Source organism: Biomphalaria glabrata, chromosome 1, assembly GCF_947242115.1.
Source record: "Biomphalaria glabrata chromosome 1, xgBioGlab47.1, whole genome shotgun sequence".
In the NCBI taxonomy this organism is placed as follows: domain Eukaryota; kingdom Metazoa; phylum Mollusca; class Gastropoda; family Planorbidae; genus Biomphalaria; species Biomphalaria glabrata.
The window spans coordinates 60625816-60769994 of NC_074711.1; the positions used below are offsets into that span (position 1 = coordinate 60625816).

Below are 144179 nucleotides of genomic sequence, written 5' to 3' on the forward strand. Positions count from 1 at the left end.
TGCAATAAAAAATGTGTTACAATTAAACGGTTTCAACACCTAATTATTATTTTAATACTGCCTCAATAGCCCCGTCCTTAACGTACGCCTTTGTCTCATTCATACACATTTCTTTGCTACACTTTGACATTAACATCGTTATCTTTTCCGTGACGCTAAAGGAAATAGTGAGTGCTTTTGGTATAATGATTCAAAGGCAGGATGGTCATTGAATGATTTCATTTCATTATGACGTATTATTATTAGAGCTTCAAGTGAAAAGATCCACCTCTGCACATTATTAGTAGAGCTTCAAGTGAAAAGATCCACCTCTGCACAATATTAGTAGACACCCGTACAAGTGTGTTATTAAGTGAACATGCCTGCAAACACTTGAAAAAAACTTTATTTTTAGCGTGTGGCCTTCCAGTCCTATAAATTGTTGTCATTCTACGTCATTATTGCGGATGTTATGTTTATAACGACTCACTGTCTTGCGTTGTTTATTCTGTCGCTCATGTTGAATGTACTTTAAGAACACGAAGACTCACTCTCTATGAATGACTTTCCTCTGAAGCTATAATGTATTAGAAATGTTGGATTTGTGTATATAGTAAAGGTTGAAATAGATCGTGGGAATTTTTTTTGTTCAAAACTTCACCAGTATTTTTGCCCTACAACAGAAGTATTTAAAAGTCGGGCTGTGTATATATAAAGAGTTCCAGTGTGAACTCCAGGTAACGGGCTTGGAATTTGTGTTTCTTCAGTGACATTAAATAAAGGAATGCTTTGTGGGTCACTTCTGCTGTCCTTTATTTCACTCTTAATTTCTGGTCAGTACCTTTCTTCTTTTTTTTTTATTATTTAGTAAGACTTTTAGAAAAACATTAAATCTATGTTTCTAGCAATATTTGGTGGTAACAAATATGATAATTAACGATTATACTATTAACTAATTATAGGTAAGTCTATAGCCAATAGGAACACAATCAAGAACTTCAACGTTGAGAACCTATATGATATTTAGCTATCTCCTAACAGCAGATAGCCAATAAAACTAAGAATCTTTTATATTGCTGGGCGCGGTGGCTTGGTGGTTAAGCGCTTCGCTTCCGAACCTGGGGTTCTGGGTTCGAATCTCGGTGAAGAGTCTATTTTGAATTTCGGGATTTTTAGGGCACCCCTGAGTTCACCCAACTTTAATGGGTACCTGACTTTAGTTGGCGAAAGTAAAGGCGCGGTTAGTCGTTATGCTGGCCACGTGACATCCTGCTCCTTAACTGTTGACCGAATAAATAGATGACCTTAATATCATCTGCCCTACAGATCGCAAGGTCTGAAAGGGGAATTCGAGGACTCACTCCACCCCCCTCTTCTTCCCCCCCCCCCTTTCCCCGCCATTGTAACTATATCTTGAAATGAAATCAATGCTTAATTTTTTTTTATTTAATTTCTCTGTATTTCAGGGGTCTACAATGGTGTCCAAAGTTTTGATGATTACACAACGGATGGATTTAGAAATAACTTAAATCAACCAACATGGGGCATCGCAGGTAGGGTAGATAACTCATCACCTCAAAGTGTTATCTGTTTTTCTTTGTCACGTAGTTTAGGATTATCGCAGGTAGGGTAGATAACTCATCACCTCAAAGTGTTATCTGTTTTTCTTTGTCACGTAGTTTAGGATTATCCAAAAATGTGTTAAATAGTGTTATCACCCTGCCATGCACACCACTATTCAAGTTAGTGCAGAAGGTGCGCTCTAGCGCGTGCACTGTTAGAGACTTGGCTTGGATTGAATGTTGACCATAGACTTATATATACTACTCTAGACTGCACATGGAGATTTTTTAACACTATAAAAAAATGTCGTGAAAATTTTTTAGAAAGTTGGATCAAGGCGTTGTTTTGTCAAGTAGTTAAAAGAAGTAAAGTTTTTTTTTGTTCAACCCTAACCTATGTAACATATAATTTAATTTTTAGATCCAGATCTAGTAATTGAACATCAAATATAAGAGTACTCTCGTCTCATAATTATTATGTTGCAATTTTTAGATACATAATCTAGAAAGATCTAGGTAATCAATATATTTAAATGTACATATGATGATTTAAATCAACTTGAGTTATTTTGATCTAAAAATTTTGAAACATTATCTCAATGGAAACAAACAGGAAATGGCTTTGTTTAATATATTTGCGTCAATATCCGAGAAATGATTTTGCATTATTTCTAAACTTTGAAAACTAAAGATCATTACTTTTCTAAGACAGAAAAGATTGATTGGGGCGACTCCCCTTAGAGTCTGAAAAAAGAGTTTACGTACATAAAATTCTATATAGATCTATATATATAAGTCTGTGAATCGATCAGTCGCGGATGAGAATTTATTTCCGGTTTCCAGTCTAGATATAATATATAAGTCTATGATGTTGACATTGAAGACACCCATAGACTATATATATAGTCTATGAAGACACCGTAGTTCCCCTCTAATGAAGGAGCTTAGGAAGAAACTGTGTTAAAGACAGACCGTGGTATTCTGTGGTGGTGATGTCCTTTCAATAAACACTTGTCCTCGTTGAGTCTTACTTCCAAAGATTGACTACATTATGAACAAAACGTATACATTCTCGGTTTAATTAGTTGAGTGCAGAGTTCTTCCTATTAGATAAGCTTTGTTTTTTTTTTTGTTTGTTTTTTAAAAGACTTTTTATATTTTCCTTATCTCAACGTATCTTTTTTCTGTCCCCGCCTACATGTTTACCAAAGACATCTCTTCAAGTCAACTAGAAGAATCTTGTCATCTACACGTGAACTTTTAGCCTGGTCATTCACAGATACTTTCTACTCGTAGCTCATTTGACCAGGCCAACTAACTTGCGCATTTAGGCGTGACATAAGCATATATTTTTATCAGTGTTAAACGTATTATTATGTAACAAGATTACACACAAACTCAGAGGCGGCCCCTGTCAAATTCACCAAGGTTTGATCGTTTAAAGAAATTTGGCGTTATTTTTCACATAAAAGCAAATAGTGCAACACGTCGTCTTTGATAAGACTCTTCTAACTCTTCTAGAATCAGCACAGTAGCGTTAAGTGATCACCTAAGATCAGCATGGAAACCTCCCGTTACAGTGTGAGCTGGTTACCTACTTTTATTGATTTTTACTCAAATGTAAAATCCAAATGTTAATTACATAAATTCAATAGTTATTACACATTTTACAATAATACTTAATTAGAATTATTAACAGACTTAACATCGCATGAACGGGTTTCTTTTGTTATACTTTAAATGGTATAACGTTGTGCTGTATCATTTACACTTAAACCACCATCTAGATGTGTCAAGGCATACTTGGTCATATATCTAGAGATTTTATTATTATATTTTCTCATTTGTTTGCTTTTATCAAGTTATAATTTTTCCAACTTGGTTGTCACCCCCAAAATGGTGTCGACTGGTGCGGACCGCACCTCTCACACCCCACCCCCTAGTGACGCCACTGCTCCAAGATATATCTTGAGATTTCATTATTATCTTTTTAAATGTGTCTGCTTTTGCCAAGTTATAATTTTTCCAACTTGGTTGTCACCCCCAAAATGGTGTAGACTGGTGCGGACCGCACTCTCAACCCCCCCCTCCCAATGACGCCACTGCTCCAAGGTACCTACTTCTTCCCAACAATTTCGATATATATATTGGAGTAGACGTAGTAAAAAAAAATTTAAAAGGGGGCTTGCACAACTTAACAGGTTTCCCATGTGAACAGAATAGGTTAGGTCTCTAGACCATACCATAGACTATATGTAAAGTCTATGGTCTAGACGAGATCCAGAATATATAATATATATATAGAATCTAGATCTAGACAACATCTAGCTAGATTTCTTGACTAGTTCTAGATATATTATAGATCTAGTTTAGATCTGGGTCTAGACTCTTGAAAATTTAGATCTATCTAGATCCCGATCTAAAATCTAGACTAGGTCTAGAAAATCTTTGTAAAATGTTTTACATGTTTCGGATGTTCCTTCAGAGTTTAAGATAGTTTACTTCGTAGTCCAAACTTCCCGTAGGACGACGGGGGATGGGAGCGCGCAAACCGGTCGACCAGGCAGCCATACTAGACTAGGTCTAGACTAAATAGACTCTAGATAAATATTCAGAATTAAATCTATAGCTTAATCTAGACTAGAATCTAGACTAGATCTATAAATCTATTAATAGAATCTAGATCTACTAGATCTAGGTCAATATTATGATCAGGCCTACTAGGCTACTGAGCTACAGATTTTTTTTTAAACTTACAATTGAAACGAAGTTCATATTAAAGTTCTTTTTAAAAACAACATTTGAATCAGTATTCTATTCCATGAGTTAGTTAATAATTGGAAAAATCTATTTTATAATGATCTATTAATACTTGTTCAATTTGAGTTATTAATGAAGAAGCTTGTGAACTTTTTAGTAAGACTAACTGCCCCTGAAGTTTTTCATTGAAAAGTGGTGTAATTTATTTAAAAATCTGCTTGCGTATATAATTTTAAAAATTAGATGGTTCACTTTCGGAAAAGAAAAAATGTAGCCTTTGCATCAGAACTTTGAACGATCTAAAATATCATGATGTCCGATTTTCATTTTCTCTACTAGTTTCTGAGATCTAAACGGGACAGACGGACAGACAGGCCACACAAAACAAATAGCGTCTTTTCCCCTTTCTGTGGCCGCTAATAAAAATAAGATACGTCCTACGAGTAATGTGGATGAAACGTTTTTGAAAGAGACTAAAGATATTTTTTTTACGAGCGATCATTTTTTCTGATGGCCAGTAGCTGGGACCATTGTACCGTTACCAAAATAATAAGAACGTTTGGGTTAATAGGCTTCCGTTTCCGGAGTATACTAAATGGTACTGTATAGGATACACGAAGCAAAACATTTGGTGTCAGAAATACGAGGATATGAATTGGACTTTTTTTTTTTTTGGACTTTCTGTTGTACTACGACAACCGTGACAAAGTAAATACATTTTTGGCGCTCTACCGGCGAGTTAGGATTTTATGAAAATTATTAGGAACTACACAATTATTTAGATTAGGACCTTCAGCTATTGATTTGAAAATATAGGATTGGCCTTGACAGGGAGATCAAATATTTGGAAAAGGAAACGAAAAAGCATTTTTGCTAAAAGCCAGTTAGGACAGTTTGTCGCATGACATATTTTGTTAAAAGCCAGTTAGGACAGTTTGTCGCATGACATATTTTGTTGTGTGTGTCCTTCAAGGTTGAAAGGCAAATGTAGTTTAGTTGAATGCCTGGATTTTTTGATTGAAAGATTTTAGCATGAAAGGAAGTAAATGATACATGACGGTCATTTGATCAGTGAAGCCAGAAAATTGTTTTATTAAAAGGAAATCAATTAGTGCCTAAAAGAAGCAAAATATTTTTGAAAATCCTTTTTTTTTTAAATAAAGTTTTTATAAGGGAAGAACTCTTCACTTACAAATACATCTCTCAATAATGTAGAAGTTATTTTCCGTATCGATATAAAAAAAATAATTACCAATAATTTATTACTAATTAATTAATTAGTTTTTAATTAATTAATTTTTTAATTGATTCAAGTTTTGTTAGGTACAATAAATAATTGTTTAAAGCTACAACTTAATCTGAGAATGGGTGTGGGAGAAATAATGTGAACAAGTATATAAAGGGAAATAGCTTTTACTAGACAGACTGACGGAAAAGACAGAGTGAGTTAATATAAGCGTTGTAAAAAAAAAAGGCTTAGAATCCACAAAAGTCTTTTTTAGAAAATGTAAAGCTAACTATCAGCGTCCTTGTTCAATGGTCATTATTCATAGCTGGTATCTTCAATGTAATCGACTTTGAAAACATAAAACTCTAGAAAATATATTTTCTACATTGTGTATCCAAATTTTACAACTAATACATATTATACATAGATGATGGATATACAATACATCTTTACATCCACAACTTAATGTTGAGGTCATCATGTGTTGCTATTAGAAAGCCAGCCAGCATCTTAGATAAAAATGATGCGTATTTATTTCAATACATAGACCAAGGCAAACTTCAGGACTAGGTTTGACCATGGACATAATTTATCATTTGTGAGGAAAATGCTAAATTTAGTTTTGCACTGTGCCAACCAAATTATGTATTCTTAGATATAGCGCCGTGAAACCCCTTTGTGCATCCAAAGCTAATTCCAAGTTGACAGTACTATGATAAGATTTGAGTGTAGACTTTTGTCGTTTTAGTCTAGAAAAAGAAGCAACAGATTTGTTGAGGATGTTTCGTTTTTTGAAACAATAACATATCTGATCTATTGACAATTGTTTTTTACCTTGACCCATAATTTATTCGAAAGCCTATTATCAATGTCTCACACACTCCACAGGAAGTAACTTTATGAGAAGCAGCCCAGTGGCCTACACAGATGGCGCTTATGAAATGGCCGGGAAAGATCGGCCAAATCCGTTGGAAATAAGCCTCAGAGCTCATCGAAAGATGCAAGACTCGCCTTCCCGATTTTCCCGGAATGTTCTGCAAACAGTTTACGGTAGTGATACGTGTCCATCTACTTTAACTGATTACATGATTCTTTATAGCTGTAACTAGATGGTGACATTCTTCTTTACTTGACAAAACGTTTTCTTTTGTTTCTTTAATAGACTAGAAGTTTTCTTTCGCTACTTTTTTATTACTTAACTTGAGTTGACATCTTCTTTTATTTCTTTTCTTGTCTAGATGTTTTTAATTTAATAGATTCATGGGAAATCTTCTGCATTAGTTAACTCACATATCAAGGAAAAATGTATTATTTTACCACATATCATTTCAATAAATTGTCTTGCTTTCAAAATGTTTGTTTTTTCGTTTAAAGAATAACCCACCAAGAAATCATGATCTATTTATAGCGCAGCTTGTGATGGACGAAGTGGCGCAAACGTACATGACCGGATGTCCTCCAGAGTATGAACATCTGGAGCTGCCTGAAGGACATCCTCTTAAAAACTTTACTCATCGACCGATGGTTTACGCTAGGTCCAGTTATGACCAAACTACTGGATACGCTTCTGCAGGCCCAAGGCAACAGGTGGGTAAAATTGACAATGCGTTTAGCTTGTAGTCTTTAGCGATTACAGCTAGTTAATGTGTAGGACAATATGTGAGTTTCCCATGGGCAATATAGACTAAGGTGGAGACATGCAGACAAAAAAGGAAATGTACACACAAAACATACAACACAAAAATACTTTTAAAAAAAAAAACAAAGTTTATACGAAGTGTTATTTTATCAATTAGTTTGGATCAGTCATGTCATTGAGTTTGTAATAGATCTAGACCAACAATAAATCTGTGCGATTAGAAATGTTTTTACCAATGGTTTTTGTTTAGCACTATTTCATGCTTTAAGCTTTCTCAATACGCTATGATCTTATCACTTGACCAGTTGGGAAAATGGGGGAAGGGGGAAAGAAAGAAAGGGTGAATTTTACCGTAATCAAGCCAACACACTAACCATTCTGCTAGTAATGTGCTTATGGCTATAGAGGATTGTATAATAATGTATTGTATGTTTAAAACTTACTTTAAAGTAGCAACCTATAAAGGGGACTTTTTCAGCTTATACCACCTCTTCAGTCAAATACAATTTCTTTCCTTTGTTCGAGATACCAAATAAAATATTTAATTTCCAATAGTTAATTAACTAATTGGTTAAATTTTTCATTGATGCTTTTTGTCGCGTAGTGTCTTTTGCTTTGTTTGTTTTTATTTCCTCTACTCGTATTACTTGTACTGGGCGAGAGTGCCTTGTAGTTTTGTTTTGAATTGTTTTTGCTACGTCACAAAGTCCGGTGACATCTATTGGATCATTCTTTGTCATGAGGCAGTTCATCCTCTGAATTTGGTTGAAACGGACGGTGTGTTGGTCAGTAAAAGGTTATTAGTCTGTACTAGTTTCTCGGACTTATTATTCAGTAGGATTTTTGGACTCCTGTTTAGGGTGAGTTATTCGTTTGTGGTATCTCTTACTGTATGTTGTATGAGGTTGTCACTATTTCTAGTATTAGAGTAAAAGTTGAGTTTTGTGTTTATTTCGTTTATAGGGTGCCAGTGTTGGAGTTGTAGGTACTGAGCTCGAGCCTATGCCAGTGTTGGAGTTGTAGGTACTGAGCTCGATCCTAGACCAGTGTAGGCGTTGCTTGTCGTCTTAGAAATATATATATATATATACTACAGTCTTGGGTGTCATTGTCAGATTGGCGATCATCGACGGCGTTGAGTGTCAGGCCGTTACGCATCCTTGGTATCAGTTGGAATCAGCTGAGATCTAACTTTATTATTGCCGATGTTGGCAGTATTGTGTTGTCAGTTGGTAGCAGTAGCAAGGTGCTTATGTGAATAAGTGATTAGTATCTATCTATATATAATTTATATATGTATTATACATTCATCATTTTATCACTTTCATTGTACATATAACATATATCAGTATCAAACAATTAAATTCATTTTTTTTTGTTATGTAAACTATCCACATAGTTGGTTACTCTATGTATGACTGTGTGTGAATGATGTTCTTGTCAGGTTGAACCCCGGGACCTTAATTGTGTACAGCTAGTTAACAACACAAATAATTCCTAAACCTGACAATTTTGTTGTTAGGTAAACGAATAAAATTGTGCAAAAATTCTGCCTGATCCGAGCTTGGGTGTGGGAAAAATGACGTGTAAAATCTTCTCACCGGACAGACAAACAGAGAGATTGAGTCTGATATAAGTTTTGTAAAAAAAAAATAGTAAAGGTCAATCGCACAATCCATGTGTCTTCTGACTTTTTCAAACATATTTGTAGTTGTTTTTTTTTTACAACTATAATCTAATTCTTTGAAGGTCAACTTAGTGTCATCCTTTCTAGACGGAGGCGTCATTTATGGAGGATCTCAGGTTTGGACCAACTTGCTGCGATCATTTTCTGGCGGTGAGCTCCTAGCTGACACCACAGACCTCAAATCCAGTTTCCCACTGTACAATGATGTCAAACTTCCCTTTTACAACGCACCCATACCGCGGGACCATACGTTCAAACCAGTGAATAGATTGTTTCGTAAGTTTCCCTGCTTTTATATTATATATATATATATATATGATTTTATTTTTTTAAATTAAAATTTGAAAATTAAAAATGTAATGACTTACCGAAGGAAGCAGACAATAACAAGAATTAGCGATATTAAGCAATATTGGTAATTGGAATACTGTCCGAATTCGTTTACAGTACCTTGATTTCGCTATGTGTTTTAAATTGATGAAACAAGACAAAGATCCTACAAAGTGTGTTATTGATAATAATTGTCTGTAGTAGGTCTTCTTGTGAAACTTTATGTGTGCCAACAGCCGGGGGCAGTTTTCAAATTGGTGTTTAACACTAGCTCAGTTCGTCTTGCTGATTTGTTTCACGACCGAATCTCCAAATATATGCTCAGAATATTGACGTAGTGTCTCAAAGGTTTGTTAGACTTTTTTTGATGTGTTTGTGCACTATAACTATTATTTTATTCTTTTAATTTTTTTCTCGTCAAAAATACATTTGACATGTTCCATTCAGGTATAGGTAATGCCAAGGGACACGAGAATCCCTATCTCTTAGCACTGCAAGTTGTCTGGTTCCGTTGGCACAACAAAGTGGCCAGAGATCTGGCTTCTAAATCGAATGAGACAGATGAGGAGATATTTGAGCGCACCAAGAGAAAGGTGATAGCAGCTTTCCAAGTGAGTTGTAATAGTTCTTCCAACACCTAATTAAAACAAACAAAATGTATAATATCTGAGTAAAAATCAGTAGGATAAATCATGACTTAGCGACAACAACGACATATAGATCCATGTTATAGAGAATTAAAAATTGTGGCCGATGCGAAATATAGGAATTGTTCACATACAAATAGTGTTAATTTGGGAAAATTAGGGAAGCGTGGTCGAGAGGCTAAGAACGCATGAACTTTGCTTGGCTTGGCTATGAAGGGGGCTCGTGGTTCGACACCCGACTCGGGAAGAGTTGTGTTTACTGAGCGCCTAAAGGCAGCACGGAAAAATCTTCTCCTAGATACCCCACTGGTCCACAACTGAGATTGGACCGAAGCGCTCTGAGCATGCTGTATGCATGAAAGTAGCGCTATATAAAAACCATAATTTTATAATTTAAGTATAGAAAAGGGATTTTTTCATATGTAAATACTCGTAATATGACATATAGGATAGATTCTCTTCTCGAATAAACTCTGATCATTCTTGTGTTGTCAGAAAATAGCAGTCAAAGAGTGGCTACCCGCGTTTCTTAATGGAAACACGACAGACAAATCTTCACTCAATCTTGCCAACTATTCAAGTGAGTAACAAATGTTGCTGCTATTCTATTCTGTTACTTTTCCAAATTTTTGTTTCTCTTAGATTTTTCATATCATTTCTCCTTGTCACTCATCTATTCTCTTAGTTTTCTTATTTCACTCTTCTATTTCTCCCATGTATTTCTCTTAGTACTCCCTTGTCACTCGTCTGATTTACAAAGCTGATCTCGCTCTGTCTGGTAAACATTTATTTCTCCCACTTCTCATTCGGAGCTTAGACACTTTGTACAACTATTCATTCTCCCCAAAAGCAACGATATACATCAACTGTCAAATATGTAGGAAAATAGTTAGAGCCGTTTTCGAGATTCTTGTCCACCCAGGTTTAAGTTTTATTTGTGTACGAATGTACGAGTTGAATAGAAGTATTGTAAAAATATTTTTTTTTTATTTTATTTGTTCCTTTAATTTTTTTTCTAGTCCATTTTTCTCTTCCTTCTAAATAGCAAGTAGAAATGTCGCGTGATCAAATATGAGAAAAGATTGGAGCGTTCTTTAATGATAGGGTAGATCACCGTGTCCCTCTTCCAAACTAGTTCTATCAACATGTAAAAGTTCAGAAAAACATTCCAACGAAAGGAAACTGATATTAACACTGACACGTTTCTGAAACTAATTTAAGATTTTTTTTTTACAATACGTCTATTCAATGCATAACTTCATGAAAGAACCCGGATGGTGGCTGAAACCTGGACACGGATATCAAAAACAGCTCTAACGATGTTCCTAGAAATTTGACAGTTGATAAATATCGCTGAGAAAAGGATTACTAGCTTGTTTGCCACATCGGGAAAACTCTAGTTTGACCGTTATATTTATTAAAAGTAAAAAAAAAATGGAAATAAATTTTAAATGTTTTCTTAGTTTCTGACGTAGACGTTGATGAGAAAGTTGTCTGAGTTTTTTGTTTTGTTTACCTTTTAAGTTCTACATAAGAACTGAAGTCAGGGTGATCCCCCCCCTCCACCTTGTGATTAACTTTAAAAAAAACAGAGCCAAGTATTTATTTTATTTATTCACATTTCTAATGGAAGTATCTGCTTCTAACTTTCATTGGCAGATTACATGTCACGTGCTCAGCCAGGTATAACACAAGAGTTCTTGGCCGCCATGGAAGTCAGAAATTCTTTATTACCTTCAGCTGTGGAAATGTTGGAGTAAGATTTCAGATTTTGTTGTTGCTATTTTTTTAGATCCTGCCTTTCTCCATTTTTTCCACATCCTCTATTTCTTACACATCCTCCATTCTTTCCACATTCTCTATTCTTTGCACATACTCCATTCTTTCCACATCTTCCATTTCTTTCACATTCTCTATTTCTTCCACATCCTCTATTTCTTCCACATCCTCTATTTCTTCCACATCCTCTATTTCTTACACATCCTTCACTTCTTCCACATCCTCTATTTCTTCCACATCCTTCACTTCTTCCACATCCTCTATTTCTTCCACATCTTCTATTTCTTCCACATCCTCTATTTCTTCCACATCCTCTATTTCTTCCACATCCTATATTTCTTCCACATCCTCTATTTCTTTCACATCCTCTATTTCTTCCACATCCTTCACTTCTCCCACATCCTCTATTTCTTCCACATCCTCTATTTCTTCCACATCCTATATTTCTTCCACATCCTCTAATTCTTTCACATCCTATATTTCTTTCACATCCTCTATTTCTTCCACATCCTCTATTTCTTCCACATCCTATATTTTTTCCACATCCTCTATTTCTTCCACATCCTCTATTTCTTCCACATCCTATATTTCTTCCACATCCTCTATTTCTTTCACATCCTATATTTCTTCCACATCATCTGTTTCTTTCACATCCTCTATTTCTTCCACATCCTCTATTTCTTTCACATCCTCTATTTCTTTCACATCCTTTATTTCTTCCACATCCTCTATTTCTTCCACATCCTATATTTCTTCCACATCCTATATTTCTTCCACATCCTCTATTTCTTCCACATCCTCTATTTCTTCCACATCCTTTATTTCTTCCACATCCTTCACTTCTTCCACATCCTTCACTTCTTCCACATCCTTCACTTCTTCCACATCCTATATTTCTTTCACATCCTCTATTTCTTCCACATCCTATATTTCTTTCACATCCTCTATTTCTTCCACATCCTATATTTCTTTCACATCCTATATTTCTTTCACATCCTCTATTTCTTGCACATCCTATATTTCTTCCACATCCTCTATTTCTTGCACATCCTCTATTTCTTCCACATCCTATATTTCTTCCACATCCTATATTTCTTCCACATCCTATATTTCTTTCACATCCTCTATTTCTTCCACATCCTATATTTCTTTCACATCCTCTATTTCTTCCACATCCTATATTTCTTTCACATCCTATATTTCTTTCACATCCTCTATTTCTTGCACATCCTATATTTCTTCCACATCCTCTATTTCTTGCACATCCTATATTTCTTCCACATCCTCTATTTCTTTCACATCCTATATTTCTTTCACATCCTATATTTCTTTCACATCCTCTATTTCTTCCACATCCTCTATTTCTTCCACATCCTCTATTTCTTCCACATCCTCTATTTCTTCCACATCCTCTATTTCTTTCACATCCTCTATTTCTTCCACATCCTCTATTTCTTCCACATCCTCTATTTCTTCCACATCCTCTATTTCTTCCACATCCTCTATTTCTTTAACATCCTATATTTCTTCCACATCCTATATTTCTTCCACATCCTTCACTTCTTCCACATCCTCTATTTCTTCCACATCCTCTATTTCTTCCACATCCTCTATTTCTTTCACATCCTTCACTTCTTTCACATCCTCTATTTCTTCCACATCCTCTATTTCTTCCACATCTCCCTAGCTGACCAACACGTAAACATGAAATGTCAGTTCTACTAGTTAGGGCAGGGTTAGTGTAGGGGTAGGATCATACTATTATAAAAATCAAACGACTGTTTTAGTAGCTAATAATTATTATAATTTTATAGGTGAAAAAAAATCAAGTATTTTAAAAAATTATTTCACAATTATCTTTACCATAGACAGAGAAATAGACATTTATAAGTCTGTGATCTCAACGCTCCATATCTTTGAGGATGAAGAAGCTGTCAAAAATAATGATTAACAAATTTATATCCCTTTTGATCAATGCTCTTAATATTTGAAAGCCGAGTTGGAATGCTATGTAATTAGCATCAGATTGTTAAACAAGAGAGTACTATTATTTGTTAAAGAGCTTATTGTAGTTATTCACTTAATGTTTCTTAACTATAGATTTTAGTTCTTTCAAAGCACTATACGACAATGTGTAAAAAGCACACTAATTTTGCGCTTTGTTTTGGACAACTTAGCTGTTATTCTTTTTAAAAAGGTTTTGGAATGGCGGGAAACATCATTAAAAAAAACGGAAGTTGTTTGCACACTTTTGGTTTTATAAAAATCAACAATGGTGCTGAGGTTTGTCATTTCTCAAGTTTTTGTTCCAGCTTTAAAAGCCTGCAATAAGACAATAGATGGAGGTAAATGTTCTCTTGTATAATTCCTTTACATTCATGTAGATGTAGAGCTCTAGCTCTGCTTTTGTTATGACTTCTGCTGTAATGGCATATCTGCATAGCCCGTAGTTAGTCTGTTCTAGTTCTAGCTTATGTAACAATATGATGCTTTTACGTACGCAATTATGATTATCAATTTAATTTAATCTTAAACCAAGGTCTAGATTTATCAATCAGTATCTGCTTTTTTTTTTTATTTTTGTTTATGAAAGCGACTTTAAGGTCTCTTCTATTTTTGTCTGTAGAATAAAGGCAAGAGCAACATTTCAGTGTAATAGTAAAAACTGACGATGTGGTCTCAATAATTCTTGCATATAGTCTAAAGAATGACGAGTTCTGGATCCTTGCCGATAACATATTTATATATTCGTAAGGGCCCTGGCTGATTGATCACTACTGAATAGAAGTCGAAATGGAATGTCTAACTTTGATCTTAAGATGATCATTTAATACATGATTAAAATATTGGTGATGTTTATAAAAGCGTCAGCGAGCCTTTCAAATATTTCGATAAAAAATACTCAAATATTGTATGTACAACTATTTTCTAAGGCGTAGTTTGAGTTTGGGGGAGCTAATAAGTGATATTGATGATGTAATGCTCTTACAAAAATATGTTTGGAAGGGGAAGCGTTATAAAGCGTTCCAATTAGGTGTTCTTCTTGAAACTGTCAGAGTTGAGCCTTCGGCTCTAGGAACTCTAGGCCAGCAAAAGTGAAAAAGAGCTCCCTCTTACCTGCCTAAATGAGAGCATTGTACACTGTTCTGTTTGGTGTCTGTCTGTCTGTCTGGCCAAAAGTTTGTACACGTTATTTCTCCCTCACCCATTCTCGGATCAAGATGAAATTATTTCTTTTACCTGACAACTAAGAATCAAAGAAAATTAACCATTTAGTTTATTAACTATCGGTAATTAATTGTTTTGATTATTTTGTTTGGTATTGGACAAGGGAAAGAAATTGTACTTGATAGATATGGTGGTATAAGTTGAATTAGTCCCCTTTATACTTTATATAGAGAATTAGGTCGTCTCTTAAAAGTTTGAAACTAACAATAGATAATTATGAAAACTTCTTCGCTGGCACAATGGTTATTGTGTTGGCTTGAGGAGGTTTGTTCCCTTAAGTTCGAATTCAAGTCGTACTTTTAAAAAGCTATCACGATAACCTCAACAGAGGTACCCCCCTCCTTTCCCAACAGGGAAAATCATAGATCTATTACAAATTTAATTATACGACTGATCCAAATTAATTGATACAAATTACACTTAATAGAAGCTTTTTTTTTTCAAAGTATTTTTTTTTTGTCTTGTTGTCTTTTGGCGTTCAGTGATTTTTACTGTATCCTAACTGGCAACATCTTGTCACTGTGCGATTTTACTTTTATCTGGTCATTACGTTATACTATAATATCTGGCTGAGGGGCATTAACCGCTTGGCCACCAATAAAGAGAGCGCGAAATCGAAGCCTGACTTGAGCTTAGTGTTGGCTGAGCGCTTAATGGTAGCACGGAAACTTTCTCCACGATACCCCCTCCCCTCAAATGTCCTTAAAAGAGATTGGACCATAATGCCCTGAGCATGCCATTAAATAGAAAATTAAAATTACATGTACTTGTATTTCATTATGACTCCATCATTACGAGTCCATTAGCTACGACTAGAAATAGATGTCTTCAAAATAATATTATTTAAAATAGATCAAGCGCCTGACGTACAACAGTAATAGTTGGTTTACGCAAGGTTTGTCTTCTGCTATGGGTTTCTGCTTGGTTGTTTCTCACAAATCGGCAGAAACATATCTTTAGTAAATCTTTACCTGATTCCCTAAATCCGGCGTAGGCTACTCTTGGCGAAAGTCTTTAACTCTCTCGGAACTATGCAAAAGGACAAATGTATTAAATATTCAGATCTTGTTCTGCAAAGACAATCCTATGGAACTCGTATCCATTGTTATATCTCTCATACATGTATTATATGTATTATTAAATTACTAAAGCATATAGTTCTTTTATATCTTATCAATACATTCTGTTCAAAAGGACACTACATTGAAACAAATATATCTATTCTATTCTTCAGGTTGGGGAACAAGCTTCGATTGGGTTCCTATTGATGACGCTTTTGCCAAAGCCGCTAAAGAAAATAAGAAAGTCATGGTCATTATCCACAAGCTGAGCTGCAAAGCTTGTCGCTACCAGAAAAGTTGGTTTTCAAGAAGCAAGGCCATCCTAAGTCTAAGCACCAACTTTGTTATGACCAATATAGAGTATTCCCAGGCTGCACTGCATCCAAAGTACAGTCCAGATGGAAGCTATGTCCCTAGGATTTTGTTCTTCGACTCGGACGGTACTTTCCTGAAGGACTTAATGGCCCCTAGTAAAGAAGAAGGCGTCTTGTATCACTACAGGGATGAGCAAGAACTGCTGACCACTATGAAGACGGCCCTTAAAGGCTAAAGACAGATTAGATCAAAGAGATATATGACAAAGATACAGTTTACAATGTATAACAATAGTGTTTTCAAATCATAACTGATGTTTTCACGTTATTTCTGATGTCTTGGACTAACATTTTGAACGTTTTATTTTGAAAAAAAAAAAGAGGGGGGGGGGGTTGAAGTATTACTAATGAAGAGAATGTCTCCCAAGCTGTTGGCATATGTCAGAACGTAGTATCAGGACGTTTGATCCTCTTGGTCTTATCAAGCTATTAAAACATGAGTTCCAAACTATAGTACAGAGTTATCAATAGGCTCAAACAGGATGAGAAAACCAAACAATTCTAAAAAGTTTTCATCCTCATGTGTTTTTTATATAATGAATTTCATAAAACTAAAAAAGAGCAAATCTAGATGGGATATTTTTTTTAATTTGTAACAAAATGGTTAATGAATTATAAGTTGATATAGGATTCAAGTCAACGTTAGAGAGATGAACACCACATGTGTGTGTGTGTGTGTGTCCTAGTGTCTTAAAGGTCGTTTTTGCTTCTAATGAAATTTTGTCGAAACCCCCCCCCCCCCCCCCCCCATTTAAATTCAAATACTGAATTCACTTGGGCAACTTAAATCAAGATATTCTAGCAGATGTTACAAACAAAGAATACTGGACTACAATGCTCGCAATGGAGAAAATATATGAAAAAAAAAGGGTTGAAAGGGTTTAAATGATCAGAAAATGTTTGCCAGTGTTACAATAGAGACACATGTTGTTCTTAATTATTATGTAACAGTTGTTTGAATGTTGTCTTGTTTCATATTAAAAGTAATGAACACTGTTGTTGTCGTTATTTTTTAAAGCTCTTTTGTGAACCTAACTAGTGCTCCTGATTGATAATCTATGTGGTATTTTCTGTCTGTCTGTCTCTGTCTGTCTCTGTCTGTATCGCTCTTCTTCTCCAACATCAAACATTATTATTATTATTAAATAGCTTTTATATAGCGCTACTTTCTTGCTTATAGCATGCTCAGAGCGCTTTGTGAACCAGTGGGAGATTTTCCATGCTGCAATATGCGCCCAGTAAACAACTCTGCTCGAGCCCCCTTAATCGGTAACCAAGCAAAGTTCAAGCGTAGTTAGCCTGTCAGCCACGCATTTAAACAAAAAAAAAACACATCACACACACACAGACACAAAGATATCGGTTCAAAAATGAATTTTCTGGAGTGAGTTTTTTAAACAAAATTCAGAAAACCTATTGATAAATTAGATGCACACATTAAGTATGTAAGACTGCTAAACTGGACTTCGTTTTTACTAAGCATATCCTGATTGGTCTGTACAATTTTTAAAAAACTTGTCAACTCACTCTGTCTGTCTGGTAAAAAGTTTGTACATGTTATTTCTCCCACACCCAATATCGGATCAAGCTGAAATTTTGCACAATTATTTCTTTTACCTGACAACTCAAGAATTACTTCAAAAAAATAATAACAATTAGTTAATTAACTATTGGTAATAAATTATTTGTTTGATATCTAGAACAAGGGAAAGAAATTGTAATTGACTGAAGTGCTGATATAAGTTGAATTAATGTAAAACATTTCAGTTTAGTGTCCAACAAAAGCGAATCAGTTACGAAGTTGAGGATTATGTGCAGCGTAAAAAATCTAGATCTATCCAGTACTTAGGTCTAGAATAATCTCAAAATAATTTTAATCTGGAGGATTAAACTTTCACTCTGTCACTTTAACTGAATGTAAAAGAAATGGGCAAGAGGAATTGATACTCGATGCGATACTGATACAGTTCAATTTAGTTGCCAACTGTGAAGTTCAATTTTAGCGTCCTTCACATTGTTTGATCTAGATATATCTTTTCCTTTTTTTTAGGTTTTATTCTTGTTTCTTAGAATTGTCTTCCCTTGTATTTATATCATCGCTAAAATTTGTTTCTCCAAAAGATATTTAAAAAAAGAACTAGACTTCTATTTATCGTTCCCTCGGCTATTTTGAGTACTTTTGGAATTTTGCTTTTTGTTTCTCGAAATGCAAGCGTTCTTTCTACTGTTTATATTATTAAAACAACATTGAGCTTGACCTTGACCATTATATTTACGTGACTAATGAGTTCTATTGTGTTGTCCAGTGAGCAGTGTAAAATCTCTACAACGCCTGGACGTGGACAGAGTGGTCAAGACATTACAGTGAAAGCCATCAGACTTTGCAACAACTTTTGGGATTCACATGTAAGTCACTAACACATTTTTATACACAAGTTTTGAATTCAATGTCATTGGAACCAGGCCATTGCCAGCTGAAGCTTGTGAAGAGATTAAGTTAGTTGATTTGTTAGAGTTGTCAGCCTTAGCTCGGAGAGTACCGGTACTTCGTCCTAAGCCTGTTTTAAAGAAAAATACTGATTTAATTAGAAGTAATTTGAAACGATAAAAACTGAAATTAATTAAATATAACCAAAATAGAATTTTTTTTCTTTAACATCTAAAGCGATTTGCGATTTCGGGACCAAGTTTCTTTTTCAATCTTTTGTACAAGTTATCATCACGAGAGTGAGAGAAAGAAAGAGAATAGAGAGAAAAAATGAACGTTCAGACCTTGCGATAGGGCAGGAGATGTGAAGGTCACCTGTTTCTTTGGCTAACAGTTAACGAGTAGGGTGTCACGTGACCAGCACAACGATTAACCGCCTTTGCATTTCCCAACTAGAGTCAGGTACCCATTAGAGTTGGCTGGACTCAAGGGTACCCTGAAAATCCCGAAACTCGAAATTCAGTCTTCATCGAGATTCGAACCCAGGACTTCCAGGTTCGGAAACCAAGCGCTAAACCACTCGACCAGAAATAAAAAAGAAAAGGCGAGAAATGTTGTGAGTTGGATTGAGAAAGATGTTTGAAAAGAGAGGTGGAAGAAAAAAAAAGAAAAAGGTATAAGACACGTAATGTGTTCAACAGAGCGAGGGACAAAGGAAGTGGTTGAGTGAGAGAGGAAAAGTGAGAAAGAAAGCAAAAGTTAAGAGAGAGAACAAAGGTGAGAAAGAGGTATAACAATGTGTGAGAAAAAGTGAGAAAGAAAAAGATGTTTGTCTTAGAGATAATTCCTTTATAAAACAGAGATACATGCCCATCCGCTTCCATTCTCCCTCAGTCCACTATCATGAAAGATATTAATTACTTTCAAAGTGCATTAACAGTTCTTATATTAACTTAAGGACCTCGTCAAAGACCACCTGGAGGCCATACTCCGCGGTATGATCTACACTCTTGGAAGAGCTGAGGATGGGACATACAGCAGCGATATGACGGGTACATTTTATCTTCTTTTATTATAATATAAACCTTCAGATTTCTTCTCTTTCTTGTCACAATATAAACCTTCAGATTTCATTTTCAAATTCACGGCTTGCAAAGCTCTACATAAAGACTAGTCAACTTCAGCCTTTAATTAAGATTGCAATCAATATATATCTATAGATTCAAGTCTCTTTTCTTTTATTGAAGCTTTTCTTTACGCTCTACTGGAGTTCATTCAACTCTCTTCTGTTTTTTGTAGATTATTTCTACGGACCCTACGAGTACTCACGATCAGATCGTGTGGCATTACAACTGCAACAGTTCAGAGACCATGGACTTCCTGGTCTGAACACAATCAGGGCGGCTTACGGACTAAGCCTTAGGGATGACTGGACAACATTTGGCGGTCCAAATGGAGTCAGTATATTGTTATTGAAGTTAATGAAGTTAAAATTGTTATAATTAGTAAAAAATATTCTATATTTATTTAATATATAATAACATCCTAAAGTTCTTGAGTTAAGGTACCAAAATAGATGTGTGTGTACATATAAAAAATGGAATATATAGTAAACAAGACAAGAGTTTGGGAAAACCATAAGCTAACTACAGTGACCAAAATGGAAGTCTACAAGGCATGCGTTATGAGTATGGCAGTGAATCATGGACCACCTACGCAAAGCAAGAGAGAAAACTGAACTCATTCCATTTGAGATGTCTCCGTAGGATCTTGAATGTCACATGGAAAGAAAAAGTGTACAATACTGAGATCCTTGCGCGATCAGGTATTCCCAGCATCTTTACAGCCCTCAGACAACGCCGTTTGCGCTGGCTTGGACATGTTCGCCGGATGGAGGACAAGCGCATCCCGAAAGTCATCCTCTATGGTCAACACGCGACTGGCAAGAAAAACTGGTCGCCCCCACCTCCGTTACATAGGGTGTAATAAAACGTGACCTCAAATCAGTGAACATCAATACTGACAATTGGGAAGACATAGCTCTAGACCGCAACAGGTGGAGAGAGGCAGTGACCAAGAAAGCTATGGACAGTGAAAGTACATGGGTCTCAGACCAGGAAGAAAAACGCACAATCCGAAAAACGGCAAGCTCCTCTACCAGCGAAGCAAAAGCCACCTTAACCTGCGCTATCTGTGGACGGGAGTGTCTCTCCAAAATAGAACTCCACAGCCACATGATGAAGTGTGCTCTGAGATGAACCATAGTCGTTCTACGACTGAAGGAGGCCAATGATTGATGATTGATTGATAAAATACTAAAATTAATCTACTATTTTAAAATTTAATATTGCAATTAGTCTATTAATTATCTAGTTGTTATTTTTTAAATTACATCTACATTCTCCCAAATATATATTTTATATCTAGATCTAGTAGATATAGATATTGAGCGTGCTAAATTAGAAGTTTAATTTAGGTAGATCTACATCCTCATTCTAGTTCCATTCAAATGAAAATGCAAAAGATTGTCTAAAATCGCTCTTCTGACATATTGTACATATCCGGTAGTTGTCATTCCGTAATGTGTAGGTATATTGTTAATAATAGGCTATTAGGTTGTAACCAGTTTGTCATTAGGTTAAGAGCAATTCCTGGTCGTGCGGTTAGCGCGCAGGACTGATTATCTCTACGGTCTCGGTTTCATACCCTGCTCGATGCCATCTTCCGTCGACCAGCGGGAGATTTTACATTAAAAATTATTTTTTTTACAACGCCAAAAACATCTTTGAAACATTATTACTTTTAACAATCAAAACAAAACCACATCTTGAATATTTCTTGCGAATATGTGGATCCGACTGGGATCCGTCTCCCACGGGGGCCGCCTCTGAGTTTGTGTGGCAACACAAACTCTCTTTGTAATCTTGTTGTTATTTAAAATTCTAAAACGAAACCGACTTAAATGAATATCAGTGCTGTATAATTAACGGAGTCACTAGTTCGTAAATAGTAATAATCTATTTCATATCTTAAATACGTTTTTTAAGGGCACTACGCCTTTGTAGTTGTTGATGGCTGTCTGACTTCGACCGATTACTCTGGAGATGTCTGGGTTTTTTTTTAGTACGGGTCTATTAGATGCACTTACACCACAACAAAACAGTGCCTACACGTATAACAAGTAGAAAGACTAAGTCCAAACCTTTATACAGGCTTAACTGAAGTTTAATACTGAAAAGACCACAGTCGAGTCTCTTTCGTAATACCAAGTTATCCTTCTGAAGTCCTAATACCAACTAACTAATAATAAAGTCAATAGACTATAACCCACTACGCCGTGACGTCTATAAATGTCGCGTTCAAAGTGCGTCAACTAGACCAACTAAATGTCTAAATGTTTAAATAAACAAAAATGTATTGCAATTGCTTTGAAAGAGTTTGACATACATATTCAAATGCAATGGGCTACAGCGTGTCTATCTCGTCTGCTCCATTTCCGATAGACTCTGCACAAGTTGTATGGAGGCAGCACACCAGACAATGTAGACATTTTGGCGGGCATTTTGCTGGATGATGGTGACAGACTGAGCGGGATGACTGACTTGACTCGAACTATTTTGTTGGAGCAGTTCTCAAGAATTCGGGACACAGATCGGTTCTGGTATGAGAATAGACGGTAAGACGGAATACAGTGTGAATCTCTCTCTCTTTTCTCTCTCTCTCTGTAACGTGAAACAGGTATTCTAACAATGCTGGTGCAAAATAGCTCTTTGTAAACGGAGACACAGTACCAGATACATCTTTATGTACATTGTACACGAAGACAGTATCAGACACATCCCTATGTACACTGAGACACATTATCAAACGCATTTCTATATTAACGAAGACAAAGTATCAAAATTAATAGGCCTTTTTACAACTTCTACGTTGAATTAAGCGTAAGCACCAGCATTGTATTAATACTGTCCTCCTGGTGTGGCATAGTGCAGACATCAAGGGATCACAAGAATGACCTTTATTTATTCTTTTATAGTTATATAAATAGTTTGTATTGTTAAAATTACTATAGTAAAGCTTTGCTGGCATTGATAGCGTGTGTGAAAATTTAACATGCTAATCAATATATAAATGCTAATTCTCGTAGAATCGTATTATTGGACAATAGTGATGTACATATTCAAATTTATATCCTCATTATTATTATAATTTATACAATTATTAAAGCTATTTATTCTGAGAGAAAAGGATCTCACTAATTATCTTCACTATTTCATTTCTTATTCTTCTCCAACTATTGAAATAATGAATTGTCTCACTAGTTGATTCCTTTCTCTCCTCAGATTATTTGACGCCAAAGAAATAGAGGAAATAGACAAAATTACTTTTAGTGAAATTCTTCGAAGTGTAACAAATATTTCACAGATCCCAGACAACATTTTCTTGTGTCAGAGTGAGTCATTTCCCCTTTCTTGGGTTCTACGTGTCTTAGAGATCTTTGACACAATTAGAAATATCACACCAGCATCTATAATCTGAAAGATTTGTTTGTTATTTTCCATGTGTCTTATCAAGCATGGAATAAATGGCTTGGAATAAATGGCTTGGAATAAATGGCTTGGAATAAATGGTGGCCTGGGAGATCAGTGATTGAGTGTAGTTTCAATATCTCATTTTAATAATAGATGAAATAAACGTACACATGGATATGAATGTTAAGAAAAAGATTTTTTTTCTTTTTTCTAATAGAAACATTTGTAAATTTCAATTAATCCTGAATCGCATCAAATATTAAGCTGTTATTGTATTTAGCTATCTAAATTGAAAGATGATTACTCATTTGTCAGTCACATCTCTATGTATACGTAGACACACTACCAGACACATATCTTTGTTCTCGGAGTACAGTATCAGAAAATTTCTAGGTACACGGAAACACAGTATCAGTCACATCCATATGTATACAGAGACACAGTATCAGACACATTTCTTTATTCATGGAGCACAGTACCAGACATATCTCTATGTGCACGGAGACACAGTATCAGGCACATGTCTATGTATACGAAGATACAGCATCAGACAAAATCTCTATGTACCTGAAAACACAGTATCAGAACTAAATGACATTTTGTACATCTTCTTCTGTTTACTGTTAATGCTGCCATGTCAATGAAACCAACTGAAAACATCAAAATATCGTGTCAATGTCTCTTCAAACGTAACATATCTTACAAATACTCGGTTGCATTGTTCCCTTTTGGATGTCCAATAATAAAATCTCTATTTCCTTCTTATCACACATTTGTTGATTTAGTTGTACAAACACATCAAAATATTATATTAAATGTCACCACATCTCACAATCCAGTCACACATCCAACATCTCACAATCCAGTCACACATCCTACATCTCACAATCCAGTCACACATCCAACATCTCACAATCCAGTTACACATCCAACATCTCACAATCCAGTCACACATCCAACATTTCACACTTCAATCACACATCCAACATCTCACAATCCAGTCACACATCCAACATCTCACAGTTCAGTCACACATCCAACATCTCACACTTCAGTCACACATCCAACATCTCACACTTCAGTCACACATCCAACATTTCACACTTCAGTCACACATCCAACATTTCACAGTTCAGTCATACATCCAACATCTCACACTTCAGTCACACATCCAACATCTCACACTTCAGTCACACATCCAACATCTCACAATCCAGTCACACATCCAACATCTCACAGTTCAGTCACACATCCAACATCTCACACTTCAGTCACACATCCAACATCTCACAATCCAGTCACACATCCAACATCTCACACTTCAGTCACACATCCAACATCTCACACTTCAGTCACACATCCAACATCTCACACTTCAGTCACACATCCAACATCTCACACTTCAGTCACACATCCAACATCTCACAATCCAATCACACATCCAACATCTCACACTTCAATCACACATCCAACATCTCACAATCCAATCACACATCCAACATCTCACACTTCAGTCAAACATCCAACATCTCACAATCCAGTCACACATCCAACATTTCACACTTCAGTCACACATCCAACATCTCACAGTTCAGTCACACATCCAACATCTCACACTTCAGTCATACATCCAACATCTCACAATCCAGTCACACATCCAACATCTCACACTTCAGTCACACATCCAACATCTCACACTTCAATCACACATCCAACATCTCACACTTCAGTCACACATCCAACATCTCACACTTCAGTCACACATCCAACATCTCACACTTCAGTCACACATCCAACATCTCACACTTCAGTCACACATTCAACACAACTATCCAAGACCTTGCACCATCGTCTACTAAAATCTCCGTTTGATGTTCTTCCTCAGACTCTCCATCCTGTCTCTGTAAAGATCCCCCAAATGTCTTTAACGCTTCCGATGCTCAAACCGACGTCTGCAGTCCCTTGGAAACGTATGACTACATCCAAGGGAGTGAAGCTTCATTCGCCTTGTCTTTTCTGGCACTGGCTTTAGTTACACCAGGTAAGTCTAATTAACTCGAAGCAAAATAAAACCGTAAGTAAATTTAAAATTAATTATGAGGATCATATCACACTTTAATGAAATGTAAAAATTATTTTTAGTTTTTGTTTTTTGTATAGGTCGGCTATTTTTTTTTAATAGAAATCATTTTTTTTTATTGTTGAAACACAATTCAAGTAAATATTAACCCTAGACAAATTTCTACAGAAACAAATTGTTCAAGAGACTTTTGTCTGTTTAAAAAAACATACACACATAGATATAAAAATAGAGAGAGACAGATAAATAGAAAAGAGAGACAAATGTGGAGCATGCATAAATTTAGTCAATATTTATAACTTGTTTTTGTTTTTTTGTTGTTTGTTTGTTTTTGGTGTGAAGGTATCACAAGTCAAATTACTATCTAATTTTTCTACTTTATATTTTTTTTTTACTTCAACAAAATTTTTAAAATATATATTTGCTGTATGAAGCTACTATTCTTCTATTACCTTGACCAGTGTCCATGGCAGTTTTGGCTTGTCTAGTCAAAAGAAAAAAAGCCGTTAAAGTGGAACACAATAAAAGACAATCAACTTTACACATCAAAAATGATGCGACAAAATTTGCAGGTATTTTAGTAGATTGTGAGGAACACACATTTTAGTATGACCATGCAAATTGTTAAAATTACTTCACTTGTCGATTTTCTATTATTAAGAGAATTAAATTCAAAATCGTTTTTCTACTGCTATAAGCATGGTCCCAATGTTTCCTGCAAGAGTTTTTCTCTTCCTTGCAGTAACATTTTGTAAGTTTCTGTTGTCAACCTGTGTGCATTATGTTAAAAGTATTAAATATTTGAAATTATGGATTCTGAAATTTAAAATGTTGAACTTAACACTAACATACTTTTAAAAAAAGCAAATTGAAAATGAAAACTATTGATTAAACATATTTGATGAAATCAAGTGATTTATATCTTATCTTATCTTATATAATACAGACGTTACTTGAAAAAAGAAGATGATTACGTCCTACGCGTCATGCATTTAGTCATGCATATTAACCTATGACTTAAATTCTGCCAAGTCACTGGTTTTCCTGGCTAGCTCAGGCAACCCATTCCATGCTCTAATAGCACTAGGGAAGAAGGAGTATTTATACAAATTTGTCCTAGCATATGGGACGAGGAATGTGCCTTTATCTTTGTGTCTTTCAGAGTATTTATATATACAGTGCTTTTTTTTTGAAAAAAAAATAGATGCCGGTACTCAGTGATGGATTGCATAACTTTTATCTACTAATAAATTAATAATAAACGTAAAATTACAAGAAAAGTAAAAAAAAATATTCAAAACACTGAAAAAAGGTGCCGGCGTCACAAAAATCACTGTATATATATATATATATATATATAGATAGATGGATGGATGGATGGATGGATGGATGGATAGATAGATAGATAGATAGATAGATAGATAGATAGATAGATAGATAGATAGATAGATAGATAGATAGATAGATAGATAGAGATGGATAGATAGATAGATAGATAGATAGATAGATAGATAGATAGATAGATAGATAGATAGATAGATAGATAGATAGATAGATAGATAGATAGATAGATAGATAGATAGATAGATAGATAGATAGATAGATAGATAGATAGATATCAAATAGTTTTACTTTCAAAAACGCTTTATTTATTTTTAAATTTTGAACTACCTATCAAAGGGAAGGAGTATTTGGGTGCCAAATCTGGCTATAGAAGTGTTCGAGGTGAATTCAAAGCAGCAGATCGTCGTATCTTTATTCGAGATGCTCAAAGAAAAGATCTCAGGTACGTGGACTTTGTGAAGACAGATTTAAACAAAGTGACTCTTCTGATCTCCAATGATAAAGACTTTAGTCACGTATGTCTGAAGGTGCCAGGAGATATTGATTTGGTAAGTAGACTAGTTGTACTTACATGAGACTGCTCAGTTGTATTTTCATAATTTAAAAATGATCTTAAAAAATATATTCTCGGCATCATTATTGAAAAGAAATTATTTTTGATAAACGGAATTTTTGTATTGTAAATAGTGCCAAGAAGTTTAATGTTTCTATTTCTTTTATTTGTTTATAATACATTCAATTATATATTCAGATGTAACGTTCTTTTATTTCTCATCTATCTTCAAGATTTTAATTATTTTTGACGCTTATACAGCTAATGTCGTAGAACTTTGTTACCAGATTCTGAAGTTTGCGGATGAATACATCAGGCAGACGTTTGTGTCATCCGTGCAGAAGTTCTTCAACAGCTTGGGATTAACTCTGGAGGCAGAGTATGTCAACGAGGTCACACTGTTCAGTACGGCTAGTGACAAAGATCAGAGACAAAAGCTGTTGGATATTTTTTTTAGAGCGGTCTGTTTCACGGTAAGTGACTTTCAACTCCTAGGCCTCCTTCAGCCGTAAAACACTAAGGTCCATCTAGTCAAGCAATTTTTTTGTGGCTGTAGAGCCCTATTTGGGAAGGAGGTTTTTTTTCCGCATTCTTCAAATGTGAAAGTAGCAGTTTTGAACTTAGAGAAAACGTGAAATTTGTGGCCGAGTGGCACTAACAGCTAGGTTAACTATCAAGGGGGCGAGTTAAGTTTGCTTGCTAAACGCCTAAGGGCAGCAGGAAAACCTTTCCCCCAGAGACTGCCTCCCCTTCCTACATGATCACAAAAAGAGACTGACCACAGCGCGAAGCGCGTACATGAAAGATGCACTACTCAAAAACAATTGAAAGCAGATGTGAAAAGAATAAACATCTTCGCTAAACACAACAAAGTATATCTTTTTTTCGTGACTAAAATTTCTTGTCTTTTATTTTAAATTCCTTAACAAATGTATAAGTAAAGTGAAAAATTATTTTTTTCTTGCAGGTGTTCGAAGGAACCTTAGATTCCAAAAAGCATCAAATGAGCTTAGATCAAATCAATGAAGTCATCAATATCAAGCTAACAATGACAGAGTTCGCGGACGCCATGGGCATGCAACCGTCTTCCGTGTTTGTGCAAAATGTTTTTCTTCTGGCAGACAGAGATAAAAATAATTGTCTGTCTTTCGAAGAGTTTTTCCACCTGTTTGGTATATTTATAAAAGGTAAAGGAGATTTTTAAAAATATTATTTTGAAAAGAAAATATCTTAACATTAGTTTAGCATTAGTTTAACATTAGTTTAACATTAGTTGACTAATCACACTATTTCAGCTTACGACTAGTGCCCAGCAGGGCAGGAGAACTTTCATTTAGCATTCTTAAAATGACGTTTTGTTGGCTTCAAAGTGTAACAAATATTTCAATTATTAATGCCACTTTTAAATGATGCAAAATAATATCGTAGTATTACATATATATATATATATATTAACTCCTGGCCCAAACATCCCACGTTTTTACATTGATGTAGCATGGATTATTAAATGTATAGTATTTCTCAATATAGTTGTTTACTACTGCAGCAATAAATCTTTAAATCTCACAAGAAGGTAATGTGACATACACTTGGTTCTTTTACACGTTTGATATATCGAACTTGTCGTCTAAAATACACATGTTACATGTGCCTAGGTCGATCTAGTCATGAATTGATTTGGTCACGATAAGTTTAATATTTTACTTAGATTGACTTTCGTTCCGCTAGGCACAGCTGAACAAAAGGGTCGTCTGCTCTTCAATATCTACGACCCCCGCAATGTTGGCTATCTGACTAAAGACGAGTTTTACAAAATGATCAAGTAAGTGTCTCTTATCGTGGATCACATCTATCGCTTCATACTGTGTTATAGTGTGTAGATACAAAGCTCAAGGAGACTACTGCTCTATCTTAAAAGTATGCACAGAAGCAATACAATTGTTTATAATAAATAAGAAACAACAAAATATACTTGTATATTGAATTGCTCTGACTTGTACAAAAAATGTTATCTTTATCTCTTTGTTTTCACTATCTTTTCATTGTATCTGTATCTATTTGTTGTAGTATTAGCTTTTAGTCTCAACATTATCTCTTTTTTTTTATTTTTATTTCTTTGTTTTCACTTTATCTCTTTGTTTTCACTTATCTTTTTATTGTAACTTTATCCCTTTGTTGTATCATTATCTCTTAATCTCAACTTTATCTCTTTGTTTTATTCTTATAAAAATGTTAATTCTATCTCTTTAGTTTAACCTTATTTCTTTGTTGTATCTTTGTCTCTTTGTTTTAATTTAAATATTGTGTCGGTTTAAAATTAACAATTTATGTCGTCCGAGTGCTGTAAATCTCTTGTACTCTATTTGATAGGTCGCTGCTGGATCTTGCAGAAAGCTCTGACCTTACAGAAGAAGCCATCAAGGACTTGGTACACTCCATGTATTCACATGTTGGTCTGACAGCAAATCAAAACATTTCCTACGAAGACTTCAGAAAAATATTTTGTGCCAAGGAATACTCAGCAACATTACATGACGCCACCATTATTAGTCAAGGTATCTATTTGCAACATTAGTCAAGTATCTTCATCATTAGTCAAGGTATCTATCTCCATCATTAGTCAAGATATTCTGTCAGCATCATATGTCAAAGTATACAACCACCGTCATCTACTATACTAACCCTATATTTTAATTTATCATTACCTCAAAAATATAAAGAGTTATATTTGTAAGGAACTAAAATATTTTAAAGCACGTAAAGGAGTTTTTACTCTCTTCAGGAGTATAATCAGTGAGAGAGAGAGAGAGAGAGAGATTGATTTAAAGATGAAATAGAATAAAACGACAATGTCATAGACCTATTTGTAGGCCCTATCTTAATACTACAATGGAAATCATGTGACTGTTAGACTTAATGATGAGGTTTGGTGGCTGAAGGTATAGCAATTAGCTTCCGTGCCAAGGGGACCCAGGTTTGAATCCTGGTGAAGACTGGGATTTATTATGTCGGTATCTTTAGGGCGTCTCTGAGCCCACCCAGCTCGAATACGTACCTGACATTAGTTGGTAAGAAGAAAGGCGGTTGGTCGTTGTGCTGACCACATGACACCCTCTTTAATAGTGCACCACAGAAACAGATTACCTCTCCGTGCATGCATAATGACACCACCCAAGACGCAAATACGTGAATGTATGTAGGTTTCAATAGAGATAGCTATGCATAGTAAACTATAAGACTCCTTTATAAAAAGCATCCCTCTGATTACACTTTTGAAGTTTTGAAAGCTGCATTGTAAATACTTACATATGCAAAGACTCGTTTACAATATTAACTTTTGACTTATTATCTCTTCCCAGCTGCCAAGCACGTACCTTTTAAACCTGGCGCAAGGGGAGATAACCGAAGAAATACCTTTATAAGCAATTACAAGTAATAGCCATTTTTATGTTAATGTAAGCCATTGTAGGCCTTATGTTACACAAGTACAAATTGCAATTTTTTTCCCAATTAAGCAAATAAAGTAAAATTTGAATATAGTTCTGGGCTTAGACATAATAATAATTTATCAAGATGTTGGTTTTTTATTAGGGGGATTAATCTATAACAGCTTTGATGATACTCATATCTCTTATCACATACTTAATCATACATCCCTCATACAGTAATGATCATACCCACTGTTGGCAAAATGTCTTCGTCCCTCATACAGTAATGATCATACCCACTTTTGGCAAAATGTCTTCATCCCTCATACAGTAATGATCATACCCACTTTTGGCAAAATGTCTTCATCCCTCATACAGTAATGATCATACCCACTTTTGGCAAAATGTCTTCATCCCTCATACAGTAATGATCATACCCACTTTTGGCAAAATGTCTTCATCCCTCATACAGTAATGATCATACCCACTTTTGGCAAAATGTCTTCATCCCTCATACAGTAATGATCATATCTACTTTTGGCAAAATATCTTCATCCCTCATACAGTAATGATCATACCCACTTTTGGCAAAATGTCTTCATCCCTCATACAGTAATGATCATACCCACTTTTGGCAAAATATCTTCATCCCTCATACAGTAATGATCATACCCACTTTTGGCAAAATGTCTTCATCCCTCATACAGTAATGATCATACCCACTTTTGGCAAAATGTCTTCATCCCTCATACAGTAATGATCATATCTACTTTTGGCAAAATATCTTCATCCCTCATACAGTAATGATCATACCCACTTTTGGCAAAATGTCTTCATCCCTCATACAGTAATGATCATACCCACTTTTGGCAAAATATCTTCATCCCTCATACAGTAATGATCATACCCACTTTTGGCAAAATGTCTTCATCCCTCATACAGTAATGATCATACCCACTTTTGGCAAAATGTCTTCATCCCTCATACAGTAATGATCATACCCACTTTTGGCAAAATGTCTTCATCCCTCATACAGTAATGATCATATCTACTTTTGGCAAATTGTACATTTTTTTTTAAACCTAAAGGTCGATTCGTTTTTAAAAGACTTTTATGTCTGATTTACTACTTCATGTGTTTGACAGTTCTAAAAACGAGACTTCCAGCAATGCCTCCAAGACGTTCCTGAATCACAGAGACTCTGCACTGCTGAGAGAGTACGTCATAACAAAGCGGGAGTACCCGGGCACTCCGTTCGCCAAACGCTACTACAAAGTATCGAGGTACTTCAACAGGTACAGGTGGCAGATATTTTGGTGCACCCTCTACACCTTGGTCACCATCGGTATCTTCGTGGAGCGTGCATTTTGTGAGTAGAGCTGAGAATAGATTTTTACAAATTCATTTGAGAAAAGTAAAAAAAAACAAAAAACATTCATTTTACCGACAAAAAAAAAATATTTTGTGAGCAAATGAGCTTAGTAGAGTTGAACATAAAGAGTATTTCTAGGGCCCCCCCGGTTGTGGGAGGACATTAAAGATACACTACGGTTTCTGCCAAGACCTAAGGAACATTTATGCCAAGTTTTATCAAGATTGATCAAACGGGTTTGATTTCTATGCGGGACATACATACATACATACATACATAGGCCCACATAAGCCTTACTTTGTGCTTTATATGACAAAAATCGCAAAGACCTCAGCCCCCTGGATGACAAAAGTGGTCATCATCGAACCACGATGGACGAACTATATATGTAGGACAAAAATGTATACGTTTTCCGTAGTCTTATTTACAAATAGTTGTTACACTAATGCTGAATTCTAATTCACTAGGTCTGAGTCAAGTAAATAAAAAAATTTAAATAATCATTAAAAGATTTAGTTTGCAGAAGTACACTATTTTCAAATACAAATCAAATGTCAAGTTCTCCGCATTGCATTATGAAGACATCTCTCTCTGTTCTTTAGATTTCGCCAGAGGACGTGAACACGCAGGACTCCGGCGTATGTCTGGTGCCTTGGTGACGGCCATGATCAGAGGTTCTGCAAGTGTTCTTATGTTTACATATTCAAGCTTGTTGGTGACTATGTGTCGAAACATGATCACAGGTAAGTGGATTCCTTTCATTTTGTCATTCCCTATATATTCCTTTTCTTTACTCTATCCTTTAAGAATGTTCTCAACTTCTCAGTAGTACAAGTACTAGATTATAGTCAAGCTGAACAATGGGATACATTTGAAAGATAATTTTCGAAGACATTTCAAAACATAAAACTTGTAGCATAAACTATGATACAATTGTATATCTTTAAAATTATAAGATAACTGCATTTATAATAAGTGAACATAAAATTGTATCATTTTTAATTTATAAACATTTATAACTGTCTCTTATAAGTTACTTTATATAGTTTATATTACAAATTATAATATGTCTGTATCTTGTAGAAGTTATAATTTATTTGCGTCTCTTTTCAGCTCTTCGAGAAACTTTTCTTCACAGATTTATACCTTTTGATTCTGCTGTTTCTTTCCATAAGTATATCGCTGTATTAGCAATGATTGGTACAAGTAGGTTTTTTTGTATTCATTAGTTTGTAGAATATAAGAGTAAAATTCAAGTTCATTCAAGATAGATGCGCCAAAGTCATCACGCATTTATTTATTTCGAAAGCATTGTAATGAAATGAATTAATGGTTATTTGATGATACGCGAGTTATCCTTGTTTAACTGAGTCTCTAGTTCAACTAGTCTCTTCAGGACAATCCCTTGTTTATTTGCCCTCAAAATGTCGACTCCTCATCAGAAGGTGCTTTGTGTGCTAAAGAGCTTGCTCTCTGCGCTAGGCCTGCCAGCTACCCCCATCCCCTCGACCTCACTGTGTGAGACCTTTCTTGTTCAAAACAAACGTTTTTGTTCCACCGTTGCCAGTAGATATCAATGACAGGAAAGATAAATTACAACTGCAATCAACACTGTGGACTGGGGCAGCCTGAAGCGTGTTTGGGAATTTTCCTATTGGCCTGATGTTGTCCGTGCCGCCGGTGGTGGTCACACTGAGCACTTGTAAAGCATGAAAACAAAACTTGAATTTATATGCAACCCTTGTGTCCAGCTTGGTATTAATTTTGTTGTTAATTTATTTTTTTTTAATATAACGCAATGGTTTTGGTGCATTCTTTTTTAATCAGCCTTTATATAGGTGTATACTGCAGTGTGACACAATTGTATCAATGAGCAGAAATACATGTCGTCCTGCTATAGTCAAAACAAAGTATGCTTGGGTCAATGTCCTTCATTGGCTAAGAACTATGAGGACAAACAATGAACACAAATTAGACTTGTTCTATCTTGTGGCTGGTTATCGAGGAAGAAAAGAACTGATCTCACGCTGGTGTAAAAGTCGTGGAAATCGATAAGAGGTGGCCGGACTAATGTTGAAGATGAGAGTGACAATGTCACAAGACTGATTGACGAAAACAGTTATTCTATGATTATAAATATCTTTAGATTAATAAAAATAAAACAATATTTTAACTTCAAAATAAAAACTTTCTAACATTAATCTAATCATGTCTTCAAAATCTTTGTATTACGATCGCAGTAAGCCATTTAAAGCTTCAAAATTGATTTTTCAAATGTGGAACAAAAAACTCGCTAGTTTTAAACTGTTTTAAGTGCAATGTATTTTGTATATTATGTATATATAAGAATTAATTGGTTTGATTAGAATGCAACTTTTTCTCTTTCAGTTGTGCATGTAGTGTTTCATGGTATCAACTTGTACTGTATGTGTACTCAGACAACAACTAGCATCAATTGTTTCTTTGGGGAATATTATACAGAGTAGGTTCATCAGTTACATGAGAAACATTTACCTTATCTAAGTTATCTTTAATGTATAATTAGATAACATACACCTTACTTACCTTGTCTAAGTTATCTTAACTGTATAGTTAGATAACATACACTATACTTACCTTGTCTAAGTTATCTTTAATGTATAGTTAAAGGAGATACACCTTACTTACCTTGTCTAAGTTATCTTTAATGTATAGTTAAGGGAGATACACTGTACTTACCTTGTCTAACAAAGTTAGTCTTAATGGCATACAACAAACTTACCTTCTGTTATCTTTTTCTTCTTCAGTTCTCATTCGTTTGCGACATTTCATTTTTGGGCCTATCAGACAATCACAGGCAAGTAAACATTAAGACAAGTTGACCTAATAATAGACTATATAAGGGGAGAGAAGCAGGCTTGATTTTAAAGTATTAAGCACCATAATTAAATTCGAGCGACTAAATGATGTTCCAGTTAAATATTAGCCTTTGGGGAATTATACATATTTGTAGATTCCTGAGATATGTATGTTTATCTTGTCGTTACATATATAGAGTAACAAACATATGCAAGAGAAATAGAGCTCAGGGATCAGAAATACATTAGGATGCATCAAGACCGAGACTAATTGTTATAGAAGGCCTGTGCACTAATCTGCAACATCACAACCAGTGGGCAGTATAGATCAATAGCTCGTTGCCACGTCACAGGTCTGAACGACGTGGCAACCAGCTATTTGTCTAAACTGCCAACAGGTTGTGAAGTTGCAGGTCAGTGAGAAAACAGTAAGGCTAAGTTAATAGATTATGTTTGATAGCTTTAATACAATTCCTTGTAATGATATATCATTTCACAATCTTATTTAAACAATCATTATTTAGTCAGCAAAGAAACACGATAAGGTGTATTTATTTTTAGTTTTATAGTGTGCCATTAACGATAGTTAAGATTATGCTAGGTTCTGATCATTTCCTAGAATTGTGTTTAAATCACTCTCCAGGTCTTGCTGGTGTTTTGGTTACTGTGTTCATTTTCGTCATCTATGTTTTTGCGACACAATTTTCCCGAAAACATGTTTTTAAGGTAGGCCAAAGTAATTAAAAATTGAGTGGTATAGAGTGTAGAACTACCGATTTGAACAGTACACCTAGAGTACTGTATTCCATTAACATTTTCTTATAAGTATTAAAGGGTGGTAATTCAAGAAATATTAAATTGAAAAAAAAAAATTTCTTTTCCCAGTCCTTCTGGCTAACTCATAGTTTGTACTGGTTAGTGTATATTCTGACATTCCTTCACGGAGTTGGTCGCCTGGTTCAAGCCCCACTATTCGCTTGGTATCTCATTGGTCCATTAATCCTGTTTGTCCTCGATCGACTGCAGAGTATTAGTAGGAACAGAGTGGAGATAGCTGTCAAAGAGGCTACAGCTCTTCCTTCGGGTAAGTAGTATCATTTCAACAATTATATACACATACTGTTCTCTCTCCTTACCCTTCTATCTTCCTCCTGTCTCTCTCTTTCCTTCTTTGTCCCTCCTTCTCTCTCCATTTGTCTCCAGCCCTCTGTTTCATTCTTTTTCATCTTTCCCTTTCTCTTACTCTTTCTCTCTTCCTCCCCCAATCACTCTCTCCAAATACTGTATTCAATATGAAAATGAATGTACATGAACATTGTGCGGACCTTATGATGTAAACTTGAAGGTTTGGTTCAGTGTATGCGTTTGATTGACCATGGTAACATGGGCGTAGCCAGGGGGGGGGGGGAATCGGAATTCAGTGACTGATTTTTTGCTTTGATTTTGTTTATTTTAGGTGAGATTTTAATGCAAAACCATCACTTTCCCCAGCACAACCAAGGGTGTTTTAAGTTTAAAACCCCCCTACCTGGGGTTTTTGAGTTTAAAACCCCCTACCAGGGGGGTTCGAGTTTAAAAACCCCTGCAAGGGGGGTTCGAGTTTAAAAAAACCTACAAGGGGGGGTTCGAGTTTAAAACCCCTACCAGGGGGGTTTGAGTTTAAAACCCCCCTACCTGGGGTTTTTGCAGTTAAATCTAAAAAAAAAAATGCAAACGAAAATCCCCAAATTCCAAGAGCACAAAAAAAGCAAAGTATGCACTCAATATTCTATGACCGTAGCTAAATGGGTTATGACTTAGTTTTGAGTTTAAACCCCACTTCAGCGGGTCTGAAGGTAAAAAATACCTCTTTAATAATAAAAACAAAGCACAATATACACTCAAAATGTTATGAGTGTAGTCAAAGGGGTTTTGAGTTTAAACTCCCCTCCAGTGGAGTTTGAAACTAAAAAGTACCTCTTCAATATAAATTAAAGCAAATTACTCACTCTAAAATCTATGTGCGTAGCCAAAGGGGTTTTGAGTTTAACCCCCCACCCCACACCCACCAGGGAGTTTGAAGCTAAAAAATACATCTTCAGTGTCAGAAAAAAAGCAAATTATGCACTCAAAATGCTATGAGCGTTGCCGTAAGGGGTTTTGAGTTTAAACCCCCTTTCAGGGGGGGGGGGGGTGATGCTAAAATACCTCTTCAATATAAAAAAAGCAAATTACACACTAAAATTATTTGAGCGTAGCCAATCCAATGGGGGGTTTTGAGTTTAAACCCCTCTCCTACAGATGGCTTTTTTTTTAAGTTTAAAATACCCCTCCAGATGATTTTGAGTTTAAGATCCCCCTACAGAGCATTTGGAGTTGGAAAACCCCCAACAGATGATTTTGACGATAAAACTTCCCTTTTCGATATAAAATCTAAAGCAAACTACAGTCACTTAATTCCAAGAGCGTATTCAAGAGAGACTACACATTTTTACCTGTGGCGAGGCTCCATCAATAAAGTGCAGTGAATAGTCATCTGCCGAAATTGAAAAACACTAAATGTGGCTCAATAAATATGACTAAGACAGATTTTAGGAGTCAGTTATAGGGATCGGGTCCAAATCAAGAAAATCCTATGCCGAACTGTGAGTCGACCCCTTAGTAAGATTGTGACAGAGCGTCGCATGAGGTTTGCGGGACATGTTCTCCGACAAAAAGAATTACGCATAAGAAGAGTTGCAATGATATCCTAGTACAACATGACGCCACTCATTCATGGAGGTCCTCATGGCAGGTGGGAAGAGGCTTCAGACATTACCAGTGACAGATTTTTATGGAAACAGCTTGACGGCAAATGCTCCGAACGGCGCGGGAGGGTCTAAGTCAGTAAGAATAGCCCATTAGGTTTTTGAAATAAAACTTTTTAATAGCTGGTAAATGCAGTGTAGATACCTCAGAATATGCATTTTGTTGGCTTTCAATATCAGAAATAGTGCTTGGAGGCGGGGCTTAGCCCCGCGCTGGGGAAGCTCCTAGCGCTCCCCCAGACCCCTTTGCTAGTAATGGCGGGGAATCTACAATTGTTCCACTAACTCATGGAAGAACCTATTCTAGGGCACAATAAACGTCTTCCGAAAGAATGAAGGGTCAAAATGTAATAAAGATTATGTACACACACACACACATAAATACATATAATTTTTTTTCGCGCGGGGGGATAGAAAAAAATCCCCCCCAAACCCCCCCCCCCCCCCGAAAACAAATCCTGGCTACGCCCATGCATGGTAATACACCAAAGTAACTGTAACTTCGAGGGGGCTTTTTTACTAAGCCGTATAAAAAACATTGCCTTTCCGCATCCTGTTTCGCTTCGTACACTGTAATTTTTTTTAAGACCAAGAATAATGATTTTACGCCTCGTCTGGTCGCGATGTATCTGTGCTGATTAGAAAATTCTTATAAACAGAGTCCCATTTTCAGACAGGCTTTTATGGTAGATATAATTTATTAGAGTAAGAGATCATCACAGAGATTATATATTTTAGATCACCCTTTGCGTCTAATTCGCTCTAAGAAGATGCTTCTGTTTTGAAGATGAACAACAAGTGAAAGCCTCAAGAACGTTTTGAAATCTACAAATGTAAAATACTTGACTAGATCTAGAGTCTTGATTGTGCGAAGTATTACAATAAATAAATGGAATGAAGAAATCATAGACCTCGATCAGTTTTTTTAAAGGAGGAATGGATTTAAAAAAACACTTTTTTACATGACCTGTTTTAACACTCAAAATGTCAGCATCTTTTGTCATTATTGTATGAAATATGTAGGTGTTTATTATTTATCGAAATAAACACCGTTTGATCATTACGATTAGACATAGCCGTGAATATTCTTTAGATCATAGCGGGGGCCATGTGATATGTACAAAACATTGTCTCCACCAAAGTGTCTCCTTCTTATACTTCTAACGTGTTTTCTTCTGTTGTGTTGTCTATGCTTTCATGTTTCAAATAAACACTTACAACGTTGTATTTGTTTTACATACAGATACATTTAGAAACATCTGACTGAAATCATATGAAACAAATAAATCATTACTTATGCTTGGTTTCTATTAGATCTTGTGTCTTAGGCTGTTAAAGTTCTCTTTGTCGTTATAGTCTTTATATATCTCTACTTGAACACCGACATGGTTTTCAATGAATGTGTCGTATTGTTTCAGGTGTATTGAGACTTGTGTTCAAGAGACCCAGCACCTTCAACTATAAATCTGGTCAGTGGGTGCGCATTGCGTGTACAGATCTGAATAAGGACGAGTACCATCCGTTCACGTTGACCTCTGCGCCACACGAGCCGTTCTTGAGTCTTCACATCCGAGCTGTGGGTCCCTGGACAACAAACCTACGTCAAGTTTACACTAGTCACGTTAACGAAGGATCGCCTCTGCCCAATGTTGGTGTTTATGCTTTGTATCATTACATTAACAAGTTTGTATTTATCTTTTATGTAATGCGGATTTTCACATTCAACGATACAATGACAAGGACGCTGAATAGAACTTCAATGTTGTCAACTAAAAAACAAGGACAAAATAGAAGAGCTTAGACATTCTGCAGAGCTAAAATATACACAAAAAGTTCATTGTACCTTTAAAAAAAAATACCTCATCATCTCTTCCTTTATTGTGTATACCGGATATGAAGAATGTGGCCTTGTCACATAATTCCAAAAATTTAATAGAAAGGTTTCATAGAAAGCTTGTGTTTTTCGCTACTTGTGGTTTTCAGGTTGCGACTCAGTCAAAATTGTGTCCTGATAAGTACCCTGGTGGCAAAAGAAACCAAAAAGCTAGATGTTCACATTTGTTCTGCATAGATATAGGTTTTGTGATGTAGAGTTTGAAAGTCAAAGATCTGATGCTAAGATAGTTTGTGTTAAAAACCGTTGATGCGTCACTTGATAAAAAGTGTCAATAGTCGCCAAAAACAATAGTTTGTTACACACATAGTTGTTCTTGAAATGATTGAAAGTTGTGGTAGCTTTAAATGTCCAATCTGAAACTTTTTTAGGTCTCCTCTTAAATCAAAAAGTACAAGAGGAAGCGAAAGAGAATATTCATCATTCTCTTTTTTTTTCCTTACTTTCAATGAGGATTTAGTATTTAAATTAATTTATATTTCATAGGGCCCGCGCTAATTCTCTGTTTATAAATTAATATCAGGTGACCGAGCCTCGCTCGGATGAATAATTTGTTAAGGAAGGATATATACCCGAAGTCATTTTGAGAATATTTTTGTACCAGGTGGCCGAACCTCGCTCTGTTAAATAATTTTGGAAGGTTATATACCCGAAATCATTTTGGGAATATTCTTGTAATTACGAAAATGAACGATCGGATAAAGACTACTAATCTGTTCTGTTAGTTCTAATTGTAGGCCTAATTGTACATGTCGATTAAATTTAAAGTCTTTTAAGTCCTCCTACAGTCTAGACAAACTACAGCTCACGTCCGTCTTATAGTTTTACTATCCATCTTTTGTGTAAAACTATTGTAGGCTTACTATTATTGGCTTGGAAGAAAGTCTTTGCAATGTAACTTCTCTACGTTATAGGGTAAAACATGCACTTAGTGACAAAGTAAAATGGCGCATTTTTTCTTATTAGACTTAAATCATGGCATTAGTTTTCTAAAGAAACGTTTCCGTGGGGCACCTCTGTTACGCCAAACAATATGCTCGTTACCCATACGGGATACGTGCCCTGCCCAGCCTGACTGTCGGACTATAGGAAGTTCATACCGGCTTTTGCCATCCATCCATCCTAGTGGTGCTATGGCCTGCTTTTACACATCCATCCATTCAGATCTCTCCTGGCCCTAACTCCAAGCTTTTTACCGAAGTTTATAGTTAAATCAAAAGAGGCTGCAGCGTACGCAAACTCGTTGACCGCTAGATGGATATCATGTTTAGTGTGAGTAAGTAAGGCGTAGAGAAGTTGTGTTATGACCATTTCCTTTGTTTTGGTACAGGAGAGGTAGACACTGAAGCATGAACACATGGTAATAATTCACCAGCAAAATAATAATAATAATAAGGCTTGTCTTAGAGTCCGAAAATTAATGAGGATTGCAGGGCAAGCATAACCATTGTCCGCGGTGCTCGATTAAGATTTTCTTTTAGCGTCTGCGTCTGTCCTCGGCAGCAAATTTTCTTTTGGTCTCAAATGTGTATCCGCGGCCTTTGTATAGAGGGAATTCTTTAAGTCCGACAGTTACGCTGGACAGAGCAGTATCCTGTATGGGAGACGAATCTCAGACGAACGCATGCCAAAGGCAGTCTTTTTTGGTCAGCTAAAAAGTGGTTGACGTAACACCGAAACCCTTAAAAGACCAGCTTATGGCGCAAACTTGACTTAGCTGACATAGAAGAGAGCACCTGATTGCATGGGGCCTCAGGACGAGACAGCTGGAGGTCACCAGCAAAATAAACAGTAAAAATAAAAAGTAAAATGTATCTACACCGCTCTACACAATTAAAGTGTAAACAACTTATTAAGCACTTAAAACACAATAACTAATCATATATCGGCACATTTAATTTCATTACTTTTCTTTCATAGTTCTATAATAAATCAATCTACAGTAAGATGGTGCGCAAATGTTTAATTAGGTCTATTGATTCTTTAAAACTCGTTATTGTTTGCAAAGAAATATTTTAGTATACTGCGGTAAGCCTAGTGACGTAAACAGCGTTTTTCCTGTTTACGTCATGGAAATTTTTCATTCATAAAACATTCTAGCCAAAATTAATTTTTCGATAATGAGGCATTTTCAAACAGATATAACGGTCGACCTCGAGTTTTCCCGATGTGGCCAATGAGTTGAGAATTTTTTTCTCACTAATATGCATATACCTTGAAATTTTAAAGAAAATCGTTAGAGCCGTTTTTGAAATAAAATTTATATATATATATATATATATATATATAAATATATATACATACATACAAGAATTGCTCGCATAAGAGTATAGGATTAAATTAAACCATTTTATAACTTATAACAGATTCACCGCGGCCTACTGTCGATTTACTAGGAGCTCCTGGAAATCTCCTGAAATTGCAAAATATACGAAAAAGTCCTGGAAAAATCCGGAAATTATTAAAATCTTTTAAAAACGCCAATCCTACGCGAGATTAAATAAAACGGCATTATGCAATACCCGTAATTGTGGAATCTAATGAAAGAAGCTTCTCGCGCCTCAAACTAATGAAGAATTATTTGAGGTCAACAATTCACAAAGATAGATTGAAACATTTGGTAATTGTTGCTATTGAGCGTGATCTTCTATGTAGGAAACAGAATTCATGATATACTGTATGACTTCGCTACACGCATGGCTCGTGTAATAATTCTGTGCGTAGTAAAGAATGAATTACATGCAAAGATGAATATATTTTCAAATACAAAATCTTAATTTTCACTTATTATCCGTATTCCTACCCAAACTGGGCCCCACGAAATCAGTTTCGCATTGGGCCCCACAATGGTTAAGTCCGGCCCTGCTATTTAGTGACGGGTGAATACTACTTGTTCCACCCCCTCTCTTATTTTTCGCCTCTAAAATTATGTGAGGTAACTCTAACTTGCAGAAATAAAAGAGTGATCTTTCCATTACGTGGTGTCCAAACTCTTGAGCCATGAAGAGAATTATATATTTAGATTGTACCTTTATATCCTACCTAAAGTATTTCTAGGTGATCATATATTTATGGCTCAAGTTAAGGTATTAAATCATTCAATTTTTCAAAGTGGATTAATTTTTATTGGAAACTACTCCATGTATCCCTGCCAATGATTGAATAATGTGTCACAAGGTTTACGTCTAGAAAATCCGGGGAAAATTACATCAAATTAATATAAAATTAACTTGATTAAAAAAAATTTTAACAAAAATATTTTAAAACACAAATTGATGAAGCATATTATACATAGAAACCCTCAATTAATAAAAATCAAATCAACTTTATCTACAACAGATCTTTTTAGATGGTCCATTTGGGGAGGGTCACCAGGACTGGTACTCTTGTGAAGTGGCTGTTCTAGTTGGCGGTGGAATTGGCGTCACTCCGTTCGCTTCTATCTTGAAAGATATTGCTTTTAAATCCAAATCTAGCATTCAGGTGACATGCAAAAAGGTAAAAAAAATAAAATTATTTACATTTTAGTTTTTTCAACGTTAGAGTGCAATTAAATACGTGTAATAGTTTATTTTTATATGTCAGTTTTTTATCAATATCTCTGACACATTATCACATGATTTCACGTGCAAACATTGAAGTCGGCCTTTTGAATCTTTATTTCGTGTTGGGATTTAAAACAGTTTGACGTCTGGCAAAATAAATCTAGAGTACTTTTACTTAAGTGCAAATTTACAAACTGTTGACGCGCACTTTTTGAAAGTAGCTTTTACAGCTTCCAAAGATCTCACTTTGTAGAAAATCCGCCTAGACATTGTAGTAACTCACTGTTAATGTCAGTGTTTGTTGTCCAGGCTAGACATTGTAGTAACTCACTGTTAATGTCAGTGTTTGTTGTCCAGGCTAGACATTGTAGTGACTCACTGTTAATGTCAGTGTTTGTTGTCCAGGCTAGACATTGTAGTAACTCACTGTTAATGTCAGTGTTTGTTGTCCAGGCTAGACATTGTAGTAACTCACTGTTAATGTCAGTGTTTGTTGTCCAGGCTAGACATTGTAGTAACTCACTGTTAATGTCAGTGTTTGTTGTCCAGGCTAGACATTGTAGTAACTCACTGTTAATGTCAGTGTTTGTTGTCCAGGCTAGACATTGTAGTGACTCACTGTTAATGTCAGTGTTTGTTGTCCAGGCTAGACATTGTAGTAACTCACTGTTAATGTCAGTGTTTGTTGTCCAGGCTAGACATTGTAGTGACTCACTGTTAATGTCAGTGTTTGTTGTCCAGGCTAGACATTGTAGTAACTCACTGTTAATGTCAGTGTTTGTTGTCCAGGCTAGACATTGTAGTCACTGTTAATGTCAGTGTTTGTTGTCCAGGCTAGACATTGTAGTCACTGTTAATGTCAGTGTTTGTTGTCCAGGCTAGACATTGTAGTCACTGTTAATGTCAGTGTTTGTTGTCCAGGCTAGACATTGTAGTCACTGTTAATGTCAGTGTTTGTTGTCCAGGCTAGACATTGTAGTCACTGTTAATGTCAGTGTTTGTTGTCCAGGCTAGACATTGTAGTGACTCACTGTTAATGTCAGTGTTTGTTGTCCAGGCTAGACATTGTAGTAACTCACTGTTAATGTCAGTGTTTGTTGTCCAGGCTAGACATTGTAGTGACTCACTGTTAATGTCAGTGTTTGTTGTCCAGGCTAGACATTGTAGTAACTCACTGTTAATGTCAGTGTTTGTTGTCCAGGCTAGACATTGTAGTGACTCACTGTTAATGTCAGTGTTTGTTGTCCAGGCTAGACATTGTAGTAACTCACTGTTAATGTCAGTGTTTGTTGTCCAGGCTAGACATTGTAGTGACTCACTGTTAATGTCAGTGTTTGTTGTCTAGGCTAGACATTGTAGTGACTCACTGTTAATGTCAGTGTTTGTTGTCCAGGCTAGACATTGTAGTAACTCACTGTTAATGTCAGTGTTTGTTGTCCAGGTTTTCTTTATCTGGGTCACAAGAACACAGAAAAGTTTCGAGTGGTTAGTGGATCTACTACGTTCTGTGGAAGCTGCTGATGTCAAGGGCATAGTGGACACCCACATCTTTGTCACACAGTTTCAGCAGCGTTATGATCTCAGGACAACAATGCTAGTAAGTGTCTTGTCCAAGTCTCATTTGGTTTACAAAGGTAGGAAGTGTTTTGTCCAAGTCTCATTTGGTTTACAAAGCTAGTAAGTGTCTTGTCTAAGCCTCATTTGTTTTACAATGCTAGTAAGTGTCTTGTCCAAGTCTCATTTGTTTTACAAAGCTTATATCAACTCACTCTGTGTGGTAAAAAGTTTGAACACGTTATTTCTCCAAGACCCATTCTCGGATCAAGTTGAAACCTTAAACAATTATTTATTGTACCTAACAAAAAACATTAATCAATTAAAAGAATAACAAATTAGTCAATTAATTATTGGTAACTTTTACAATATTGAGAGATATGCGGGGTACGAAGTTCTTCCCCTCAGATAAGCTTTGCTTTTTTTTATTTTTTTTTAAATTTGTTTGTTTGTTATCTAAGACAATGCTGGTGTCTCGTCTTAGTCTTATTTGTTCTTATCTAAGACTATGCTTGTATGTGACTTGTCTGGGTCTCATTTATTCCAATCTTAATGTATTGTATGCACTGTATGTATTGTATGCATTCTGTAATTTATAAGCTAATAAATATTTCTTTTTGTAACTAAGTAAAAATATGTATAATTATTATGAAAAATGTAACTATAGTTGGGATGTGGTAAGGGTCCCCCAAATATGTTAGAATTACGTTACCACAAAATCTTCTGCGTCCTGAAGGAACTTGGAATGCATCTCTTTCATTAGAAATTTGAATTTAAAAATAACCGACTGACAGAAAGAGGAAGTTGTCAAATCCTAGAAAAGAGATTATTTTACAGATGTGTTGACAATGGATTACCTAGTACATTAACTAAGACAAATATCTCTCAGATGTGAAAAAAAAAGTGGTTATTAAAAGTAAAAAGTACTAAAAACCTTGTATATTTACAAATGACACCATGTCAATCTAACAAAAAGACGAAATTTGAAAGTTAACTTACAGTTCTTCAGTGTGGGACGCAAACATTAATTTGTTTTCAAATTTACTATTTAAAAAAAAATAAAAAATTGAAAAACAATTATGAATGTTTTTTTGTTCTCTCAACAGTATATATGTGAAAGATATTTTCAAAAGGTAGAAGGTCAAAGTTTATTTACAGGCCTCAAATCTGTCACACATTTTGGGAGACCAAATTTTGAAGATTTCTTTGCAGCCATTGCAAGTGAATACAAAGAGGTAAAATTTCCATCTACTTCACTGCATGTTCGTAAATCTAGTAAATCTTAGACCCTAAGTCGTCCATTGCCCTGTCTCCCACCCACCCACCCACCTCCATTGCTAAATATCGTGGGCACAAAATAACGCGAACTGTATCTACGTTTTTTTAACCGTAAATTATGAACAGTTAACCTCATTGAGATGCTTTGTTGACCTTAGTACTAAACCTCATTGAGATGCTTTGTTGACCTTAGTACTAAACCTCATTGAGATGCTTTGTTGACCATAGTACTAAACCTCATTGAGATGCTTTGTTGACCTTAGTACTAAACCTCATTGAGATGCTTTGTTGACCTTAGTATTAAACCTCATTGAGATGCTTTGTTCACCTTAGTACTAAACCTCATTGAGATGCTTTGTTGACCTTAGTACTAAACCTCATTGAGATGCTTTGTTGACCTTAGTATTAAACCTCATTGAGATGCTTTGTTCACCTTAGTATTGAGTTAATCTAGAACATAGCTCCGAGTATTCTTGTAGTACCATTAATCCTCTCTTATTTGTCGGATGCTTCTTCCTGGCTCTGTGAGATGATTTTTTGTCTATTACTGATCATCTTTTGAAGTGCCTGCGTTCGGCGTACCGGCACCTTTTTCAATGTGGGGAAAAATTATTACTTTTTTTTGTATTTTAAAGTTTTTATTAATTTATTAGTAGTTTAAAGTTAGGCAATCCATCACTAAGTACCGGCACCTATTTTTTTACAAACAAAAAAAATGCACTAAATATATTGAGAGAGTGCAAGAGCCTGTCACTTAGTTCAGCAGCTCTCTGTATTAACCTAGCTCTCTGTATTACCCATTATAATCCCTTTAACATTATTCTTCAATATTAAAGTGTACTCTCTTCAAAAGTTTGGAATTATGAATTTATCTATTGCTAAACAAATTAACTCAAACTCATACAATGCTGGGATTGGTCTGAAGAACGAATGTGTTTATTAAAGTCTGACTGTTGTTAAACTTTCGTCTAGGTTTCTATATGAAACAAATACAATGACCTTGTTTTAGTTGTGTTTCTACTCTTCCAATTTAATGATATAAAACAAGTCAAAAATAAACAATCTTTTTTTTAAAAAAAAAGGGTAAGAACTCTGTCATTAAAACTATATCTACCAATAGTTATTTCCCTTATTCGATATCAATCAAAATATATAATTACCATTAATTAATTGACTCTTGTTTATTGATTCTTGTTTTGTTAGGTGCAATAAATAATTGTTTAAAGTATCAACTTGATCGGAGAATGCGTGAGGAAGAAATAGCGTTAATAATTATTTAAGGGGACTAAACCCAACAAATACTGAAATATTAGTTTCCCTTGTTGCTTTTAAACAAAATAAAAATAATTATAACAATAGTAATAATTATATCATAATTGTCTAATAGGTTACTTTTTATTGACTCATGCCTTGTCTATGTCAATGAATAATTGTGCGACGTTTAAACTTGATCCGCCGAGAACGGGATGTGGGAGAAATAATGTGTCCACATGTTTTACCAGACAGACAAAACAGACAGACTGAGTGCGTCGAATTAATCTTTGTAATAATGGCATGAACACAAACAGTTCATTGAAAGGTCCAACTCATTTTATTGCACATACAATATTGGTCCTGCTTTTCTAATAGCTCATGAAATCTCTCTAGGTATCCCAAGTCGGCGTTTTCAGCTGTGGACCAGGCCCAATGACTTCCAATGTCCAGTCTGCCTGCAACTACATGAATGGTCTGATTGGCCCAACATTCTCGCACCATTTTGAAAACTTCTGAATGTTGTAGTACAATCAAACCATCAGCTAAACCGGAAGGATTGAATACAAGCTACGAATTTTATTAAGACACGATGTATTAGTTACTGTCATTACTGGCTACAGTACTAGTCTGGTTTTAAAACGTAATGTTCAATTTTATTATTTTATTTCTACTCTTATAGGCTACTTGACCATGTCTATTTGAAAATTTACAACAAAAATAATATATATAATTTAAGTAGACCTGTATTTACAAAAGTAGAATGTGTATATGTATATATAATTTGCACTTATTGAGGTTAAATTCGCCCTCTGTTATTGTCATTTAAAAAAAAAATTTTACCATTAATTTTCATTTTCTAATCTTAATGCTTATTTTTAATAATGTTGGATTGTTTTAAGTTTTCTATAGAAAAGATATTCGTTTTATTTAGGATATATTAAGCTTACTGATAATTGTTGTGATTTTAATTAACATTTAGATAACACTAAAAGATGAGACAGTGTGCGTGTGTGTATTTGTATTGTAAAAAGAATGTGTATGCTGAATATTTCTTTAGATTGATTGTTTGATATGCACTCGAAAATGTTTCTCTCTCGTAGGATATCATTTGTTTCCCCTTTCCCCATTAACAATTAAATATTCTGTGTATTAATGATGGAATTATAGTCAAACATTTGTTGTTTAGTCGCTAGAAAATTATTTACGGTATTACTTAAATACGCGTTTAAAGACTGGGAAACCAATAAAAGCCTTATGACTAAACATAACAGTCATTCTCTTAAAAACTTTTTAGTCGTCTCCGATTAAAGGGGGGGCGGGGGATTAGCTTATAGTTTATAGTTTTGTGTTGTCTGTTTGTCCGTCACGTTTAGATTGCAAAATAAATTTAAAAATAAGAAGAGATATTGCTCACATCATTTTAGTTGGGGGAGTTTCATGAGAGACTAAACAATGTCACCGACACCTGGGCTAAATTGAACGTCAATGTTGACAATACACTAAACAATGTCGCCTAGGGCTAAATTGAACTTCAATGTTGACAATACACTAAACAATGTCACCTAGGGCTAAATTGAACGTCAATGTTGACAATACACTAAACAATGTCACCTAGGGCTAAATTGAACTTCAATGTTGACAATACACTAAACAATGTCACCTAGGGCTAAATTGAACGTCAATGTTGACAATACACTAAACAATGTCACCTAGGCTAAATTGAACTTCAATGTTGACAATACACTAAACAATGTCACCTAGGCTAAATTGAACTTCAATGTTGACAATACAATTAAAAACAAAACTGAGGTACAGACGGAAGAGCTTTAAAAGTTAGATTCTGTAGTGCGGTGGCGTTACTAAGGGGGGGTGCGGCCACACGGGGTGACACCCAAGTGAGAAAAATTCACTTTTGCAAAAGCAATTTTCAAACATAATTGTCATTGGATAGGTACCTGAGTAGGATTATTCATAATTAATAGACACATAGGTATATTGCTTATATTATTTTCTGCTTTAAATAATTTTGGTTCAGACTCCATCACAACGCTCAAAACATTACAACATAATTTATACCATCAGCAAAGCTTTAAACTGTACTTTCAGCTATGTACCAGCTGCAGGCCTGGTCTTAGGCCACTACAATCTATGCAGCCGCAATGGATCTGGCACTTTCATAGGCGTATAGGTGTATATTCTTAAATTAAACCATTATAACTTATAGTATCGGTTTCCCGCGGCCTCCTTATTTTCCATGGGCTTATGGGAATCTCCTGAAATCACAAACATTTCCTGAAAAAATAGACAAAATTGTTATATTAGGGTGTCATTTAATTGAGGTTAACAATTCACGAAGGTAGATTGAACAATTTGGCAATACTAGCTATATTGATCTAGATCAGTGGTTCCCAAACTTTTTTGTCTCGTAGACCCCTTTCCGTGTTTTCTGGTTTTCGGTAGACCCCCTGTCTAACTTATATTTTTGCAAATTCATAAACTGCATTTTTAAACTAATTTCTAACTGTTTTAAGTCGAAGAGTAAAAAAAAGTAGGATAATGTAAAGTTACACTGCAAGTTAGAGAGATATATTTTTTTTATTGATACAAATTCAAATTTAAATCAATGAAAATAACTATTAATATGTATTGGTGGAATCACCAAACACACTGGATAATTTTTTTGTTTTATTTTGCACGTTTATAATCCGTTACTACGGATATTATGTTTTATATAGGAATTGGTTGTTTTATGAAGTATTCCTTCAAACATTAAATATTAATTAATTTGCCTTAATATCATTCTAAAAGTTTACGCAAAAAAGCAGTTTTTCTTGTATTTCTTGATCTTTCACGTGTGGCTCAAATATTGGGTTCATGGAACTGGTTTCATCAACAGATGGGGCAAAGGTGAGAAACTGGTGGCTTAACCAGTAAGCTTTGGGTAGGAAGGACTCATTAGTCTTGGATTGCAGCCTATCTAGCAGAAGGAAAACATAATTCAAACTTCTGCTGTCTTGCAGCTATACCCATACATGGGAAAGGTTTCGTAGGTCAGCCCTGGGGAAAAACATGAAGCCTAAGACCATTAGGCAGTTTGCAGCTTTAATGCTATAACTCATCCCACCGATGTGCCCTTGTACTATAGTGTTACTTAAAGAAATTCGTTCCATAATATCACATGTAGATTATGGTAAAATCAATGTTTCATTTATTGTGTTCTCCGTATTTGGCTATAAGTGAAGAGATCTTGAAAGACGCTCACAAACCACCATCTTCTCTGTATGATGTTGAAGATAAATTTTGCGGGTCTATGCTGAACTTTTTTTTTCTCACTTTTATATTTTTATGAGTGTGACATCGTCTCAAATAATCCTCCAGTGTAATTGGTTTCATATGGTTATAAGAAGGCACTTAGACAACCGCTTATTTGACAAGGGAATAAATAATCAACGCTGTAAAATCTAGATTTCTTTTTTGTTAAACATTAGCTACCTGTAGACAAAATTTAGCTATTTAAACCTTTATTTGCTTGGTAAATCCTTACGAATAATAAAGATTATTATTATTATCATTATTATTATTTATTCATCTATTTATGAGTGTATGAAATAGTTACTTTAACGGGGTGTGAAAATTAAAGTCATGACTTGCTTCAATGAAATCCACTATCGTAGACCCCCATGGACATCTCATAGACCCCCAATTTACTTTTTCACTTTCGTAGACCCCTTGGAAGTCTTCGTAGACCCCTGGGGGTCTATATAGACCACTTTGGGAATCACTGATCTAGATCTATGTAGGAAACAGAATTTCGATGACATACCGTATGACTTCAATACACGCAAGGCTCGTAAAGTTAACGTTATCGTAATTTTGTACGTAGTAAAGAATGAATAAAATGCAAAGAAGAATTTATTTTCTAATACAAACTCTTAATTTTCACTTATAACCCTTAACCCTACCCAGACTGGGCCCTGCACAATCCGTTTCGCAAAATGGCCCCGCAATTGTTAGGGCCGACACTGACCAGCTGCATGGAAACGAGCACTGATTTTGATTTTAAAAACTGTTCCATCAAAGCACCAACCAATAGTCAGTGTATATCAAATGACGACAGTCTTCGTGCATTAGGTATTCCCAAAATATCACTAATCATAAGACAAATAAATATTCATTAACCTCTGAAAAATGGAACATGTCGCAATTAGTATAAAAAGAATATTACTGGGAAGTCATTGCTATCATTGACGTAGGGGAAAAAACAAAATAAACACAGCTTATCTAAGGGAAGGGACTCCGCACTTTATAAGTATATCTCTCAATAAGGTACAAGTTTTTTCCCTTTTTCGATATCAAACAAATATCTAATTGCAAATAATTAATTAACTAATTGGTTAATTTTTTTTAATTGATTCATGTTTTGTTAGGTACAATAAATAATTTACTAAAAGTTTCAACTTGATCTGACAAAGATGTGTAAAAAAAAAAAAAAATAGAGGAGTACTTTGAAAAGGTTGCTTGATATCACATTGTTTTTATCAAAGAACAATTTGACATTTGTGACTGTTGATGAAGGACGTTGACTTCTAACACCAGATTGCTAGTAAACAACTGAACCGATGTAGGCATATAATATTTTAACTCATAGAACTTGAATTAAACTTCTTTTGAGAGCAAATTAAGGGTGGAATTTAGTGACTGATTTTTTGCTTTAATTTGATTTATTTTAGGTGAGACTTTAATGTTAAACCATCACTTGCACCAGCGCAGCCAAGGTTGATTTTGAGTTTAAAATCCCTCTGCAGGGAGTTTTGATGTTAAAACTCCCCTCTTCTATTAAACAAAAAAAAAATACAAACGACAATCACCAAATTCCATGAGCGTAGCAAAGAGGGGGTTAAAGCTAAAACCACCACTTCAATATAAAACTAAAACAAACTACAATCACACATTTTTATGGGTTTTTTGAGGTGACCGGTCATTTCATCCCCTGTCACTTCATCCCCGGTCACTTCATCCTCAATCAAATATTTTTTCTTAGTCATTGTGTAATTGTGCTGTTATGACTTTACCCTTAAGTTATCATTTCATCTAATTTATAAATATGTTTATTTAGGATACGTTTTGATATTTTTGACATGTTATTATAGTGTTCATAATGTTCCCCCTACTTTCTCAAGCTTGTTTGAAAAATGAAAAAATTATTTCAATAAGTAGATATATTGTAATGCGGAGTTTGTATTTAGTTATATTGTTTATGTTTGTTGTAGGGATGTCAATATTATCCTGCGCATATTGCGTGCTGTAATGATCAAAGGTGTGGTGGAAGTAGGGAACATCTTTTGAGAAATAGAAGTACGATTTGAATAATTATGATCATGCCGCTCAGCGCTCAAGTCCAAGGTGTGGTGAAAGTAGTGGACCTCTTTTGAGAGATGAGAACGATTAGAATACTTCTGATCTTACCGCTGATAACTTATCTCCAGGAGGCCATCTTTCACTTTATTTGTCAATCGTTCTTTTTTAAATATGAGCGTGTCATTTCAAACCCTGATATAACGTTTGATTTACTCTAATAAACGCTGACTTCAATACGCTATACTGACCAATAAATTACAAATGATGTACAATAATACGAATCTAGAATCGTCTTCTGTACCTACTAGCAATAGCCTATCTTACTGTTTTCAATTAACACGCAGAATTTTTTTTTGCATAACTCTATATCTATAAATGTTAATTTTTTTATATTTTTAATAACATTATATTATATTCTTATTTATTAATGTTAATTCCTTTTTTTTTCATGTGAATAAAAATAAATATATGAAATATTGTTAATTTCATACTTTTTACAATTATTACTTGATGGATTAGAGGATGAAATGACCATGGGATGAAATAACCAGGGGATGAAGTGACCATGGGATGAAGTGACCGGGGATGATATGACCGGAACCGGTTGTTGTTTTTTTTTAAGTTTAAACCCTCCTCCAGAGGGCTTTACGTTAAAAGCCCCTTCAAAGGGTTTTGAATTTAGAACCCTCCTGTGAAGAGTTTTGACCTTAAAAGCCCCTCTTCACTACTAATCTAAAACAAACTACAGTCACCAAAGTCTATGAGCGTAGCTAAGAGAGTTTGAGTTATTAAAAAAAACACGATATTTTTAGATTAAAACTTACCAACAAATGGTTTTGACGATAAAACTTCCTTTTTCTATATAAAATCTAAAACAAACTACAGACACAAATTTCCATGAGCGTAGCCAATAGGGGTTACAAATTTCTACCAATCGCTGGGTTCTATTAATAAAGTGCATTGAATAGCAGATTTGGTTTTTGAATTAACAATTTTAACAGCAGAATAATGCACTGTAAACACCTTAGAATATATGCTTCTTTTGTTTTGTTTTGTTTTAAATACAGGAAATAGTGCTTGTCGCTGGCGGGTAGGCCTATCTAGTCTTTCCACTAACTCCAAGCAGAACCTATTCTAGGGTACAATAATCGTCTTTCGAAAGAATGAATGGTCGGGATGTAACAAAGGTTAATTACATACCTGTGTAAGTATGCACACACACGCATTTGGGGATAGAAAAAAATTAAAACGGTCAAACTAGAGTTTTCTTAGTGTGGCCAATGAGCTATAGCCTGTTCTTTTGCAAACGATAGGCTATACATGCATCAACTGTCAAATTTCTATAAAAAAATCGTTAGAGCCGTTTTCGAGATATTATCCACCTAAGTTTTTGAAGCAACCCACCCAGAAGTTTCCACGAAGGTGCGAGTTAAATAGAGGTATTGTAAAATACTTAATATAAATCAAACTGATTTTGATAATCGAAGCTAAAATTATAATAAAGTTTATAGGCGATTGCGAATTATAATTTAAACTACAGACGACCCGGAAGTTGTATCAACTAGGGTTAAAGGCATGTTTACTTTCATAGATATCCTTCACAAAAATAAGTTTTGATAGTTACAAGTGTAATACAAGAGTCTACCTTGTCATCGACATTGTCAAAGGTGAAAAGGAATCTCAAAATCTTCTAGCGATAATCCGACAACTTCAAGTTAGATGTAGATCTAGAAGGATATATCTAGTCTTAAGATCAAACACATAATGATAATCAAACAATTACAAAAGACAAAGCATTACCCGGGGCATTACCGTATTACGATTACGCCTTTTTTACGGTTTATTATTAATTAAAAGAGATTTCTATAAAACAAATAAGAACATAAAAGTCAAACTAAAATCATAATGTTATTTAACCTTGGTTAGGCCAATAATTATAGAATATGCATCCTCTGTTTGGGACCCCTCAACTCAAGAAAACATTAAGAAACTGGAACAGACACAAAATAGAGCAGTGAGATCCATAAAAAAAGGAATATTCACATTTGACTAGACTAGAGGTCACTAGCTAGAGTAACACCTTTAGTTAAATCACTAAATTTAGAAAGTCCTCAGGACAGAAGACGCAAAAGTAAAGTAGCAATTATACATAAAACACTGAACCATAATCTTCAAATACAAAAACAAAATTTAATTATATACTCAGAAAGACACAAAGATAAAGGCACATCCTTCATCCCATATTCTAGGAAAAATTTGTACAAATACTCCTTCTTCCCTAGTGCTATTAGAGCATGGAATGAGTTGCCTGAGCTAGCCAGGACAACCAGTGACTTGGCAGAATTTAAGTCATTGGTTAATATGCATGACACGTAGGACGTTGCAATCATGTTCTTTTTTGAAGTAACGTCTGTATTATATAAGATAAGACTAAAAGTAATCATCATAATTAATGATAAACCAGTTTGAGTTAAATTTTAAATCTCTACTTATCATAAATCATGACCTATGACATTGACTTATGATCAAATTCAAAGATCACTGTGACTAGACTAGTCACTAGAAATCTAGCTGATTCTAGCTACTTAGTCAGTCTTACTCTTAGTTACTTAGTGTGACTTAGAATTAGACTAGTTTAGTTAGACAAACATGATAAAAAATAATGTCCTTAGTCCATAATCATCATAATCATAATGATAATCCATAAATGGCATAACAACATCTGGACATGGCTTTAGGCTCAGGTCCATATGAAATACACTGTTTTTATGCAGATCATGTGAAACACAAATAGACTAATAGGACTAGATACTACATCTAGATCTAATTGATGATTTTTCAAAAGGTTTAAAGATAATAGTGAGCAAATAGATGCTATCTTATTAGATCTAGATTTTTCTAAGGCTTTTGACAAAGTTCACCATCATAGTTTGCTTAAAAAATTAAAATAATTTGGCTTGATGGTCCATTGCATCAGTGAATTACAGATTTTCTGATAGGGAGAGAACAAACTGTAATTTAATAAATGGCTCTAAATTCTAACTCTATTAACAGTAAACTCGGGTGTACCTCAAGGAACAGTCTTAGGTTCACTACTATTTTTAATTTACATAAATGATGTACCAAATTGCATTAGTTCAGAAACCAAAGTCTGATTATTTGCAGACAATTGCATAATATTGTAATAACTTAAGGGAGGCAACTCAACGAGACATAGATGTTTATTTACATGTAGACATGACAAACACATAGGACATCTGCCTTGAGCACAGCATCTTCATATCGGCTCTAGACATGGGCGGAAATCATACTCTCTTCTTTCTAATGTCAACATCCTTACTAGTCTTATAGTCACTAATAGTGCGCACCTTCTGCACTATCTTGGATGGCGGTGTGCATGGCAGGGTTATAACAATATATAGAACAATAAAAACAACACAAAATACAGAAATCTTACAAAGAGAATTAGATGAATTATAGAAATGGGAATCAAATTGGAGCATGTCTTTCCACCAAAAAAATGTCAGTTATTAAGAGTAACAAAAAACTAAAACAAATTAATTCCACTTATCTTGTTTATGGTAAACCAGTAACACAGACTAAAAATGCCAAATACCTCTAGATAGAGGTTAGGGTTATAATAAATGAAAAACTGTCATGGAATCCCCATATTGATGAAACTATCAAAAGTCAAACAAAGCATTTAGGATTTATTAAAAGAAATTTCTATAAATCAAATAAGAACATAAAACTAAGTGTTATTTAACCTTGGTTAGGCCAATAATAGAATATATGCATCCTCTGTTTGGGACCCCTCAACTCAAGAAAACATTAAGAAACTGGAACAGACACAAAATAGAGCAGTGAGATTCATAACAAATGAATATTCACATCTGACTAGAGTAACACCTTTAGTAAAATCACTAAATTTAGAAAGCCTTCAGGATAGAAGACTTAAAAGTAAAGTAGCAATTATACTTAAAACAATGAACCATAATCTTCAAATACAAAAACAAAATTTAATAAATTACTCAGAAAGACACAAAGATAAAGGCACATTCCTCGTTCCATATGCTAGGACAAATTTGTACAAAAGCTCCTTCTTCCCTAGCGCTATTAGAGCATGGAATGGGTTGCCTGAGCTAACCAGGAAAACCGGTGACTTGTCGGAGTTTAGGTCATTGGTTAATATGCATGACGCATAGGACGTAATCATATTCTTTTTTGAAGTATCATATAAGATAAGAAGAAGATAAAAATCATTTATTTTACTGGAATACATTAAATGTGTTCATGAAAGTTATTCATTATACTGGGGCTGAGTGGCTTGCATAAAGTACTTCCTACGCTATTTTGATATTCATTCTGAATTACACACTACAAATTAAATAATACCTACTACAATTTAATCTGTTACCATCATCCATTGATTGTTATTTTTATTGTATTATTTTCTAAACTGTTTCAATATTTTTCTATTACAGGAATCATGAACAGATTTATTTCAAGTTTCTCTCGAAGGCATTTAAATGGAAAGCTTTTTAGCCATAACTTACTAAAATCTTGGACTTATTCACCTAACAATCACTTACGTTGCAGCTCCACTTTGTCACTGAAGTATGCAGTTTTTGAACCAAAGCAAAAGACACAATTTATAGATGACACAAAAACTCCTAAGAAAAAGGAAATGGATCATTCAAATCCTTCTTTAACTGTTCAAAACCTAATTTTGCGTGATGCACAAACACCCACTTCTGATGCTGCACAGGCTATTTCACGATGGAAGCAGCGACTGGAAGACCTAAATGAGAATTTTGAGAAAACTTTAACAGAAATTGAACAAACAAATAAAACCATGGAAAATACAGAACATTTTGGGGACATGGCTGATCTGGATGCTGTTGAAAGTATCTCATTTTTAAAAGACTTTAAAACTAGTTTAATTGTAAAGCCTAGCCCACTTTTGGGTACGGAAGATAGAGATGTACCAACTAGCGAGGAGCCCTGTGTAGGTTGTGGAGCTACATTGCAATGTCAGCATAGGACTTTTCCAGGCTTCTTGCCTAGTGAGTATTTCAAAGTTTTAACTGCAGAAGAAATGAAAAGTACTCTGTGCCAAAGATGTTATTATATACAAAACTGTGATGCCTTTCAGGAGGTTTCCACCAACCCTAAAGAATTTTCACAGTTAATTTCAAATATCAAATCAACACGTTCTATTGTGGTTTTGGTTGTTGATGTCATGGATATTCAGGGGAGTATCATTCCAAACCTAATGGATTATATTGGAAAAAATCATCCTGTGATTATTGTTGGTAATAAGGTAATTTTCAAGCAAGTTTCACTTTTCATATCAGTTTTAGGAAAGTTGGTAATTTTTAAGTGGGACATTTGGGAATATTGGTAATATACTAGTCAGTAGAACATGCTGGTAGATTAGTAAACATTTTGGTTGCTGTCCAGGTGGCCTGTAGTTTTAACCTCAAGTGAAGATTAGGACGGTCCTCATGAAATGCGTACTTGACCATTAATGTAATTGACCCATATAATGGCTTTAAAAAATATTCTTAAATAGCTATTCTTAGAAAAAAAGGTACAAGTCATTTTATTTTTTAACCAAATAAAAATTTACTTTGTTCCAGGCTGACCTCCTGTGTCCAGACTCAACTGATTATTTGAAAAATGTGTCAACAGCTCTCAAGAATCAATGTTACAGGGCAGGAATTAGGAACATGAAGAAGTGTGTACTGATAAGTGCCAAGACTGGATTTGGCATAGAGAGATTGATTACAACATTATTCACTTTTTATAAACAAAAAGGTATTTTAAAAAATGATGTTTCTAAAAGTAACTCGATTTTACCATCATGTTAGCCACATTATTATGATCCTAAGTAGGAAAATAATTAAGAAGTTCATTTTTAAAAACTTCTTTTTAGCTCATAGTTATATTGGCTCAAGTTGATTTAGTGGCTGTTAGGCCAAGGATAATATTTTTCAAAATTTTAAGGTAAATAATAATAAGCAATGGTCCAGCCAGCCTACTTTCAGTAAAACCTTTAAATTTGAACTGGTGCTTTGGTCAGATTTTTCTACTTATAAAATATAATGATGTATTGTTTTTGTTGTTTTTTTTCTTTTTAGTGGACATTTACATTGTTGGCTCTGCTAATGCGGGCAAGTCTTCTTTGTTCAACACATTGTTAGCATCAGATTATTGTAAGCATACAGCCAGAGATCTTATCCAGAGAGCAACAATTTCACCTTGGCCTGGTATGAGAACTTAGTAGATGCATTTTTCTTAAAATTGGGATGTTGAAAAACAAAAAATGCTATCAATTTTTCCCAATACACGACTTGACCTTTTTTTAAAATTTAGGTACAACTCTCAATTTGCTGAAGTTTCCTATAATGAGACCCTCATCACGAACTAGCACTCTCAGAGTTTTGCGACTAAAGCAGAAGCAGGCTCAAAAATTATTAGAAAAACAAGAAAAAATTCTAAAGTTAAAAAGAAAAGAAAATGATCTAACATGGGAACTGAAAGGTTTGTTTGGCTTTTTCTTCAAGTTAGTTTTAGTACATTTATAAGCAAAAAAATTTTGAACGTTTAACTATCAATAAATAAGTTGTTGAATTAAAAAGTTAGTAGAATTTGTAAATTAGTAGCTTCTATTCATGATACAATACGCATCAACCAAACTTAATGGCATTTTTTGGACAGCAAAGGTGAAATACTTTAAGACTATTAGTAAAGCATAAATAGAAAAGAAAAAAAAATGTGTACATTACTATTGTCCTATTCCTGGTGCCCAATTGTCACCAATTTAGACTTGTTGAAAGTAAACTTTATGTTGTATAAATATAAGATGTTCTTTTAGACATTTATTGTCATTTACTTATGGATGATGACTAGTCATTCTGCAGAAGGTTTGGGCCAGAATGTAAATTAAGTTTTCATTTGTCAGCGCACAGTAGGTAATAGAAAGAGAGATTCTGCATTGTCCTCCTTTGGGCTTGCGGGCATCTGATAAATCCTTTATGGGATATTTACCCTTAAAATAGACATTTAAAAACCACCACAATGGGAGTCAAGCACTGGTCTAAAAAATAAAACTTAGTTTCTCTCAGAATTTTCTCTCTTGGTATCACCTATATTTAGTCTTGGGCATAAACAAACGTAAGTGATATTTATTCAATGGGGTATTATTTTTCTATTTCTTTGTTACTTATATTTTTCATATACATGTTTCTATTCAATGGGGTATTATTTTTCTATTTCTTTGTTACTTATATTTTTCATATACATGTTTCTATTCTAAGTGAGAAATTTCTACTAATTTCATATGACTTTCTATGATTCTCTTGTGCTTTAATTTTTTACAAATAAAAAGATTCTAACAGAGCCTGTAAGTTATATACACCTAGAGACTCATAGCTTGGCAGCCATTAGACATGTAGCTACATGGCTATGAAATTGTTCAATTCTCTAACATGCAATCCTGATAAAGGCTCATTTCATAATGTCATGTTAGTAAAGTCTTGACTTCTTATTTATTCAGAGGAAGTTGAAGTAACAGATGTTCGTACAGCTGGACAGTTTCAAGCAGATGAAGTTGGAACATCGTGGGGTCAAGAGATTGGTGGATACATACAAAAAGGCAGCGGCATGATTGAAATTAACAAAGGCCCTGAGAAGAGTGCACCTTTTAATTCCAAGGATTATCATGAGAGCTATTGGACTTATGATACGCCAGGTCTTGTCAACCCAACTCAGGTAGTACTGTTTTAATGTTTTATATTGCTAAAATTAGTGTGTTAAACTGATTGATAAAAGTTGGCAGGTTTTAAGCTATATCAGTCTGTTATGGCTTTTTTCATGAAGTCTAATGATGAGTACATTAAATCTTCTTAAATGAAACATAATAAAAGGTGAAAATGAAGAACATCATATGTGAATCTAATGGCCAGTCATGTAGTAATGGGTTAATTGAATACTAGCAGTATTTTTTACCATGCAGTACTGAAATATAAATCCAATATTTTTTCCTCTTATTAGTCAGATGGAAGTATTTATTGCAATATATATTTTTTTTTTTTTCAATAAAGCAACCATTATGCCATATATAGATAAGGAATGGAAAGGCAAAAGGTTTAAAACAATTAGTTTTCTTAATGTCAATTTTCTGCCAATATCAAAATATGGTAGCTCTAAAGGCTAGGCATTACATTTTATGTCTGGCATATAAACATAATGAAAGAACATAAATTAGTTCTCAGTCAGATGAAGGTCAGTATGATTTTTTTTTTTTTTACTTTTGTCAAAACTGAGACGATGGATGTAGAACCTATATATTATATTGTCTGCTTCAGGTTATGAATCTCTTAACATCAGAGGAAGCTCCATTCATAGCTCCCAAGACAATGCTAGTTCCACAATGTGTTCTGCTTAATCCTGGGGACAGCTTATTTGTATCAGGCTTAGCAAGACTAGATTACTTAGAGGTAGTGTAATGTATTTTTATTTTTCTGAACAAGTAAATGATCAATGATCATGAAAAATAGCACATTTTTTTCAAGCATAATTTTAAAAAGTGTTTTAGTTTATCTTTGCTAGAAACACACATTTTAAAGACTTTTGTGAATATGCAATATGAGTTTTTTTCTTTGATTGTAAAAAACAAAATATTTTCAATGTTGCGAATTCATCCATTCCATTTTAACTATGTGTAGTACTTATATATATATATGGCCTCCTTAAGTCGCGAAGTGAATATGGATCATCTCATGGAAATGAGAAGAATGCCTGGGCATTAGCTGTGGTTGGAATGATGTCGCCACACATCAGTTCCCCCCCGCTCATCGCAGCTGATATATCCAAAGGAATGGCAGTGTCGATACAGTTTGGGGTCAGTTATGTCACAGGTTCTGCCAGGGTATAGCTTCAAACTGCCTTAGGGTCGCCAGCTCTTGATTTTTTAATTTTCCTCAGGGTTGACTCCTGAAGCCTTTCCCATGATTGGGTATAGCTGCAAGGCAACAAAACTTAGAATTCAGAGTTTTTCTTCTCCTAGGTGGGTAGCCAGCCATGGCTAACGAGCCCCTCCTTACAAAGCTTACTGGTTAAGGCACCAGTCACCTTCCTTAGCCCCTTCTCCTTTTAGTGAGAACAGTTCCGCTGGACTCAATATCTGATCTGAACCACACATGAAGGCCAGGAGTTGGACTGCTTGTCAGAGGCTATTTGAGATGCATGCCATAAGGAAGCATTTATAGGTAGTGGAGTGCTTACATTCATATATATATATATATATATATATATATATATATATATATATATATATATTGTAATAACTTAAGTGAGGCAACTCAATGAGGACATTGACGTTTATCTACACTGAGACATGACAAACACAAAGGACATCTGCCTTGAGCACAGCATCTCCATATTGGCTCTCTACTTGGGCGGAAATGTCAACATCCGACTTGTCTGGTCACTGATAGTGCGCACCTTCTTTCTGCACTATCTTGGATGGCGGTGCGCATTGCAAAGTCATAACATTGCCCCCGTCTTAGCACTTTTCGTCCCGAAAAGAAACACTGCAGCTGAGGTTTGACAGTTCAGGTGGAGGTCGATCGGTGGGAACCACAGACGTTAGTGTGTCTGTTGCCCACAAAGCAATCTGCACAGTTTCCCGTGGCCGTCGCTTCCTCTTCTTCCAGTTGGCAAGTCTACGCTTGAGGCGATATCGTGGTCGCTGCTTCGACCTCATGACGATAGTCGCTGATGCCAGCCAGTTGACACATGGAGAGTTAGTGGAGGTCAGGGTTGCCAGCCACGTAACACAAATGGATGTTGTTATGATCACCGTAGATTCCAGGTTTGTTGTTCTAAGACGCTGAGTTGTTTCTGTCTCGGCCATTGTTGGGGCCCGTATTCGCAATTTCCCTCGACGACATCAAAGGCAAGGAATCAGAAACGGTCTTGAGGCTTTCATGGCTTGAGTTCTTATGAAAGGTACTGACAGATAAACAGAGGTCTTTAAGGTCCACAGCAGCTAGCTTGGACGCAGCCCCAACGTTGTCTTGATCTGTCCAGCCCGTTTCAGGTATACCAGGAACAACAGTTTCAGGCACATAACAGACTTCTCTAGTTTCTTCATTTGTTTCTTTTCTTTCAATTCTGTATATCCCATTGCTATCGCCGCAGCAATCGTTGCCACGTTTCTCACCATGAAAGTCATCCCCGCCAGACTTGCCCACAACACAGTCACAGACAGCGTTCCAATCCCCAGCGCCTCCATCACCACTGTTTGTGCAGCCACAGTCCTGACCAGGCAACTGCTCCTTCCCTAACGAGTTTATTCCTCCTTTTGCTTGCGACACAATGTTATCACTTTGGTCTATTTGGCCTTCTACTGGCAACACACTTTCATCCACTTTGTTCCACATCATGCTCCTCATCTTTTTCCTAATCATGTTCAATTGTTCCTTAAATGCAACCCCACAGTCTTGGATCTTGCCCATTACATCAACAATCCCAGGCTCAATTTCAAATTGATAGGTCTCTGGATCTTCCTCTTTATCGATCAGAGCTTGCCGCAGACGAGCCGTGAGCGTTTCCCTGCTACCGACAGGTTTTAAACCTCTGTCTCGAAGCTCTTGTCTTAGCTCTTTAATTAAGAGCTGATGTAATAGCTTCAACAATGCCATAGAGATCTAATCCTACCTCCTCTCGTTGAGTTGCCTATAAATCCCACTTCTGACACCAATTGTAATAACTTAAGTGAGGCAACTCAACGAGGACATTGACGTTTATTTACACTGAGACATGACAAACACAAAGGACATCTGCCTTGAGCACAGCATCTCCATATTGGCTCTCTACTTGGGCGGAAATCGTTAGTCTCTTATGTCAACATCCGACTTGTCTGGTCACTGATAGTGCGCACCTTCTTTCTGCACTATCTTGGATGGCGGTGCGCATTGCAAAGTCATAACAATATATATATATATATATATATATATATATATATATATATATATATATATATATATATATATATATATATATATATATATATATATATATATATACTTATATTATCTACTTTGTTTGTTGATAAAATATTAAGTATATATATTGTATCAGTATAGTATAAAAAATATATAATTTATATTGTGTTAAGTTACTGTATACAATATACTGTATTATACAGTGTACCAGTATATAGGAGTGGTTAAAATATTGGTATATAATATAAATATTCTAATCAGTCCCTAGTGTACTAAATTGTTGCTAACTCCTCATCTAGACTGATCATGTTGAACCTCTTTGTTAACTTAATTATTCATTAATTAAATTATTTTGTATTCTCTCCTCAGGGCAATGATACTGTTGTATTTACAGTGCATTGTGGACCTCAGTTGCCTATTGTTGTAATGCCTTCACTGGAAGCAGACCAGTTTTATATTGATTCTGTGGGAACAGAAAAGTTGGGAGTATGTATTTTCTCAGTTTCAGTGCAGAGTTGTATAAATATGATAGAAACTAATTGACTTATAATCAACTAATTGACTTATAATTTTATTTTCTCAGTTACCATTAGGCAGCAAAGAACGCATACTGAGATTGCCGTCTTTATGTGGAAAGGAATTCACAGTGAAAGGAATGAAACCAAATATTGCTTCATCTGATATTCAAATGTCTTCTATAGGTATTTCAAGTGTCATGTTTTTGTTTGAGTATTGTGTTATTTGTATTATTAATTAGATTTTTTCTCTCAACATCTGCAGGTTCTTCTATTAATACACTGAAGTAAGACTGTGTTGAAACTAAGTTGATCAGAGTTTCAAGGCCTTTAAACCCAGTCATAGAAAATGAATATAATCCAATGATGAATAAGTTGACATCAAATAAAATCACATACAAAATGTATTTAAATGTCAATACAACTAGGTAGCTGGACAGACAATTTACTTTTCTATTAGTAACAGTGTGCTACATTGTACCTCCATAGGAAAATGTTCTTCTTGCTGCTGTTTTTTTCTTGACCCTTCCTTTGAATCTTTCTGGAATTTTTTTTTCTGTTGATCAGAGCCTTTGTTTACACAATATATGTTCAGTGTCTTTAAACTAAAATATCCTGAACCAACATCTACCCACTATTTTGACTAACTTAATATGTTTATTGGACCTGATATGTATCGGGCATGATAATAAGTAAATTATGAAACAGATTTATTTATTTTTTGCAATTACATTTTTTTTGGCTTTATTAGTAATTAATTTTTGTTCTTTCAATTTTATTTTATTATTTTTTAAAAATTAGCCTTGGGTTAGATAATTTAGAGTATTTAAAACAAAAAGGAAAATAGCACATTTAGTTTTCAAGCAATGCAAAAAGCTGCAATTTTTTTTTTTCAATTATTCCTACTACTTTTAGAATGTTTTCTTATATTATATTATAGGTCAATTTTTTTTTTTAACCTTTTGTAATGTTCAATGGGTCAAAACATTTCCTCAGGCTGGATCTCTGTGGCTCCTCAAGTAGACCAGGAAGTCAAACTGAGAGCGTATACACCAGGTGGTGTAGGTATGCACCAGCGCAATCCAGCACTACTTCCTAACTACACAGTGTACAGGGGGAAAAGAATTTCTGGAACACCATTTCTGGCCACGAAACCTCCTGGTTGGATTATGGCTAATGAAGTTGGAGAGTTGTTAGAAAGTTGACCATTTTAACTCAATACTTTGCTTAATATTTACTGTTGGATAAAGGAAATGACTTGACAAAGAGTCACTAGGTTTTACCTGAGAATGAGATGCAGTGTGTTACCTGTAAAAGAGATGCAGAGTTCCTCCTAACACAAGACACAATGTTACTTTCTCATTTTCTTTCAGCTGCATGCAAAGAGAGCAAAAGCTGCTTGTGTAATTTGATTTAAGAAACATTAAAGAAAATAAAACAGTATCCAAAGTATAACTAAGTTTTTATGTTAAATTTTTGTTGTGTTTTTGTATTGCATTTTAAAGACATCACATCTTTTATAGAGAGTTTTTATTTCTCATACTCAAAGTAAACAATGATATCCAGCAACTCAAGTTTTTGTCGTCTGTTGCTGAACTGGATTTGTTATAGATCATGGCACGGCCACCTCTTTGACTTGGTGGGCATTCACTGTAACTGCAACTACCTGCATTTTAGCATTCCTCTAATGACATAATACTTGCAAATGGATGATGCAGTGTAGTATAACATAATCACAATGACATTCAGTTACCTCTACACATGTCCTTCCCTTTAGGCCTTATCACTATTAAAACTGGCGCACAGGTTGCTGAGGAAAAAAGAACAACGCTGGCAGAAGAAAAACGCCAGAAAAGAAAAGCAAGACAAACGACACTAGCTCCAGCTGGAATAACCTGCCCAGTGTGCGGCCGAACATTCCGGGCTCACATAGATCTCACCAGCCACATGAGGAGGCATAAAACCCCAGTGCAAAGCCCTCAGCCCCCTGGATGACAAAGTGGTCATCATCGAACCACGATGGACGAGCTATATATATATATATATATATCACTATTAACAGTTCCCTCAGAAACATGCCCTTCCCTTTAGGCCTTATCACTTAACAGTTCCCTCGGAAACATTTCCTTCCCTTTAGGCCTTATCACTATTAACAGTTCCCTCAAGAACAAATCCTTCCCTTTAGGCCTTATCCCTATTAACAGTTCCCTCAAGAACAAATCCTTCCCTTTAGGCCTTATCACTATTAACAGTTCCCTCAGAAACATGTCCTTCCCACTTGACCTTAAAACTTGAGGAACAATTTGTTCCACAAGACCTTTAGTGTAGTGCTCTTAACACTGGTTGGCAAGTGGCTTTTTGTTTAATAGTCTGATACCGGTACTGTGGGGGGACATATTAAGTCCAATCAAGTGACTTGTTTCTTATTATCTGTTCTATGAAAAAACAAATTAATATACACTTTTTGACATCTCTGATATCGCCATGATTCCAAGTGCTACAGGCAAGTTTTAAGTCCAATGACTTTTGTTGGGCTTTCTACTGTATGCATAGTCACTTTATCCACTCAACCGTAACCTTCATGATTAAGACGGTATTGACACAATAAGACAAACAGAATCAATCTTATTTAGCGCTTTCAAATCAAGCAAGTTTTTTTTTTTTTTAAGGTGCACCATTCCAGAATGATTTGATTTTTTTTTTCAATTTTGAGAATAACTGAATAACCATTGCCTTAAATTTACTGGCATGATCTGCTGATGGAACAAAGCTCGATATAGAAATCTGGGGACAAGATCCAATTGTTGACACTGCATCTACTTCTACCATGAAGTTTCACAGATCAGTGTCAGTCAACTCTAATGGAGGGGAAAACAAACATTCACAATCAAACCCAAATATTGAAGTTGTAGAGGCTACAGATGTGGGACTAAACAAACATTAGGAGCCCAGTTTACTTTTTCTGGAACAGATTGTTATAGGCCTGTACTCCCCATTAGAACAGATTGTTATAGGCCTATATACTCCCCATTAGTAGTTATTTTCTAACGTTATTCTAATAGTTGATGATAGGGGTATCCTGTCAACATTTTTTTCCTGCTTTCATCGAGGATCTTTCTAACATTCATGGATACCATGCCTTCCAGATTTCTATCGTCCGTTTGTTTAGAAGAAACTTCAAGTTCTTTTGAAGTTATATTAAAACTTAACTTTCTGTCTTGCATTCTGAGTTAGTTCAGACAGACGTACAATCCGGTTGTGTTTGATTGAAATGCACGATGCGGTTATTCCCTTAAGATTCTGATTAAAGTAACTGAAAGTATATTAGGTAACATTAATACTATGACTGAACTGTAACACTAGCCTAGCCTTAAAACCAGTATCTGTCTTAAAAAGCTCTTCGTTTATTCATTAAAGGGAGTTAATCCTGGGACTAACTCTTTTATCGTATCATTTTTATCTTTTAAAGCAAAACAGTTTTTCGGCAACAATAAACCTCAAGATTCACTCAGCACCTTGTATTGCAATAGTAGTTCAAAACCTTGTATTGCAATAGTAGTTCAAAACCTTGTATTGCAATAGTACTTCAAAACCTTGTATTGCAATAGTACTTCAAAACCTTGTATTGCAATAGTACTTCAAAACCTTGTATTGCAATAGTACTTCAAAACCTTGTATTGCAATAGTACTTCAAAACCTTGTATTGCAATAGTACTTCAAAACCTTGTATTGCAATAGTACTTCAAAACCTTGTATTGCAATAGTACTTCAAACCCCCCCCCAGGCCCCCCCCCCGCGAATTTTTTTTTTATGTATTTATGTGTGTGTGTGTGTGTACATAATCTTTATTGCATTCTGACCCTTCATTCTTTCGGAAGACGTTTATTGTGCCCTAGAATAGGTTCTTCCATGAGTAAGTGGAAAAATTGTAGATTCCCCGCCAATACTAGCAAGGGGGTCTGGGGGAGCGCTAGGAGCTCCCCCAGCGCGGGGCAAAGCCCCGCCGCCAAGCACTATTTCTGATATTGAAAGCCAACAAAATGCATATTCTGAGGTATCTACAGTGCATTTTCCTGCTATTAAAAAGTTTTATTTCAAAAACCTAATGTGCTATTATTACTGACTTAGACCCTCCCGCGCCGTTTGGCGCATTTGCCGTCAAGCTGTTTCCATAAAATTGTAGATTCCCTGCCATTACTAGCAATGGGGTCTGGGGAGCGCTAGCGCGGGGCAAAGCCCCGCCGCCAAACACTATTTCTGGTATTGAAAGCCAACAAAATGCATATTCTGAGGTATCTACAGTGCATTTTCCTGCTATTAAAAAGTTTTATTTCAAAAACTTAATGTGCTATTCTTACTGACTTAGACCCTACCGCGCCGTTCGGAGCATTTGACGTCAAGCTGTTTCCATAAAAATCTGTCACTGGTAGCCTAATGTCTGAAGCCTCTTCCCACCTGCCATGAGGACCTCAATGAATGAGTGGCGTCAAGTTGTACTAGGATATCATTACAACTCTTCTTATGCGTAATTCATTTTGTCGGAGAACATGTCCCGCAAACCTCATGCGTCGCTCTCTCACAATCTTACTAAAGGGTCGACTCCCAGTTCGGCATAGGATTTCCTTGATTTAAACCCGATCTCTATAACTGACTACTAAAATCTGTCTTAGCCATCTTTGTTGAGTCACATAGTGTTTTTCAATTTCGGCAGATGACTATTCACTACAGTTTATTAAGGGAGCCCTGCCAATGGTAAAAATGTGTAACCACTCTTGAATACGCTCTTGGAATTAAGTGACTGTAGTTTGCTTTAGATTTTATATCGAAAAGGGAAGTTTTATCGTCAAAATCATCTGTTGGGGGTTTTCCACCTCAAAATGCTCTGTAGGGGGATCTTAAACTCAAAACCATCTGGAGGGGTTTTAAACTTTAAACAAACGCCATCTGTAGAAGAGGGGTTTAAACTCAAAACCCCCGATTGGATTGGCTACGCTCAAATAATTTTAGTGTGTAATTTGCTTTTTTTTTATATTAAAGAGGTATTTTTAGCATTAAACCCCTCTTAATGGGGGTTTAAACTCAAAACCCCTTTTGGCAACGCTCATGGCATTTTGAGTGCGTAATTTGCTTTTTTTCTTACACTGAAGATGTATTTTTTAGCCTTAAACCCCCCTGGCGGGGGGTTTAAACTCAAAACCCCTTTGGCTGCGTTCATAGATTTTAGTGTGAGTAATTTGCTTTTATTTATATTGAAGAGGTTCTTTTTAGCTTCTAACTCCACTGGAGGGGAGTTTAAACTCAAAATCCCTTTGACTACACTCAAAACATTTTGAGTGTATAATTTGCTTTGTTTTTATGATTAAAGAGGTATTTTTTACCTTCAAACCCCGCTGAAGCGGGGTTTAAACTAAAAACTAAGTCAAAACCCATTTAGCTACGCTCATAACATTTTGAGTGCGTAATTAACTTTTTTTTTATATTGAAGAGGGGGTTTATCGTAAATTTTGGAGGGGGGTTTTAAAATCAAAATCTCCCTTAACTGTGCTCTTGGAATTAGGGGATTTTCGTTTGCATTTTTTTTTTGTTTTGTTTTATAGAAGAGGGGGGGGGTTTAACTGCAAAAACCCCAAGTAGGGGGGTTTAAAACTCAAAACCCCTAGTAGGGGGTTTTAAACACAAAACCCCTGGTAGGGGTTTTTAAACTCGAACCCCCCCTGGTAGGGGGGTTTTAAACTCAAAACCCCCTGGTAAGGGGTTTTAAACTCAAAACCCCATTGGTTGTGCTGGGGCAATTGATGGTTTAGTATTAAAATCTCACCTAAAATAAACAAAATCAAAGCAAAAAATCATTCACTAAATTTCATTTCGGGGGGGGGGGGGGGGGTTGAACCCCAACCCCCCCCCCCCTGGCTACGCCCATGAGTCCTATAGCCCTTTATGAAGTAATAACACATTTTAACAAACATTTTTCTCATCAAATAGTTCTAGGCAGCCTTTATAAAACAATCATATTTTGATTCACGAGACTTAAAAGCGTTCAGCACAGATACAACAGCACTTCAATCAGGTACGCTCTGTATAACCAGGTGATGTATCCCTGAATTTCATCAGGCTGAGAAAAAGTTTTCTCCGTAAATCCGAACCTTTCTCTCGTTAACAGAGCATGACTCTGGGTCAGGTAAATATCTGTAACTTAATGTCTCTCTCCAGTAATGACGTTTTGTAATCAGTAGGGAGTGGGTTCAGATTTGGTTGAGTGTTCTCTTATTGCTAGTAGGCCTACTTTTGAAAGCCTACACAAAGTAAAAAAAAAAGGAAACTTGTACAAGAGTAGGATTTACATAATAAATAATAATAAATAACCCCTTGGCATTTTATGAATTTAACTCGTAACGTTTATTCGTATAGAAAAATAACATAAGACAAACATTGAGGAAACATGCTGGATCAAAGGCTTTCACTACATACACATTTATTTCCGTTACAAATCATCGAAACCGTTTCGTGGGTCATCATAGATAACATTTATAACAAGTTGAGTTGATGCTGTAAGCCAAGATACAGCTTGTGATAGGGCTCAGGATTGCTCAGGTGGCATAGTATGCAGTATGCCTGGCAGTAACACTTGGCATTGTCAAAGTCCATGCTGTATCACTAAGTGTCAGTGCTTTAGATCGATATTACGTTACATAGCAATAAAAGCATTTGTCCAGAGTCTTTGGGTTGAACTGCTTTGACTTTTGTTTTGGTTCATATGGGTTAGATACTGTTAAAACAGTGGATTCCTTATTTGATCGGTAAAATACAGTTCGTAAAAGTATTTGTTGAAAATTGAAAGTTTCTAATAACTGAGCTAGAAATTAAGAAGATAATGATTTAATTAAACGTCCCCTTCTAGATCGCCCTGAGTTTGTTTTCATCTCTACATGACTACCATTATTACAAAGCTAATATCAACTCAATCTGACTGTCTCCTACTCATTTTGAACACGCTATTTCTCCCACTTCCCATTCTCGGATGAAGTTGAAACTTCCCACAATTATAATGTGTCGATGGCAACACATGAATCTTTTTTTTTAAAGTTAATTTAATTTGTTTTTTATCGGAAAAGAAACTAAATCTTTCAGTATTGAGATATGTGGCTGTAAATATGGAGTTCTTCCCTTTAGATAAGTTTTGGGAGGTAAGAATTTTTTATTTTAAAACACTTCACGTGTCCTAGCCAAGTATCATGTAACTCAGTGCGCTTCAGTACTTTGGGTCTACAGTTTCTCCAATGCCTAGCCACTATTCCGTCGTCTTGAAGCCTTGTGTTTTTCTACTGTATTCATTCAGTTTCAGATTATGCGTTCATTATTCTGGTGGCAGCAGGGTTATAATTGAAATCAATAACATCATTCGATCACTGATTATTGATTTCTTAAATCATATTTTTTCTCCATTAACAAAGCTGAATTATCGATAGGGTTAGTGGTCCAAAGTTTAGTGAACATTATTTTAAAATGGCAGAACGAGTTAGTTAGGGGGTAATGTGACAGGTGGGGAAATGTGACGTGTGTTTGGCGCGTTTTATGTCTAGGGGATGATTATTTTTAAAGTTATCACACACCAACCTATCAGCATATGAATCGGGAGCAGACACGCAACGAGACAAAGCAATGAAAGATAGATACAAAAGTTAAAAATAAAGAATATTTATTTACATAAATATACATATAAGAATAAAAAGGGGGAGGGTTTGCTTCTATCTCTAAATAATACTAGCTTTAATCATCACTCTTGCATTTAATAAGAGAGTATGTCACTTTGTCCTCTGACTTAGCTGGTTTTCCTGTTGATGTCGTAGCTGGCTGTGTCCTGGCTTGAGGTTCCGCAGCTGGAGGTGGCGCTCTAGCGGATAGAGGGACGCCGGTGATATAGTTCTTGTGGAGTTTCAGTCCCAAAATCTAATATCTGTAGTGGGCACAGTAGGGCGGGTGGCCGGCTACCGTGGGCACACGTGTACTGCGGGCAGAGCGGATCTGCGTATGTCCAGTGAGTTGCAGAGGGTTGGCGTAGCTATGACGTCTCGCACAGATCTGAATCTATAGGGACGTCGCACCTAATAGCTCGGCAGGTGGGCTGTCGAATAGGCGGGCAATGCCGATAGCGCCAAGTAATAGAGTTTAGTAGATCTCAGTAGGCAAAGGCAGTGCTGAATAGCACTAAGCACATACATAGGCAGGTCAGTGAGCCAGTGCACTGCTGAATAGCACTAAGCACAAAGATAGTAGGTGATTCTTGATATCAAACAAATAGGCGATTAATCTAATAGATAAATAGGCAGACACCTGAGGGAGGCTGCGGATAAATAAAGACAAGTTAGGACATGTCTCTCATGCATCTTATCGATGCCCTCGACTGAGGTGCATTCGTCAGATTGGTGAAATAGCTTTAGAGCATAATAGGGAGATGATGACAAATGGGATTTGGAAAATAGATGGCTGATAGTAGCAATATAAAAATGTACATAAAAGGGAAAGTAATAATATAAAAATGTACATAGAAGGGGAGATAATAATCTCAAATAAACAACACAGGTGGATAGAGATAGAAAAGGGGGGGGAGGGTTGAATTGGGCGGTGGTCAGCGACCCTGACGGTATGTTTACATATGACCGTCGATCGAGAACAATGGAGCGCGCTTGAATGGAGAGGGTGTCCGTTCAAGCGGCGCAACTCTCGTTAGAGTGAAATGGCCACAGGGGAGATAATTCAATACAGGGGAGATAACTCATAACTCTTTTCTCGACGCAGTACTAGTGCGCTAGTAAAATTATCAAGGCGGTCAACCGAGATAAAGGAAATAAAATAAGATGTACAAATATATACATGGTTGCATCAACGATCAATTGAGCAACGTAGCATTAATAGAGTAATGCATTACACAAATAAATACATAGGACGTGTTTATGTTTTCTTACTTACGCCAGTGAGAAATACACAATGCACTAAATAAATATAAATGAAATAATAAACTACACATGATAATATCCAGTGGAAATAGCACGAAAGTAATTAAGATGGAACTTGTGATTAAGTTCGGCTTACCACCAGGTATTCCTCTAGGAGTGGGAATGTGTGAAGTAGTCCAGACTCGATTGCTCAGATAGAATGAGAAATAAGAGGGTCTGACTTGATTTAATTTACCTTATATACAGGCCTGGAGAATATGGGCGGACACAGGAAATGTCCTAGGCTAAGATTTATCTTACACGTGGGTGGATTTGACTCGAGGTGGGAGTCGCACCTTGGAATATCACGCGGTGTGTTGACCAGGGTAATCTCTTAGATCAAAGAGAGACGTTGGAGAAAGGGGGGGGAGACTTGCATTCCACACAAGGTGGTGTCATCTGCGCCCGTCAGACATCCGGCCGGTACGATCAAAGAGAACGTGTCTATCTTTGCCCCGGTCAAGGGAAGATAAGTCGAAAGACGCGGCCTAGCTATCTCCAATGTGGTCAACTAAGTCTAGCCTGGAGAGGAAAAGGTGGGGCGGGTGGAGAATTTAGGGGTAGGATGGGGAAATAATTAAAATAAAATAAATAAATAATGAAAAATAATAATTAATGCTGTGATAATTTTGAGTGACTCTGACAGCGAGTTTTTGACTTGTCACAGGTAAGGAAAGGTAATCAGAAGACAAAGCAATGCATTTTTGAACAAAGTTTATATTGCCTTATATCAACTCATTCCGTTTGTCTGTCTGGTACAAATTTTGTACACCTTTTCTCCCACTTCCCATTCTTGGATCAATTTGAAACTTTGCACAATAATTAATTGTCCCTGACAAAATATGAATCAATAAAAATATTAACTGATTTATAACTCAATTAGGGGTAATTAATGATTTGTGTTTGATATAGAAAAAAGGAAATACATCGTACAGTATTGAGATATATGGATGTAAATGTGCAGTTTTTCCCTTATTTAAGCTTTGTTTTGTTTTTTAAGTTGTTTTTTTTTATTTTGCATGTTGTTTTTTCTAGGTGCAAGTAAAATTACTGTGGAGTTAGATTCTGGACTCTGGAAGGGATATTTCTCTTAGACTGCTCCATTGGGGCCAAAAAAAAAAGCGGGGGAAAGAAGAATGAACGCATTGTTGGAAGGGACTTTCCTTTCACACTGTATAATAGAAGACTACATCGTGACGACAGATCCGAGCGCATACTGCACCACCAGGCAGCCATCGTGTTTGATTATTGTATTGACAAAATTTAGACATTTAATTACCAATCAGTAGAGGCCTAGAAAGTCTTTTGTTAAGCTGGGTGAGACCTGAAATAGCTCAATCTAAAATTGCGACTATAACAATGGCTTGTTAAGACGTAATCAAACTTCTGCCGTCAACGTGTAATGTATACTAAGGATCTAACTTGATACTTAAGTTTTTACTCATAGATTATTTATAACAGTTTGAGTCAATAGCGGCATCTATGACTCTGGAACGATAACCTACATCTTACTGTATTACACGTTTCAACTTTGTTATAATCTGAGTATTATTCTGTCTTTGCTTTCGACACATCTCAGCCAAGACTTGTATGTATTGTTTCAGGGATAAAACTTAGGATTGCAGTTTATTTTATTTCCAAACATTTAGTCGAATGATATGTTTAACTGATCTAGTGATTACCTCTAGACTAGTGATTACCTCTAGACTAGTGATTACCTCTAGACTAGTGATTACCTCTAGACTAGTGATTACCTCTAGACTAGTGATTACCTCTAGATCATTTATGAGACTTTTATTTTTGTTCCTCTATATCCAGACCTTGGAAAAAAAGTAGATAGCCGATTGTCAAATCGAGTTGAATTAGAAAATATGATGATCTAATTCCCCTGAAACAATTATTTAAAATGTGTTAAGAATTGGCGGGGGTGGGGCCAAACAAGTGAGCGCATTTCTTGTCTATGTCTTTGGCCCCATTTGTTTCTGTTTCCTTATTTTACACAGGCAAGCCACGCGCTCTCTCAGATTAGAATGAGAACTGCTAAATATTATTCAAATCAACATATCTTATCTTAAATATTGCAGACGTTACTTCAAAAAGGAGACAATTACGTCATACGCATTACCATGCATCAATCTAGTCATGCATGTTAATCAATGCTAAGTTGTTGCTTTTCCTGGCTGATTTAAGCAACCCATCCATTCTCCTATGGCGCTAGGGAAGAAGGAGCATTTGTACGAATTTATTCTAGCGTATGGAATAAGAAAAGCGTCTCAATCTTTCAGTCTTTCTGAGTATTTCATTAGGTTTTGTTTTTCTATTTGTAAGTTATGGTTCAGTGTTTTAAGCCTGTACCTACACAAGTAGGATAGGTTAAAACGTCAAAACTTTAAATCCTCTGGTTAAGGTTATAGATCTACTTTTGTTCCTCATAAGTTTTGGGGGAATTCGTTACAAATGCCTCGTGCTTAGGTAAAGAGATTAAGATCTAGGCCTAGTAATAACTTAGTTTAGGCATTATGTTCAATAGATTTTGTATCATTATGTTAATCCAACAGGTTCTATCTCTATCATAGCTTGCATTGGAAAGTTGAACATCGGTCACGAGTCTAGGTAAAACCTAGCCGACACTCAATTTTAACATCAAATCAGAATGGCTTGAATTATCGACCTGTTAATGAATGATTCATTTCATAATGAGAGTACGGTACGTACAAGCTGCAATGTGTTCTACTTGAAATCAATACAAACAATTCACCAAGAACCCGAATGAATGTATTATTTCGACAGCATTCACTGAACATATTTCACGAGCCTAAGAAGCTAGATTCAATGTTTCCCATGTAATAAATCACTATCTGGTAAAAGACATAGTGTTTCCTATCCTCCTATTAAAGCAATGCTCCTCTGGAAGAATTGACAATGATTGTAATTTAATCACTCACCACACACCACGTATGGGATATAGGCCTATCCTCGACATCGTTTAGGCTACATGTGATGTGATACATTTTAGCACTGAGGCTGTTACTATTTCCTTTTTCCCCCCGATCAAACTGATTTGGTAATGTCACAGAAGACAGCAAAAGTAAAGGGGCTTCTTCTTCTTCTTTTTGCTGCTGAGCTGTCAGCTCTTTTGCAGACTGTGCCAAGGAAGTTTAGTGTGTTGTTTTCTTCAGTTGTTCAGCACTGCCGTGGGGTGTTGGTTATGTTGGGCTGGAATGGTAGTAGGGTCTGCCTAAGGTGGATTAGGAAGGGGCATTCAAAGAGGATATGGTTTACGATTTCATACGAGTGGGCGCAGTGTCTACAAAAGGGGGAGTTGTGTGGGATTTATTTTATTGAGATGGTAATTTAACAGAGGTGTGTGTCCTGTCCTTAGTTGGAAGATTTTAGATTGCTCTTTGCGGGGGAGGAAGTTAATACTGTCCAGTTAAGTAAAGGGGCTTAACTCTTGAACTTGTGACGACGTAGGGAAAAATGATGTCGTGTAATCATGTTTTCTCAATTGACTCGTCTGACAAGAAATAGATCAAACGTTTTAATTTGAGATTTATCAAATAAGAACTAGCTTATTCAGGGCCGGATCAACCTATAACAACACAAGTTGCTTTGTTTGATGTTTTATAGTTTCATCAATATGGTAATCCCATGACAGTGTTTCATTTATTATAACAACTTGATATTTTATGTTTTTAGTCTGTGTTACTCATATATTATGAATAAGATAAGTGGATTTAATTTGTTTTAGTTTTTATTTGTTACTCTTAACAACTGACATTTTTCTGGGTGGAAAGATAAGCACCAATTTGATTCCCATTTCTGTAATTCATCTAATTCTCTTCGTAAAATTTCTGTATCTTGTTTGTTTTATTGTTCTATATATTATGCAATCGTCTGCAAATAATCAGACTTTGGTTCCTGAACAAATGCAATTAGGTAAATAATTTATGTAAATTAAAAATAGTAGTGTACTTAAGACTGAGTTTACTGTTATTGTTGTTTATTTAGAGCCATTTATTATTACAGTTTGTTCTCTACCTGCTGTAGTAGTTTATTACTTAAGAAACATACATAACACTCGTCATTAAACCGTAGTAGAATGTAGATAAGATATGCGTGCAAACAATACAATGTTCGATTACAAGGTCTAGTTTATACAATGTTCCTACACAAGGTCTAGTTTATACAATGTTCGATTACAAGGTCTAGTTTATGTTGATCTAAGAACCAATGTTTTAAAAAAGAACCATTCATTTGAAAAAAAAATCAAAACATAAACTAAGCCAGAAAAATTAACTACTAAATAACGACACCCTTACCGTCCAGTCTTAGACACAATTCCTGAAAAGTGGGCTGTGGTAAGTGCTAGACTTTCTTCGCAGCTTGGCAGAAGTGATAGAGGATTAAAGGGAGATTATGTCAATGTACCATAAAGACAGGGGAGGAAAGCAACCACTGAAATTATACAAGTCTTATCTTTACAACTACACTACAGGTATTGAGCTACAAGGACTACAAGATTAACACACGCAGAGGGAGAGAGGACATTTGTAGAAATAAGCCTAATAAAATATGCAAATCAACAGTATATCGTCTTCTGTCCCTTAGTCTGCTGGACCGTTTGGGCACCATACAAGATCTGTCAACCGTCTTTCTCCATTTCTCTGTCTTTTGACTTTGATAGAATTTCCTTCACTGACAGACCTGTCCATTCTATTGATGTTGTCTTCCAATCGCTTTACCTGTCTTCCTCTTCATCTTCTTTCTGGTACAGTTCCCTGAAGGAAGGTCCTTGCGAGCCCTGAGGACCTTGTTATGTAGCCATAGAGTGTGAGCTTACAAGTTTTTCAATAGTGGTTAGCAAGTTATTTGGGGTCCGATTGCTGTATTCATCGTGTTTCTAATCTCTTCATACGTGATGCGGTCTTTGTGAGACATATCATAGAATTTAACTATATCTTTATAACTCTCAGTTCATTAAATGCATGTGAATATTAACAATGTAATAATAATAATATTAATAATCTCAGTATCCTGTGGTATCAAGTCGTTAGTTGAATAAACAATACAAGAGTATCGGTAACAATTTTGACACGAGCACGTCTCTTCTTTTTGTATCGACGGAGTGTTATAGTTTCCACACAAACTGTTTTGTAACCTTGTTTTCTCTGTATGTCTGTCCCTCTCTCTCCAAATGTCCATATTGTCTATTTGTTTGTTTGTTTGTTACCATGGCCAATCGGCTAAAACTCCAATATCCACTGAAATGTCATCTATATAAAAAAAAAAAACCTAGACAGAACATATTGACAAAATGTTCATTCTCTTGAACGACTCTCCTTGTCTACCAATCGTACTCTATTTTATAATTCATTCTTGTTCATGACGACGTAGTTACCGTTTTTGACCTTTTCTCGAGACGAAAGGTCGATTTATTTACATACACACCCCTTGTCCCCCCCCCCCTCCCTCTCTGTCTCCCCTCGATCAGCGCAACCAGATGGTCGAGTGATAGCAACACGTGTCACCAAGTTTATGGTCTCTTTTACAGCTTCGGTACAAAAGTTGGTAACGAACATGTGCCCCCAAACAGACCATTAGTTCAATGCATACATACACATACGTATTGTGGGCTATACCTTGAACTGAGTACCTTACAAGCCTACATACACATACGTATTGTGGGCTATACCTTGAACTGAGTACCTTACAAGCCTACATATACATACGTATTGTGGGCTATACCTTGAACTGAGTATCATACAAGCCTACACACACATACGTATTGTGGGCTATACCTTGAACCGAGTACCTTACAAGCCTACATACACATACGTATTGTGGGCTATACCTTGAACCGAGTACCTTACAAGCCTACATACACATACGTATTGTGGTCTATACCTTGAACTGAGTATCATACAAGCCTACATACACATACGTATTGTGGGCTATACCTTGAACTGAGTATCATACAAGCCTTAGAGCGTATACTTTATACCTTACATTATTTACTTTATATCTTATAGGCCTACGGCTTATGCTTCTTATTATGTTTTAATTGGTTTGTGTAGCCAACTATTTGTATACAGAATTTGATTATTTTTTCTTTGTACTAATTTAAAGCGGCGGCGTACTTTATTCTTTTTTTTTCCGTTTCAGATGGGCGGGGGGGGGGGGGGGGGTTATTATATGATTTTCTTTTGACAATTAGGACCTATGTCTTGCTCAAATTATGCGAAGTAGGATTATACAAAATGGCATTGCTAGTACAAATTTCTCAAGCGAATATACAAGGCAATAAGCTGGGATTGTCTGAATGTAAAAAATAATTGCAATGGAATAGTATTCATATAGTGTTTTTCTGTTGTTTTTTTTTTGTTGTTGTTGTTGTTTTTTTTTTTTGGTTATTCCTCTGTCCTCCGTTGGTCACCAATTGAACCACGCCGTGCATATGACAACCATGATAGCGCTTTCTTCAATTAAGCCGATAACATTCAACAAATTAGTTCGATCGACGCGTGGTGGCGCTACAGCACACGCATACGATTTAAAAAAATGAAATAGGTTACTTAGAGTAGGGGAAAAAAACTTGGGGAAAATAAGGGGGTGGGGGAGAGTTGGCACAGTGTGAATGCTGGGATAGGAAGATTTGAGGAAACGAATGACAAAGGGAGGTAGTGCTTAAGACGCTAATGTCCACTGATAGAGAATGTACTCACTTATCCAATATCACAAGATAAGAAGAGTCTAGTTCTCCGGAATAGCTTGGTAGTGGACAATAATGGAACATCTTGTCAACTTAGACAAGCTTACTCAGGGACGGTCCTACAGATTGCAGGCCCTATGCGAAACGGATTGCGCGCGGCCAAGTCTTGTTAGGGCTAAGGATAATAAGTGAAAATTATGATTTTGTATTAGAAAAAAAAATTGTCTATGCATTTTATGTATACTTTAGTAAGTTCTGTCAAATTAACTTTACGAGCCATCTACATTAGATAGTAGTTTTCCAATAAAAAGCCGATAAACATTCAGATCTGCCATTTAGATTTACTATCGACTATCAAAATATCGCTTTTGTTTTTGCTTATATTTAAGTGGTCGAGATAGATTTAGATCTATTTTTGTATGCCAGTGACTATTAAACTAAATTAAGTATTTAAACTTTTTGTTTTGGTTAAAATTCGCCTTAATATTACATTTTTATTAAATGAAAGCTGACGAAGCCGGGTTTTTTTTTTTTAAATCCCTAGTAGGATTGACGTATTCAATACTGAATGACACACCGAAATGACTGTTTTAAATGAGATTTGCATAGGTTTTCAGAAGGTCTTAATAATTTCAGGACATTTTCATGACTTTTTCCAATATTTTGCAATTTTGGGAAAATTCCAGGAACCTTTTAATAATACGTTAAAATGGTTTAATTTAATAATTTGCTCCTAGAATTTGCGCGGAGCCTATGAAAGTGCTTGGCCCACTGCGGTGGATAGGTTGCAGCTAAGACCGGCCCTGAGCTTACTTGTAGAAAACATTTTATTGTATATGTTAAGTCAAGAAAACAATATTATAAAAGATCATCTTAAATATTAAGTGAATAATATTTTTTACAAAACATAATGATCATATTAATGTATAATAATAGAAGACAAATCCTTGACAGTACAAAGTCGTACAAGTGCTCATTCTTCCCTAGTGTCATTAGATGACAAACTGAACTACATGACTGATCCAAACTAATTGATACAACTACGGTTAAAATAGGCTTTGTTTTAAAAAGTATTTGTTTTGTTCTTTTTCTTTCAAGTTACAAAAATAACAGGCCTACTACTAATAAGAAACTAACCTATGAAATAAATCATGAATTAATTATTCCTTATCATTAAGAGTTATTTTAAACTATGCACGCTAGAGCAATCGTTATTTTAAAAATAAAAATCTATCTGTATTCTGATATGTAAAAAAAATTATTGTTGTTTTTCATAATATTACAAACTAGTTTTGAAACCCACTTTATAATTATATTATTGGTGGACTTTCCACACTACGGGTGAACATTGTCTTGAGATTTTATTTGTCCCAGAGATGAAGAGAAAAAGATAGGAAGAAATATGATATAACATAACCGAAAGAAAAACATAAGATGATAAATAGAGAAAGATTCGGAGAGATTTTGATATGTATAGACAAAAAAAGCAATGTCAAAGACGCCATGTTGAAGGTTCACTGTTACCAACTAAATAATAAGATACTAAAAGCGAAATAGTTCAGTAATTAGATTCTACACAGCTGAAAGTGCAAACAAAATTTGGTTGAAATGAAATGCTTCCCTTTTATATACTTCCGTTTTCTCTACACCGGATACCTGAGATGAACTCCTATTGAAAAATCAGAGCAGGAAGGACTAGTCCTCCCGTAGTGCTCTGGCAAGAAACTTAGCCGTCCGGCGTAGTGCCTCATAGCTACCATACAAGTCGAGTGACTGCACAGGCAAGTCCCCCCTTAGCTCGCGGAGCTGGGGACACTCGTACAAGACATGCGACATTGTTTCGACGCTCTCTCCACAGTGACGGCATCGGGAGTCAAAGTTAGTGCGGAACCGGGCAAAGTATGCCCCAATAGGACACACGGATACACCCTAAGGCACCAAGGGGCTTACTGTTTATAGATTAGCGTTTGTGTGTGTGTAGATTTGATATTGCATCCAATACACAATACGCCATTGTATTCATATTATTGCAAAAACTTGTTATAGATTAGGTTACGGATAATCTGCATATATTGTGACATTGCAAGCTTTTGTATGGAAGTATTAAAAAAAAAGCGGTTCTCAATCTTCTTTTGTTCCGTGACCCCAATACAATTCCTCAATAGGAGGCGACCCCCAACCGTAAAATTATTTTACCTCATAAATTGGATTTTGCTAATGTTGTAATACCATAATCAAAATGTTTATATCTGATATTCATTATGTATTTTCATTTTTAGAAATTAAACATAGCTATAGCTCTGTATTGTTTTCATTGTAAAATAAGACCCCTCGCTGGATCGAGGGGGAAACTGCTGCATTTCTAATACTATCTCTTGATTTCTAGTAGACCAAACACTTACAAATTATCCATGGAGCCTACAGAGTTCTCCCTGTTGCCTAAGTAAGGAGGCGCGAACAGTTTTGTTCGTTTAAGGGCGCACTACCTGTAAAACTTTGAGAAACGCTGCTTAATTGCTACAAAAATATTGTTGCAATTAGATTTGTAAACACGCCAACGTTAATGCTATGGTTGAGCTTGTTTCTGTCTCCCTAGATCAGGGATTCTCGGGGCTAATCTTTGCAATAATACAACGAATGTGATCTTCTGCATCAAGATTAGGCCTACTTCTAAACTTAGACTTACTAGTTAATAAGCTGGAAAACTCAATTTTGCAAAGACATGTGGCTGTAAATGGAAGAAGAAGAAGGTGCAACACATCTCCGACAGAACGTGGTAGGACTACAAACAATAAGTCAGAAATGTGTAACTAACATACAGAAACTTTTTTTAGCTTCATCGCTATTAATGAGTGCAATTAACTCTTTCTGCGAGACCTCCGGAATAACTTTAGCTTTCTGAATGGACTACTGGCCAATTCAAACGGGATGTCAGGTGTATTTGGACAGTGGGATGAAATGTCTGCATGCATGTGCTTATGTTCCTTCACAGAATTAATGTCATTTTCCTTATAGAAAGCAAATAAGGTTGGCAACATGTAAATTTTATTTTGTCCCATTTTATTTGACAAAGTTGAAGTTTCATTTGAAAGGAAATGATCTGCTTTAATCTTAAATCTTCACCATGAACGCAATAGCGTTAAGTCTCGCATTTGATAGTAATTTCAACTATTTGTGAGTAAAAAAAATCGGAATCAGATAGGTCGCACCTAAATTAAATGAAAGGCAATGCCTATTCTAAGCTATCCCGATACGACCAACTTATTGTTTTTTTAACCTGTAAAACGGAACAACAAATTGCGACCACATATGTTCACTGAAGGTGAAAATTGGGACCAGTTAAATTTGTCCTCGTGGAGTGTCGCCAGAGTGTCGCCAGAAAATGTCGATCATATAATTTAAAACTGCATACTTTATTGATAGGCCCGAACAAGACAATGTACCCAAAATACCCATATAAAAGAAAAACTATATGGAGAGCTGCCTGAACTGGAAATTACTGCACAGTTCACGTTAGATATTAGACTAGTCATTAGAACATTTCAACAACAAAAAATAAGAACGCAGAATATTAATAAGAAGAATAACTATTGTCAATATGTGTACTGTAACAATTAAAATTGTATCTGCAACATCTAGTTTGATTGACATGAAGACCTACCAATGAAATACGATGGCTACCTTCAAACAATAATGTTCCACTCACGAGCGTCCTCTCTCTAGCAAATTGTCTGTGTTCTTAATAGTATCACCCCGCCCCCTTTTTAAATTATTGAATTGAACAATCGTTTCATAATTCGTTTCATAATTCTTAAATTAGAATAATGTCCTTTTGCTGTGTGGGCACAAATGTAAATGTTTATCAGCTATGTACAAATGTAAATGTTTATCAACTATGTACTAATGTAAATGTTTATCAACTATGTACAAATGTAAATGTTTATCAACTATGTACTAATGTAAATGTTTATCAACTATGTACTAATGTAAATGTTTATCAATTATGTACTAATGTAAATGTTTATCAACTATGTACTTATGTAAATGTTTATCAACTATGTACTAATGTAAATATTTATCAACTATGTACAAATGTAAATGTTTATCAACTATGTACTAATATGCTTTTTTACAACAAATTAGAAACGACAAAAAAAATTCGTTGAAGAAAGACGAAAAACCCAAATTTCTATTGGGCTTAGGCGACCCCTGGCAAATGGTCGATCGACGCCCAAAAGGGTCGCGACCCACAGGTTGAGAACCCCTAATTTAGAAGCCATATATTTTTAAAAGAGCAATATTCTACAAACTTCAATGATTGAATTGTATGTTTTTAAAAGACATTCCTACAGTTTGTCTGTCATACTGATAACACCATTTTATATTCTAGTTCAACTTGTAGTTATTAAGCTCTATTCCGCCCTGACACACAAATATTGTTATCTTCTGCGTGATTTTAAGTCCAGATGTCTCAATCTGTGTTCCACGGTTCGTTCTAAAAAAGGCATTGGAAATAGATCAATCAGCTGATGTAACTTTGCAAGAGTATGCTCAACATGAGAATATTCTTAAGTTATCTCCTAGAACAACGCCAACCCGACATTAAAGCATCTCAAAGTCAAAGGCTCAGTGCTCTTTGCATCTATAGGGTGCACTAGAATGGCCATTAAAAGAAAAGTTTTGCTTTCTGCGAATTTTAACCAGTGGAAAGTATTTTTTCAGAGGCAAGAAATTTGAGATAAGCTCTTCATATATCTTATATATATATATATATATATATATATATATATATATATATATATATATATATATATATATATATATATATATATATATATATATATCTTAAGAGCTCTTTCAAATAAAAATTGCTTTAATCATAATCATTTCTGGAAAATAATTTAGCCAATCTCTGTTCCACAAAACCGAAGAACGGCTATGGTATTGTGATCTGAAGAAGACTTCACACTCATGCTTCTAATTCTCCTCGCTATGCATCCTGACACTGAGACCTAGTTCTACACTATAATTAATAGACCCTAGTGAAAACCTACCTACGATGAACGGCCTGATCGACCAAGACTTCCAACAAGGGTTAAAGTTGTTCAAATGGACATGTTTGAACCTGCAAGCAAGACCTCATCAAATGTAGCACATGGAAAATAATAATAAGGCTTGTCTTTGAGACCCATGATTAATTAGGAGTGCAGTATTTCCCGTGTCTACGCAGCCCCAGCTTCGATATACATAATTTGTGACATTTAGCGCTGACATAACCGTGGTCCGCCGGTGGTCGATTTAGACTTTCTTTTCGCCGTCTACATCTGTCCACTTGAATGGTAAGGGGGGGGGGGGGGGGGGCGAACATGTTGAGCTGTAATAAAGTCGACGTCACAGAGGTGCCTCACGGAAACGTGGCAAAGAAATGAATGAACATGGTGCACCAACTGCACCTTTACAAACCAACGTGCCAGAAGGAAGAAGCCTAAATCTCAGTATGAATAATTCAATGTACGTTTCTTATGCTGTTTTTAAATCCTTTTATTTATCCTTTTTTTACGTTAAAACTCGTGTAAGTCCAAAGCAACGTGTGCCCTCAACTAAAAGGCGTATTAGCTGTTTATGTTCTAAAGCACTACCATGTGTGTTACTAAAGATGACTTAGTCTGCTCTGTGGTCCGACACGCGCGTTGCAAATCAATCCGCTGTTTTTTTTTAACCGTTTACCCCCTTTGACTGCGCAGAAGAAAAGACTAACTCTTGATCTTCTGTATCCTTTAAAGATTAACTTGTGGAGAGAAACTAAATGGAACAGAGAACGAGAAAATGAAATACTAGATTTAAATATTCACCATCCCCTACCAAAAAAAAAAACAACAACTATTCACATGACAATTAAAACACCTTATTTTTTAATACCAATGATAACATATTCAAATAATAAAACTCCTACACCTAAGCATGGGTTTTGAATGCAAGCAGACAAAAAAAAACATTTATCATAACATTTGATTTGTGTCTGTACACGAAGAAGCCTGCAAGTCCGTACTTCGTATTGAGTAGGCTGGCTCTGATTTATCTTGGTTTGATATTGTTGAGTTTCTTTGTTAGTAAAAGGGTCATACTCTTCTGGAGATTATCATAAAATGGAGCCAGAATACAAATAACAAGCTTTTTGGAGCATCCGGTTTACAGTATACAGTGGCGTAACTAAGGGGGGGGGGATGGGGGGAGAATTTTAAAATCCCCCCGGGCCCCCACCTGGGGGTCCCCAAATGGGTGTCCGAAATTTATTTGTAAATACATAAATTAATATATTTGATTGACAAATAGTGTCAACGGGTGTCTTTTTTTTTTTTCAATATTTATTGATTAAATTTATCACAAAGACTAAACCTAGATCTAGGTCTATCAGTACGTTGACGTTGTTGACATTTTAAAAAAAAATTTTCCCACAGAGATCAAAGTTTTTTTTAAAGTTAGTCTTCCATTTTAAACTTTGTTGCCACGAATAAAACTGCATGATATGCAGCGAATTCCAGGTATCTTGTTACCTTATCTAATAACAGATCTAAATGGCGAGTATTTTATGGCTACACTAATTAACCTTGAAGCAAAATTTACAGAATCTAGTTTAACAGATCTAAAAATTATTCTTAATAATGCTAGAATAGTCCATTATTCGGGTGTGGCGTCTATAATTTCAGAATTAAACTTCACACTCGAGTTATTACCCCTCTATTCATCTTTCCTCAATCCAATGGAAACTCTCTTTTTATTTCCATCTAATCCTTTTGCTTTCGCACAAAACATAAACAAAAAACAATGACGTAATATCATATAATATTAGCACATCCTTCCTTTTGAAGTTATTATCATACCCTTCCTTTTAAAGTTCTTAAGAGTGATATCTACTAGCAGGGCCGGCCCTAGCATTTGCGGGGCCCTATGCGAAACGGATCGCGCGGGGCGTAGTCTGGGTAGGGATAAGCATAATGTCAAAATAATTTTTTTTTTGAAATAGAAAATAGGCCTACTTTCGTCTTTGCAATAAATTTTTATCAAATGAAAGCTCGCAATGGCACTTTTTATTTATTGGCACCCCAAAATGTCAATTTCGTCTATTCTTTAGGAGATTTGAATAAATTCAAAAAAAGTTCAGGACTTTATCGTATATTTTGCCTTTTCATGAGATTTTCTGGAGGCCCGGAAAATCAGGAGGTCGCAAAATCCCTGTTATTTTATATACGTTTTAATGGTTTAATTTAATAATGTACACTTAGAATTAGCGCGGGGCCAATGAAAGCGCGGGGCCCACTGCGACCGCATAGGCTGCAGTGGCCTAAGGCCGGCCCTGTCTACTAGGAACTTTAACAATTCGTCCACTTCTGATTGTCTTGACTGGCACAAGTTCTCTAGACGTTGGTTTATAACTGTCTGTTTCGTTTGTTCCAACAGTTTGCAGTTAATTGTCTTCATCGGTATCATAGTACCCAGAGATGTCTTCATCGAAACCCTTATGTAAAAAGCGTTGATTTCTTCTGTATGTTTTTCCATCGTTTGTCTTTATGATGTAAGATCTGGGTGCTGAATGTTTTTTTTTATTGCAACTGCTTTCTGCCATGTTTGACCTAGACGAACTCTCCGACAGAATAATCTTTAGGTAGTCTTGCTTTTGCATCGTATTTCACTTTGCTTTTCATCTGTCGTTCGTTGAGTAATGTCTCTGCATTTTCAGCTACCGATGGTTTCAATAGTTTGGGATCAGTTGGAATGATTCCCTGAGTCTTCTACTCGTCAGCAGTTGTGATGGTGAATACGGCAGTCCACTTATCGTAGTATTTCTATACTCGATCATAACGAGATATGGATTTTTCCCACTTTTGTATGCTCTGAATCCTTTTGCTTTCACACAAAACATAAACAACCAACAATGACGTAATACCATTATAATATTAGCACAGAAAATTAAGAATGTTTTGCTTATCTGGAATTCTGGTCAAAGCTCCTGCGCCCAATTAATATAGTTCAGAAGAACCTACAAAAGTCTGGACTGCATATACGCGAAGCTGCTAAAGAAATTAGTAGGCCTACCCTTTCATGCTTTCTGCAAAATGATGAGAAACTGACAAAAACCCAATCCATCGAAAAAGCAAAAGAAGGTAGTGAATACTATGGATTCCCTGTAATCAAAACAATCAGAAGAAGTTGAGTCAATAAAACTGCCATTCAAACGTGTTGCGACAGAAGTGCGGACAGATTTCATATGGAGATGAAGGGCAGATTCCAAAGGCTGGAAAGAAAATGGATACCTTTGGGTTTCTTCTTGAACCAAGACACCTGTTAGATGAAGACACGCTTATGACAAACTGTGCTATTTTTCCTGTTTGTATGATGAAATAAATGGAAAAATCGCTTTTTCAATGATGTCATTGATGCACGAGCACTTTTCATCAACAAACCAGTAATACAATCACCAATAGACATATTGAGGAAACAGACTTCATATGGTAATTACGTGTGCTCAAAGTATCGATGTAGTTGATGTTATAGATGTCTTTGCTGCACAGAATGCACGACGTGAAGCGATATCAATTGAGATTTGTCACTTGTGCATTATTTAACTAATAGACAACGGTATTATTCATTAAAAGAGTCTTGATGATTACTTTTTGTTAAGTTTACTGATATATTGAACCAATTTGATTTGGGGCTTATATATTTTTGCGTACATTATCTCATGTCATATGTCGAATGTCAAAATGCAAGGGGCCCCCAAAGAGGTCAATCCCCCCGGGCCCCCAAATCCCTAGTTACGCCCCTGACAGTATACTGAAGTAGTGGAGATTGTTGGTGTATCCGGTGTACAAACTAAGGAAGTGTGGATGAAATATGTTTTTTTAAAAGTTATAAGCACATACCTTTCTAGAGTATACCTGGAATGGATGCACAGAGCGCTTTACACTACAAAAAAAAATGTGAAAAACTTCAAAAAGCTGAAACAAGGTGTTTTGTAAAGTAGATATAAGAAGTAAAGTTTTTTTTCCAAACCTAACCTATGTACCATATAATACTAATAATCCTTCTAATGTTTAGTCCAATACATTGAACCTCATTAATAAGAGCGCACTAGTCTCAAAATTATTTTGCAATTTTTATATCCAGAATTTAGATCTAAAAAGATCTAAATAATGAATCTATTTAAATGTAAAGTCTAAAATTGTATTTAAAATCAACAGGCTTGAATTATTTAGATCTAGAACTGTCTAAACATCATCTCATAGAAACTAAAAGCCATTATATCGCCGACACAGCATTATCCTCCACTCCACGCAAGAACAGCGTCAATACAGTTGGGGATCACGGCGTCAGTGCAGTCTGAGATCACGGCGTCAATACAGTCTGGGATTACGGTGTCAATAGAGTCAGGGATCACGGCGTCGCAGGCTCTGCTAGGGTGTACCACTTTGTGCTGCAAACTTTGTAAGGGTCGCCAGATCCAGATTTTTCTTCAAGGTTGACTCCCGAAGCCTTTCCCATGTTTGGGTATAGCTTCAAGGCAGCGGAATTTTGAATTAAGTTTTCCTTTGCATAGGTGTATAGCCAGTAAAAGCTAACAAGCCCTTCCTGACCGAAGCTTACTGGTTTAGGCGCCAGTTACTCGACTTTGTCTCTTTTCCTGTAAGTGAAAACAGTTCCGTTGGAATTAAAATCTGAGCTACACGTGCAAGTCAGGAGTTAGACTACTTGTCAGACGCATGTCATTGGAAGCCTTTTAAGTATCTTTTACCACTTCTAGTAATAACAACCTTATGGAATATATATATATGTATATATATATATATATATATATATATATATATATATATATATATATATATATATATATACCACAAGGTCTGAAAGGGGAACTTTACTTAGAGAGAGACAGACAGACAGAGAAAGAGAGGAGAGAGAGAAAGACATAGAAATACAGATAAACAGACGGATGGGCGATCGAATGGAAGTACAGATGGATGGAGAGACGGACTGCTAGATACATTGAAAGGGTTAGAGGTCAAGCTCAATGTGATGGTGTTACTTCAGTTACAGTACGTCCACTTCATGTGTCAACAAAACTCTGAAGAGCTTTTCAAGAATCTTTTGTACTAATCAATCCTATTCTTTTTTTAATCATTAGCATAATAGAGATATGATGAGGTCACGTCAACCTCTTCATTTTTGGCTTATGTTGATGTTGATATGGAAAAACCAAGACACTAGATTTACTAGGCTACCCTCTCCCCACCCACCCTGTCATTGTATTTACATCAGTTGTGACGACCTTCGAGGTATCCCACGTTGATTGTTCTCTATTGATTGAAATGCACAAGTTAATAAAACAGGTTACCTGAGAACTGGCACGTCTCCCTGAAGTCACAACCCATGTCTACTTGTTTTTCTTGAATGGCATTAATGCAGTGTTTCTCAAATTTTACAAGTGAACCACTACGAAATAAATCTCGTTTAAAGATAAGTATAAATTAACAATCATCGTTGTGAAAACTGACAAAATAGTATGAATAAAATGTTATATTATGTAATTGTCATATGGCTTAATAAAACCTACTTTATCTTTTTTTTTTAAATTGGTGTAATTTTATGAGAAAAAAAAAACAACGGATCACATAATTAGTTTTAAAAACAAAACGCTTTAAGAAAACGAAAGGGTTACAGTAGCACCTACACTTTGCAAGCTGTAAAATATGATGGAATTGGATTTTCTAGTTTTTGAGACGTCAGCGTGACAGGCGGAAACACCCACACACACAGAGCCAATAGGCTTAGAAGAATTTCCCCTTACGGGGCCCGCTAATACAAGCTTGAAAAAAAATCTATACTTTGGTAGTTGAATTAGTGGAAATAATACTAAACAATTTCTTTCCCCGACACATGTATGCAATTCGCACGGACTTATAAATCTTCACTGTGACACATTTATAAACACGACACTCTGTTATACAACTATATCTTCACCTCATGTATATACAAGATATAAATGTACACATATCTTAACTTATTTTCTGAATAGGCCGAAAGAAAGCGGTGCTTTTTTTTTTTTTTTTTTTTTGTAAAGAAATAGGTGCCGGTACTCAGTAGTTGAATGCCTAACTTTTAACTACTAAAAATTAATAATATGTTTTCCATATTGAATGACATCCCAAAATGACAATTTTCGTCTATATATTTCAGGAAATGTGTATGAGCTTTCAAAAGATTTTAATAATTTCCGGATATTTCAAGGACTTTTTCGTATATTTTGCAATTTCAGGAGATTACCAGGACCTCATGTTAAATCGACAGGAGGCCGCGGGAAATCTGTTATAAGTTATAAAATGGTTTAATTTAATAATTTATACACCTAAAATTAGCGCGGGTCCTATAAAAGTGCGGGGCCCAATGCGGTCGCATAGGTAGCAGTGGCCTAAGGTCGGCCTTGCAAAGTAGCGGCGTATGCTACGCCGCCGGTCGACTAGTACATACATTAAAATACAAGAAAAGTAATACTTTTTTTTAAAAAATGTGCTGGTACGCCGTACCGGTGCGTACCGTCACAAAAAAAGTCCTGCATATGAGTATACCAAATACACATCTATGTTTCCTCTTATACCACAAATAAACAAACATAGACGCTTCACACAAACACACACACAGAACGACACCCACCTAGTGGACATAATCCCCCTCTCAGGCCTAGAAGGGGACACCAAGGTATTCCGAGTGCTTCCTGTACTTCAAGAAACAGAGAGCCGGTGTCAAGTGACCTTCTGTATGACTTGTTGATTTAACCAACCATTAAGAGACTCATGCAGTGCTAATCTCTTGTACTGGCTTATCTTACTTCCAGTCCTACTCAAGAGAGATACTTAGAGACGTAAAGTATGTTATTAGGTGTATGTTTACATGCCAGCATGTGTGTGTGTGTGTAAGCTTTGATTTTATGAGTGACCAACTTTATCTCTATTCGAACCCGATATTCAGAGTGAATCATTAATTCTGTCAGTATAGTTCAAGTTCCTAAACTTATCTCTAAGAGTACTACTGGAAACTTGAAATACATTTGATTGCATTTGTTATCTTCTTATAATACAGACGTTACTTCAAAAAAGAAGATGATTACGTCCTACGTGTCATGCATTTAGTCATGCATATTAACCAATGACCTAAACTCCGACAAGTCACTGGTTTTCCTGGTTAGCTCAGGCAACCCATTCCATGCTCTAATAGCGCTAGGGAAGAAGGAGCATTTGTACAAAATTGTTCTAGCATATGGAACGATGAATATGCCTTTATCTTTGTGTCTTTCTGAGTATTTTATTAAATTTTGTTTTTGTATTTGAAGATTTTGGGTTCAGTGTTTTATGTATAATTGCTACTTTACTTTTAAGTCTTCTATCCTGAAGGCTTTCTAAATTTAGTGATTTTATTAAAGGTGTTACTCTAGTCAAATGTGAATATTCGTTTGTTATGAATCTCACTCCTCTATTTTGTGTCTGTTCCAGTTTCTTAATGTCTTCTTGAGTTGAGGGGTCCCAAACAGAAGATGCATATGCTATTATTGTTTCAATGAGTTAAAAAATGTTTCGGTAGCAATATAATCTACAAATATTTTTTTTACAATCTCTTATTAGCAAGCATATCATGGGTGTTGAAAAAGTTAAACAGAGGGTGGGACCTGGACACATCAACATTTCGAAAATGGCTCTAATGATCTTCCTAAAAAATTTGACAGTTAATGTATACCTTTGGGGGAAAAATACTAATACGGTATAATTTAAAAAATACAATCATCTTAAAATTAAATTAGGCTATTTTGAGCATTCTCTTAGTGGGTATTCCCGCACTCAAAATGTTTATATTTTGAAAATACTTTTAGCGGGTATTCCCGCACTCAACTCAAGTGTGTCTTTATATTTTGAACATGCTTTCAACGGGTATTCTCTAACTCGACTCAAATGTTTTTTTGTATTTCGAACATACTTTCAGCGGGTATTCCCGCACTCGACTCAAAAGTTTCTTTGTGTTCAGTAAAAAGTTGAATAAATAAATGACTTTCGTGTCCATTTTTGCGCAATGTCCTGTGTAGAAATAAGCTGCGACTGCAATTGAAGAAATGGATTGTGCAAGCTCAGCGGAAAGACTCCGTGCAGTGTTGAAAAAAAAACAGAAATAAATGGAATGAGAAAATATAGACTACCATTAGCTTCAAAAAGGAGGACTAGACTTTGCAAAAAGAATATTTTTAAAATTTAAATTTTTATTTATGTAAACAAAGTCTGTTTTTTTTTTTAATAGTAAGTTATCCCGTTTTTTAAGACTACGTTGTTAAATCAAATCCTTATGTATGTTTTACTTTATAATGATATTTTTCAAAACAACAATTACATATTTTAAAATAGCATTTTTTTCACTCTCTCTTTCAAATAATATATCTTATCTTATATAATACAGACGTTACTTCAAAAAAGAAGATGATTACGTCCTACGCGTCATGCATTTAGTCATGCATATTAACCAATGACTTAAATTCTGCCAAGTCACTGGTTTTCCTGGCTAGCTCAGGCAACCCATTCCATGCTCTAATAGCACTAGGGAAGAAGGAGTATTTGTACAAATTAGTCCTAGCATATGGGACGAGGAATGTGCCTTTATCTTTGTGTCTTTCAGAGTATTTTATTAAATTTTGTTTTTGTATTTGAAGATTATGGTTCAGTGTTTTATGTATTATTGCTACTTTACTTTTGAGCCTTCTGTCCTGAAGGCTTTCTAAATTTAGTGATTTTACTAAAGGTGTTACTCTAGTCAAATGTGATTATTCGTTTGTTATGAATCGCACTGCTCTATTTTGTGTCTGTTCTAGTTTCTTAATGTTTTCTTGAGTTGAGGGGTCCCAAACAGAGGATGCATATTCTATTATTGGCCTAACCAAGGTTAAATAACATTTTAGTTTTATGTTCTTATTTGATTTATAGAAATTTCTTTTAATAAATCCTAATGCTTTGTTTGATTTTTTTGTAGTTTCATCAATATGTGGATTCCATGACAGTTTTTCATTTATTATAACACTAGGTATTTTGCGTTTTTAGTCTGTGTTACTGGTTTGCCATGAATAAGATAAGTGGAATTAATTTGTTTTAGTTTTTTTGTTACTCTTAACAACTGACATTTTTCTGGGTGGAAAGACATGCTCCAATTTGATTCCCATTTCTGTAATTCATCTAATTCTCTTTGTAAAATATCTGTGTCTTGTGTTGTTTTTATTGTTCTATATATTATGCAATCGTCTGCAAATAATCTGACTTTTGTTCCTGAAGTAATGCAATTTGGTAAATCATTTATGTAAATTAAAAATAGTAGTGGACCCAAGACTGTTCCTTGAGGTACACCTGAGTTTACTGTTATCGGTGTTGATTTAGAGCCATTTATTATTACAGTTTGTTCTCTCCCTATCAGAAAGTCTTTAATCCACTGATGCAGTGGACCATTAATGCCGAAATATTTTAATTTTTTAAGCAAACTATGGTGGTGAACTTTGTCAAAAGCCTTAGAAAAATCTAGTAAGATAGCATCTATTTGTTCGCTATTATCTAAACCTTTTGAAAAATCATCAATTAGTCCTATTAGTTGTGTTTCACATGATCTATATTTCCTAAAGCCATGTTGGTATGGTGTGAGGACATTATGTTTGTCTAAGTGGTTTATAATGTTGCTACATATTATGTGTTCTAGGATTTTACATGTGATGTTGGTAAGTGATACTGGTCTGTAGTTTCCTGGGTCAGATTTTTCTCCTTTTTTAAATAGGGGGGTGACATTAGCTTCTTTCCAGTCCTTTGGTACTCTGCCCTGGTTAAGTGAAGCCTGAAAGAATATTTTGAACACTGGGGCTAGCTCATTACTTAGTTCTTTGAGTAATCTAGCTGGAATACCATCAGGTCCAGAAGCTTTATTTGGTTTGGTGTTGGCTAATAGTTTTTGAATTCCATTTTCTTGTACTACTATATCTTCTATGTTGTCTACTTGGTTCAAATTCAGTAATATGTCTTTGTCTCCTGGGGCTGAGAATGCTGATGCAAAGTATTTGTTTAGAATGTTTGCTTTAGTTTCATTTTCATTATGTATTATGTTATGTTCATCTTTTAATGGCGCTACGCCTGTTGTTTCCATTTTCTTAGACTTAATGTATGACCATAGGTTTTTGTTGTTGTCTTTAGATATTACATTGTTTATGTATTCACTCTGCAGCTGTCTGCTTACTTTTTGGGTTAAGTGTTTAATTTTTATATACTTTTTGTAAACTCTTTCTGCATTAGTTTCTTTAAATTTTCTATATAGGTTTTCCTTCTGTTTACAAAGCTTCTTTAGTCTATTATTAAACCAGCATTTATTTATTTTGTTTGATGTGTATTTAGTTGGTATTTGATTTTCTATAATGCTTTTAAGATGGTTTTTAATGAAATTCCAGAGGTCGACTGGTTGGTTAATGTCTTTTTCTAATAAGAATGTTTGTTGAAAGTTTAATGCAGCTTGGTGTAGTTGTGTTAGGTTACATTTATTCCAGAGTAAGATTTTTCTTTTGGGTTTTATATTGGCTACTGCTTTTATCTGACTGTGTATTTTTATGATCTCATGGTCTGATAGACCAGGGATAATATCATAATCAACTACTAATCCAGGTCTGTTGGTTAAGAAGAGATCTAATGTGTTGTTTAATCTAGTTGGCTTTTTAATGATTTGATCTAAACTTAGGTTGTGTAAAGTTTCTATGAAAAGCTCATTTATGTCCTTAAGGTTTTGGTGTTTATCTATGGTTAGTGTTTTCCAATTTATATCAGGTAGGTTGAAATCACCCATAATCCAAAAAACTGCATTTTTATTTGTCTCTTTAAGAGTCGTAATCTGATTACATAGTTCCTGCATGTATTCTAAACTAGAATTTGGTGGTCTGTAAATGCTGCCTATTATTAGGGATGTTGAGGTGGTATTAATTTTACAAAATGTTGATTCTATATTTTTTGAGTTAGGTAAGGTAATTTCTTCTGCTATAAGAGTGTTTTTTATTGCTAAAAGAACTCCTCCATGATTATCAGCCCTATCTTTTCTAAAAATTTCATAATTACTATTGAAAATTTCTGCATTATAAATTTCAGGATGTAGCCAAGTTTCTGTGCCTGCAATTATGTCTGGTTTCTCACATTCTAATAAAATTTCTAAGTCTGCTGTTTTGTTCCTAATGCTTTGAAAATTTATTATTAAGGTTTTAAGGTATTTTGGTGTTACTTCTTTAGTAGGTTTGTTTAGTGAGGCTGTTGTATTAATTTTAGTAGATATAGGTTTAACAGGAGTGGATCTGGCTAGTGGTTGGTGAGTTTGGTTTGGGATGGTGTTTAGGATGTTGTATGGGTTAGAAGTGTCTGCATCAAAGGAATCAAACAGTCCTGATGTAAACTGAGGTAACCCACACGGTACACGGTGCCATGATGCATCTTTGTTGCCTAAGGCATAATACACAGGTGTATTCATATGGAGACATGATGCATGGTACCATTCATTGCAGGTGTCACATTGAATGGCTTTCTGTTTCATGGTGCATACTTTTTTGCAGATGTTGCATCTATCTTTAGATCTAGGCCCTGGATTTGACTCTACATCTCCTGCTATTAATATTAACAGTGATAGGTATTTATTTCTGCTGTGTCTGATTGAGAACTTCCATTTGTGATGGGTAATCTTCTTTAGTGTTATGGATGTGTATGTTAGGTTATTTTTTAAGTTGCTTTGATCTAAAGTGTGATGATTGATTATGACTGTTGTTTCTTTTTTAAGTTTAGTGTTGACTAAGGTAGATCTGGTTAATCTAAATCTAAAATAGTTTTCTTTTTATTTACTTAAATCTAGGCCTACATAAATAGTATGGATTATCGATCTCTGAATGCATGACTAATAGAATTATGGCAATTGTGAATATATTTGCAGTTTTAGCATTTTGACTCAAATGTGTAAAAAAGGAAAAAAAAAACAAAACAATTACCATACTTGCAAAAATACAACATGTAGAGTCTTTTTTTTTTTAATTCATAGATTTATTTATATAATTTAGTTGAACAGTAAATGCTTAGTAAGTATTTTCCATAAATAATACCAGCATAAAGTTATTGAACAAAAAATCTAAAAAATAACAATTTAAATTGAATTAAAGAGCCAAAGCACTACCTAAAAAAAAAGAACAAAAATTAAAACAAGAAAACATAAAAGTATATCTCTATATTTAAAGAATATATTTATTGTTTATTTCACATTCTTTGGTGGGAAGGTGAGAGATTTTAAAATTGTGTCTTACACTCAGTAATAGCTATAGTATTTGTATAATAAATAAAATAGTAATTTCGAATTCTTTGGTGGCAATGTCGATATATCTTAAGATGTGTTTCTCCCTCAGTACCCTAGTCAAGTCTACAATGCTAATAAACGGCAATATAAGGTTAAGAATTACAGCATTAAGTTATAAAATACATTTTATTTTATCATAATTATTATTAGAAAGATTATTGTTTGTTTGTTGTTGGTTTTTTTTTCGCAGGGAAAATAGTTTTTTTTTTTAATTTCCAAAACAAGACTCTGATACAGAAATTAAAATGTTCAATACAACGTTTAAAGTAATGTTTCAGAACACCCCGAGCATTTGTTTTCTGTGAAATGTAAGACGCTAGCTTGTTTTAAACATTGTACAAGCTGATCAACTATCCATGCATAGAGTTTCTTCTTTTCAGAAATCCTGAAATGCTATTGATGTATATGAGCAATACTATTAAAAAAAAATATTTGTAATATAATTATTTTGGTGTATAAACGTCAATAGTTAATATACAATAATAATAATACAAAATATCAAATAAATATATGCTTTAAAAAAAGGCAATGTCAGTAAATAAAAATAAATATTTTTTGTTCCTTTCACAAAGCCACTAAAGTTTTTATGCATTTTATCTATTATTGCAAATATTTATTTCATTTACAAGTAGATCAACAGTGTCATAACCACTGACCTATATATATTATATCTAGGTCTGTGGTTATAACGTCATTACATTTTTACTTTTAGTTACACACATACACACACAAATGTTGCTAAGCAAATACATTTTTAAAAATCTGGATTGATTAAATGGAGTTCAGTTTTTTAAATTCAATGTAAGGTTGCGGACAGAGAAGACAAAAAAAAAACCAACCACCTCTTATAGTCTGAAATTGACTTCCATCACATGACTTCTTTAAATGAAGCAATCTATTTAAATGTATAGAAGTCTAGATCATTAGAGTTACCAAATATTATAGTCCTGTGCCATGAACTAAGCTGCTTTTAGTTTACCCCAAGCTTATGTGTACAAAAACAGCCCCGCTCACTTTATGACCACATTGGCTGTTCATTTAATGAAGACATCAAACTGTAAATCAATTTGTGGAGCATGAAACGTCGTGTTCAGATTCAAAGGTGAGCAGAATCTCATTCGTTAACTGTCAAGTGTTCACTTTGTATTGTGCATTGTAAATGTTGGGTGAATTTGCAGCATTGTTTTAACTTACTACCAAAGTAAATAAGTAAGCACAGGAATGTTCTGGAATGTTTTCACACTTTACAAGAGTTTAGGGAATATGGTGGTGTATATCGTAGATATGTGACTCAATTTTCGAAGTGAAATTACTTTTTATTATAAAAAAATGTATATTTTCACGGAAAATGTAGACTAAAATAATCTTATATAGATAGGCATTTGAATAGAACATCAAATATAGATTTGTAACGAGACGCCCGTACTGATGCTAGAGAAAATGCAAACAGCGTGAACGTATCAAACATGTAGACAAAATAAACAGCACACTGAAAGATAAAATAATGGATGGATCTGATCTTCTTTGTTTTGGTTACTTCAAGCAAACAAATAAAAATAAAAAGTGTAAAGCATAAACATGACTGTAAACGAGGACTTTACCAAATTGTTCTTTTCATTCATGTACAATTGTATCCAATTCAAACTTCCTACGAAGATAAATATTTTAAGCAGATATTCAATGATAATTCCGAACTGTGTTTTTCTTCAAATGTATATATATATATATATATATATATATATATATATATATATATATATATATATATATATATATATATATATATATATATATATACAAGACCTGGGTTTTTTTAAATCCCCTCCCTGACTTGCTAACAGCTTCAGTATTGACCAGTCTATATATATTATGGGCATGATTTCAGTTGTTATAACATCTCCTTCTTAACGAATCCAACACCATGAGCGTGAGGTCCCATGTTATCGTCAAAAATAAAATCCCAAACGACTTTAATCCAGGAACTGTGGTACGGCAAGTTATCGTAGTATTCCGGAGCTATCCTCTTCAACTCCGGCAGTCTGGTGTAGGCGATGTAGGGGAAGTCATGGTGCTCGTTGTGGTAGCCGACGTTGTACAGGATGAAGTTCAGCGGGCCGTAGTAAGAGTGTGTGGCCTGGCCTGCCGTGAAGAGGTAATGCTCTGAAATGAAGTGGCCAGCCAATGGATGGAGGCCAAGGGCCATTAAGGTTCCGGCCACCATGTACACCACAGGCTTAATTCCGAACAGCTGAAAGATTAGGATATCGTAGGCGAACTGGACGATGGTGTTGATTGTCTCCCACCCGGTCAGGGGCTTGGGGCTCTTGTAAAAAGGGCGGATGGAGTGGAGGATAGGGTGAAAAATGAGCCAGATCATCTTTGTGACCGGGCGCTTGAAGAGCCAAGATTCCAGCCGAGTGGGAATATCCACATCTTGGTACTCCTCGCCAAGGTATCGGTGGTGGTCAGCGTGGTACTTTTTGTACGTGATGGCCATCGGGACACCAATAGGTAAGTTGCACCACAGGCTGAGTACACGGTTCATCCAGGCCAATCTCCCATGCCCGAAAGCTAGATTGTGCCCAATTTCATGAATAGCAGATCCTAACGAATGATTGAACACTCCCCCAATACAATAAGCCATGAACATCAGAAAAGGCCAAGACGCGTCTTTTAGAAGCCAGCAAAGTATAAACTGCGAGATTACACAAATAGAAGTAGGGACGACAATCCAAATGTCGGGTCCCATCAGGCTCTTTATTTCTGGATGTTTGTCTAGAATCTCTTGCCGCCTTCCCGTATGGGGCTCGCCAGTGTACATACAATAGTCTTCATCATTTTCAATTTTGGTTTTGAGAGTGATGAAACTGTTGAACCACTTGAACGGGTCGTCTGGTATCTTGAGAATTTTACGAATGTCTTTTTTGGGCGCGTTGTGATTGCCATTGGCTGTCTTTGCTGAATGATTGCCGTTTGCTGTCTTTGCTAAAATGTGATTGCCGTTGGCTGCTTTTGCTAATTGACCTTTTCCGTTGGCTGTCTTGGTTACATGATTGTTATCTGATTTGATCCCGTTCATACCATTGGCATGGCCGTTCATTTTAGTAATCGTCGACATCTGAAATAGTATAAAAGGGAAAGTATTTAGATACAAATCTAATGGCAGAAACGAAGTATATCACGACATTTACTGTCTTGGATCCGTTGTCAAAAGTCAGTTCTTTACTCAGTTATTGTTTCTGTGCATTACAATGTTGATATCAAACTGACGTCTAGAGGCTTTTAAGACCTTCTCCAAGACGCGCAAAAATATTGACTTTCAATTCATTTGTGGGTTAGGATGTTTTGAATGTGTATAACCCTTTGTTTTTGTTTACCGTCCGTGGAAACACGCGTAGCATAGTGCAGAAATGCATGTACTATACATAGGCCTACTATGTACTACACATATTTGTTGATTTATGACTAAATCATACACTAATCAATCTCGTTTCCATGACTCACTTTCACTAAACATTTGGTGTGTTGCAGGTTATTGTATATGTCGCATGTAAAAACAAGTTTTTTTTTATATGCTATGGAAAACCTGCTAATGGTAATCCCTATTTTATATTGGATACACAAAATTAAATACGATATTCACGTGCACTGCAGAGTTCCAAGTCATATTCAAAACCTTTTTAGATGTTAATATGCTTTCTATAAATTCTATAGTCTCATTTTTAGACGTTCTACTATACAGCGAATGTTGTTCAGACTTGTCCCAAAAAGTTGCGCATATTGCCTGTTTACAACCCTTGCGTTTTTAAATCCGTTTCCCAGTAAGTTATCGATTGTTGGTGTAAATATCGATTAGATATATGATTACTGAGATTTCAAAAACTTTTTTTTTCCTTGCTTTTTATCGTGTCAGAAAGTGTCTGATCAAATTATGACTGGGTCTTTCTTTTATTGTTTGAAACGTTTCACACACACACATACACACACACACACACACACACACATACATATAATTAGTTTGTAATTGGAATAAGCAAACACCTAGTAAATAAAAAAATATTTAAAAAAAAATTTTTTTTACATTCATTAACAATGATTACATTACTGCTGTTACAGCTGATTATATGAGCGGTTCTCTGTTTGTTCTTCCCGGCGCTTTCTTAGTGAGGCGTTCAAATGAAGACCTACATTCATTATCAAATAATTGAGAACCTATGATGAAGATGTATTTAAATGTTGTTATGAAATAAGTGAATGTTTAACACACAGACATACGAACAAATCTTATTTTAGCTTCATAAACTCAATACTACGAGCTTACAAAGACTCATTCTCCTTCAATTCATTTGATTCATATCGAGCCAGTATTACGTGAGAAACATCATTAAAACATGAATAGATAGATGTTCCCGTGCAAGTGGGGGGGGGGGGGGCGGGGAATATACTGAAAGTTCACCGGGAAAGTTGCTGAGTGAAACGCGACATTAAATATTCACAATATCGGTTTAAAACTAGATCTGGGTTATACAACAGAGGGAATTATAGGTATCAGTATTACTAAGCACAGATTTTGGACTTAATGAAGGGAAATGAGAAGGTAAACATCTTGCCAGATTGTTCATTGGATCTCTTAGAACAGACAGCTCATATGGCCACAACATAAACCAACATTGTGTGTCAGAATGGAACAGCTCATATGGCCACAACATAAACCAACATTGTGTGTCAGAATGGAACAGCTCATATGGCCACAACATAAACCAACATTGTGTGTCAGAATGGAACAGCTCATATGGCCACAACATAAACCAACATTGTGTGTCAGAATGGAACAGCTCATATGGCCACAACATAAACCAACATTGTGTGTCAGAATGGAACAGCTCATATGGCCACAACATAAACCAACATTGTGTGTCAGAATGGAACAGCTCATATGGCCACAACATAAACCAACATTGTGTGTCAGAATGGAACAGCTCATATGGCCACAACATAACCAACATTGTGTGTCAGAATGGAACAGCTCATATGGCCACAACATAACCAACATTGTGTGTCAGAATGGAACAGCTCATATGGCCACAACATAAACCAACATTGTGTGTCAGAATGGAACAGCTCATATGGCCACAACATAAACAAACATTGTGTGTCAGAATGGAACAGCTCATATGGCCACAACATAAACCAACATTGTGTGTCAGAATGGAACAGCTCATATGGCCACAACATAAACCAACATTGTGTGTCAGAATGGAACAGCTCATATGGCCACAACATAACCAACATTGTGTGTCAGAATGGAACAGCTCATATGGCCACAACATAACCAACATTGTGTGTCAGAATGGAACAGCTCATATGGCCACAACATAAACCAACATTGTGTGTCAGAATGGAACAGCTCATATGGCCACAACATAAACAAACATTGTGTGTCAGAATGGAACAGCTCATATGGCCACAACATAAACCAACATTGTGTGTCAGAATGGAACAGCTCATATGGCCACAACATAAACCAACATTGTGTGTCAGAATGGAACAGCTCATATGGCCACAACATAAACAAACATTGTGTGTCAGAATGGAACAGCTGAAAAAAAAAACAGTAGGTTAATTTTCTTTGGCACAGAATACGAAATAGTATACAGCAGGAAAAAAAAAACCTGGCAATATGAAGTCTCATAACAAATTTGATTGATAGTTTACACCGGCTGATGGTAGTGTGGAGATTGCTACCTATGTTTGTTGTGAACCCGTCAGGAAACGCAAACTGTATGGCCATATCACGAGGTCCTCACTCAATGCTCGAAAATACCTTCCTGCAGTAATCAAGGCGAAAGACAAGAGAGGAACGAGAAAGACGTTCGACTGATCGTGTGTGCTGTCCCAACGGTCCAACAGGTAGGTGAAGGTGACAGTCTGGTGATGCGATGATTGTTACCATACGCAAGAGTGATAAGATGAAAACACTGTTGACTGGACACCAGAGTTTTGTCAGTGATGTGGAAGAGGGAGATATAAAGCCCCCCCCCTTTTTTTTTAAAATAATTGTATTTGTTTGTAATAAGTACAGCTTTCAATGGTCTCTCCTTTACTCAGTCATCTTGCTCAACGGCAACGTCTGTCAGTCCATTCAGGTATATAGTTTTCTAATCATACATTTATACTAAAGAGAGAGAGAGAGAGAGAAAGAGAGAGAGAAAAAGAAAGAGAGAGAAAGAGAGAGAAAAAGAGAGAGAGAAAGAGAGAGAGAAAGAGAGAGAGAAAAAGAGAGAAAGAGAGAGAGAGAAAGATAGAGAAAGATACAGAGAAAAAGATAGAGAGAGAGAGAGAAAAAAAGATAGAGAGAGAGAAAGAGAGAGAGAAAAAGATAAAGAGAGAGAGAGAGAGAGAAAGATAGAGAGACAGAGAGAGAGAGAGAGAAAGATAGAGAGACAGCGAGAGAAAGAGAGAGAAAGAAAGAGAGAGAGAAAGAGAGAAGCGGAAGAGAGCTATGTGTTACATAAACTGAATAAAATTAAGGATAAACAATCACTCTCCCATTGTTCATCCAACTTTTTTTTTTCCTGGCGACCTTTTGTTCAACATGTGTACGTGCTCTCCTGAGAGAAGAATGGAATAGACCAAGATGTAGTGGTCCCTTCATGTGTTCAAACCACCTACCTTTCATTGCTACACAGAGCTCCAGCGTGACTAACTAGTGAGCGCGTTACCACGATATTAATGTATGTCTATGTATATAGTGTAGTCAATAAAACAAGTGCATAAATCCGTCAGTGCATCTATTTGAACATAAAATCATGTATTGAGCTCACAAGTAATAGGCTAGAAGAATAAATGATCGAAATAATTTATTTATCTTTAGCAAACGCCCAACCAATAACTGCATACAGTAACGGGGGAGGGGGGGGGGGAAGTAATCTAAATGTCAACTTGTCCCTGCATATGTTCTCCCCCCTCCCCTCAATTTGTAAACCACGACCTACATGCGCGCATCCCCAACGACTTCCAACTTAACGTCCTGTTGTTTTACGACCTAAGCTTCCTTCGTTTCTTTTGTTGACTGACTGTGTGTGTGTGTGTGGGGGGGGGGGGTGATTTACAATAGACCCGATAAGAGTTTTTTTACAAACACTGAGCAGCATGGGGTCGTTTGACCATATTTTACCTTCTCTCTGTTAGGTCTCTCTGTTGCAACTCTCTGGTCGGCTTGATTTCGCCCGGTGTCAAAGGAACTTTTTAACCGTTCATTATTTATCATTTTGAAAATTTTTAAGAATGAAAAATATAAGGAGTTTACTCTGGAAAGAAGTTAGTTGGACTTTGCCAACTAGCAGTGTTGACCGATCCCTGAGCATTGAGACAAAAAGAGTTGAATCTGTGTACGAACTAGTGTTGAAACAATGGTAGGGACTGGGTATTATATTTTTAGCACGAACATATTTTTTTTAGATTATAAAATGAAATTTAAGCCCAAACCACTGTATAATGAATGATCATTGTTAGAGACTTCTGTGAATGCACTATACAAGAATCATTTTGAGAACCACTTATTGGTGCTTTCTGTGTGGAGATCACTGATTAGTGTCCACTGACTATGGACTGCTTTGTGAAAGATATTTAAAATACTTTATTATTTGAAGAAATACCCTTATTCTTTTAGGAAACTCACCGTCTATTTAAAATGAGAAATATTTAACAATTGTGGAAAAACACAGGAAGTCACCTACATTAGTGTTGCAGTCTCCTTTTTTTTTCCTCTCTAAAAGCGTTGACATTTCTAACAATCAGTAAGCTAAAGGACAAAGACATCAGCCTACCCTTGCTTCCAGATGATCGATCCAGTTGTATATTGTAACTCACTAGCAGTCCCCCCCCCCTCTCTCTTTTATCTAGCACGAGACTCGAGAGAGAAGGAAACTGATCCAAATGTTCGACTTTAGGAGATCGGCCACGAGTATTTATGGCCCTCAAAGACTTTGGTAGATCGGCCACGAGTATTTATGGCCCTCAAAGACTTTGGTAGATCGGCCACGAGTATTTATGGCCCTCAAAGACTTTGGTAGATCGGCCACGAGTATTTATGGCCCTCAAAGACTTTGGTAGATCGGCCACGAGTATTTATGGCCCTCAAAGACTTTGGTAGATCGGCCACGAGTATTTATAGCCCTCAAAGACTTTGGTAGATCGGCCACGAGTATTTATGGCCCTCAAAGACTTTGGTAGATCGGCCACGAGTATTTATGGCCCTCAAAGACTTTGGTAGATCGGCCACGAGTATTTATGGCCCTCAAAGACTTTGGTAGATCGGCCACGAGTATTTATGGCCCTCAAAGACTTTGGTAGATCGGCCACGAGTATTTATGGCCCTCAAAGACTTTGGTATTGAAAACAAAAAGGAAAATACAAAGTGAGGAAGAAAGCAGGGGTAAGGTTGGATTTACGGAGTACAGGTAGTACCATAAGAAAAGGGTTTCATGTTGACAGGGCCTCGTACCTTACAACAGACCGCGATCTATAATACCAATCGAAAGCTGACAGGCAGAGGCGTGCGTGTAAAGAAAATTAGCGGCAGCCTAAGTTCTAATCTATTGCGCTCACATTTATCAAACTAAGTTTTAAACACAGATTCTGGGTATAAAAACCAAGCAAAAGTCAGATATGTCACACTTTCACACTCTATATGTCTTGCTGCTACTGCTTCAACTTGAATTTGCCAGTTTTTTGTTTTATTTTTATCTGTATACTATTTGTGTTTTCTTGCGCCGAGTAAGCTGTCTGTATGTCCGAAGATTCAGGAGGAGTGCAGTATTCCATGCAGTAAAACATTTCCCTTCAGGCGGCGCTCAGTATTTTTTTAAATGGTATAAGCATTCTAAAAAAAATAAAACTATACATTTTTTAATGGTCCTCTAAAAGATGACTTGTTATTTAATGTAAACACAAGCCTACAATCCGCTGTCCGTTTGTAGGCCTGATCTTTCTAATTCATCATACATACAGAGAGAAAGAAAAAAAGAGAGAGAGAGAAATAGTGAGAGAGAGACACACACAAATTGGGTAAATCCAATGTCAATATCGTTGTCAAAGTGTTCAAACTATGTTTTAAAATGTTGACACCTTTATAGGTGCCCTTTATTTCAACACTCTTCTCTACAATTTAATCAAAAGATTACGAAAGAGTGTGTGAAAAAAGAACTCGGAAAGTGTTTATACATTAAATATGCATGTTGTATGCATATCCTAAGTCTAAACCGTTTTGAAAACAAACTTAAAAAGGCAGCTCGTTTATTGCCATAATTGCATGGGGGGTCTACATTGAAGGCAACAGTAGCAAGATAACGAAAGTGGACAAATCGATACAAATCGTCTTCTTATACAATGTTTGGATTTATTTTTTAAATTTCAATGACATGCTTTCAAAAGACTGACAATTGTTGCAGTTTTTTTTTTTTTGTTTAACTACTTGTGAAAATTTGAAAGGATTGACAATTCTCAGATGTCAAGATTGTACTTTTTTCGGAAGGTTTTTACACAACCAATAATTATTCAATAGACCTACTAGCTGAATATGACTCGCTGCCTGCGTTCCTAGTTTACTGATCAAGTGGATTGATTTAGAACTATGTCAAACATAGAGAATGTTTTGTTTTTTTTTCCATTTTTTTTATTTTGACACTAAAATAAAAGTAGAGTGTGAAAATGGGTTTACCCGTTCAGTCGACATATTTACATTAAATATAAAATACTGCGAAGACGGGTTTTACCGATTTATTTAATGGTTCTTATTTCTATGTGGGACATGTACCTACATTCATACATACATACACCTTACATTAAAATATATATATATTAAAGACAAAATGAATTTGTTCCCGGAGCCACATGCGTTTTAAAAATTACAAAGATAAGCATCCGTTATTGTATTATGCTAAGGTTTGAAAAGTAGAGTTTAAGGATGCATGGATTATTCAGAGCGTATGAGGGAAAAGTGTTCATAATTGTGTGTGTGCGTGTGTGTGTTTTGTTCGCCTATCCTGGTGAATGAGGGAATTCTGCGTCCTTTATTTCAACACTCTTTTCTACAATTAAATCAAAAGAGTAAAAAGACAGTGTGAAAACAAAATCTAAAAAGAAACAAAGTGGTTCTCAAATTTAAGAGCCCTACAGATAATAGGCGGGTACATTTTCCTGAAGTTATTTGATAGGTACTGTTTCCTTTTTTCATTTAGTGTAACTGGAAGGTTTTGTATATTTATAGTACTCAGATGGAGGACATTGTATATTTATAGTACCCAGATGTAGGACATTGTATATTTATAGTACTCAGATGGAGGACATTGTATATTTATAGTACTCAGATGGAGGACATTGTATATTTATAGTACCCGGATGGAGGACATTGTATATTTATAGTACTCAGATGGAGGACATTGTATATTTATAGTACCCAGATGGAGGACATTGTATATTTGTAGTACCCAGATGGAGAACATCATATATTTGTAGTACCCAGGTGGAAGTCATTGTATGGGCTTATTTATAGTACTTGGATGGAGGACCTTGCATATTTATAGTACCTGGTTAGAGGACACTGTACATTTATAGGAGTGATAAAGAAAGAAAGAGGAAGATTTGCTATATTTCAGAAAGCACTGAAGATGTTGTAATTTGACAGTGTTGTTTCTAGGCTCGACTAAAAAGACCACATAGAAGCTGGCCCATAGATAACTGATATGTCTGGAGCAACCAGAGTAGTATTTGAAGGACACGTCAAAAACAAAGAGCCGAAGAAACGAAATACGAAGATAGTGGAAAAGCCTCTTTAGCGCGTGTATTGAATGACTCATTGACACAAGCCTATGTCAACGATAAGCTTTAAAAGTGTTAATGTCAAACAATAAAAATTGTGACGTTAAAAGATCCCACTAGTCAAAACAAATAAAAATTAGCTCTCTAACCGGAAGTGCTACTAAAGGTCATAGTTGTTTTTGTTTTCTTTTTTTTTTTTTTTTTGCAGACGACTTCCTAGGGAGATCGTTTTACAAGTTTATCTTGCGATTGGCTGACAAACAAAGAGATATGGCGAGCATTGTTGAAAGTCATTCATTCATTGCGATAAGAAAAATTCCGTTCTAAAGAACTGGACCTATTACCGCATTCAGAGCTACTACCTTCATACTAGGACAAATGTCAAATTCATGGGCCACCAACAAGCAATGATGTACACTGATTAATCCACATCACGGAAGAAAAACACTCAAAATAAAAACTAAAACAAATAAAAAATTTAACAGCCTCTTAAAGTAACCATGGCAGCTAGTTTATAATCGTGTGTCTAGTACGTTTCTCCTCAGCCTCATTTCAAGAGTTCCTGCCACGGGCAGGGGGGGGGGGGGTGATCGTGTTTCAGAGACGAAATGTAGGCCTATCATAAATAAGACAAAATCTTTGTCTTTGTTTTTCGAGCATTTTTATTTTACAATATCTCTTTTTCAGCTTGTAAATTCTTCATTGGTCAAAAAGCCAAAACCTGGGTGGTTGGGTGGGTGGACAGGGCTCTCGATAACGGCTCAACGATTTTCCTAGAAATTTGACAATTGATGTACCGGTATATTGCATATTTTAGGGGAAAGAATTACTAGCTAATTGGCCACACATTGAAAACTTTAGTTTTTAATTTTAGAATGGGGAATTTATAAAAAGTTTAAAAGTAAACATTTACACTTCACACGCTCAAAGTAGCCAGTGTATTGAAACCAAACATTTGCACACAATGAGAACGTGTTTCCCCAAAGGCTCACTGCTCACATACAAAAATAACTTAATGAATGTACAGCATTGAAAACAAAACTTTCTGAGTTCCTAGATCTCGCCTTTTCAATTAACAATCAGTGCACACTCTATGCTTTGACAACAGAGAGCAATTAGCCGCACAGTTTGCGAGTCAATACAACTGCTATTAACTTTGGCCATTACGTTTCGATCTTGTTAGTCTTACAAATAGACACGTCTAGTTACAGCAACAAACAAAAAATATAAAATAATTCCAGAAACAAATGTGTGCAACGGCAGAAACAATATTTCGTTGTAATTACTGAAAGCCTATTATAATGATTAACTTTTGACGTCAGGTTTTAAATCATTTCATTGTTTATAGGCTTTCTCCTCCTTCGTTCTCATTGTTATGTCAAATGGTTCAGACGAGAAGTCCTATATCTGCGATGAACTGCGCAGTGGTTTCCAGATCAGGCAGATCTCCATATAGTTTTTGTTCTATACGGATTTTTTTGGGCCATTGTGTTGTTCGGGCCTCTCGATATAGTATTCAGCTTTGACGGAAATGGTCGGCATTGTCTGGTGATGCTCCAAAAGGGCAAATTTCACTAGTCTATATATTTAGCTTCCGGAACGTGTTGTCTCATTCTCTTTTAGAAGGAAGAGAGCATAGGTCCCTGGCTGGTAGCTGATTATACTGTTTGGTAGATTCAATAATTAGGTTCGTTATCATTTCTGATATTTCTTTTGAGGTTCAGAGATTCCTCTTTAAAGTTTCCATTTTGGTGTACTGGAAAAAGATTGTAGGCCTATTTCTCTTCATTCCTCCAGAGAGACCAGGAAGGTGATTTCTTCCATTGCTTTGAGGGGTTTTGTTTTCATTGCTTCTGGCATTATCTTTTAGCTCAATATTTTCCGCCGGTTGGTTTGGGCTGCTGAGTTTAATGCTGTGGCACCATATTCTAGAAGTGGTCTGATATAACCTGTGCATGTCTTTTTCAGAAATTGTTATAGGCTTCCAGTGTCAAACTCTTTTAGATTGACTAGGTGTTATCAGCCATAGTTATACGATAATTTGGAACCTAACTTTATAGTTATAGCAACTAAAACTAAAAAGCTCGGGCCTCTTTTCTTATTCTTTGTGATGAGGAGTTCTGCCTCTTTCTATCACTCTGATGTTCAAATCCCTTGTCTTTCTCTAGCTATCATACCATATCTCCCATGCGATATCTCGAACCTTCCTTTTCTATTACCCTCCCATCAACTGGATGTAAATTATTCTAAATAACGTTATCATTTCTATATCTCGATCTAAAGAAACGATAAATGTTTCAATATATTATTTCAATTTAAGAGCTTAATCATCTGCACTTAATATATTCTAGTTTTCATATTCTTATTTTGGGTTTAAACTTGCAAGTATTTCGACAAATTTCTTTAGATTAGTAATACAAAAAATTCTGCCCAGGTGACTTAGTGGAGTGTACAATAAAATGAGTTCAGGTAAATAATGAAAATAAAAGAACAGAGCATGGCAACGTGCACCAGTTCCTGAAGTGGCCGATCTTTTATTTTCCCCTCAACAAGAAAGACGGTTAACAGATTCTGTGTGGTACCCCAACGGTCCATCAGTCAAAGGGATAGGTGAAGGTGATTTTGAGAGAAGCCGGCCAATATGACTTAAAAATATATTTTGTAAGTATTCAAAACATCAACACTGAAAGAGATACTTTAAAATGGGGATGTAGTCTAGAAGTTAAAGAAAATCCTAACAGAGCCTTGTGTAAGCAGCCTTGCAGATAAAGTTGTCATAACTATGCTAGTGGAAATACAAGAGATAAGCGTTGTCAGGTTAGGAAGGATTGATATGTTTGTGTGTTGGGTTGTGTGAAATTGCGTATGTGATTGTATGTGTGTTGTGAGTGTAGGCTCTATATGTAGAGTCGTTAGTGTAGCTCGAATTAAACCCAAACGGATGTCATTTCACATATGCCATCCTTAGCCAACCTTTTTTTTTCTTTTAAATCCATACGTGACGTTTGTTTCAAACACGATCTATCAGTAAACCTAGAAACTACCAGCACATGTTACATAACATAAGACATAGAACATAACATAGAACATACAACATAACATAGAACATACAACATAACATTGAGCATATAGCATAACATAGAACATACAACATAACATAGAACATATAACATAGAACATACAACATAACATTGAACATATAGCATAACATAAAACATAGAACATAACATAGAACATAACATAGAACATAACATAGAACATACAACATAACATAGAACATATAACATAGAACATATAACATAGAACATACAACATAACATTGAACATATAGCATAACATAAAACATAGAACATAACATAGAACATATGACATTACAGAAAATAACAAGCTACGTCTAATTAATTAATCCTACGTGCATTCATTGATTTATATTTGAAACTAAAAGGGCACGCATTCGGAAGACTACGAAAAGAGGTTGCACTTTTAAACATATTTCAACCACCACTTAGACCAGGGGTGGGCAACCTTTTTCTTTCGAGGGCCGCATTTTAAAAAAATCAGGAATTGGGGGCTGCATATATATAATATGTATTTACAACTTAGAAAATATACATGTATTAAACACTACCAATTGAGGAATAACAACAAGATTTAGCGATTTCTGAAACTAATTTTACGAATATTTTTTTAAATTTTGTTATTGCCTTTTTACATCACAACAATTTATCGTAACAGTTTCAGGATACTATTTTAATTAATGTAAAATGTCGGGCATAAGGTAACGGAACTGTGGTGGAACTAGCTAACTAGTTGTTATCCTTCTGACTGCTGTCAAATTAAGTCTGTCAGCATCGAGTTAGTCTTACACTTTTTTTTTCCAAACAAAAAAAAATGCTTGTTCACGATTTATGTGAACCCAAATAATGTAAAAATTTAGCATCAATTTTTTTAAAGTGTGGAAATACAGCTTCTGGCACCCATAAAACTCCCGTGGAAGGTCATAATTTGCTTTAAGGTATTTGGAATCAGCTTCTGCACTAAATGGTGAAGTGAGGATATTGAGAACTGGTTTCAAGATCTTGATGTCTTAAAATTTACATTTCAAATTCAACAAGTCTTGTATTTTTCAACGATTTTTCTAGAAACCTTTCAGCAAAGGAAAATGATTAAATCTGTTTTCACTTACTAGCCTGGAGAGATGGAAAAGTTTTCTTTGGAAAGATGTACATACATTTTATGTGCGAGCAACCCATTTCAAAGAAAAACATGAAGTCTATCTTCACTATTCATTAGAAATATTAGTAACAAAGTCAAAGTCTATGTACTCAAAGAGCATAACAATGTCTTCCATGAGATCCTATATTCTTCTCAATACCTTGCCTACACTAACTCAGCGGACACTGTGGTACCGAACATCGGAATGTTTTGTTTCCACACCTTCAAGTACTTTTCGGAACTGCCTGTGGTTAAGTCCCCTAGCTCTGATAAGTTACATCGCTGATAATTGGGTCAATAACATGCTGGATATTCAATGCAGTTTTTACAAACTTTCCCGTGTAGAGTTTAAAGATGGTATATTGTTCTTTAATTCATTTAAAAAAAAAACTGTTTTACTCAGTCAAAGCACGGGCTCCATCAGTTGTTACCCTTGCCATCTTGTTTCAAGCCAACTCAATACTTTCAACACAGTTCTTCATAGCATTGAATAAATACTGGCCTGAGTTTATGTCTTTGACTAAATGTTTAGAAATATTGCAAACAAGCATAATCTTCATTTGCTCTAACCTTTTTAGAATAACTTGCAGAGACAATGTTTCTTTAGCCTCTTCATCATATCTCAAGACATAAGAAGATATTTTAAATTATTTAATTTAATTTTTTTTCCTTTATTATATGTTTGATCTGTGGGCACACCTGAATTTTGTAGGTGTTCGCGGGCCTCATAAAACACTCTGTCGGGCCGCATGTGGGCCGCGGGCCGTAAGTTGCCCACCCCTGACTTAGACGATGATGAAATGGGAGCTACTACGGACCAAATAAAAACCTAAGCCTTTCAACCACCACTTAGACGATGATGAAATGGGAGCTACTACGGACCAAATAAAAACCTAAGCCTTTCAACCACCACTTAGACGATGATGAAATGGGAGCTACTACGGACCAAATAAAAACCTAAGCCTTTCAACCACCACTTAGACGATGATGAAATGGGAGCTACTACGGACCAAATAAAAACCTAAGCCTTTCAACCACCACTTAGACGATGATGAAATGGGAGCTACTACGGACCAAATAAAAACCTAAGCCTTTCAACCACCACTTAGACGATGATGAAATGGGAGCTACTACGGACCAAATAAAAACCTAAGCCTTTCAACCACCACTTAGACGATGATGAAATGGGAGCTACTACGGACCAAATAAAAACCTAAGCCTTTCAACCACCACTTAAACGATGATGAAATGGGAGCTACTACGGACCAAATAATAACCTAAAGCCTCTCAACCATCACTTAGACGATGATGAAATGGGAGCTACTACGGACCAAATAAAAACCTAGCCGTCTTTCGAGCACACTGAATAGCACGGACAAATTCAATTGGTAATAACGCAACTGGCTTTTGATATCTGAACGTTGCAAAAGCAGGGACGGGCATAAAGCACAAACACAATAGCGGCTTTTTTTTTCCCAATTGTGGTAGTAGTTGATATAGAGTAATAGAGCGTAAATATATGCACATACGATGTTGAGGGAAGAAGCTTAAGATTGATAATAGCCTTTATAAGGCCCTGAAAGTTTTCTTTAAATATCCAAGCTAAAGTGAACTTGTTGAAGCAATATAGAGGGTCACATTTGATCAACAAAATCCTCTAGATACGTAACAATATAGTTAAATAGCTCTCTATTTTGAGACATTAACTCTACTTAGTCTATTACTGTTTCAGTTCCATTGAAGTCTTGAAGAAATCTTTAAAATATTGTCCACGCCTGTGTAGGTCTTTTTAACTCTTTCTCTCCGTAATTATTTTTTTTTTACATTACGACGGATTTCTATATTTTACTGTTTCACTCCCCTGTTATGATTAAGCTTCAATAGCTTTGTCGTTTGTTATCAGAAAATGTTGTATTTGGTATGTGATTAAAGGGAAATGCATGATCTTTTTATACAACACAAAAAAGTTTATAGAATTAAACATTAATTTAATTTAATGTGGTCCAATCAACGATGGTATCGTCAATTAAGAGAGTTAATAGGTTTAGGATAAGGTGTATATATTTCAATGTGGGGAAAAATTATTACTTTTCTTGTATTTTAACGTTTATTATTATTTACAAACAAAGCACTGTGTATATATGTATATATGAGTATGTGTGTGTGTGTGTGTGTGTGTGTGTGTGTGTGTGCCAAAGCAGGTCATATTGGCCTAGACCCAATCTACCCATTTAAAAATAAGTTCAATAAAGGTACCAATGTGTGATCGAACCTAAAGTGTAAATGTAGATCCGGAATGAAAACTGTTTTACTTGTTTTACAAAGACACAATCTACAGAGTAAAACATGTTTCGCCCCGGGGAACATTCTTAGGAGGAAGACATCCATAAAACACGTTTAACGACATTTAACTTATTGAACGTAGATAAAATATTTGATACAGACCTACTTATAATTTTATGCTCAGACTATGTAGGCCTATCATCTACCATTCAATAACTTAATTTAATATCTCGTTATAAAGGGGATAAATGGGAAATACTTTTAACGCAAAAGATTATGTTTACACTGGGCATGTGTGATCCTTCTGTGGTTCTCCATTTCCTGAAAAAGTAAGTGCTTATGCAAAAACTTGATAAAACATTGTGACACTGAAAGCGACACTCGTGTCAACACTTTCAGACGATTAAGTAACTCGGCAACGAAACTGGAACATAGCAACCAAAGTAATTAGAACAGGTGTCTTCTCGTTGGTGAGTTGGCCATCAATGGCGGATAAATCTATACAGACAGCTAGCTTGATGTATCCGGTGTACGAATGTATTGATAAGCTATGACTTTTTTATATATACGATAATTTGTGTTGCCCTTTTTAGCAATGTAAAATGAGAATTCTAAGATATTTGTTGGAGCACACACACACATAAATGATGTTATATAGTTGGCAAAAGTAATCTTTCAATGTGAATCTAGTCTATTTCACAATCGCTCCTGGTTTTACTTTTTCTACTTTATTACATTTAGTTAGGATATCTTCTATTGCCTCCACATTTCCCCCGTATCGCTTTATCTTCTTTTCCTTACTAAGATGCTGTATTGTATTGATTAATGAATGTCACCCGAATCTTAATCAAAATGTAGGCCTCAATAAAGAACAGACTAATGTGATAATGTATCGCGCTCATCTCTACTACATGTAATGAACCGTTAATTATACACGTCCTACAACAATGTAATTCTTATACGACTGCAAGTCTTGGATTATAACAGAGTTGGAAAGTACATTTCTAGACAAAGGCTAAATACCTGGCTCAGCCATGAATTGTTATAAAATCCTTAAAACTTGCGAAGACCTTTCTGCAAGGAACAGTAACAGATAAGAGGCTGCTAAAGAAACAATGGAAAGACATATCTCTGAGGCGCTATGGATAGCTAGAAAAAAGAGTAAAAAGGATGGAGGAGGGGGGCTGGTAAACTCATTATAGTTTTTATGCAAATCAATGCACTTTGCACATTTTCTCTGATTAGTTAAATAATACTACAACTGCGTAGATTCTTTACAGTGATTCAATTGAAGAGCTTGTTTTATATGTGTGCGTGTGTGTGTGAGGGGGGGTGTATGTCTACAACAAATGATTCATTTATTTCTTATCAGTGGATAACCCGTTATAGTACGAGTTTGTTTTGAAGTACATGTATTGTTTACACCAAGCTCTCATCATAGGCTCAGCCTTTAGAAGAAGTCTATATTTATTGACCAAAACAGTGGCGAAGCAAGGATGATTATTGTGGGCGGTCCGCCTTGATGGATGAAAAATATCAAGAAAGTGATTTTAAAAAAAGTAGCGGGGGTTGAGAAAAAAATGTCAACATTTACTCGGGCAACTCTTCATGGACTGTGTCCAGTTTTCTACAATTACTGCTTCATTGGTTTATCCAGTTCAAAATCTAATTGAGATACTAAGGTTTCAAAGTCTGATTTGGAAATTCTCCTACTATTTATAAAAGTATCCCATCCATTATTTTCAGAAGTGCAATATTATTGTGCTTAAATTTAATATACATCTCCTGCATGCATATCGTTCTTATTCAATCCTAGGTTAGACACTTGATATATCTGTTACTGTTATACAAAATTAATTTTTTTTTAAATATGTAATTAGGTTATTTTAAATCAAAATGGTAGAAACTGATAGAAATTATATAATAAACTTTGATCACAAATATGAAAAAGTTTTACAAGATAATCAAATAATTCTTAGACATCACATATAATTAAAAAAAAAAAGAGAATGAGAAAAACAAATTGAAAAGAATTAAAACTATGCTATAAACGATATATCAGAGATTTACATTTTAAAAATTTGTCCCCAATAAATTTTATTTTACTGCGAGTCAATACAAGTAACATTGTTACATATAATTAGTAAGGAGAGAGAGAGAGAGAGATCTGAACTCGGGATATTCTCTCATCCCGGACCAGCTACGCCATAACTGTAACACTCATGTCAATATGACAAACTAGGAGGTGGCATGGTAATACTGTCATTGTGACTGGCATACAAACATCGGAAAGCCTTGACCTCTTAGGTGATAAACTTTCATTCAGAAGAGAACTCGACGCAGACAGACGCAGAGAATCTACGAGACATCGCTTTACCGTGACCAAAGTCGGCGTCCGCGTCGAGGTACTGTAATTCACCACGGCTAATTATGTTCTTTCTTTAAGTACATTTGTACTACAACCTGTGCCCCATGAAATGGTTGTCATATATAAACTACACATGCAATGCTTTATATATGCTGATAGGGGCTTAGAGGGAATAAATAGGGCAATGTGGGGGAAAAAAGGTTGTCCTCTTTTAAGACAGATGAGGAGATTAGTATATTACAAACTTCTTTATAATTGTCCTAATTATTACCTCATCATATCGTTTTGGGGTTTTACTTTTTTAATGAATATTTTTTTATGATGCGATGTGTTTTTAGGGATTAAATATTAAATATAAAATATTAAATACATCCTGGCGTAGCCTATATATATAGGTAAAACCTAGTGTTTTATTTTCCATGAGTTCAAAAATAATTATAAGTCGCATGACTTAAGGTTCCCGGATTAAAAAAGGGGAACGATGTATACAAGAACGAGCATGAAAGATAATATTCTTGTTTGTATTCTGACAATTGGTGTCTGCATTGGGAAACGGTTAGAAACAAGCTGGTCTGTCACGACAGTAGGCTATACTGTGGATCCCTTTGATTGAAAAGTAAATCCTAACTGAGTAGGCCTATCAACTTGAAGCTTTGCAAAAATGAACTGCTAAAAACTGTACGACAACGGAGTTTACACGACCTCGCTACAGTTCCGCCCTATAAGTCATGAAAGGGTTATTGACTATAACTGAAGACTATCATATGGCCTATAAAACGACCACCTGTTTCCATAGTTCCGAACATTTGATGGTTGAGAAAACTTTATACAACATACGAGGGGATCAGTATATTGACAAACTTACAGAAGGCTATCCCATTTAGTAAACTGTGGCAGAGTTCGGGAATAGTCATAGAATCTACGTAATGATATCGTTCTCTAGTACTAGTTGGGCCAATTGGAACAGCATTTTCAGTCCTGGTAAAAGAGATGAAATCTAAATTCTTTTTGACTTCTTTTTTGTTAGCAACAAATTATACGAAATAAAATAAAAAGATTTTCTGTTAACACCCTGTCACACACACACAAACATTTTTTATTTACATTTATTGTTTCACAAAATTGTGTTGCGTGATATATAGACTAGTACCATGACATTTCATGGTAGATCTTTAGTATGTTTAGTCATGCATGTACGCGTTTTATGTAACACAAAAAAATGTTTTTTCCAAGCAAACCAGAGTTCCTTTGACAAGTTATGTAATATCTTTCCTCAATTTATATAACATTTCTACCATCCTCTTATTCGCATGATTCCAGATCATTCTTATAGAGTAAAGAAAAATAAGGATCACATTCAAGAGAAAGTCTTAAAGCAAACAAACATTTCTACTTGTCAAATGTTACAAACCTATTAATTTTTTTTTACATTATTATTATTTAAAGATTAGCAAAAACAATAAGAATAAAAATCAATGACGAAATAAAAAACTGTTTTTTGCATTCTACACCTTGGAAGTACAAATAGTCCACCCTTTGAAAAGCTTTGTTTTTTTAAAGTTACCCTTCCTTCTTACCCGGAGAAGTTTTTACATGATCGTTCGTTCGATCTAGTCTCTTATCTAGGAAAACAGACAAGCGCATAGCAAGACAACCGCGTACAGACTTTGAAATATTTTCATCGCCAGGTTGTCAGAGACAGAGATGTAGTTGGGTGGTGTCATTTTCAGTGCTATAGTAGACGCAATTTAGTACCCTGGTTATACAAAATAAGACTGATCTGCGTGCATAATAGCAATAAAATAATACAAATAAAATAACTAGCAAGCTACCTACCTTTCCAAAAAATATATGAAAACAATAAAAAAATCCCCAAGAAATGAAACAAACAGAAGGAAAGACTTGAATTTGTTTAATGTTGAACACAAGATATATAGCTAAGTTGAATCAACATTCTAAAGGGTTTTTTTTTTTTAAATATAGGGGTGGGGAGGAAAAAAGTAGGACCTAGATACCGTATATGTGTGCGCGCGCGATGTGACACAGTGTCGACTACTCGCCCAACTCCAGCTACTTCACCTGACAACCCAGAATACACCTGAATATCGCGACGTCGCAAAATATCGGCTTTTTTTTTTTTTCCTCTTATAAAACCTCCCGCGCTGTGGGTCGACGCGTGATTCTTGGGCACGAAGCGAAACGTTTGTGTATAGTCGGGTAGTTAGGCAGGGTGGGGGGAGATAGCGGGGCGGGTCAAAGAAGGAAAAGAATGTCGTGGAATGGAAATCGGGGTACAAGAGGGTGAGGCGGTGAGCCTTGATCGTATTTTTAGAAAATAGCGTCAACGTCAACCAGCCGTGAACTTGCCCTGGGTAGGATCACGACATTTTATGGATTGACCCACTTTCTAAGTGCTTTATACATATTGTGTTGTTGGTAACGAAGCAGGCGACTGAAAAAATTAAGAGATACCAGAGTTCTTGAAATACAATTCAGAACAGAGAAAAGTGTAGACCTACAGTTAGTTGTTTTGTTTGTTTGGGAAGGGGGGGGGGTTGTTGAAAATCGAAGCAATCTTCGTGTGCTATATCAATTGAATGTAATCGATTGTTTCATAACTTCACACAATAACATTCACAGTGGAAACAAGCTACTAAACGTTCATTTTTTATCTTTATAAAAATAAGTCTTAAAGAACAGAACCTAAAAACAAAACAAAACATATAGATCTAGAGCTACAAGTGTATCGACCTATTAATCTTCACCTATGCATGTAGGCCTATAAGTACATGAATAGAAAACAAAAGAACCGCTTCTCCCTTGGTGCTCTGGCAAGAGACGTCAGATGAATTGAGCGACAAAGTAGGCCTACAGCTACACCTAACACTTCGTTTAGAATGCTAGCTGTAGATCTAGATCTGAGAGGAACTGCAAATGGTAACAGAGAAGGAAGGAAGATACTAACAACTCCTGTATTGCTGTGACAAGAAACAAGCTGTTAATGGCGTAATGCTTTACATAGATTTCATAGAAGACCTAGATCTATATAGGCCTAATTTTTTGCTTTTTGTCTAACATACAGATCTACACCTGACACCCAAGTCTCTATTACTTTGTATATAAATGTCCAACATGTGACATTTAAGAAGTCAGTACGAAGTAATTGATTATTTTAATGTGTAGGCCTACATATATATGCTATAGATTCAGATCTGTCTGTTGGGAAATGAGACACTCCTTAAATGTTAATTTCTAAAGTGTAGCCAAACTTTCATAAATAGCGCCTTAGGGAAGTACAGCTAGATATATCACGAGAAATTAAATTGTAGGCCTATAGTGTTAACGACTTTAAATGATAATTTACTTATTTTGAAAAAAAAGTTATTTCTTATCTTGTGCTACGCGTGTTCCTGGGTCAACCTAGTCATGCATGTTAATTAATGACTTAAATTCTGCCAAGTCATTGGTTTTCCTGGTTGACTCAGGCAACCCACTCCATGCTCTAATAGCACTACAAAAAAAAAGGAGCATTTGTACAAATTATAATGATCATAATCTAATAATTCTAATAATGATAATAATGTTGTAGACATGACGAGTATCTATTAGTTACTAAAACAAGTTTGATTCACTGTGTGACTGAGTGGTGAAAAACGTTTGGTGGCTGTTCAAATTTCGATTGATACAAACAGTTGTAATGCGAGATTTAACTGAATCTGAATAGTAAATAGAGGGCGGTGATAGTAAAAAAAAAAAGTAGGCTAATTATTATTTATTATTTTTGTTTACAGTAAGCGAATATAAGCTATGAGTGATCAAACAATTAGGCATAGTTCTGAAAGGCCAACAAGACATGTGTCTTTGCCTGATGACAATTGAATTTCTTAAATATTTTCTTCTATGACATAAAGGGATAAACTCTAATCATACATAATTCTTCGTTCTCATTCATTATTATGTTGGACAGTTGGAGTTGATTTGGTCAAAGATAGAGTTTTAATGCTGTTGGTTTTGTGTAATTTAAAAGTAAAGTATAGTAACCCTTTCAGACCTATAATATTATATAGGGCATATGAAAAGGTCATCTGTTTCTATAATAGAGCCGATGGTTAACGAGGGCGTCATTTGACCAGCACAACGACCAGCAGTCTTTACTTTCCCCAACTAAAGTCAGGTATCCATTAGATTTGTGTAGACTCAGGGACGTTCAAAATTCAAGTCTTACCGAGATTCGAACCCGAGCCCTTTCGGTTGGGGAGTCAAGTGTTTACCACTACAGCCACCGCCTCAATTTAGTGAGACTAAATTTTAATTAGGGGGAAATGGGAGGAGACAATCAGTTGTGAGAAATAAACTTTTACATTGGGGGGAAGGATAAAACATTACTGGAAGCAAATATTTACATTTAAGTCACACTGCGGCTCACTCATTTATTCACCTTTATTTTCACTTAATGACTCACTTTTTTTCCATCATAGACAGAGATACCCTTGCTCATTTACTTACCCTAACCCTAACCCTTACTTTATGAGATAATCTAATATATAAAGTAGAGTGTAAGGTAAGGAGTAACTATGTATGTCCCGCATTGAAATCAAAACCGTTTGACTATTAAATATATATAAATATAATAGTTTTCACTTCTTTCTTGGCTCGCGGAGTTTTATACTTTGTGACACTAAACTAGTTCTTGAAAGAAACACCACATAGTATTTTTGTTTTTTTTAATCTAAACTACCTTCTAATGATGTCATCTGACCCGTGATCAAAGGTAAAGCACTTGCTCTTTGAGACATAAAAGATTCAAGAGTGATTTCTAAGGATCGATCAACTATTGAAACTCGACTACTTCTTGCTTGTTTGAATTCTATCAGGTTGATGACTTTAGTGATGTCCTTCTTTGTGAGTTCGTTCAATCTTGATTGTTTTAATTCTATCAGGTTGATGACTTTAGTGATGTCCTTCTTTGTGAGTTCGTTCAATCTTGATTGTTTTAATTCTATCAGGTTGATGACTTTAGTGATGTCCTTCTTTGTGAGTTCGTTCAATCTTGATTGTTTAAATTAAGACTTGTAAATTGTATCTGTAGGCTTAGATTTAGATCATTATCTATATTCAATACATTCCTCATTGATCATAAAGGAGTAATACAGCTTTGTAAATTTAAAACTGTAGGGGGGGGGAGTGAATAGATAACTGAAATTTTAAGTAGTAATTGTTTTTTTTTTTTTTTGGTCATGGTCGAGCATAGATATTGAAACTCTTAATCAGTATGCAATAAAGACATATGATTAAACGTAATAATTAATATTTAAAAAGAAAACAACAACACGTTAAGCCAATCTGTGATCGTGTTAACGATGAACGAGCTAAGACCACGCCTGAATAGATGGCTACCAGTGTATAAACAATTCTATTGCGTGTATTATGCACAGATCCATGAACAGTGTCACGACTTTTAGGCTTCATTAGCGATGGTTATTGCAATTTTAATATCATTAGGTTTGTCAATGTGGGTAGAGGGAATCAGATCTAAGTGCGTACTTTTTTTTTATCTCTTTCACAAACGAAGGTCATTGTAGCATTCATTCAATTAAGAGTTAGCAACTACACATGGAATTACAAATACATAGAACAGAATCTACATATTGGCGCTTTAACCAATGTAACAATTTAATAGTTTTTTTATGTGAGACAAATGTCATCCCGATGCCCACAAATCAGTCTGTTTATTTTATACATTTCAAGATTTGTGTTCAGTCTACTTTTGCGCTATAAATATCGACTCAGGCGCTATTGCTCTCTCACTGCCATAGAGGAAAGATGCTGGCTGCAGATGGTCTCGGAAAGAGGCAGCTGGAAATGGAGAGCTCTCACGAAGACCGCGGAACACAAATTTGAGGTCCAAAGAAAAGCTTATGTAGACAACGGCTTTGTCTGCATCAGGTGTGGAAAAATATTCAGGTCAAATGTGAAATACTTAACTCATTCTTAATATTTGGAACCGAAGACATTGCCATTCATTGAATTTGAATTATATAGCTTATAACAGTTTGATATATAGTGTGTGTTCTCTCTTAAATAGACTCCAATCGGTGCAACCCAAACATCCCATTAATTTGAAGATAATTTATGTAGTCCGTTCTTTTGGCATCAAAACAGATAAGGCTGGAGTCTATTTCTTTTTCGAGATAGAGATAGAGACAGACACAGAGAGCGACAGACACAGACAGACACAGAGACAGGCAGGCACAGAGAGAGACAGAGACAGACACAGAGAGAGGCAGAGAGACAGGCACAGAGAGAGACAGAGACAGACACAGAGAGAGGCAGAGAGACAGGCACAGAGAGAGACAGAGACAGGCGCAGAGAGAGACAGGCACAGAGAGAGACAGAGACAGGCGCAGAGAGAGACAGGCACAGAGAGAGAGAGACAGGCACAGAGAGAGAGAGACAGGCACAGAGAGAAACAGGCACAGACAGACACAGAGACAGACACAGAGAGAGACAGGCACAGAGAGAGACAGAGACAGGCACAGAGAGAGACAGAGACAGGCACAGAGAGAGAGACAGGCACATAGAGAGACAGAGACAGGCACAGAGAGAGACAGAGACAGGCACAGAGAGAGACAGAGACAGGCACAGAGAGAGAGACAGGCACAGAGAGAGACAGAGACAGGCACAGAGAGAGAGACAGGCACAGAGAGAGACAGAGACAGGCACAGAGAGAGAGACAGGCACAGAGAGAGACAGAGACAGGCACAGAGAGAGACAGAGACAGGCAGAGACAGGCACAGAGAGAGACAGGCACAGAGAGAGACAGAGACAGGCACAGAGAGAGAGACAGGCACAGAGAGAGACAGAGACAGGCACAGAGAGAGAGACAGGCACAGAGAGAGACAGAGACAGGCACAGAGAGAGAGACAGGCACAGAGAGAGACAGAGACAGGCACAGAGAGAGACAGGCACAGTGAGAGACAGAGACAGGCAGGCACAGAGAGAGACAGGCACAGAGAGAGACAGGCACAGAGAGAGACAGAGAGAGACAGGCACAGAGAGAGACAGGCACAGAGAGAGACAGAGAGAGACAGGCACAGAGAGAGATAGAGAGAGACAGGCACAGAGAGAGACAGGCACAGAGAGAGACAGAGAGAGGCAGGCACAGAGAGAGAAAGAGAGAGACAGGCACAGAGAGAGACAGAGAGAGACAGGCACAGAGAGAGACAGAGAGAGACAGGCACAGAGAGAGACAGAGAGAGACAGGCACAGAGAGAGACAGGCACAGAGAGAGACAGGCACAGAGAGAGACAGGCACAGAGAGAGACAGAGACAGGCACAGAGAGAGACAGAGACAGGCACAGAGAGAGACAGGCACAGAGAGAGACAGGCACAGAGAGAGAGACAGGCACAGAGAGAGACAGGCACAGAGAGAGACAGGCACAGAGAGAGACAGAGAGACAGGCACAGAGAGAGACAGGCACAGAGAGAGATAGAGACAGGCACAGAGAGAGACAGGCACAGAGAGAGGCAGGCACAGAGAGAGACAGGCACAGAGAGAGACAGAGAGAGACAGGCACAGAGAGAGATAGAGAGAGACAGGCACAGAGAGAGACAGAGAGAGACAGGCACAGAGAAAGATAGAGAGAGACAGGCACAGAGAGAGATAGAGAGAGACAGGCACAGAGAGAGACAGAGAGAGACAGGCACAGAGAGAGATAGAGAGAGACAGGCACAGAGAGAGATAGAGAGAGACAGGCACAGAGAGAGATAGACAGAGAGAGGCACAGAGAGAGACAGGCACAGAGAGAGATAGAGAGAGACAGGCACAGAGAGAGACAGGCACAGAGAGAGACAGAGAGAGGCAGGCACAGAGAGAGATAGAGAGAGACAGGCACAGAGAGAGACAGAGAGAGACAGGCACAGAGAGAGACAGAGAGAGACAGGCACAGAGAGAGACAGAGAGAGACAGGCACAGAGAGAGACAGGCACAGAGAGAGACAGAGACAGGCACAGAGAGAGACAGGCACAGAGAGAGACAGGCACAGAGAGAGACAGAGAGAGACAGGCACAGAGAGAGACAGGCACAGAGAGAGACAGAGAGAGACAGGCACAGAGAGAGACAGGCACAGAGAGAGATAGAGACAGGCACAGAGAGAGGCAGGCACAGAGAGAGACAGGCACAGAGAGAGACAGAGAGAGACAGGCACAGAGAGAGATAGAGAGAGACAGGCACAGAGAGAGACAGAGAGAGACAGGCACAGAGAGAGATAGAGAGAGACAGGCACAGAGAGAGATAGAGAGAGACAGGCACAGAGAGAGACAGAGAGAGACAGGCACAGAGAGAGATAGAGAGAGACAGGCACAGAGAGAGATAGAGAGAGACAGGCACAGAGAGAGATAGACAGAGAGAGGCACAGAGAGAGACAGGCACAGAGAGAGACAGGCACAGAGAGAGACAGGCACAGAGAGAGACAGAGAGAGACAGGCACAGAGAGAGACAGAGAGAGACAGGCACAGAGAGAGACAGAGAGAGACAGGCACAGAGAGAGATAGAGAGAGACAGGCACAGAGAGAGACAGAGAGAGACAGGCACAGAGAGAGACAGAGAGAGACAGAGAGAGACAGGCACAGAGAGAGACAGGCACAGAGAGAGACAGAGAGAGGCAGGCACATAGAGAGATAGAGAGAGACAGGCACAGAGAGAGACAGACAGAGACAGGCACAGAGAGAGACAGAGAGAGACAGGCACAGAGAGAGACAGAGAGAGGCAGGCACAGAGAGAGATAGAGAGAGACAGGCACAGAGAGAGACAGAGAGAGACAGGCACAGAGAGAGACAGAGACAGGCACAGAGAGAGACAGAGACAGGCACAGAGAGAGACAGGCACAGAGAGAGACAGAGAGAGACTGGCACAGAGAGAGACAGAGACAGGCACAGAGAGAGACAGGCACAGAGAGAGACAGGCACAGAGAGAGACAGGCACAGAGAGAGACAGAGAGAGACAGGCACAGAGAGAGACAGGCACAGAGAGAGATAGAGACAGGCACAGAGAGAGGCAGGCACAGAGAGAGACAGGCACAGAGAGAGACAGAGAGAGACAGGCACAGAGAGAGATAGAGAGAGACAGGCACAGAGAGAGACAGAGAGAGACAGGCACAGAGAGAGATAGAGAGAGACAGGCACAGAGAGAGATAGAGAGAGACAGGCACAGAGAGAGACAGAGAGAGACAGGCACAGAGAGAGATAGAGAGAGACAGGCACAGAGAGAGATAGAGAGAGACAGGCACAGAGAGAGATAGACAGAGAGAGGCACAGAGAGAGACAGGCACAGAGAGAGACAGGCACAGAGAGAGACAGGCACAGAGAGAGACAGAGAGAGACAGGCACAGAGAGAGACAGAGAGAGACAGGCACAGAGAGAGACAGAGAGAGACAGGCACAGAGAGAGATAGAGAGAGACAGGCACAGAGAGAGACAGAGAGAGACAGGCACAGAGAGAGACAGAGAGAGACAGAGAGAGACAGGCACAGAGAGAGACAGGCACAGAGAGAGACAGAGAGAGGCAGGCACATAGAGAGATAGAGAGAGACAGGCACAGAGAGAGACAGACAGAGACAGGCACAGAGAGAGACAGAGAGAGACAGGCACAGAGAGAGACAGAGAGAGGCAGGCACAGAGAGAGATAGAGAGAGACAGGCACAGAGAGAGACAGAGAGAGACAGGCACAGAGAGAGACAGAGACAGGCACAGAGAGAGACAGAGACAGGCACAGAGAGAGACAGGCACAGAGAGAGACAGAGAGAGACTGGCACAGAGAGAGACAGAGACAGGCACAGAGAGAGACAGGCACAGAGAGAGACAGGCACAGAGAGAGACAGGCACAGAGAGAGACAGAGAGAGACAGGCACAGAGAGAGACAGGCACAGAGAGAGATAGAGACAGGCACAGAGAGAGGCAGGCACAGAGAGAGACAGGCACAGAGAGAGACAGAGAGAGACAGGCACAGAGAGAGATAGAGAGAGACAGGCACAGAGAGAGACAGAGAGAGACAGGCACAGAGAGAGATAGAGAGAGACAGGCACAGAGAGAGATAGAGAGAGACAGGCACAGAGAGAGACAGAGAGAGACAGGCACAGAGAGAGACAGACAGAGACAGACAGAGAGAGAGAGACAGAGAGACATGGAGACAGAGAGACACAGAGAGAGACAGAGAGAGACAGACACAGATAGAGACAGAGACAGACACAGAGAGAGGCAGAGAGACAGAGACAGACACAGAGAGAGACAGACACAGATAGAGAGAGAGACAGAGACAGCAAGGAATGATAGGCCCTACATTGTTGCCCTCTCATTTCTCCATAAGGTATCGAATAAACGAATACAATCAATAAAACCAAATTGAGATTTCCTAATTTTTAGAGAAAACAAAAGGGAATGGTGCATTCAATTGGGACCTTCGGGAAATGCCTTTTCTCCCCTCTAGGCCTGAGACTGGTCTAAAGAAATGTTTGCGTTGTCTAATACTGAATATTGCTCTCGTTTTATGATTAAAGGATAAAAAAAAAGTAAAACTTTTTTGGGCGGAAGGTCGGAGATAGCGGATTAGTTAAAGTGATACTAGAATTCACGGGCAAATAGCCTATGTGAGTGTGTGGAAAAGGGTGTTATAAATCAAGCCAATGTCTATGTCGGAGAAACGACGATGCGCAAGGTGAAAAAATTAACAACAATGTGAGTTCCAAAAGGAGAGAAGGAAGAGAAAGAAAGCGGGCCGATTAATTTCATTGTAACAGATTCACGGGCTAAAAAGTATGTGTTCCTCGTAACCCTTGTGTTCCGCGAGGCCTGAATAGGTGTTCCGGGAACTACTGTAATAATGAACTAACCACGTGACTGTTAGCTCTCTCTAAAAAAAAAAACAAAGTGTTCCACTAAACACTGAGAATGTGCGAAGAGAACCATTAAGGAAAAAGTTTTCGAAACACTGTGTTAGGGGGATTGAGATGCTACAGGTATCACATTTAAAGACCGCCTCACAAACCAGGAGATTAGAGACAGGGTTACTACATCGATTGGACCCCACGATGACCTGCTAACTATCATAAAAAAAAAAAAAAGTTAAAAATCTATGGCCATATTACAAGGTGTTCGGGGCTCGCAAAGACCTTCCTTCAGGGAACAGTACCAGGAAAAAGAAGAAGAGGCAGACAGAGAAAGCGATGGGAAGAAAACCTACAAGAATTGACGGGCCTGCCATTGAAAGAGGTTTGATCTAAGGCAAAAAACAAATTAAAAATTCCTGCCTTCACCAGGATTCGAACCCGGGACCATCGGTTCAGAAGCCAAGCGCTTTACCTCTCAGCAGACAGACTAAGGGATAGGTAAAGCCCTAAAGGTGTTAGGGGGAGAGTTAAAATGTGGCCCATTTATAGAAATTACAAAAAAAAAAAAAACCCAGTGGGGATGTTCTGGCCATAAGAAACAATTTTAAAGCCTGGGACAAATCAGTAGGCGTAGCTGACGTGTAATGCTAGTTAAGTGCATATTCTTATCCTGATTAGTATAGGCCTATATCATCGAACTACAGTGATCGAAGTCACGGTGTCTTTAAGTAGCCCTATGGAGCCCAGTAAAGTAACTGAAACAACGAGAAATTCGGTTCATTCTACAACTTAACATGAATTCCCAGCATGCATTTGGTAATCAGATTTAACTTTTGAGAAATATAGGCAAAGTTCTCTTTTTCGACCTTGTGATCTATAGGGCAGATAATGTAAAGGTCATCTGATTCTAGGGCCTTTGGTTAACTAGAGTGTCATGTGGCCAGCACAATGACCAACTGTCTTAATTTTTTCCCCATCTAATATCTGATACCCATTAGAGCTTGGGTGGCTCAGGGGCACTCCGAGGATCCTGAAATTAAAAATCCCAGTCTTCAAACCCTGGAGCCCCAGTTTGGAAGCTAATCACTTTACCACTGTGTACAGTCTCGGTTGGCATTGCCTGTTATATGTTCACCTCGGTTCATGAGGGTGAAAAGACACGTGAAACTCCTGATATAGAAACAGGAAGTAAGAATGACTAAATTGACTTTTAGTCTGTAGGATCCTTTGGTCCCTTGCGGACAGTAGGAAACTTATGAGTCGAGTAGAGTAGTCACTTGAAGTCTTTTGAGATAGTACACGTATTTCTATTAGTTGTTTTCTGTACTTAGAGCTGGATACATATTATTGAAGTTTATTGTTACCCGCTGTGATGCGGATGTATTTTAGTAGCGAAGTTATTTTATAAAGGATTTGTATATTTGATACCGCGGTTATGCGGATGAAGTTATATTGCAATTGGATATTTTGATGTAACGACTAGAACACGCATTCTTCAATATTACACACATCAACAACAAGCATAACCTTTACACACTCAGCCACAACACCTTTTAAACTTTTCATAAATTCACCCTAAATATGGACTACAAATGTTCAATACAAACTTCCTAGATTTTTTTTAAAGCACAGTTTCTTTCTTGTTCTCTACAATAGAGCATGTGTGTGATGTGCATACAAAGTTATCAAACAAAATGAAATCAACAATCCTTCACTCATCATTGTAGACACTTCCAGAAAAAAATAAAAATAAATGAACAGCAGCTTTGAGTATTTTAAACAAAGCCATATATATGCAGGAGAGGGAGGGAGAGAGAGAAATGAACAATAGTTAATCAGAATAAGAGAGTTTAGACAGTTTACACATAAAAAAAAAAAAAATAAGATAAAACATCTGATTATTAAGTTTTATTAGGACATCAAGTCTGTTTTTCATTTTTTAAAAAAGAACAAAATTCCAACTAAACAAAAACCAGTAAACCAAGTCTTCAGGCCTGTTCCTTCAGTACACTTTCCAACTCTCCACTTTCTTTCATCTCCTAATGAAGAAAAACGTTATTTTTTAAATTATAGTTCAAGCAGTGGATGTAATAATTTACAGTCAAAACAGGACAGCTAGTCATAGTCTATGCAGCCTGATTGGAAAGTAACTTCCCCAGTCTCATGAAAGTGTTTTATCACCTTGGATAAAGTCCACTAATGGTACTTGTCTCAGTAGAACCCAGAACTTTCCCAGTCTCATGAAAGTGTTTTATCACCTTGGATAAAGTGCACTAAGGGGTAACATGACTTGTCTCAGTAGAACCCAGAACTTCCCCAGTCTCATGAAAGTGTTTTATCACCTTGGATAAAGTGCACTAAGGGGTAACATTACTTGTCTCAGTAGAACCCAGAACTTCCCCAGTCTCATGAAAGTGTTTTATCACCTTGGATAAAGTGCACTAAGGGGTAACATTACTTGTCTCAGTAGAACCCAGAACTTCCCCAGTCTCATGAAAGTGTTTTATCACCTTGGATAAAGTGCACTAAGGGGTAACATGACTTGTCTCAGTAGAACCCAGAACTTCCCCAGTCTCATGAAAGTGTTTTATCACCTTGGATAAAGTGCACTAAGGGGTAACATTACTTGTCTCAGTAGAACCCAGAACTTCCCCAGTCTCATGAAAGTGTTTTATCACCTTGGATAAAGTGCACTAAGGGGTAACGGTACTTGTCTCAGTAGAACCCAGAACTTCCCCAGTCTCATGAAAGTGTTTTATCACCTTGGATAAAGTGCACTAAGGGGTAACGGTACTTGTCTCAGTAGAACCCAGAACTTTCCCAGTCTCATGAAAGTGTTTTATCACCTTGGATAAAGTCCACTAATACTACTTGTCTCAGTAGAACGCTATGACTAATAAGGAGAAGGATTTCTCTAAACTGGATGCGCTTCATCCCTGGTCCTGTCAGAAATAGATTTGGTCATGCCATTATGAGGTGTGTGAACCTCCAGGCTCTCGCCCATTATGTCACCTGCATAACTACATTATGACTAATTGCAATTACTTGTGGCCAACAAGGCTATGCACCCACTTGGAAAAGAAAAAAATTAAATGGCCTACAATCCAGACTTTTAAAAAAAAGTATCCATCAACTTGAAACCTTCTGATAAGGTATTAACTTATCCAATCCTCTACCGCTTGGTGACCCTATCTTCTTTAACAAGTGTAAATACCAAGTTATTCTAGTGAAAGAAAGTCAATCTATTTTTTTTTTAACAAGTGTAAATACCAAGTTATTCTAGTGAAAGAAAGCCTAACAGGTAGAAAAAAAAGAAACATTATGAAAGGATACTTTGATTACAAACAGATAAAGGATTAACCAAACAGCTTTGGATTATACTTTGTTTGAAATAACAGAATAGGCAAATTATTATAGTAAATGTCAGCTAGACCTAATGAGATATTAATTTTAAGATTTTAAAATCTTACTTAGTTCATATTAGCCAAATGATAAATTCTTAGAAACATAAACAACATAAACAAAAGTATAGTAAAAAAAAAAAAAGAATTAAATGTGGAAACTGGTAATTAAATTTAAGACAAACGAGTCTAAAGCCTCAACATATCCCACAAGATGACAAGCTGTGGTCAAAAGCAACCTAAAGTAATAATATGTCCAAATGACTAAATAATAAAAATGTTCCATAAAATTGTAAAGAATGAGCTCACCTTTATTACATCCAAGCCACCAATCAGCTCTCCTTTAACATAAACCTGAGGATATGTGGGCCAGTTGGAGTAGACTTTTAACCCCTGTCTTACTTCATCATCACTGAGTATATCGAATGTTGTGTAAGGAACTCTGTGCAAGAGAGAAGAAGGCTACAATAAACTTCAGGTAGTAAATAGATCACTTTTGCAAGTAAGTTGAAACAATCTTTACATACATCTTCATTTTACTCAACAAAGAGTAGTATATTTATCTTAATTAGAATATAAAAAAATGTAAACACAATTTAATGGTCAAAATGTAAAGGCCTGAATAGTGCATAAGTTAAATAATTATAAACAAAATTCTTCTAGGTAAAAATATTTAAAAAAAAAAGAGAAAAAAAAGGGGAAAATATTAGCATTAGTTATAATTACTTTGAACAAAAAGTTGTGTCTTACATTGTTTTAATTTTTAAATCATAATTTTAAGTCAAAGTCTTGAAGCCTGAATTTATGAATGATATCAGCAATTCATGATTGCATATTACATGATCCTGAATACAATTTTTGTGACTCATAAACTAGTGTTTTGACACAAAAAATGTTTTCTCACTATAAATCATGTTTTGTAAAATACATTTCATTCTCTTCATTCTCATTCTGAGTGAAATAAATAGCCTGAAAACTGAAACATGCTTACAACTATTAATCCTACATCTTTGATACATCCTGCAGTGGTCTTCTGTTATGACTGGCCAGCTTTTCATTTTTCTTTGAGATAAGTTTCATTGAAAGTTGTGTATTTCTAATCTTGTAATTTTCTAACATTAATTTAGTCAACATTTCTATACCTTCACACATCCCTATCTATACCTTCACACATTGTAGTTATTGTGTCACCAAAACAGCTATAAAGAATGTGAATAAAACATACCCTACTTCATCAAGAATCCCAACAATTGTTTTACTAAATCCACAGCGAGGTGTTGAAGGTGATCCTTTCATGAACAGCACTACAGGAGATTGGTTAATAAGTTTCTTTAATCTGAAATAGGGTACCTCCAATAAAATAAGTATCTTCTAACAAAGAATCAGAAGTATAAAAAATTGTATTTTTAAAATAGCATTTGTTTTATGAAAAACGTTTAATTATCATAAAATATCTAAAATATGGTAAAGGGGGGTGAGGTACACCTTTCAGGCTTTGCGATCTATAAAGGCAGATGATGTAAAACTCATCTGTTTCTAAAGTTGATGGTTTACAGGGGGTGTATTGTGCTCAGCAAAATGACCCACCTTTACTTTTCCCAACTAATGTCAGGTACCCTTTTGAGTTGGGTGGACTCAAACCCCTCAGTTTGGAGGCCAATTATCAACTACTCAGTCACTACACCCACAAAATAATTAGGTATTAGAAAAAAATAAGATAAGATTATGATCGCTGTATGCTCCCATAGAATACACACTAATACAAACTTTAGTCTTTCTTTACAAAGTCATACAAATGACTGATGCTAGTTTAAATTGCAATAGAAAAGCTGCCTACCGGGTATTAAGATCCTCTTCTTTAGGGGCTAAATCTTTTAACTCTCCGGATTCAACCATCTCTTTCACAACATCCAATCCACCAATGAGTTCACCTTTAATGTACAGCTGTGGATATGTTGGCCAGTTTGAAAATGATTTGAGACCTGCAAAATAAAAATGATAGAAAATGTTAATGTCAAAAGAAAAATAATTGCTGCGTTAGTAGGCAATGAACTTATTTTAATGAGTTAAAATAACTTAATTATAAAGCCAAATTATATTCATATTAAGCACACAAAAAATTTAATTCGTAAGAAATTATTCTTCATTAAACTGTTGTTTTTTTTTTAATTAACCTTTTATATCAATCAAAGAAGTACTCGTTTGTATTCTTTGAAGAGCCCAAAATTTGGGTGAAGCTTAAATTCATGTCTTGAAAAAGTCATAAATTGATTGAAACATGATGGCAGCTAAATGTAAGGCAACACTGCATTACTTTCATGTATATTATGTCAAGACTTCAGTATCTACCTCTGAAAATCTAAGTATTGGTCCTATGAATTTTCTCTATGTCAACTTACCTTTTGTTAGCTTGGTAAGTATTTAATACTCTCTTGGGAAGGCAACACTGCATTACTTTTCATGTCTATTACATCAAGACTTCAGTATCTACCCCTGAGAATCTTGCAAGTATTGGTCCTGTGACTTTTCTCTATGTCAACTTACTTTTGTTTCCACCAGCACCTGATACCTTATGTTGGCACTGTTTTTCTGTTGCAGTCTTTTTCTGCAATATCCCTTGCTGCTTGAATTTTGTGGCATATCTATCTTGTCAGTTGTGGTTAGCTTGGTAAGTATTTAATACTCTCTTGGGAAAAGAGAGGGGGGAAGAACACTGTGTGGATTTATACCCCATTCCTGTTCCTTTGCCACTAGTCAAAAGCTATAATAGCAGTGATTTTAAATCTTTGTTTTTCAGATCTCCAACCCTCAAAAATTGATGCTGCTTAGATTCTATAGAATAATGGAAATTGAGATATAAAGAAAAAGAACAACTTGCCTTGGCGAACATCATCATCTTCAAGAATATCAAATGTTGAATACTTTATGCCTTGTTCATTTAGAATTTGTGTTATCTGTCTACTGAAGCCTAAAGAAGAACAAAACATCAATATTAAAGGCCTTTATCAGCTGGTGTGTGCAGGATTGTTTCCCTTTTTAAGGTTGAAAAACCATAAATACATAATTAAAATTTAAAAACTAATTTATATTTACAAAAACAGTTACAATACAACCTGAACAAAAACTTATCAAGATAAAACGCTAAACAAACTTATCAAGATAAAGCATAGAAAAAAACGCTGTATAAACCATCTCTCCTCATTTTCATACTGAACTTTTTTGCACTTAGTATACAAAACACTGCAATCACAGTAGTTGAAGAATTAAAAGCTATTTTAAGACAAAACTCATTAGCTTACCACACTTTGGTAGAGCAGGTGATCCTTTCATAAACAGCATAACTGGAGCTGAGTTGATTAATTGTTTCAATCTCTCATTTAAATCCTAAAGAAAAAGTGAACAGACCAAACATAAGTGTTACAAATCTATATCTAATTGCTTTCAAATTACTTACATTCTTTTATTGTTTCTTGCTCTACGATAAAGAACAAAAATTATTTACAATTACTTACAGGATACTTTTAGAGATCATGATTTCAGATATTTAAATAACTCTACTTTCAGAATCAATAAATTTTCAAACCTTTCAATGACTTTAATAATGACTAAATTTCCTAAATCTACTTAAACAGCCAACTTATCCTATCTTGTGTACTAATTCATTAATTTTATTTAATCTGATTTTAACAAAAAATTAACTTAACGTTTTCTCTCCGCAATTATTTACCACATTCTGATGGAATCAATGTTTGTATCGTCGGTTAGGCGAGAAAGAGTTAATAGCTCCTACCTCACTCTGATGTGGGGTTGACAGCAAATTCCTAAGACCTTGTGGTCTATAAAGCAAATGATGTAAAGGTCATCTGATTATGTGGCCTACGGTTAACGAGGGTGTCATGTGGCCAGCACAACGACCAACTGCCTTTACTTTTCCCCAACTAATGTCAGGTACCCTTTAGAACTGGGTGGACTCAGAGGCGCCCAAATTCCAGAAATTAAAAATCCCAGTGTTCACCAGGATTCGAACCCAGGACTCCCGGTTCAGAAGCCAAGCGCTTTACCATTTGGCCACCGCGCCTCCGGAACGCTAATGCTAGTTTAATAAACTTTCCTTTAAGAAGAGCTCATCATGAATTTTTGAAACGGGGATGCCCCTACACATATCCTCACCTTGTGGGAAATTGTTAAAAATTTTTAGTATTTTTTAAGCTTTGTTTATATTCTAAAGACATTATAAGTATATATATATATTTTTTACCTAGACATATTATTTTTTAAAGTCATTTATTTATGTACTTGTATTAGATCTTCATTTTTGTTCCTATTGTTTGCGAAATTTTTTTTTTTTATTCAAAGTTACCTCTCTTTGAAACCAGAAACATGAGCAATTGGGTTAAATTGGAATTCAGACCCTCTCACAAACTGAAAAGAATAACAAAAAGAGGAAAAAAAAATCATACCTGCTTTGCAGTTGATTTAGTCAAATCTTCAACTAAAATTAATGAATGTTTAGTTACTTTGGCTGTCAGCTCAGCAGCATTCGCTCCATCCAATCTATCAATTTTATTGCCTGCCTGCACAAATCATACTTATAAGAAAAATGCAGAAAAGAAATCAAATGGAAAAGAAAAACAAAAAAAAACTAAGAAGACAACAAAGATGCCAAATTCTTACTTTGTCTCTGTAATGCTCAACACAAATAGGCCTAAATATCTGTTTACACAGGTCTTAACACAAGCCTAAAATTATCTCCTCTCATTTATTCCCCCCTTTTTAGTGTACTCACACATCAAAACATTCTTAACAATAAATGACATTTTTTGACATTTTAGTTACAAAATTAAAAACAGAATATTGTTTTATGGAGTAACCTATATATATATATATATATATATATGTAGACTGTATTTTCTAGTTGTATAATCATAAACTGTTAAACAGGCTTTTTAATTTAAACTCATTCCTCTCCTTTGTCCCCCTATTTGGCATTACTGTGGTGCTAAAAAAAATACATGATGACAGTCTGTGCAAAGAACTAGATTATTTATAGTAATTTATATAATACCTTAAGAAATATGAACGTTGGTGCTGCCACTATTTCATACTTGTACGAAACTTCGGCTAAACTTTCAGCATCAACCTAGAGATAAAAAAAATCATTTAGTTAAGGATCTTTCAATAAAAGTTGATGGTTTCTTTTTCTTTCTGATTTTGTTTTTTTTTCAATAATTAATAAGCAGCACACAGAAAATTTTCACTATCCTGAAAAGAAAACTTTCTTTTTTTTTTTTTTTCAAACATACACAGTAGTTGCCAGCTGAGCTATAAGCTTTTTGAATCGACAGGCAAAGTCAAGTTGCTAGAGGTGATTACAAAATTTGCCATGCAAAATTTTATGGTTGCTTATCTATTGCTCTACAAATATCCCCAACCAATACTTACAGTTATAAAAGTAACATGTGAAAACTTTGGATCTTTAGACAGCTCATTTAAAACTTCTCCCATTTGTTGGCACTGCTCAGCCCAGGAAGCAGCAAAGTGAACAACCACAAGGTGACTAAGCAAGTAAACATTTTAATACATAGGGATATATTTATATGTATATATACACACATAAGTAATTATAGTTATGAGATTCATACATTTTCTATATTTAATATGGAATTCAGTACATGTACAAACTATATAAAGAAGCCTAAAATCAATTAGGAAAAACTATTTTCTGTTTTCCGCCTTAAATAATGTAGTTTTAAACTATTAAACAGGGATGTGAATTTGATCACAATGATGACTAGGCCTGACATCCTTTGGCTAAATGTGATTTTTTTTTCAATTTTAATGTATATAATAATATAATAATAATATGTATATTATATAATAATATTTAAAATATATGATAGCTGACCTGGTGAAATCTTTAAAATGTCATCATAAAAACTTTTTTTTTAAACTTTTGCCTAGATCTACTTAAAAAAAAAAAGTACCAAAACCTATCTTACTATTTCTGCTTTAACCATAGCTTTTAAAAGATCTTTCATTGTTATCAATATATATATATATAATTGAATATATATCTAATTGTAATTATAAATAATACAATTAATATTATACTAATTTTATATCTATTATAAATATATGCATATGGGACCTTATAATGACTGGTGTACTAATTACAAGATCTAATCTTTATAAATTATTATATATATACCAACTTACTTTCCAGCATCTTGTAACACTTTATCAAACCGTGATTGATCTTTAATTAATTCTACAGAGCTGGATGACAGATTATTTGTTGTATCAGCCATTGATAAGGAATAGCTTGAATATATATTCTTTCAAGCTCCTTTTTTATCCTTCCAACCTTTCCTTTGGGCTGACTTGTAAGATTCTAGATCTAGATCCTCAATGTTATTAAGATTTAATCCTAAAATAAAAAGTGAACAATAGTATAACAATATCTGGTCTTGAACAGGCTTTAAGGGTTACCAGACGTTCTGGAGAAGGAGGAATATATCCTCCTTTTTGGGAGTTTCCTCCATTCGGCAGACACTTGCCTGAAATATGAAAATGTCCGCCTTTTCTTTCTTTAATTCCATAGTATCCATCAATTAACTCAAAAACCACCAAGATTTTGGGGAATTTTCTGTAGATATTTAGAATGCAGCAGTGATTAAATTGGTCTTATATGGTTACATAGTAGATTTTGATAAATAGAGTAACTTCTGGACACAATCAATTTAACTGCAATCCTACAAACTAGAGTGTACTGTTTCAGGGCACATTTTCATCTAAAATTTTTTCATCATTCAAGTCTTAAAAGACAAAGAACATTTAAATATTTTGTGCAGTTTAGGTAACTAAAGAGGTTTTGAAAGATACTTCTTCCCAGTCAATCGTGTAATGTAATGAGAACTTAAGAATATTAGAAATAAAGGCTTATTAAACATTTAATATATTGTTACGTATTTCTGAATCTTCTGGCTAGATGTATTAGTTGGCACACAAATAAAAACACACCAAAGAACTTGACGACTAAACTTTCAGTTTCATATAACTTTAATGACTATTAACTCTAACAATTCGTTACTGTAACATGTAGCGTAGAAGACTGTACAATATCTGTCAGTTTACAGTTAGCTATACTTCATTGCAATTCATCTCTTCACTTCGTTGCAATTCATCTCTTCTCAACTTGCATCGAGCCGTATTCCACAGAACAGACCAACGACACACTTCCCAGTGTCGCTCCAGGTCTCCCAAAGCTGAACCAAGTCGTACTCAAGTCTACCACATCAGAGCCGCACACGTCTTACATCGACTGTATCGACTGTAACGGCTCAAGTCCACTGTAGTTCGCTGTATAGACTTTAACGACAGTAGTCCACTCCAGTTAACTCTACCCTAGTTAACTTACATCGAGTCGTACACATCTCTCTTCTACTGTCTCGCACAGTAGACAACAGTACCGACGACTCACTCACGACTCCATACGACTGACTTTCACATTAACTCTCTGGCTTATATAGAGTCCCTAATTGCTTGTCCAAAGTTGCACAAACACGGCTAGTATCCTCTGGAATAACACGTCATTTGTAACAATATCATGGCCTAATTTACAAGCCTTTTTGTTTTGTTGTGTCTATTACTGTAAGTACTTTTAAAAAGTAGTAAAATTTTATAGAAATTGTCACACCACTCATCATTTTTATACTCTAGCAAATGATTCCTCAATTACCAGACAATGATTAACCATGCCAAGGCACCAGGGGAAGTGTAGTTACACAGAACTGCAGTCAAAAGATCAACTTATACATCTTTTCACAGTGGCTGGAGTTTTTCACAGTTTGTCATACTTTTACTTTGCCCTCCTCTGGACACAAAAGGTGTCTGGTAAACCAAAAGCTATAAACAGTAAGTCATAGTAGTAGAGTCTAGTTAAATCTATCCTAATCTAGACCTAGATCATATAAGAGTGAGAGAGAGAGAGAGAGAGAGAGAGAGAGAGAGAGATCTAATTAGAGAAAAATCTACTAGTACTAAATTGAATTGAGATTTCCTTCTCATATGTGAGTAGCCATCCAAGGCTAATGAGCTTTTCCCGTCTGAATTCAAACCTCTGCTGCCTTGCAGCTACAACCAAACACAGGAAAGGCTTTGGGAGTAAAAATCAAATGTCTGCAAGTTTCAATACGCATAGTTAAAATAAAATCTTATTTCAAAGAGGGGTGGTGTAGGTACATGTAAACCCTATAATTTTTCCACCGACAACGATATTGAACTCCTTGAATACCATATCGAACAAAATGTATTTTTTAAATGTTAGTAATTATCTAATTCTTTCATTTTGGGTATCTTCTGGTCAAGCAAGAGGTGTACTATGTGCAAAAGAAAGTTACACGATACACGAAGTTACAGATCTATACACTACTCACTACACTACACTGACTACAGACTCGTCTAGTATCTATAATAATAATATAATATATTTATATTAGTAGATCTACACTCAGTGTAGTCCACAGTCAGTACACTGGTGACTGCCAGTGCCAGGAGTGGTACAGACTAGTACAGAGTACAGCCTTGCCTTAGCGGCGTTAGCCTTATGCCAAATTAGGCTCACTTAGTCTTAGTGTGACTTAGTCAATACACTTTTATACAGACTGTAGAAATAATGTAAAATAATTTAATGTTTTTTATAATGTTACTGTAATTTAATGTATTACTTATTAAGTTTATAGTATTATTATTATACATAATTATTATTTATTTATTATAATACAGGTAATTTACAGTTCAATACACTCTGTCTGTGACTGTGACTATTCTCTGTCTCTATTGACTCTAAGTAGTCTAAGACTGTAGTTACTAAGTTAGGCAGTCTAACTACTAAACTAGTAGTAGTAGTAGTACTAGTCTAGTAGTACTCATGATCACTAGTCTAGACCTAGATCTCATCTAGTTAAATCTAGTAGGTACTAGGACTAGAGTCATAAGAGTCTACATCTAGTCTCTAGTACCTCTACTCTAAAGTTAAAGTCTAGCTTTCTAGATCTAACATTCTAACTCATTACTCGCAAATCGGTGATTTACTCTAGAATCATGTTAAATGTAGAATTACACTTGCAGAAGTCTACTTTAGCTACTTTAATTAGAGAACTTCTTTTTATAACTTACACTAGAATAGATAGATCTAATCTAGATCTAATAATAATAGTAATAACAGTATATTTTAGTTCAGTTTGAGTTTCACTTCAGGCGAGTTCTTTTTCAGTTTTGTTTTGTAATCCTAATTTTAGGTTTCGACTCTATATCTAGAATCTTGTATCAGATCTAAAATCTACGAAACAAACATGCCAACAGATTATGGATCTCATATCTAGACTAGATAATAATATATTTAAAATGATATAATATTTAATTAATAAAAAAAGAGATCTAGATCTAGATCTCTAGATTAGATATAGATTCTAGATCTATCTGAACAAAATAAACTGCTGATTATAGTTCCATGATCTAGACTAGATCTAGATTTTTGTTTTTAATCGTCTGAGTTGTTGTTTTTTTAGTCACAGCACAGACCAATATATTTGTATGACTTGGATCTAATTCTAGGTTAAACGGAAATGAACTCGAGGTGATTAAAAACAACAATAACGTGCGAATTTAATCTCTTCATCAACAACAACTTTGCCCTGATATAATATAGAATCTAGATCTAGATATTAATAAATATAGTTTATTGTCAACTGTTTCTATGTGCACTGAATGAGCATTTAGAGAACAAGAAAATCACAACCTGTGTTTTCCAGTCGTCTCATTAAAAGATGGCGTTTTCCATGTCCAATTTGGTAAGTAAAAATAAACTTTTTTATCTTATCATAATTTTATGTCAAATGTCATCATAATTATCATAATCATGATAATGTGATAATAATTCATTTATTACATTACAATTAAATAATGATTAATCACATCATAATCATAATAGAGGGATTTAGAATGTAGATAGTTCTAAAGTAAATCTATATTATTTCTAGATCTATATATAATTATATTATTCTATATAGAAAAAATAAAATCTAGAGTAATACTTACTAATAGTACTAATACTCATACTGGGGCTGGGGCTGGGGTAGTGTAACATAAAACACTTACTTCTAAACTTAAACTAACCATAATTTACAATTAGAAAAACAAAACTAAACTTGATCACTTGATGTCAGTAAAGATAATCTGGGCATCTAAACTATTACCATCACAAATTTACAAATATTATACATAATATAGAATAAACATGATTACATGATGATAGACCAGACCTGCCTACCGTTACGCAAAATCTCCCAAAATTGACAGTCAGTAAGCAAATACGCATTTAACCCATCGCGTTATGCATTTCGTATCCTTTCCCCCCCCTATCTTGACTAGCTTACGAGCGGTCACGGAGGTCACGCTAAGCCATCCTGTTGGGGGGGGGGAACAGAAAAGGTGGAAGAACACATTGTGTCCAGATCTATACGTTGATTGGTTCTTAAAAGCAATTAGATTTAGTCTAGAAATGAAGAACGCGAGAGTGAGGGAGTGGCGGGTTGGTACCAAGGTTGGTACCGTCAGTTAGCTGATACACCAACGTGACTTTTTTTTTTGTAAGTTCATTAGTAGAAATTAATTAGATCTATGTTGAATCCCTGATTCCCGTATTCATTTGTATAGAAAAAAAAATATCGAAGTGCTATCGATTCAAAACACATTGAGTGACATTGTAGATATCTAATCTGGAATCTAGAATCGAGATAACTTGTTATACAGGAATAGATCTAGCTAGAGTCTAGCTAGTCATTACGTTAAGTCATGATTCTCTACATTACTAGACTCTAGATCCAATTTAGTTGTAGTATGATGTATTCAATGTAGATTGACTAGATCTAGATCGATAACATAGAATCTACTACCATCTAGTCTAGATCTAGGCTAGGTTCTTAGTCTTAGTATAGAATAGATCAAGGATGAAGGTAGGCCTACGAAAGTTTGGAGTAGACCTACGTTTGTAGCGGATCCACGGCATCGGTAACACTCTTGAGCCCAGATCTATAGTAGATTATATTCATTATATAGACATAGTCATAGATCACTTGATTTGATAGAGTATCATAGAGCCTTAGAGGTCTATTTTTTATTGACAATATGTCATGTACACTAGAACAATTTCGTACAAGTGCTCCTTCTTGGCCTTCTTAGGCTTCTTCTCTAGTGACTAGTGCCATCAAAGTATCATTAAACTAAACTTAAATACTAAACTGATTAAAGAATGGAATCATGGGAATGGGTTATGTCCCCGAGTGGCCTGAGGCCTGAATCAGCCTGGAAAACCAACAACTTAGCAGAGTTTAAGTCATTGATTAACATGCATGACTAGATTGACACGCGAACATGAAATGTGTAGAATGTTATCATCTAAATCTTCTTTTTTGAAGAAACGTCTGTAATAGATCTATTAGATATAAGATAAGATAATAATATCATAGCCTAATATGAGCATGCAAATCATGTTACTCATCCACAGTAACAATTATAAAAATGTATGATTATGATAAAAAAGTTGTAGATTAGTTAACATAATAACTAGATCTAGATCTAACTAGTTGAAGTAGTTGTGTACTTTGACTCTTTGTACAGCATTGAATGCACTATGTAGTGTCTGTAATTGTTTACAACTCAACTGTGCACATCACACTATTCACAGTGACTGACAGACAATACCACTGGTGACTGGTCACTGTACTTTGTAGACAGTAGACAGTGTTTTGAAGTATATTGTCATATTGAGGTAAAACTCAAAGTGAATCACTGAAGTATCACATTAATTGAATTAATTCCATTTCAAGCTTTTATTTTTACTTTTTTTTTTCACCAAAAGTGTATGAAGTTTATTACCTACTGGATGCAAAATATATTTATTACATGATTGTATTTAAATTAACAATCTATAAAGTTATACAGAGCTAGTCTGCAACTTATCATTTTAGTGCAAGTTTCTTTTTACTAGATCTAGATAGTCAGATATTTACTACTTTAGTCAAGCAGATCTAGATCTGTATCAAGCTCTAGATAGGTCTAATTTATTGAGTTCAATAAAACCTTTATTATTTTTAACCACACCAAATTTTTACTTGTAAGACAAGATAATATAATATGTAGAATCAGTAGATTGACAAATGGTGTCAATCAAGGGAATCAACTTCTTTGCAATGGATCAAATGCATTTAAACTGTATCAATTATGAATTTTAAGCCCTATAAGCTTCTATCCTGCTTTATCATATGAATTTTGCAGAAATTCCTTCAAAAAAGAAGATCATCATCATCAAACTCCATTAGAGTGAGGGCTTGAGAGGCTCAAATCCTCTCTTGCAAAAGCCCCGGACAGAAACTCTGCTGTCTTGCGTAGTGCATAAATGTCGCCATACAGGTCGAGAATTTTGGGTTTCCCAGACCTGTTGAGACGGAGATCAGCAAGTCTGGGGCAGTCAAACAGAATATGAGGCACGGTTTCCTCTTCTTCTCCACAGCAGGGGCACCGTGAATCAAAATTTGGCCATAGCCACGAGAAATATGACCCAACAGGACAGTAGCCTGTCCTGCACTGTGCTATAATAGCTTGCTTGTCCCAGCACTCAAACCACTTTTCCATTTCTGTTTTTTGTATTATAGCCAGGGCTTGATGAAAGCTTGCAGTCTGTTCAGTGGGTGGAATTTGCCCTCCCTGGTGGGCCAAAGAGTCTGCAGTTGTGTTGCCAGTCACGCCTATGTGACTCGGTACCCACTGCATTATTACAGGGGTGCCATAGCGTTGTTTAATGTTATGTGAAGCCATGATGACAGTGTTGATATTGGGGGGCCATGGTCCGAGGCTTTGCAAAGCCTGTAGTACAGATTTTGAGTCAGTGACCACAACAATCTGTGTTGCCCTGAAATGTCCCTTGCCGAGCTGAGAGTCAATGACTTTTAAGGCTTCACAGACTGCC

General features: G+C 35.9%; 6 protein-coding genes and 1 long non-coding RNA gene across 13 annotated transcripts in view; 5 read left to right on the forward strand and 2 right to left on the reverse strand.

The window, feature by feature from the left end:
• Positions 1–457: 457 nt before the first annotated feature.
• Positions 458–48312, forward strand: LOC106069453 (dual oxidase 2-like). The gene is made up of 33 exons (XM_056005412.1): positions 458–812; positions 1446–1532; positions 6418–6579; positions 6938–7116; positions 8918–9131; positions 9633–9796; positions 10328–10412; positions 11492–11588; positions 18581–18680; positions 19661–19754; positions 20002–20159; positions 22206–22378; positions 23046–23155; positions 25120–25275; positions 25776–25886; positions 26995–27206; positions 27499–27684; positions 28179–28398; positions 28940–29033; positions 29582–29766; positions 30571–30643; positions 31785–32008; positions 32614–32754; positions 33125–33217; positions 34400–34493; positions 34798–34847; positions 35492–35574; positions 35734–35932; positions 39053–39282; positions 42868–43026; positions 44515–44670; positions 45734–45862; positions 47553–48312. Exons 1-33 carry the CDS (start codon positions 764–766, stop codon positions 47673–47675), a joined length of 4590 nt encoding a protein of 1529 aa, XP_055861387.1. The 5' UTR covers positions 458–763; the 3' UTR covers positions 47676–48312.
• LOC106069454 (thioredoxin domain-containing protein 12-like) lies at positions 13839–17272 on the forward strand. The gene is made up of 2 exons (XM_013229113.2): positions 13839–13956; positions 16074–17272. Exons 1-2 carry the CDS (start codon positions 13884–13886, stop codon positions 16448–16450), a joined length of 450 nt encoding a protein of 149 aa, XP_013084567.1. The 5' UTR covers positions 13839–13883; the 3' UTR covers positions 16451–17272.
• Positions 48313–54063: 5751 nt separating the features above from the next.
• On the forward strand, positions 54064–65502 carry LOC106069455 (nitric oxide-associated protein 1-like). Of its 2 annotated transcripts, none has more exons than XM_013229114.2 (10): positions 54064–54184; positions 57002–57840; positions 58160–58337; positions 58661–58789; positions 58896–59063; positions 60079–60293; positions 60890–61021; positions 63902–64018; positions 64116–64233; positions 65044–65502. In XM_013229114.2, the coding sequence occupies exons 2-10, from the start codon at positions 57007–57009 to the stop codon at positions 65250–65252; spliced, it is 2100 nt and encodes a 699-aa protein (XP_013084568.2). In that variant the 5' UTR covers positions 54064–54184; positions 57002–57006; the 3' UTR covers positions 65253–65502. The 2 variants fall into 2 exon arrangements, with proteins under 2 accessions (XP_013084568.2, XP_013084569.2); XM_013229115.2 differs by having other exon boundaries at positions 54085–54231.
• An 8998-nt stretch (positions 65503–74500) lies between these two features.
• On the forward strand, positions 74501–86620 carry LOC129921974 (uncharacterized). The gene is made up of 3 exons (XR_008773901.1): positions 74501–74628; positions 75599–75747; positions 86211–86620. It is a non-coding gene; the product is annotated as an uncharacterized LOC129921974 (long non-coding RNA).
• Positions 86621–98007: 11387 nt separating this feature from the next.
• On the reverse strand, positions 98008–118974 carry LOC106069456 (sphingolipid delta(4)-desaturase/C4-monooxygenase DES2-like). 5 transcript variants are annotated; one of them, XR_008773904.1, is made up of 3 exons: positions 118706–118972; positions 98981–100300; positions 98008–98934 (listed from the first exon to the last, which is right to left on the reverse strand). XR_008773904.1 is itself a non-coding variant. In XM_013229119.2 (3 exons), the coding sequence occupies exon 3, from the start codon at positions 100298–100300 to the stop codon at positions 99071–99073; it is 1230 nt and encodes a 409-aa protein (XP_013084573.1). In that variant the 5' UTR covers positions 117735–117847; positions 118706–118974; the 3' UTR covers positions 98936–99070. The 5 variants fall into 5 exon arrangements, 4 of the variants coding, with proteins under 4 accessions (XP_013084573.1, XP_013084571.1, XP_055861449.1 ...); XM_013229119.2 differs by lacking the exon at positions 98008–98934 and adding an exon at positions 117735–117847 and having other exon boundaries at positions 98936–100300; positions 118706–118974; XM_013229117.2 differs by lacking the exon at positions 98008–98934 and having other exon boundaries at positions 98936–100300.
• Positions 118975–129644: 10670 nt separating this feature from the next.
• Positions 129645–140491, reverse strand: LOC106069457 (glutaredoxin-3-like). 2 transcript variants are annotated; one of them, XM_056005501.1, is made up of 12 exons: positions 140330–140491; positions 137710–137798; positions 137369–137579; positions 136595–136709; positions 136218–136292; positions 135613–135726; positions 134452–134536; positions 134031–134120; positions 132990–133134; positions 132378–132488; positions 131462–131594; positions 129645–129790 (listed from the first exon to the last, which is right to left on the reverse strand). In XM_056005501.1, exons 3-12 carry the CDS (start codon positions 137458–137460, stop codon positions 129740–129742), a joined length of 1011 nt encoding a protein of 336 aa, XP_055861476.1. In that variant the 5' UTR covers positions 137461–137579; positions 137710–137798; positions 140330–140491; the 3' UTR covers positions 129645–129739. The 2 variants fall into 2 exon arrangements, with proteins under 2 accessions (XP_055861476.1, XP_013084576.1); XM_013229122.2 differs by lacking the exon at positions 137710–137798.
• Positions 140492–140742: 251 nt separating this feature from the next.
• Positions 140743–144179, forward strand: part of LOC106069460 (protein PBDC1-like) — an 8296-nt gene continuing 4859 nt past the window's right edge. The window contains exon 1 of the mRNA XM_056005516.1: positions 140743–141003. Within this exon, the coding sequence (XP_055861491.1) occupies positions 140980–141003 (24 nt within the window). The 5' untranslated portion in view covers positions 140743–140979. The remainder of the gene's footprint in view (positions 141004–144179) is intronic.

Coding starts and splice junctions, on each gene's coding strand:
- LOC106069453 (XM_056005412.1), top strand. CDS start 764: ATGCTTTGTGGGTCACTTCTGCTGTCCTTTATTTCACTCTTAATTTCT. Junction 20,160..22,205: donor CATTTGGCGGTCCAAATGGA/GTCAGTATATTG, acceptor CATTTCCGATAG/ACTCTGCACAAGTTGTATGG. Junction 32,755..33,124: donor GTGTCGAAACATGATCACAG/GTAAGTGGATTC, acceptor GTCTCTTTTCAG/CTCTTCGAGAAACTTTTCTT.
- LOC106069457 (XM_013229122.2), bottom strand. CDS start 137,460: ATGGCTGATACAACAAATAATCTGTCATCCAGCTCTGTAGAATTAATT. Junction 136,293..136,594: donor CACATGTTACTTTTATAACT/GTAAGTATTGGT, acceptor TTTTATCTCTAG/GTTGATGCTGAAAGTTTAGC. Junction 129,791..131,461: donor GTGGCTTGGATGTAATAAAG/GTGAGCTCATTC, acceptor TTTCTTCATTAG/GAGATGAAAGAAAGTGGAGA.
- LOC106069454 (XM_013229113.2), top strand. CDS start 13,884: ATGGTGCTGAGGTTTGTCATTTCTCAAGTTTTTGTTCCAGCTTTAAAA. Junction 13,957..16,073: donor CAATAAGACAATAGATGGAG/GTAAATGTTCTC, acceptor TCTATTCTTCAG/GTTGGGGAACAAGCTTCGAT.
- LOC106069456 (XM_013229119.2), bottom strand. CDS start 100,300: ATGTCGACGATTACTAAAATGAACGGCCATGCCAATGGTATGAACGGG.
- LOC106069455 (XM_013229114.2), top strand. CDS start 57,007: ATGAACAGATTTATTTCAAGTTTCTCTCGAAGGCATTTAAATGGAAAG. Junction 58,338..58,660: donor CACTTTTTATAAACAAAAAG/GTATTTTAAAAA, acceptor TTTTCTTTTTAG/TGGACATTTACATTGTTGGC. Junction 64,234..65,043: donor TATTCAAATGTCTTCTATAG/GTATTTCAAGTG, acceptor ACATTTCCTCAG/GCTGGATCTCTGTGGCTCCT.